At 35.0% G+C, this 134,205-nt stretch overlaps 2 protein-coding genes and 1 long non-coding RNA gene across 4 annotated transcripts; 2 read left to right on the top strand and 1 right to left on the bottom strand.

The window, feature by feature from the left end:
• Window positions 1–14,358: 14,358 nt before the first annotated feature.
• LOC111916319 (GRF1-interacting factor 1) lies at window positions 14,359–16,949 on the bottom strand. Of its 2 annotated transcripts, none has more exons than XM_023911963.3 (4): window positions 16,721–16,949; window positions 15,348–15,424; window positions 15,120–15,204; window positions 14,359–14,972 (listed from the first exon to the last, which is right to left on the bottom strand). In XM_023911963.3, the coding sequence occupies exons 1-4, from the start codon at window positions 16,802–16,804 to the stop codon at window positions 14,571–14,573; spliced, it is 648 nt and encodes a 215-aa protein (XP_023767731.1). In that variant the 5' UTR covers window positions 16,805–16,949; the 3' UTR covers window positions 14,359–14,570. The 2 variants fall into 2 exon arrangements, with proteins under 2 accessions (XP_023767731.1, XP_023767730.1); XM_023911962.3 differs by having other exon boundaries at window positions 14,359–14,945.
• Window positions 16,950–17,231: 282 nt separating this feature from the next.
• On the top strand, window positions 17,232–19,187 carry LOC122196530 (uncharacterized). The gene is made up of 2 exons (XR_006188454.1): window positions 17,232–17,357; window positions 17,952–19,187. It is a non-coding gene; the product is annotated as an uncharacterized LOC122196530 (long non-coding RNA).
• Window positions 19,188–54,258: 35,071 nt separating this feature from the next.
• Window positions 54,259–59,839, top strand: LOC111916446 (uncharacterized). The gene is made up of 14 exons (XM_023912124.1): window positions 54,259–54,306; window positions 54,708–54,785; window positions 55,180–55,359; window positions 55,442–55,485; window positions 55,548–55,668; window positions 55,744–55,803; window positions 55,899–56,018; window positions 56,124–56,137; window positions 56,357–56,364; window positions 56,473–56,558; window positions 56,912–56,987; window positions 57,169–57,225; window positions 57,379–57,386; window positions 59,699–59,839. Exons 1-14 carry the CDS (start codon window positions 54,259–54,261, stop codon window positions 59,837–59,839), a joined length of 1,041 nt encoding a protein of 346 aa, XP_023767892.1.
• The last annotated feature ends 74,366 nt before the right edge of the window (window positions 59,840–134,205 follow it).

Genomic DNA, 134,205 nt, shown 5'->3' with positions numbered 1-134,205 from the left:
ATTAAGCCTTCGCCTTGTCCCGATCATTTGAGGTACCTGAAACATAACATAAACTGTAAGACAAAGCTTAGTGATTTTCCTGCAAAGTACCACACACAACCGAACAGATAACAACATGCAAATATTATCCTTCAGCCTGATTGGACCGCCGTGTAGGGCCTACAACCTATCTGGACCCCTATTCGGGCCATCAACCTGACTGGTCTGCCTCTCGGGCCTTCATCCTATCTGGACCGCCCTCGGGTATCTTCACCCTTAACACAAAGCAGGACCGCCACAACCCAACACAAACCATAACAAGTTAACATATACAATAACAATCAATAACCAACAAGTATAGATAATCCGACAGATCTACCAATCTAACACATACTCAATGAACACAGGAAATCATACAGATCTACGAGGCTATCACATAACTAGCACAACATCAATCCATTATACCAAGATATATAATCCAGTGGGCCAACATTAGTGTCTTCGACCTACAAGTACAGTGAGGAAAACTCACCTCACAGTCTGAAAAGATAGGTGAACAAATCACAACTCCAACTGATGACTCTACAGGTCACCTATACATTAAATAATAACCTAGTCTTAAACTACTGCTCAAAATACCCAAAATACCCCTAAGTCAAACTTGGTCAAAATCCTCGTCTTAAACTACTGCTCAAAATACCCAAAATACCCCTAAGTCAAACTTGATCAAAGTCAAGTCAAAGAGTCAAACTGACTGAGTATGCCCTGTCTACTTAGTCACTACGCTGGGCGTAGTCGTGACTCACCCAAACCATTGGGTTCTAACCCAATACGAGCAACATACCTCGTGGTACGCCCAACGTACTCCGACTGGGTCCAAATCTTCTTATTAAGTGCTTATTCCTTAAAGACCTTTCATCCAAATTCAGATCTAGAACCAAAACATCATTTTAAGTCATAAAGTTTCCACCTTTATGACTTTCCATGGCTAGAAAAGGTCCAAAAGCTAAAACCCTAACTTAATAGTCCATTAAGACATCATAACTCTTGAATGGAGGGGATAGAAGGACCAAAATCACATTTTATGGTTCCTACTAGTTCCATAATGGATAAAGTTTCAACTTTATCCATTAGGATGGTCCAAACAACCAAGATCTAGTCTTTAACTCTTAAAGGGACCAAAAGTGCATCTTTCTCAACTTAATTCGTTAAGTCCAAGTATACAACCTTCAAATCTGAATCAATATGATATTTAGATGGATAAGGATTCCAACTTTATCCATAACAAGGTCACAAGCTTTCAAGATCTAAACTTTATGAACTAAAGTGACCAAAAAGTGACAAATATGAAAATTAACAAGATCTAAGAAACTAATGAGCAAGTTTGAAGCTTTTTACTCACAAAGGCCCAGAAATGATGTAATCTTTTCTGGATCTATGCTTAAATCCTTATTCCATACACTTTGTGTTGGATTAGTGTCTAAGTTCATAACTATAACTGGTATGTACTTGACCCGACTTGGCATGGTCCATTTGGGTTGCACTTCACCGGAACAATTTATATGGATAGTATTTTGAGAATAGTATGTTTATGATTTATATTAATATATTATAAGTTCTAATATATTAATATGGAATCATAGTATTTAATTAATATTGATCAAGAATTAATTTAGTGATCAAAATGAACTAATTAAATATGGACTCTTATATATATAACATGGACCAAGTTCATTTAGGTTGGGCTAAGCTTTCATGGATAGTCCATGGAGTTTTTAACCCATGAATCCTATGGAAATGAAAGGACATCGGTATTAGGGTTTACATGGATGAAACCCTAATCCTCCATACTATATAAATAGGTCCTTGGCACATGAAATGGCACTAGTGTATGAGGATACAAGAGTGGGCCGATTTCTAGTGTGCATTCTATTCTCTCAAGTTTTCCAAGGTGTTTTTGGTGATTTGTGATTCCACTTGAGGCTTCCACACTATTGGGGCTAAGCTCTTAAAGTTCTAGACTTCAAGCCACATCAAAAGGTATGTCATCTAACTAGGTTTTTGTAGTATAGTTGCTTCATATTATGCTAGTTAGGATGAAACCTTGGAATATTGAATATTTGCATGTATAATAGAGAAAACATAGATCCAAGGTTTATAGGGTTGCATGTACACCATAGGAGTGCTAGAATGCTCAAAACCCATCAGTGGTACAGAGCCTAGGCTTGTTTTCATTTATACTTGATGCAAATTGCTGAAAAATGCTGAAAAAATCGATTTTCTGCTGTTCTAGACAGTGGACTCGCCGAGTCCATGCTTAAATTCATCCAACTCGTCGAGTTGGTTCATGCACTCGACAATTTGGACCCCCAGACAGCATATCTTCGAGTTTTAAGGCTGGAACTAGTCTAGAATCATTACCTTAAACTGTTTTGGACTTATAAAACCTGTTTTTTGATGTGGTAATGATTATGGTAAACCAATTTCAAGATTATTATCAAAATTTCACGTTTTATATGTGTTTATGTAATTCTTGAAATTATTGATATGATTGTTCTTACACTTATGAGTTTTGGTAGATCATAAGAATTATTTGCAAATTGTTGTTAGTTAATTCTTGATCTAAATGTGTTTTAATGGAGTCCATAATTTTTCCTCAAGTTATGGATTAACAAAAGTCATTTCTTTTAAAGATCCATTAAAAACCATAAGTTACCTAATCGAAGAGTCTTTTCTCATAAATAGTTTTATGGAGTCCATAACTTGTCCTCAAGTTATGGATGTTCAAAAGTCTCTTCATTTAAAGTTTTTAAAACCTTAATTAAACTCATAAGTTATGAAAATCCAAAAGTTTTTTGAATAGTTCAAAACTTGCCCTCAAGTTTTGGAATTTGTAAAGTCTCACACACACTTTAATTCCAAATCCTAGAATTTTAAAAGTTATAATCCAACCCTTATACTCCGTAGAATTATAAGTTAATAATATATATATATATATATATATATATATATATATATATATATATATATATATATATATATATGTATGTATAAGATCAAGTCAGTCTTACCGTTAGTTGGCCTCATTCACGAAGCTGGTCTATAAGGGGGGTATAAGGTTACTGCCTATAAAATGATAGTTTAATGGGTGTCCACTCTCACCCACCTGCCACAGGATGACTCTTTTAGACTAGTCAATACCGTGTGCCACTTAGTGCTTCTCCGACTAAGTCAGGCTAACTTTGACGATCTAGATGTACTAACGAACTTAGGAAGCAAGAGTTACGACAAGGGACACTTCAATAAAGCTTCTATGATATAACTCAACTTCTTTACAAGGCAACTTCTTGATGGTTTGGACAAATGAGTCATCCCCCTATTTATATGAACCTTACACCTCCTCAAATGGAAGTTTCTAGGTCCCGATCATTCATGACTAATTTAGACTCTTCCTGTTATATACATAGATTTTACAAGACTCTAGAATATGGTAGACTTGTATACGATGCTCTAGAAATCTCTAAGTCGTCCCAACATTATCCAAATCATTCTTGTATGATCTAGCGTGTTCTAGATCCTTCCAAAGGCTTCTGGGTCGTTCTAGCTTCGTCTAGCATCCTCTTGATTATTCCGGATCGTTGTCCTTTGTTCCACGGACATCTACAATATTCTAGCATCTTCCAGGGTCTCGTAGAGCATTCCTGATCTCTACGGAGACTTCTCGAGTATACTTGATTGTTCCGGAGTTCTCTAGACGATTGTAGAATTTTCCAAAAACTTGGTCCGTGACACACCGCTTCCTTGACTGGTGGAGGGTCGTTAGCCGAACGGGTAGGACAAGGACAATAATTCTCATTATAAGTATAATAATAAATATAAAGTAACTAAACCTTTTATAAATTCCCAATCTTAGTTACTTTAGGAAAATGTGAATTTGGTGCTAACCCATGAAATTACACTTTGTACTTTGCTTAAGTCATTAGTGAAGCGTGTGTGGTTAACCGACACACTAACCTGGATTTAACAAGGTAGGTAAAGGATAACTTAATGTTTATCATAGGATCAGTGGAGCGCGTATGGCTAACCGGCACATCAATTAAGTGATAAATATTAATGGTACCAAGTATATTTTCATGGTTATTCACAACTTGTTTTGTGATCCTCGACATCCCAGTCACAAAACTTGAGAGGGCACAATCGAGATTGAACATGCCATTGAAAAGGTCAATGAATCTCAAAAGATCTAGGAGTTTCTAATCCAATTAAAACCTAATATTTATTTCGTTTTTCATGGTTAAAATTGGTGAATCATCATTCGCCTACCTTCAAATATTTTATAGCTTGGATTACGGCATCCCTCTTCCAAGTTATAAAATATTGTGTTGGGTCCTAGCCTTAATATTTCATATTGGGTGTTATATTAAGGAATTAAATCAACTAACTTGAATTTCTCCCATTGTAGATGTCTGGTTCAGACATCTATGATCTTTCCAAATCTCATGGAAATCATACTTCTCTTCCTCCACCTCATCCAATTATTCTCCCTAATCCACAAGTTCAAGGTCACTCAGGCCCTATTGGCAAGCAAGGTCTATGTGTGCTCACATCTTGGAGATGAAGTCACATACTTATAAGCCGGGAGAGTTGGGTGTCAAAGTCTTGATAAAGTTGGATGTTGTCTAATCACTTCCTAAGTCACATAGTTAGTTCCTTAAGGACTACTATGTAACAGACTATGACATGAACTTTAATGATCTTATCTATTTGCTTGGTGCTGCTGAATCAATAATGATTCGGAGCACTGGTAAAGCAAATTTGATTAGAAGATCAACTTCCCAAACTACCATGGACAGTGGCAATGGTAACATTGGATATCCATAAAAGCTTTCTCTTCCCAATGGAAAGGATCGACCATAGTCAAATCGGTTAACCAAATGGTAAAGAGAAAGGCTAAGTCTGAGATAGTCCCATGTACCATTCCCAATGGGTCCATATGTTTTTATTGCCAAAGGAAGGGACATTAGTTGCAAAGCTGCCCTAACTACCTGAAAGATCTGAGAGAAGGTCAAGTCAAAAATTTTGACTCTGCTTCAGGTAAGTTCACTATCTAACTCTCTTAAGTTCCTATTTGAAGATTCTTAATACATTTTGATGTATGGCAGGATCAAACAAAGGGAAGGAAACTTAAAAGAAGAGTATGCTGAATCTGATCGCGAAGATGGATTTCAATCGCATGGTTCAAAGATCGGATTCTTGAGCTACTACTTAGGAGTTATGATAGATTGCTAGGAAATATGTAATAGCATAATTTCCATTTAAAGTTGCATTGTAAGGAAAAGTTTTTCCGCATTTTATAAATAAATAAAATTATGTTTTATTTTTATATCTCCTTGCAATGGCATTTATGGAAAATGATGTTTGTATGTTTCTAGTAATAATTGAAATATGAATTTGATTCTTTCATATGTGGTAGTGTCTAAATTTACCAAATGTGGAAAGATTCTCATCACCCAAGATTTCAATTGGACCGAAACTTGGAATCATGCAAGTTGTATAGTATGATGAATGAGAATTTTCATCCTTGGAAAATTAAGACTAATTCCTTGTTCACATGTATATGTGAGTTAAGTGAAGGACTAAGGGATCGAGTACACATTCGTGTGCACTGGTCAAGTCCACCACAAAAGATCGATAAGACTATTCGTCATGATTTACTAAAGTTTAGTAAATATGGTTATACTTAACAATTTAAGTATAATTCTGAGACATTGGAAAAGTTTCGATGTATGGCAGAACAAATGGGAAGAATCAAATTAGGCAGAAAGATAAAAGTTTCTCAAATCTGAAAAGATAGGAGAGTACTTTAGTATCATGTTTTGTGATCATCTTAATGATTAAGAAACCATATCACAATTGGTCCTCTAAGGATATCTTAGTGCATTCCAATGGCTAAGAAGATGAATCGTGAATTGTTGAAATGGTTAAATCAAGAAGATGAGTCATACTTCGTTCCAAAACAAGTCTTGGAGTCATACTCCAAGATTGTAATTTGAGTGACACATCTTAAAGAAGGTTAATTAACACTTGTCAAATGTAAGAGTAAAATGTGTCATACTCCTGTACATTTGAAATTGGTAAGTTGTGATGTTTTGGATAAAACAGAGACCAACTTACGCCAATTGTGTGGATTGTTTGTCTTGATAAGAATCCGCACTTTCTCTTGAATATTTTTTTTGTCAAATAATGGGTCTTGGCAAGAGAATCTTATATGTCAAGAGGACAGTGGGAGTCTAAAAGATCCTGAAAGAATTTCAAGATCTAATCACGAATAAAACATGTAGTTTCTCACTAGGTCACGACTTGAGGTTTATAACCTATCGTGTTGACATATTCCTATTTTTGTGCCCATTCCAATTAAAGTTGGCTTTGCATATGAGTTCTGAGAGTTTTCAATTGGTTGCATAACAACTTGGAGGCAATGGCAGACCCTTGTGCTGCCAAGTGACAAGAAGTTAAGACTGCACAAGTTCAATCCATATGAGTTTGGATTTGTCATTAACCGTGTCTTATGATTATGGTTTTGACAAATCCACATGGATAGGAACACATACACCATAAAATCTAAGTGTCATAAGGTTTCTCTCTGATTCATGAAAATGATGGTGAGGAAACGCTTTCACTAGGTGATTTTAAGTAGATAGCAATTGTGATATTTCATTTCTCAAAGTCGTTAGTGGAGCGTGTGTGGTTAACCGGCACACTAACATGGAATTGTGAGGAATGGCAAATGACTAAACAATTGAGACTATGATTACAACATCCCTTTTCATAGTTCGGAAATTGTTTAGACACACATGTGTGCTATCTAAGGACAGGTGTATGATTTTGATAAAGTTTTTATCAAAGCATATCGTATCAGAAGTTAGAACTTTGGTAAGAAAGTCAATAAATTATTGATTTCTAGAAGTCAAGTTGATTTCTGAGTACATGTCAAAGCTAGTGGGAGCATAAGTGTTATGCTGATAATTCTCATGTTAGTGGGAGCATGATAATTATGGTAAGTGTTGCAAGTTAACAATGTTAATTATAGAAAACAAAAAGTTTGAATTGGGAAAAGTTGTTTTGCTATAATTAAGAGAGAGGAAATCGTACTTCATTTCAATTCTAAAAGCTTAGATTGAGATTTTAATCATCTTTAGTCAAGGATATATATATATATATATATATATATATATATATATATATATATATATATATATATATATATATATATATATATATGAATTTTATGTTGGAATGGCTCAACTTAAGGAAATTGTATATATATTGCGTTCTCAAAATTCGATTATGATTACAGCATCCCTATTCATAGTCAAATTATGAAAACATGGCTAATAAAAAATATTGTAGCAAAAGCCTGATTTAGAATCATGTCTTTATGTGAGACATCATGAATCGTGTCTCATATGATTCATATATAGAATCGATTGCATGTTCTATAATATTCATCATTTCTAAATTTTCCAAATGTCTGGGAGCATTAAGTGGGGAAAAGGTCAAGAACTGGATATGAATAAAATGATTAAACAATTTTCGAGGACAATCTAAGGTTTACCAATGATTGGTTTCTCAGGGACAGTTGGAAGTATAGTGTTAATTTTGGAAGGACCATATTGACATATTCTGAAAGGAGGCAACTCTTGTTCAGAAGTTATAGTCAAAATGAGAATATGGAAATATTCTCATAGGTGGAAGTTATTCATTAAATCTGTATAAGATTTGGAAACTTAATACAAGAAGGATGTTCAAAGAAATGTACTTTGAATTTGAGGCTTCGTTTCCATGGAATGATATCCATTGGAATACTCTGTAATGTCTGTTGAAAAGTCTTTGTGATTTTGTGCATAACCATTACAGAGGATCAGTACATATAAGTTTAAAATCTAACATATTTCGGTAAATGGCAGAAATTTGGAATTCTTGAATTTGCAGTAAGGATTTGAGATTGTGAAATGAGAATCATTGGAATTATGTTCAGTCGATCTATTTCACAAAGTAAAGATCATAGACAAACTTAGTGTGCATACTTCGTGTATGGCATAACTAATGTTTGGACAAATATAGTGTGCATACTTGGTGTATGTCATGACTATTGTTTGGATAAACATAGTGTGCATGCTTAGAGCATGGCATGACTAGTGTTTTGATTCAAGTATAAAGTTGATTAGTTGAAATAGTATACAATGAATAATGTGTAATCAACATGGTGATAAATAAAATGTGTTCTATTTATATTCATAAGCTCTGAGATCATATTGGATTCGATTATTCATGTGTTTCACTTTGCATGTTTTGACTTTTAGGATAACTTGGTCATTCTTCCCGAATGACTAAGTTATTCAAACCATCCAAAGTCGGTCATATGTTGGAAGTAGATATGAATCAAGACTATCATGAAGTTGGCTTGTAGATGTCTAAGATGTTGGCCATAACAAGAGTTGCTACAACACTCATGAGTGCTCATAAGTTCTGAGTATTGGATTAAATTCACGCTCATTTGACTCACTTCATGGATTTTATCACGAGTGATCATGAGATGCTAATATCTTATATTCTTCAAACCTAGAGATATGGGTTGTTGACTATGAGTTGGCCATACATTGATTGCACGAAAATGCATTGGTAACTCGATGTTATAAAACGTGCCTTTGTGTATGATTCAACAAGTAGTAGGACAAGCATATGAGTCGAAGTTTATCCATTCCTTTTACCCTTGAAGGGATAAAAGCGATATCTGTGGGCCCCTCGATGATTTAGTGATGACACCCCTAAAGTGCTTGGCTAAGCCTGGACTGATTTGATTTGTTCAATTAGTCGGTCGTCATAAATCGAAAATCGGGAAACAACAAATGGACAGAGAGAGTGATTATAATCCATGTCTCAGTCCATATGTTATCTAGAATGGAGGAATATATGATCCCTTATCTAATGGACAAGTTATTGACTAGGTCAGAGTTCGACAGCGACTTTTAGAGCTACGATTGCTAGTGGGGTTTTGGAGTCATACGCAATAAGAGATTTAGACTTATCCAAGTAGGAGACTGTTAGATTGGTGTCTAAGTCCATAACTATAATTGCTATGTACTTGACTCGACTTGGCATGCTCCATTTGGGTTGCACTTCGCCGGAAAATTTTACATGGATTTTGAGAATAATATGTTTATGATTTATCTTAATATATTATAAGGTCTAATATATTAATATGAAATCATATTATTTAATTAGTATTGATCAAGAATTAATTTAGAATTAATTTAGTGATCAAAAGGAACTAATTAAATATGGACTCTTATATATATAACATGGGCTAAGTTCATTTAGGTTGGGCTAAGCTTTCATGGATAGTCCATGGAGTTTTTAACCCATGGATCCTATGGAAATGAAAGGTCATGGGTATTAGGGTTTAAATGGATGAAACCCTAATCCTCCATACTATATAAAGAGGTCCTTGGCACATGAAATGGCACTAGTGTGTGAGGATACAAGAGTGGGACGATTTCTAGTGTGCATTCTATTCTCTCAAGTTTTCCAAGGTGTTTTTGGTGATTTTCGATTCCACTTGAGGCTTCCACACTATTGGGGCTAAGCTCTTAAAGTTCAAGACTTCAAGCCACATCAAAAGGTATGTCATCTAACTAGGCTTTTGTAGTATAGTTGCTTCATATTATGTTAGTTAGGATGAAACCTTGGAATATTGAATATTTGCATGTATAATAGAGAAAACATAGATCTAAGGTAGGGTTGCATGTACACCATAGGAGTGTTAGAATGCTCAAAACCCATTACTTTGCCCCCACCACATCTTCTTGACACTAGATTTGAACCCTAAGGACTTCCCCTTAGTCTCTAAACCTCTAACCAGACGTCATGGCTAAAAACAAACCCCACACACCAAAGTGATTCTCTTTGGCTAGGAGAAACCCATTCACCCTTAACAACTATCTAACTTGATCGTCAGAGCCTGTTCTCGGGGCTCAAGCCCTGGGGCAGCTCTAACGGTCTGTTGTGGTTCTTGCTAGGTATCAAGTGAGGAATACACAGCCGACATCACACCCGGATCTCCGATCCGGATCCAAGACTCCAAGACCCGAAGACCTGGTGAGATGTCACAACAACACTCATATAACAACCTTGATCTATATGTCATTATCAATAACAACCTTGCTGCATGACTACAACAACAACTGTATCAAATAACAATCTCGGAGACTGTATGACGAGGTTACGATTCTTAACTACATTGGCCTGACATCTTATCGATATCGTTGTCGCATAGCAGCCCCACTCTTCATAACGTTATCAACAACCTTGCTTTACATGATCGTAGTAACAGTTACATTGCATCAGAAAGACAGAATCATACACCTGACAAGGAACGATCATTAAGCCAACTCATATTGTATAAACCCATGCTTGACTCATTGTACAACACCACAACTCTCGTGGGCGAGGTTCGATCGTTCTTTTTATTTTTTTGATGCATTGGTGCTTTTTCTAGTCAGATCCGATTGTCAGCAATCCAATCGCATCAGACTAGGGGGACTTGACGACACACAGTTTATATGACTGAGTCCAGTCCAATGTCATTAGTCGCGTAATAATTACATTGGATTGTCGGGGGGGGGGGGGGATTTGATTATATTAGGTCCATTAGCATGACACAAACAGATCTTGCGTGCCAGCCCTACCTGGTGCTCTCCTGCCAGGCTTGCCTAATGCTCCCTTGCCAGCCTTGCTTGATGTTCCTTTTCCAACCTTGCTTGATACCCTCCTACCAGACATGCCTGACACTCTCATGCCAGCCCTGCTTGGCACTTCATTGCCAGCCTTTCCTAGTGCACGCCCGCCAACCTTACTTGGTGCGCGCCCGCCAGCCTCGCCTGAAACCCCTGAGCGGCCTTGCCCAACTCCTTGCTAGATGAGCCTAAATTGGGCTGGCCCAAAACCTGACATAATTCCCCCTTACCTAATTGTCCCCTATAAAGTGAGTAGTACATCATTGATGGAGGGGGGGACTTCTTCCGGGTGGTTCAGCTGCCACCCTAGACCTTTCCCCAATGGCTCAGCCACCACTCTCGGCCTACAACCACCATGTCTATACATTATCCCCAACACTTAAGATGGTTCTTTCCAGCTAAGGAGAACCATCTCATCTATACCAACCGATCTAACTTGATCGTCAGAGCCTGCTCCCGGGGCACAGTCTATGTGTCATGTAGATATATTAGGCAACTCATTTCAAAATTTAAATTTACATTTTTTAATTATATGTTAAATTTGAAGTTATAATAACTTTAAAATTTTAATATATCTCTTAATTAATAATTTATTTAGAATGACTTAATTAAAATAACTGGTTATAACTATAATTTTTTACTATAAAAGTTTAATTAATTTTATAACCGTGGTTACCACGGGTTATAAACTAATATATATATATATATATATATATATATATATATATATATATATACACACACATACACACACACACACTAGGTGTAAGACCCGTGTATTACACGGGTTGATTTAAAAAAAAAATTAAACATTAAATAAAAATATTAACAGAAAATATTTTTTAATGTACAACTTTAAAATAAAAAGGAAGAAACGTATTTATTGCAATTTAATATCATATATATGATATTTAATAATTTACATGACTTTAATTTTAAAAACGTAAACAAATGAAAAATTGACAAGTGCATAATATTTATTTCAAAAATACCACAAAATGACAAGTCTCAAAATTCATGAGAGATTGATATTGACTAAAAAAACCCTTCATTTACTAAGGAGAATATATATATATATATATATATATATATATATATATATATATATATATATATATATATATAGAGAGAGAGAGAGAGAGAGAGAGAGAGAGAGAGGACATGTTTTGAAATTAAAAGCTATTTTAAGATAGTTTATAAAAAAAAATAGCCGCTAAGGTAATTCATAAGCAAAAATAAGTTACATTTATGGATTTAACTGATAATAAATTAAAATAAGCTAAATAAAATTTGACAAGTAGGAACTAAAACGCAGCCCATTAAAAATGACAGTTATGATAAAAATAGACAAAATTGCAAGAATGTCCTGTGTTTTCTGTAACTTATTTTTGCTTATGAATTACCTTACGTGGATAAAAATTCTGTAACTTATTTTTGCTTATGAATTACCTTACGTGGATAAAAAGATAAATAAAAAAGTAAAAAGATATTAACTTTTTCTAGAATTTAACAAAACATAAAATAAATAATAATTTTCTGTAGATAATGTTCATTATAGTTACGTATGTTAATTGAAAACCTAAGATGGGACATTTTTAGTTACCAAATCTGTCGAAATGGAAACATGTTAACTATTTGGAATAATTTAGAAAATATATATTCCAGCTGGTTTGAAAATTTTGGAACGGAAATGTTCATTTTCAACCACAAATTTTTGTTAATATTTTCATTTATGTTTTTTATTTATCTATTTATAGAAAGAAAGGGATACATTGAGATCCATTTAGACAAATTGATAGTTTTAGTTCTAAGAGTATTCATAGCGGTGAGTTCAATGAGATGGTTAATGAGGTGGTAATTCTAATTGTAATTTAATAATGAAATTTTAACATAATAAGATGTCACATTGATATTCAATGAATTTGTAGTTCAATAGCCATTGAATTATTCAATGGAAAAAATCAAAGTTCTCTAATCTTAATTACATACTATAAAACCTTTTTAAATTTAATGCATTATAGGAAAAAATATAAACATCCTACATTTAATTTTGGATTATTTCTATAAAAACATTCTACATGTGATGATTCAATATAAACATCCTACATCAATATAAAAATATTTCGGAAATAAATGCAATTTAACCAATAAAATATTTCAAAATTAAATAATGAGATGGCTAAAAAGACATACCATTTTATCATATAGACACTCTAATTTGATTTTGAAATATTTCTATCGGTTGAAATTGTATTTCTTTCCAAAAATACTAATTATAAATAATTAATTATAAGTAAACTTTTTATAAAGAATCAATAAGATGTCTGAAAGATATCTTATTAACAACACCCTTAAATATTTAAAGGTTTACCCGATTATAACTAATATATGCTTTACCCGATTTGCCACCTTCCTCACGGTTTCTTGCATAGACTTTTTGTTCTTGATTGGCCCAAGCAAAATCCCCAAAGTTCTTGGTCTTTTAGTCTAATTGAAAATAGAGATTATTGAACTACATAAACGTAAATGTCAACGTATCTTTTAAAACCATCAATTATCTAGTTGCATCCACGAAGCTACATCTGTCGAGTCAACAATCAATCAAATTTCATCTTGTCTTTTTAACGAACCCTTCTTCGAAGCTAGCTCCTAAATAACCACTTGTATCTTGAGCATTAACACTTGTAAAATCTCCCTTCATCTGTCGTTTTTAACTCGAGAATAAGATAACTTAATACACAGCAGCACAGCACAGCACAACGATTTTCAAAATCCTACAACTGAAAACGATATGACTATGTTAGTTTATACCTTGTGCAATAAGAGTTGTACATTTTCGCATCTAACACAAGTATTTAAATGCCCAAGGATCCATAGGCCTTTTAATTACCCACCACAGACCAGAGTCCGGACAACAACAGTATACACCGCCATATTCAAGAAAATGAACAAAAACAGTAGTGGCAGAGCTTCTGACAAAACCCCGACAACACCAGAGACTGATATGAAGAGCATAAAGGTGAAGTACATTTCGAGCCCAGTCATGGTGGAAGCAAAAGATGCTTCTCAGTTTAAAGAAATCGTGCAACATTTCACCGGCCAAACTCCCATCCAAACTAGCTATGGCGTATATTCTAATCCTACCACAGCCGCCACCACCACCACCGGAGAAGCTACTCGTGCACACTTTTCTTATGAACCTTCAAACAAGAAGCCACAAGCCTTGATCGATAGTTTCTCATGGGAAGATATTGCAGAGTGGAATTCATATAGATAGTTGCTCAGTGGGAGATATTGTTAAGAGTCGTAGTTATATCATCATTTTGGCCTTAGCATGTATCTAAACCCACAATTAGTATAAAATTTCAGTTTTTTGTTTATATGTTTGAATTTTTTGTTTATCTTCAAAATTTGGCCACTCAACCATCTATCATCTTTTACGATGGGTTTGAGATCAATCTGACCCGACCCGACCCGACCCGATATTTAACAGGGTCTATTTGGTCCATGTTGACTAACGATTTGATAATATCAATTTGTTTGTATTAAAAACAAAGAAACCACGAGAAAAACAACCTACAAATTTACAAAATAGACTATCATATGATCCATCGTCCCAAAACATAAAGAACACGAAGATCAACAGTTACACAGTTTCAGAGTCAACCCAACATCGAGAATTCAAATATATAGAACATTCTACGTACTTCCATAAAAGACTACAAGCTACTACAAAAACTCTTAAAAGATTGAAACTAAAGCAGTTTTGCCTAACACAAAGTGTATGATCATTGATCAGTTACCTTTGTCGGGAGATTTCAGGTACAGTGTCTCACCACCATCCCCACCACCGGAACCACCACCTCGCCCCTCATTGGTGGGCCCAGAAATCCCAATGTCTTGCTTACGAGAAAAGTCCGGGAACCCTCCTCCTCCTCCTCCTCCGAGATGAGTTCCACCGCCAGCAGCATTGTTATTGTCGGACTGTAGCATGTGAAGTCCGCTACTTCCACCGCCGGAGTTCATTCCAAGCTGGCTATGCAACGCCTGCTGCTGCTGTAGCGACGAGTACTGCTGTTGACTGTAGAGCATCGAAGAACGTGCAGCCATGAGTGCTTGAGGTGACATCTGTTGCGCTTGTTGGTGTTGCTGCATGTAGTGACTTCCTGGCTGCTGCATCATTCCGCCTTGAGGATACTGAATCGTAATATCGAAAAAGAAAATATATATATATATATATATATATATATATATATATATATATATATATATATATATATATATATATGTAATTGGGATCATCGGAAAGTATGAAATTTTGATGTGAATAGTGAAAATTTTTACCTGAGAATGAAGAGCAGGTGCCTGGGGTTGAGAGTCAGCAATGGCAGCAAGGTACATCAGGTTTCTCTGAAGCTTGGCCTGATGTCTGCAATAATCAAAAAGTGATATTAATTTCATTATTATTAATTTATTAGCAAAAGACAAATGTACTATACTTCATTTATTGATATATCAGAATACACTTGGTCAATTTCAGCAAAAATTCATATCCAAAATAGAAATACTCACTCTGCACATTCGGCCATTTTCCCTGAGTTTTGACTCTCAACAATCTTCAGGATCAGAGACTTGTTTTCATCAAGGTACTGCACATGAGTAATTATATACATGAAACAAAATGCATATAAACGAAACCAAGAACAAAGAATTAATATAAAAATTTGTACCACTACATATCAGTCACATATTATCCAAATTATATATTGATTATATGGAGAACGTACACACAAAAAAGAAAAGAGGGACGTGGGTTATTGTATTACAACATATATATATAATAATCTTGTTGTTGCGTAATGAAATCTGGTAATAAGATGCCTAGACCACAAAAGACAACATGTGAATCAAGATAGCAAATCAAATACAAAAGCACAAAGATTGATGCAAATAAAGAATGTTTAATGACGAATCTTTATTAACCCATTACCAAGAAGGGGAGCTAATTTTATCTAATATTTAATTCAACCTGCACATTCGAATCATATTCGCAAATAAATTAAAAAACTTTATGCTTTTTTTATAACGGAAAGAGAATATATTTCATGCAATCTCCAAAAAAAGTCCACTTGACGGAATTGAAATGCACCTTTTTTGGAATTTCGGACAGTTTTAATCATTAAAAAACGACTCTTTGTCCAATATTTTTTACTCGTATTTTATTTTTTGTGAATATGAAACCTTAGCCTCTCTTTTCTCAACTCATCTTTATACCACACTCAAACCCTAAACAAAAAGACTTCCATGTCCAAAACTATATCGACTTTCTTGAACTTGTGAAGTGAATATTTTTCAAAAACCCATTTAGGTTATAAAGGTATTTGGCCCTAGCTAGGTCACATGACCTTTGGGTTGGGGTTCAATTCTTGTTTTCTGTGCCGGTTATAAAGAAAACCCAAAGGTACACAAAGCTCAAAACTTTATTCTCTTGTTTAAGTTTCCCAGTAAGCAAGAGAAAAAAAAAAAAAAAAGCAACAATGGAAGACCCAATAAAAGATAATGAAAACAAAAACCAATAAAATATTCAATCGAAAGTTTGCATTTTTACAGTCGGAAAAAGGAAGAAGAAACATGTGTTATCGTTACGAGTAATGAACAAACAGATCATGCAAAGAACTTGAGTATGGTGAAAAGATATTCAACCCAAAAGTAGTAGAGCAATAAATTAAAGATATATGTGATGATAAGGTCTATATATACAGGGAACCTTGTTTCAGATGAAGAAACAAGCAGGAAAAAGGCAGGCAAAAGCCAAAAAAAGCAACATAAAAAGATCAATAAAGTTGAACAAATCCACCCAACAACAAGACACACACAGAGGACTTGATTCTGGTGTGTGAAAGAGAAAGTTAAAGGTGAAAACATATCTCAGGGAGGAAGGAAACCTGTTGAATATGATCAGTAGTGACGTTGTTGGAGGGATAATAGGCTGCCATCATGGGCTGCATCTGCATCAGGTGCTGCTGCATTATATATATGTGATATTTGATATTTCTCCCCCCACCCTTTCACACACACACTCACTCACTCTCTCTTTCTCTTTCTCTCTCTATAAAAATATGTGGGTGGGTGTCTTTCTCTCTCTAGACTGGATAGACGACTACAAGCACTGCAAATTGCGAAGAGGAAAATGTGAAAATGGGGCTCCACAAAGAGACCCTCTTTTGCTTTCTTTGTGTATGCGAGTTTTTGTGGCTTAAAAACTTCAAATCAGCTTTTTATTTTCCGGTTGTTTGGTTGCAAAGACTAAAATGGGGTCTTTTGAAGCCCGTCAAAACACAGAGATTAATGGCAGAAATGTCGATGGATAGATTGAAGGGTAAAAGAAAACAAAAAGGCAGCAGGCTTTTCTCAGTGTACTACAATCTTTGGCTATATATACAGCTGGTGGTGGTAGGATGAAAGAGGGTGGCACAAATTCAAATTAGGGTTTAGGGTTTTTTTTTTCTATCTTTTGCTTCTTTCAAGTTCAAATGCCCAAAAATTGCAATATTCAGATGATGGATTGGATATTTATAGGAGGTAAGCACCAAATTTATACTAGTATATAACTTTTTATTACTTGGAATAAGTTATTAATCAGATCTTTTATAATCATAACATTTGTTAGATATACATTTATTATTTTCTTGATAATATCAGTTATAACACACGAGGTTTTATTTTTTCGATAAATCATATTTATCTTATAAAATACACAGTTAATGATCAATATTAAAATTTAAAATGTAAAATGCCCAAATGCCAACTGAACTAGTAAAATAAATTTTGTGTTTTATTAAAGAAGAGTAAATAGAAGAAGAAATGCGCTATGTATCCTTATAGACACTAAATATTTAGAAAACTCTCAAAAAAAAAAAAATTTGTCTAAGCTTATGATATTCTTATCGAAGTAAAAATACAATCTCCAGAGATTTTGCTCCAAGACAACTAAAATATTGTTTCTTTTTTCTCCAAAGATCTTCTAAGTTTATGATATCCTCACCTGCAACTGGACCTTTCAGTAATCTATATATGTTTTCCTTTTTGTTTATTTGTGATTAGTGCATTTGTTGAGAATAACATATGTTTCAAGATTAAGATTAACATCGAGTTTTATTAACTTAAGTTGTTTAGTGCAGGATATTATAAGAGAATAGTACAAAAGGTAAAGAGCATTAAAGATAAAGGTTATGTAGTCACAAGTTTTGAAGGGCTAAAGGGTAGAAGATAGAACTAAAGGGGTGCCCTCATTTCTTTGAAATTTAGTTGTTTGTTTTTTCGAAACCAAAGCGTCTTCACCCTCCGAACCATATTTGTAACCCTTTGTAGCCGAACATGTCGACTAAACATCTGCAGTCTGCAATAAAAAGTTTGTTTGTTTTTTAACGTCTGCAAATTAAAACATAATCTGATTTTTAATTACCAAACAAACTACCAAATCATAATCTGATTTCTGATTACCAAAACTTTTTTCTGATTTCTTAAGTCATTACTAATGCCAAAAATAATAATAATAATAATAATAAATAAATAAATAAAAATTTGATCTTTGATATCTTAAGTCATTAACAACACTGATAATCTAATTTTTAGCATAAACAAACAATTATCTAGCTTTAAATAGACATCAAACATTTCATAGCAAAATTTAATTTTGGAAAAGAAAAAAAAAATTTGAAAACATCCCAAAATAATCAGATTAGCATAAACAAACATGAAAAAAAAATCATCTACCAAACATCCCATCAAACAAATAAGATTTTGAAAAAAAAAAAAAAAAAAAACCCGGTATTCTAGGAAGCAGAAATCAGATGTGTTTCTTCAAAAATCAAAAAAACAATTGATTTCAAATCAGATGGGGAAAAAGAGAATGAAAGTGTTACCTGAAAAGAGAAGGATAAGGAGAAGGAAAATTGGTAGAACAGAAGGAAGACGTTGTGTGGAGATGGGAGGATTTTCATTCGTAGATGGTTGTGGAGGTCGGAGCTTCTGGTGCGTCCGGTGGTCGGTGCATCTAGTGGACAGTGATTTTGGTGATCGATCGGAGGGAGGACGACTGGTGGAGGAACGATCGATAATGAGGAGAGGTATGGAGGTGCTGAGAGGAAAGAGTTACATGTTTTTTTTGCTAGGGTTAAATGAGTTGTGAAGACCTTATAAGACATTGGTCACACAGTTCTGTTGATTCTTCTCTAGTTTTCTCTTTACTGTGATTAGGGTTTGTTCATACAGTTGTATTGATTCTTCTCCTAGTGGTTATTGATTGTTTTTATTGAGTCTTATTTGATATAGTGTGAGTGAATCTTGTAGTGAGGTTTCAAATATACATGTTTTATTACGTATTAATAAAAGTGAGTTTTATGAGCTTAACATGGTATCAGAGCTAGAGTTAGCCCGTGTTTGCATTTTGATCGTGTTTTTGGTGTGATCTAAGTAATACGGTGTTCTTTGGTTCATTTGTTTGTTTTATTTTTAAAACTAGGGTTTCTGAGTTTTTTGTTGTTTGGTAAATTTATGTTCGGTTTTTGGTGTCATATTTTTTTGATCTGTTGTTTTCTTGTTCCTTGTCATGTATATATTACTCGGTGAAGAATGTTTTCCATTCATAATATTTTTTTTTCTACATTAGATCTTGTGATGATATGCATTTCTTGATATGAGATATGTGTTTTTGATCTATGCTCGAGAAGGTTTGCTTGAAGATCGGTGTTTCCATTATTGTGTTGATGGCGTCATCTCTTTTGAGAGTAAATGCCTGCTTAATTGTAAACGTTAAATTCAACGTTTTCTTTATCCCCTAACAACCAACACTAAGTCAAATGGTTAACGTTAAAAGAGATCCAAATGTTTGTTAACTAACCATTAATGGTGTGCTTGGCATTTGGATGTCACTGTGATTGTAATGACCCACATTTTTCTCTTCTAATTATCCAGGGATTATTAGAGTTCTCTAACAAATGCGGAATTCTATAACTCAAAAACACTGTATATCTCAGGATAATATCGGGTTTACAATAAAATCATACTCAAAATTTAAGCAACAAGGCACACTAAAAAATAAAAAATACTTCTAGTCCAATTCCTTATGCTCCTACATCCTCTTGTACAATGGCTACCACCTGAGCCTGCAAAAATGAAAGAATCTACAACATCAGGCCACAAGATTGGTGAGTTATACTTTAATCTATTTTCACGCATTCATACTCTACTACTTTGTTCTTTCTTTTATTACTCTTACTCGATATCAACTCATGCCTTCTCATCTCTTCTTACACTCGTCTCATTCTCTATTCATACTTTATGTCAGCCTCTTCCCGACTCTTCTCATTCCTTTTTCTCACCTCATTTTCTCCTCTTGTTTTACTCTATTTACACTTCTTATTATGACATTTTCCTTTTCACCTCATGCTCTTTTCCCATTCTAAGGCATACTTCATCCTCTCTCTACGTCCCATCTATTCTTACATTCTACACCTCTATTCCCATTTAGACCCAACCAGTCTAATTATCCACGATAGCTTCACTTATCACATATAGATGTTTAGCTCAATACCATAAATCTCCAGTCATACATCATTACTCTATCTATATCTAATATGTGATGGTTATCTAATATAGTACCATCACTATCTAACCACACATACATATTATATCTCAAACATACATACATGTTTTATCTTCAACTACACATACATACTATATCTTCAACCATACATACATGCTCTATCTTCAAATATACGTACATAATCTATATTCAACAATACATACATTCTCTATCTTCAATTATACATACATACTCTATCTTGAACCATACATACATACTACAAACATACACACATGCTGATTTACATTATTATAAACATACAATCATAATCTATCTTTGTCTAACATCTTTTTGGCATTTAACACAATACCATCTATATCCAATCACTCTTTCATACTCTATCTTTCATTTATTATATTACAAGTAGTTAACCAAATACCGCTAACATCTACTCATACACACATCGTCATTTATAAGGTTATAATTCATATAAATATGCACTATCTTCATCTAATAAGTATTGTGTATTTGAAAATAATACCATAAGCATATAAACATACATACATAATAACATAAACATACATAATCTAGTGAGAGAGTGAGAGTAGTAACTCACCTTGATAGTTAGTGAAGACTAACTACCATTGGCTTTATTCTTCAATTGATGCATCTTGCTCCATCTACTTGGCTCAAGACCTATTCATACAACATATCAAGTCCCTTAGAACTTGTATTGGTCTATTAAGAGCTTAATCACTCTCTATATCAAAGTGATCACTTAATTGATCATAATTCTAACATCTCATTTCTTACCTCTAAATCTATTACATCCATTGAATTAAGCATCCCTTATTACCTAATTCATTACATTATATTCTCTAATGCATCAATTCATCTTCCTCACTAGTTAGAGTTTGAAACCCTAACTTCACATATATGGATTTCACTTTGTAAATCACTTCCAAGGCTTGATTAAAGCTTCTATGCACCCTCATTATCATCATAATCAGTTATAGGTTGATTAATTCAACCATTCTAACCAATCTATCAATTTCATAATTAAAGCTCAAAGCTTAATTGTAAGGATAAATATTTACCCTAAGAAGAAGAGGATGATAATCCTAGCAATCCATCATCTATAACTTGTCTTGGCATCATAATATCCATCTATAAATCTCTCCAACCAATTTCAAGAGAAATGGTTCGGAAATAAGCTATTAACTCTATGAAATATGTGTTCTGATTGAGAAACCGTGTCGCAGTGTGTTATTAGGTTGTGGTCTTCCTCTGACTATGTCGTGGTGCATTTCCATTATAGAATCCTACTTTCTCCACCATATCGATGTACCCATATACGACGTCGCAATGCAAAGTATATTGTCCTCTGGTTACGACGAAACTCTTGTCTGAACCATCGTTCTAAAGACCATGCCACTTAAATATACTCATCATGTCGCGATGGTGTTAGGTGTTCTATGCATCAAATACAATTTAAATAAGTAGCGGAAAAATCAATCTATGATATACCTAAGTGTACATGCAACCTAGGATCTAAGTTTCATACTAATTACAGCTACCCTATGAAAAACATAAAGACAAAAGAAGAACCACATACCTCTCTTACATTCAATGACGTTTTAGCCTGCGGTATTATGAATACAACCATGTTTGGATGAAAATCATCCAAACTAAAATCCCTCTCTTGGTTCATAGCCAATGAACTCAAAAGAGAAAAACTAAAAGCAACTAAGAGGGGTCAAACTCTAATAGAGTTCGTCCACAAGAATAGGAGGGAGAAGATGGCGAAAACTTCAAGCCAATGAGCAAGGAAGAATGAAATCCATAAGACCCTATTTACAGTCTTAAATACCTTCCTAGATTTTGTCTTCCAACCCATGTGGGATGGGATGAGATTTTTGAAATCTTCCTTATTCCATAAGGAGATTTCGTCCACCCTATCTCCCCTAGGGTTCTGAAAATATTCCTGATTAATCAAGTATTGATTAATTGATATTCTGTAACATCCTGTTTCCTACAATTTCTAAGCCATGGACTGGAAGTCGATTGTGTAAGGTTTTGGGCCTAATGAGGAAAAGTTTAGTCCTTAGGGAAGGAGGTAATGATATTTAAGAGATTTTACCCTTGAATTGTGTTCTGTGCCAAATGGTAGAAAGGGAAAAGTCATAGATGAGTACTTGCATGGAATATGGATTTTTTTTTCGAGAAGTTTTTAGTCCAAGATATTTAGATAATATTGTAGATATCTTCAACACCTTTCCGTGGATATAAAGAACGTCGAAAACGTAGTTGGAACAAAGAAATTATGAACGTTTGAATTTAGGATGATTTTTGGGTTAGTCGTGTGCACAGGGTGTACGGGGAGTACGCAAAGAGTACTAGGGCATCCCTAGTATGTTGGGCATACCAGAAGTATGCAAGGCGTACGCGATCAATGCCCAAACCTTATTTTCGTGGTTTAAGCCCTATTTAAGCTCCTTAGCTTCCTCAAACCTATTTCATTCTCAGCCTCCACCTTTCCCACACCCTCTCTTGAAATCCCAGCCCTAGATGTAGCCTTGTGAGCAAAAAAAGGTGCTTTTAAGTGCTTTGGAGTGTTCTTGGTGCACCTTGGAGAAGAAGGAACTCATTGAAGAAGTATTGGTTTCATTGGAGCTTGTATATCAAGACTTTGTTCACCTTGATCTTTCTTTTAGAGGTATAAAGTTTGAATCTTGATGATGAAATTATTATATTTAGCCAATTTTGGGTGTTATGAGCTTTTGGTCACTTTAAGTGCATAATGTTTAGATCTTGAAAGTTTGTGAACTTGTTATGGATAAAGGTTGAAACTTTATTCATCTAAACATTATTTTAAATTTAGATCTGAAGGTTAGAGACTTGGACTTAATGGATTAGTTGAAAAAGATGCACTTTTGGGCCCCTTTGAGACTTTAAGACTAGATCTTGTTTGTTGGGGACATTCTAATGGATAAAGTTGGAAACTTTATCCATTATGGAGCTATTATGAACCATAAAATGTGATCTTGGCCCTTATATCCCTTCCATGCAAGAGTTGTGATGTATTATTGGGTTAAGAACTTAGGGTTTTGGACATTAAGCACTTTATAGCCATGCAAAGTCATAAAGTTGGAAACTTTATGACTTAGGACATCATTTTGGGTTTGGATATGAGTTTTGGACGTAAGGGATTAATAGAATAAACTCTTAATGGAGTTTTAGGACGGGGCTGCGAACATTGGGCATACCTGGTGGTATGTTGCACGTACGCAATCAGCGCCCCGTTTTTGGTCAACATCATAGTACGTTGGGCGTACTCCGCTGGGAAGGGATTTTGACTTTTGGACACTGACCGTTGACTTTGACTTTGACTTTGACCAGGGTTGATCAGTTAAGACCATGATTATTTTGGGAAAAATGTTATTAATTCAGAATGGGAAATGTTTTGATTTTTAGGAGTCGAGTAGAGCCGGTTATCGGAGCAGGGATTATTCAGACTAAGAGGTGAGTTTTCCTCACTATACCCATGGGCCGAAGGCACCAATGTCGGCCCACTAGATTATTTATCCTGGTCAAGATAGTTATATGATATGTGTAGTTGTGCAGTAGATCCTGTATGATTATCTATATTTGTTGGCTCTGTGTTTGTGTTTATTTGTTGCATATGCCGACATGTTTGTGTTGGGTTGAGGCGGCTCTGCTTTGTGTTGTGGGCCAGGACACTCAGGGACGACTGGATAGGCAGTAGGCCCTGTGAGTCAGTCCAGTCATGCCAGTAGCCCGTAAAGCGGTCCGGATAGGTTGTAGGCTCCGCGAGGCGGTCCAGTCAGGTCGGCTGCTCGTAGAGCGGTCCAGATAAGTTGTAGGCCCTACAAGGCGGTCCGGTCAAGTTGGTTTCTCATGTTTGTATGTGTGACATCCCCATTTTTACGGCCAGAAAAGACCGATTTCGTTTATGCTTTTTAATTAAAAAATCATAGTAACTTCTTAAAAAAAGTATTATGGAATTTGTTCCCAAAACAAAATATGATATAAATTTATCAAATCATTTCTTAAAGAAATGTATTTTCATTACATTACAAAAACTCGGGATGTCAATCATCGATACAGACCATAAGCATAAACCAAAAAGAAATAAACATCTTAGGCCACAAAACATAATTTGGCCTCAAATCCATAATCTCTCGTCAAGTCATCCAACTATGCTTTTGCCACTACCTATAATACAAGAAACAAAGTGGGTCAGGCTGGGGAGCCTGGTGAGCATATAGGGTTTTCAACCCACAATAAATAAGTTTATTATTTTCAATAATCATTAACCCGATTACCCGTTCTTGTTATCCTCACCTTACGTCCCTAAAGCATCTATCATAAGGGACCTATCCTAAGGAATTTAATCAGGATGGACACTACTGCTAAGGGGATTCCTTAGCCATAAGTGTTTATAAGGCAACCATGGGGGGGGGGGGGGGATGGAGTACACCGGTGAACACTTTGTTCACAAACACCTACAGGTTGCGAGCCTGCTAGCGTTCCACTAGACTTCCTAGAAAAGTCTGTGGTCGTCATCCATACTCCGCTAGATGACTGGAACAACGTCAACATTGAGGCCTCTCATCATTTTATTTCACCACACACAAACTATTTTATATACCCATGTTCTACCCAACATATTTGTAGATATAAAATACATACATGGTCCAGATCTGTAAATCAAAGCTTACATCTTTATCCAGCATAACTTTCAAGGCGTAAAATACATATACAGTCTAGATCTGAGGAAAAAGTTCAGATCTGAAGGAAAGAAGTTCATATCTTTCATCCAACATAGATCTCAAAGTATACAGTCTAGATCTGAATAAAAGTTTAGATCTGAGATGAGAAAGTGTAGATCTAAAGGAAAAAGTTTCAGATATGAAAGAAAGAAGTATGGATCTTTCATCCAGAAAATATCTCAGGCAAACGGATAACATATATACACATAGCACATAATTTATATAAAATACTTCATATCTATGTGTAAGATGAAAGTGACTATGCACTCACCCGATACAGAGTGATTTGGACAACACTTCGCTTCTAAAAATAACCTTCACTGACGAAACCGGGAAGTTTGCTTGAAAACCGAGCTCCACGCGGGCAGAGTTTCAAACCGAAAAACTCTTTTTCTCGGAGACTCCGGGCTCTCTGAGGCTTTCTTCAAGTGCTAGGAAAGTTTCCTAGGCTTTTGGGGGATTTTAGGGAGTTAGAGAGAGTTTAGAGAGAGAAAGTGAAGGTTGAAGGTGTGAGAGAAGTGTTGAACCTGACACCTCTATTTATAGGCTGTGAAATAGCTCTACTCGACGAGTTGCTACTTCTACTCGTCGAGTCCAAGCTAGGTGTCACCATTCTGGTGGCAGAACGTGGGTAACCTACATTGTGCCACGTCACCCCTTTTGCAGCAGCACCCTGCCGACTTCTAAACCCCATAAATTTCGCATAAGAGCTCCGTTTTTGACGTTATTTATATTCACACACAGGTAAAAGTAAGATCTACAACTTTCCTTTTGACTCTGTCGGCGAATTCTCGTCTGATCTTAAATTTAACAGTAGGAGGAGATTATACTGTTAAATGACCGCGTAAAATTCATAACTTCTACATACATACTTTGTTTTCGTCTGTCTTTTTATTGTTGAGTTCCTATTAATGAGATCTTTAAATCTCATTTAGGTCTTGTAGGCCAAAAATCGCTTGATCTAAATTTCAAGTTTCGAGTCGTGCACTGCTATGCCAAATCTTAGAAAATTCATAACTTCCTCGTACGAAATCAGATTTGGGCGTTCTTTTATTGTATGTTCTCGGTTTAACATATACTACAACTTTTTTTAGATTAATAAGGCTAAAAAGTCCTCTATCATAAATTCACTATTTACGTCTTCCCGGTGTCGTGCCAGTTCCGTCGCGAAACTTTGACGGGTCATAACTTCTTCGTTATAACTCGAATTTCGGTGCTCCTTATATGTCCGAAATCCTTGTCACGACCACTAAAACTTTATGTAAAGATATAGGGTTTATCTCACATTTTAATTTTGACGTTTATTTTTGTCCTTTATTTATTATATTATTATAATCAAGTAATAAGCACACAAAAACACATAATTCACATAATATTCGGGTAATTCATCTTTATTACTTTAAAATGGGTTACAATGGTTGATGTAGACTATTACATCATCGCATCAATGCTTAGCCTTGAAACACGGGCGTTACAGTATGCCTGTTTGTTATGTGGTGTGTTGGTACTTTGGGGGAACTCATTAAGATTTGGCTTACAGTTTTAGTTTATTGTTTCTTGTATTTCTAAGGACCGTGAGAAAGAAAAGGTGTGACCATACACATCTTCCTGTTTTATGTCACTGAGTCTTGAGAAAACTCTGATTCTGAAATAATGTTTTTGAAACAGTCTCCTTTTGTAAACGATGTTAGTTAATGGTTGATTTTGAAAATTTTAAATTTCTTTGATTTTTAGAGTGCTACATATTCAACACTTTAATTAATTCCCATATTAATTTCTAATTAACTATTAAACCATAAAAATTAATAAACCAATCCCTCCTTTATTAATCTTACTTAATTTGAGTCTTGAGGTCACCCCAAGAGGACCCTGCTATTATTAGAAATATTACTAATAGTTAATGACCTTGGACACTCTTTCCAATAGTCTCCCATTTTGACAAGTCATCAACTATACAAGGTCCAATACTTCTCCAATAATCAACAAAGAGAATGCCATTCAATGCATTTTACAAAATCTGATATAATCAACTTCAACCCTCAGATAAGTGATAAATTATTCCTTCGTTCTACAAGATACCTTTATGAATTAGAGACGTGAATAATGGTCAATATTAGAATTCAGTATTATGTTTTCTAATAAAGATTTGTGATGATTGCGTCTGACTACTAAATTGAACATATCAATTCTAGTCAGGACCTGGCCAGGTACTTAAGATGTCAACATCAAATCATCGAGGGGCCCATAGATATCTCATCTCCAATTAAGATAGAAGGAACGAATAAACTTTGACCACATAATTTCAATCTACTTCATCACATCATGCATGGACATACCCTTGCTTCTCTCACATTTCCTTTTGCTTCTCTCACTTCATGTTGGTACTTGGGGCAACGTCTCTTCCAATGTCCCTTTTGGCCACAATGAAAACACACCACTTCTTTCGGGTCACTAACAGGAGGAGTATCAAATTTGACCTTTCACTTTGACCCATTGGACTCTCCAATGTGGGCTTTCCCTTTCCACTTGAGTTGGGAATAGACCATCCTCTTCTTCCCCTTGCCTTGATGAATATCAATGTCTGAGGCACTTGCATAACTATTTGAATGAGACTTATTCATTTTAGCTTCAGCAGTTTGCAAGAGATTATGAAGCTCAATCAAGGTGGTTTCAACATTATTCAAATGATTGGTTAAGATGTAATAATAATAACTAATGGGCAAGTAGTTGAGCACCATGTCAATGAAAAGTTCCTTTTCAAAGTTCACATTAAGCTTCTCCAATCTCTCTGTGTGTCTCTATATTTTCAACACATTAGCACACAAAGATTCCCCTTCTTTCAACTTGCACGCCATCAATGCCTTGACGAATTCATAACGCTTTTGAATTGATTTCTGGTGGAACATTTAAGAAAGAGACAAGTTTATTCTGTAGGGCTAATAGTCCACATAGGACTTTTGTATATCATGTGTCATGGTAGCAATCATACTTAAGCGACCTTAGTGGCATCATTAACGTGTTGGTTGTATTAAGTTAATTCCTTAGGAGTAGCGGTTTCTTTATCAATTTTTGGGGTTGGAGTGTCGAGAACCTACTCTTTGTTCTTATATCTTAACGTCATCTTCAAATTGTGCATCCAGTCCATGTAGTTTGGACCATTAAGCTTGTCTTTTTCAGAGGATCGACAAAAGAGTAAACTTGTGAGTGTGTGGAGGAGGAGGAGGAGGAAGATCACCATTTTCATACATCTAAAATCGGAGATGAGATTTTAGTTATTCGATTTATCCTTAATATTTTAAATCAAATTAATATTCAAGGATATGATCCATAAATACAATTCAAAATTAAGAAGATGGATGTTGTAATCTAATTGCGAAATTATTTTTGGTTGGAAAAGCACTTTACCAATTTCAATCTAATATGAAATTCATATATATTACGAGATCCATCGAAATTTTCAATGACATGTTTAATCTCATATTATGCTCTTTGATTTATGACTCGGATCACAAACAAGATGTGAATAACCATGCAAACCCATCTGACAACCTCGTTCTCATTTATGATCTCACATTGATGTGCCAGCTAACCACACACACTCCATCAACAACCATAAACTCAAGTTGTGCCATCATTTCGTCTTTGTAGTCCAAAATTAGTGTGTCGGTTAACCACACACACTCCACTAACGAATCACAAAGAAATGATGTGTGTTTTCATGGATTATCCTACAATCTCTCATTTTCCTAAAGTAACTATAGTTGAATTTTATAGAAGTATCTAGTACTTATACATTATACTTTTAATGTGATTATGTCTTATTGAACCCTCTTGGCTAACGACCCTTCACCATACAAAGAAGCGACGAGTGAAAAAGAAACCCATTCAACGATCATTTCCTTATACCTCTCTTATAGTATGGCTTTGTGTATGATGTCTACTCTTGATTCGACTGACTTTATGTTGTACACATAGTATTATTATTCTTATATATATGTATAATGTGTATTTTAAAACCTTTTAAAAATATAATGTTTATATTTAATTAGTTTGATTATCAATTAATTAATTAATCTTTTAAACCATCTTTGATTTAATGTTTATCTTTTAATTAAACAATTAATTAAATTAACTAAATCATTTAAGAATTAAATAATTATCTTTAATTAAACTTTTAATTAGTTAATCTATTGAATCATAATCCCTTCCTTATATTCAGAAATCAGGGTTTAGGTTATCTAGTTTTAGTTGTTCAAATTTTAAACCATTTAAATAACAAATAAGGAAACTAGGAAACGCTAGCATTTTCAGAAAAGGCAAGAGGCAAGGCAATTTTCAGAAAAAAAACTAGAGGGCTAGGCTTTTCCTATTTTACTAGTTTCTTTTAGGGTTTCACTAATTTTTATATTATAGACAAATCCCTAAGGTCTGATGCCACTAATGGATTTTCTAGGTTACAAAATAAACTTAATCAAACATGATTTACACAATGAAATTTTACATAAGAAAATTATGGGCACATGCAACCTAGAAATCTATAATTTTTCTCATAATAGGAACATACTATGAAAAGATAAATAACCCTATCTAAAATTGAAAATCACAAAGTTTAGGTCACATACATTTTCTTTTGTCGAAAATTGCAACCAACTTTGAAGAACTCTTCTTTGGAATGCTAGCCCCAATAATGTGGAAGCCTCTAATGTGTCACACTCAAACCTTAGGATTGAAAATTGTAGAGAGAGGAGAGAATGGAATTTTGAAAATTCCTTGTGAGTTATGAAGGGTTTTCAAGCCATATTAAATCACTTACCATATCAACAAATTGAAGCTTCCAGAAACCCTAGAAGAGGTCCCCAAAACCGTCCCCCTTAGGGAGGTTCTAGAATGCCTCCCCTTTTTAACTATTGAACAATTGCATTTTAAGCCTTATAACTTTAATTAATTCGATTTAATCCATAACCATTACTTAAATTAATTGTGATTAATTTATAATCATTTTTTACCATTTCTAATTAATATATTAATCACATAATATATTAATAAATCATTTATCTCTCTCATAAAATCAATCCATACTATTTCTTGGCTATGAGGGCAACCCAAAAAGGTCTTTACTATTATTCACTCAATTATACCAATTTACTAAAGACCTTAAACACCTTAATTCAACAGAAAGAGCCTTGCATATTTGGAATGTAATCTCTTATAATTAATTATGTCCCATTCATAAAAGATTAGGAATATCACTATGCTCCCACTAGTTCTTGGTAAACACAAATTTTATCTTCATTTTGATATAAAAGTACACCTTTATATTCATATATTAAAATCATGATTCCAACCTTAAGATTTTTGCTTTATATCCACAAGTGGATCTTAATCTTTACCCATTTTGTTAGGATAACTAGGATTAAGAAAACCTCCAGGCTAAGCAATATCGATATCTTCTACTAGACGTCTATTAAGAAAAGCGAGTTTTTTTTTAAATCTATTTGGTATATCTCATATTCGGAATATGTAATTGTAGTAAATAATATCTTTTTTGATCTAGTCATGGCTACTTGTGAAAAGGTTTGATCATAGTCAATGTCATGAGTATGATAAGGATAATAGTTAATGGCACAGGTATGAGAAAATTCTTCTAGACTTGATATAAAGAGGAAGATTAATCAATCATATACTTTATTATTATAAATGGATTACATCTTAGTGTTCATGACTCCTAGTTAATAATCGGGTTCGAGGTCTGATATAGCATTTTGGTAGTTGATGGATTCACTAGAAACTCTCAAGAAGAACTCATCAATAAAAGATTTCACATTTCTCAAGTCATAGATGATTTATACCATTAAGGCGAACAATTTTGTGTTTATGAATAACTATTATTCAAGTTCAACAATTCCTTACTGAAACTAGTTCCAAGTACTTACAACATATGATATGGTTCTTGAGCTACTTCAAGTTATAAGTACCTCTCACTTGCTTTGTCATTAGAAGCTAGCTTTCTACTAAATCGTCTTTCATAAGAATAAGAGAACTTATTCTTGGTGGGTTTGTATATAATAATCTAAACAATGTTTTCGAGTATTTCGCAAATATATGATTAGTAGTTATTGGGTTTAGAAACTTAGTCTAACATAGGATTATAATCCATTAAAACATTAAGTAAGATAATGATGAAGCCTTTCCATACTAAATCTTATAAAGTGTTTTATCTGCTTATTAGTTGGTGTTTGTATTAAAAGTACAATTAATAGTGATTAAAGCATAATCCTAAAAGGATAAAGGAATATAATTGTTACTGATTAGAAAATAAAGTATATCAAGTAAAGTTTGATTCATCCTTTATTTGTAACGCCCTATTTCAGATTATTCTGTGATTTAGGATCGTGGACCATTTTTGAATTATATGTAGGATTTGGGGATTTTAAGGAAGTAAGGTTTGGGATTTATTGAAAGATGTTATTGTTAGTAAGAGGATCAAGTCCTATGAATTGTGTATTTGGAACTGAGGATGAACTGGAGAAAGTTATGTGTTATGCCTATTGAAAGGGTTAAGGTTTTAAGTTGTACATGTAGTGAGCTAAAAGTATTGATATAGAAGTGTAGAGCTCTTCAAGACCTTTCCGTGGATATAAAGAACGTCGAATTCATAGTAGAAACGAAGAAGTTATGGCTGTTCGAAGTTGGAAAGGATTTGGGGAAAAACTGAGCTCAGGACGTGAGTAGTTGGAGCTCACAACATGAGAAGCGATTAAACATAAATGTTGATTTAAATTGTACTAACAACGTGAGCATTAGGAGCTCACGACATGAGAACTGTGCAGCCCAAGCCCACGAATTTTAGGGTTTTCAACATATATAAGGGTTAGTTTCGTGTTTTTAGGGCATCTTATGAGCCCATATCATATCTAGATCATCTTGATAAAAACCCTAGCCTCTCTTTCACCATTTTCAGCCTCCCCTCTCATCGTCCATCCATTTATGAAGATTTTTGTGATTTGAAGAAGAAGAAGATGTTCTTGGTGCTTAGATCAAGCAAGCAAGTTCCCTCACCACCTTAAAGATCATACCTTGGACCATGTTAAGTCCTCAAGTTCCAACCTTTATGTGTTATTCTTCTAGATGTAGACTTTTATGCCTTTTTCTTCATGTTAGAAGTGGTTTGAGTGGTTTGCTTCCATAAAGTTGGCAACTTTATGGATCCATGAGGTACCTTTGAGTCTTGGTGTGATAGATCTATGGTTTGGTTAAGTTTTGGTCCCATGAATGAGATTTGGATCTCATTTTCACCTTATCAAGTTCAAGACATGCATTGGACATGCATGTACATAAAGCAAAGATTTTTAGGTTGCTTTTGATGTATGAAAGCCCTCAGGAAAGTTGGAACGGATGACTTAAGACATTAGGATTTAGAATCGGAAGTGTCACACGACGTGACACATGGAGTGTCATAGCGTGAGAGTGGTTTTTACGTGATTGTTTCAATCGACCGAGCTCACGACGTGACCAAGGAAGCTTCACATCGTGAGGTCTGCTGCGTGGGTCATGATAATATATGGTAATGGTAGGGGTGAAATAGACTCGGTATCCGGTTGAAATAGACCGAAGGGGGTTGCAATCACCCAAATATGATTGACAATATCCGGTTGAAATAGACAAAAGGGATTTCAAGCACCTGGATATGCTTGACAGTATCTAGTTGAAATAGACCGAAGGGGATTGCAAGCAACCAGATATGCTTGATTGTATCTGGTTGAAATAGACTGAAGGGGATTTCAAGCACCCAGATATGCTTGGTAGTATGTTTGTATGGTATGTGGTATGTTGGGGAGCTTACTAAGCTTTGTACTTATGGTTTTGAATTTATGTTTTCAGGTACTTCTGTTTCGAAAAGGAAGAGCTCAGGATGACTGCATTGCACACACCACATTATTCTGCATGTTATATGACCCTGAGTTACTTGGATGTTTATTCATATACTTTGATTCGATCTGGTTTTCATGATATTGTTTTGGATAATGGGTTTATTAACTTAAAGACTGAAATTTTTAGACTTAATTTTTGGGACATTACAAGTTGGTTTCAGAGCCTTGGTTTGAGGGATTCGGACATACTCTCGGGTGTGTCTGAACTCAAACTGAGGATTTGGTAGATTTAAAAAAATGTTTTACAAAAAGAGTTTTCTAATTAAATAGATGAGGTGTGGTGCATGCAATCGACCGAACTCAAATAAGTTTTCCCAAAATACCCATACATGTTTATGTTATGCTTTGAATTGCGAATCTGTGAATCGCATGTTAGATTAGGGCTAAGGATCTGCTTAGGATTACATGATAGACTACTAGGAGAGATTTCTTTATAAGCCTACTATATGAGCTTGTATACTTGCATGCTAGTATTGATCATTCAGTGATAGGGTATCATGTTTAGGTTATATTTGTTTCGATTACTCGATGCTCGGATGTTGCTTGCTTTGTGCTTTTAGGAGTTTTTGTTAACCTTAGCTAACTAGTGAGCGAGTATATTAAGTTACATATTGTTGAGACTAGATAATTTTAAAATATTATATTTTAACTCTATTGTGCAATGCTTGTTTGAGTCCAACCATTGTAGTGTGAGACTTTTCATTCGAAGAATTATCTGGTGTAGGCGATATGTAACTGTATTCGTGACTGAGTTATAGGATGTTAGGGGGAGTTCCTTATGAAGATGAAGGCAGGGAGTAGTGTAGTGGTTTCCCCAGGTACATCGGTCCTTTTCAGGGTTTTAGCCTGGGTGGGTCGGGTTATGTGACATCCCCATTTTCACGGACAGAAAAGACCGATTTTGTTTATGCTTTATAAAAATCAGAGTACCTCTTTTAATAAAAATCTTGCTGAATTTGTTCCCAGTAAAACATGATAAATACGTTATCAAAGTGTTTCCGAAGAAAAGTAATTTTTATTCATTTTAAAACATTCGGGATGTCATCGTCAATACATAAACATAAGCATAAACAGAACTTACATTCATTATTACTAGTGATCGTTAATCTCTCAGTGTAATGTGACTTCATATCAAAACCTGTGATATAAATAAATTGAGTGGGTCAGGTTGGGAAACCTGGTGAGTACATAGGGTTTTCAACCCACAATAATATAATTATTATATTTAAACAATCAAGCAATCAACCCAATTACCCATCCCCGTTATCTTCTTTATTCTTAAGGATCTACCCTAAGAATCAGTTATTTCTCGTTTATTCATTCATAAGGATTATCCTAAGGAATAGGTTCGTATTCTATCGTTGTCAATGACACATCTGTCAAATGCAACTACTAGTTTTGTCACTTAGGCGCAGCTGCCAAAATTGTGACATTCTCTACAAGGCGCATCTGTCAGTATTGTCCTTTAGGCGCAACTGCCGTGGTTATGTCGTTTATCGGCAGTATTGTTTCCGAGAATCCACTCGCAATACATGTCAATGGGTTTTTAGAGTACACCGGTGAACACATCGTTCACAACACCTATAGGTTGCGAACCTACTAGTGTTCCACTGGACTGTCTAGAATAGTCTGTGGTTGTCATCCATACTCTACTAGATGACGGGGCCATCATTTAGGAACAAGGCTTCTGACATCATCCACCTCTCACCCTTACCTCATGGTCTATATCACCTCTTAACTCATCATCCAACTCATATTTCATCTACCCATGTTTTACCCAACATATTATGTAGATATAAATAAGTATATAGTTTAAATCATATAAAACTTGTATAAAATCGTTCATCCAACATAGATAGCAATTATACAGATAATATGCACACATATCATGTAGTTTATATAAAATACTTCATATCTATGTGTAAGATGAAAGAGACTATGCACTCACTTGAAAAGTCGGTGATTCCGAACTCAGACAACGCTTCGCTTCTTAAAAATAATTTCCTTCAACGAAACCTAGTATCATTACCACTAGAGTTTAGTCTATTATTCGCCGAGACTAATTAATAGTCTAGCTATTATTACTATTATATAAGTGTTAAACAATACTTATATAACCCATAATAATAGCCCAAGTACTTATTATAAGTTCCTAATAACGTTACTATAATTAAATAAAAGCTATATTAAAAATAGCGTTGACGTGGCTCACTTACAACAGGTTTTATAGAAAACCGGGCTTTGCTTGGAGCAGCGTTCCTGAGCAAAAAAGCTCTTCTTCTCAGAGCCGTCGAGCACTCTGGGGCTTCCGCTTCGTGCTAGGGAGGTTCCCTAGGCTTTTCGGGGGATTTCGGGGCTAGAGAGAGGTTTTAGAGAGAGTAAAGAGAAGAAAGAATGGTAAAGGTGTGAAGAAAATGAGGGTGGGAGAGGTTCTATTTATAGGGAGAAAAATGGCTGAACTTGGTGCCACATGTCACCATCTAGTGGAAAGACTTGGGGAGAAAGCAATGGCCAAGATTGTGCCACGTCACCCATTTTCGCACAACACATTTCCGACTTCTAAAATCCGTAACTTTCACATACGAGCTCCATTTTTGAAGTTCTTTATATCCACGCGTAGGTAAAAATAAGATCTACAACTTTCGTTTTGACTATGTCAGCTAATTCTCGACTGATCTTAAATTCAACTGTACGAGAAGATTATAATGTTAAATGTCCGCGTAAAATTCATAACTTCTACATACAGACTCTGTTTTCGTCTGTCTTTTTACCGTTGATTTCCTATTAATGAGATCTTCAATTCTCATTTAGGTCATGTATGCCAAAAACCGCTCGATCTAAAATTCGAGTTTCGGGCTGTGCACTACTAAGCCAAATCTTAGAAAATTTATAACTTCTTCATATGAAGTCAGATTTAGGCGTTTTTTTTGTATGCTCTTGGTTTAACGTATACTAAAACTTTTTATTATATTTCTAAGGCTAAAAATTCCTCCATCTTAAATTCACTATTTACGTCTCCCGGTGTTGTGTCGGGTTTGCCGTAAAACTTCGACGAACCATAACTTCTTTGTTATAACTTGGATTTCAGCGTTCTTTATATGTACGGAACCCTTGAGACGTATTCTACAACTTGGTTAAGATTATTTATTCTAAATAATATTTTGTCGAAAAGTCGTTTTCGACCCCTATTATCTCTAAATTGACTAGCCCGGATCTACGGGCGTTACAGGTTACTTATCTCCTAGATCTTATCGAGTCGTTTAGTAAGATCCATAGTGTGTTTCATGTCTCTTATTTGCGGAAATGTTTGGTGGGTGGATTGTCATGATATGTGATGCCTTGTAGCCTAAGAGGAATTAGATGTTATGCTATATTTGAAATATTTCTTGGTAGGAAGTGAGATTGAGATGTCCTCTGTTTGGTTGTGACTTGGAGTGTTACTATACAAATGTTGCTTGTTTTGTGCTTTGTGGGACTCATGATGACATCAGTCAACTATTAAGTGAATATGTTAAGTCACCATTAAGTCGTGGGACTCAAGAAGGAAGTAAGTGTGAAGAATGGCTTGAGGATTGCAGACAGAGATTAAGTGATTGGCAGGTGGATTGGGATGTCAGTATCACCGTCAGGGGTTATGTACTTCCAACTTTCCGCGATCAGAGGAAAGAGAGAGTGGTCCTGTGATTTTCTAGGATGGGATGTAGTCCCGACATGAGTCTAGAAGATTATGGTTTTCTTGTCGACGAGTATGCAACATAAGAATGCACAAAAGGGTTTTGTTGTGCGGTTTCTTTGAGATGATATCGGGGGTCTACTTTCTTGAAATTAGTTAGGTCAAGTGCTAGTTGATTGTTTCAGGAACTAAGGGAAGTGAATCAGCAAGAGCAAATTTTGTTGTCTCTGATGTATCCTAACTAAGAGAATGATGCTTCTTATAATTATGAGCAACACTCGCGATAAATTTTCTGTTGGGTAATTAGGCAAGGCGTGTGGTAGTTTATTTGTTTCTAGATAGAGAATTGGTGTCATGAGTGGACAAAATTATTGTTTGTGCATCTGCATGGGATTTTGATATTACAGGTGGTTATGATTTGGAGGTTTCGAGGTTTCCATCTGAGATCTGGGATAACTTTGTGTTTGTTTGGTCATTATCTGGAAGACTGGTTTGAGATGTGGTATGTCTGCAACATCATTTGGTGGTAGTTCGAACCCTAAGTGGGGGAGAACCGGCTATTTTCGTTCAAGGATCATTGCTATGGTTGAGTTTATGATTTTAGCATAATGGGTCATAGGGACTTGCGGTCCGAGCACGTGGAACTTCATTTCAAAATTTGGTTAGGATAGAGGTGCAGAGCAAGTTATCATTAGATGTATATGTTCGGTAATGCGAGAGTCGTCTTCGCGAAAAGAAGATGTTGGATAAGGAGCATGTTGTAGCCAGTGGTTCCTTTCAGAATGTTGTTGAATAGATTAAGAGGTGTTTGGGATGCTCAGGTTGAGCATCGAGTGCTAAGGGATTCTTCGACTCGTTGTATAGATTGCTATCCCTGTTTTGGGGTGGGCCGTATTGATCAGTAAATAAGCTTCAGAGTTTGGTATGTTTAGTCTCACAGGGGTATTATGCAAGAAGCGGATTGGGTTAGTTGTCAATGCAGTCTCGATCGTTGGCCTTTTCGATCATCATCAAAAGTGTAGGTTCTTCGAAAGTTTCAAGTTGTGTCAGTCAAAGTTCAATGGATGCGTCGACCTACTGTGAAGTTCCGTGTGCTTTATATTTTCTTTGGTTTCTGGATATGGTTACCCTCAATTATGGTGTGAAAATTTGTTGCATAGAAGGCTTAGGTTTTGGCAGTATTTATAGATCCTCTTGGGAGTTTTCTCGAGCTAGTTACGAATTGGTGGAATCAGTTTGGTTTCAATGTAGGTGTGGGATCTTGTATTGATTGTTCACAAGGATGTTTCTGTTAACAGTTGTGGTTTTTCATTTCGTTAAATCTATTAGTACCTCACCCTTTGGGTAAGGTTGTGTGGACGAGAGGATGCAGTAGATCCAGGGTTGGGAATGTGTCTCCCCTTGGGGGCGTACATTGTAGCAATGCCTCGATTATGGACACGAGGGGTACAAGTGGACTAAGTAAGGTAACATTAGACTCTTGGGTCTCAGATTGTCATCCTTTTTGGCATGGTTGGGTGTTAGGACGGTTTAGGGAGCCGAGAAACTTAGTGGCCAGCTGGGTTGGATCATGCGAACAATGATTTTTGTTTTGTTGGATGTATTAGTTGTTCAATGAAAGTAGTTGGTTGAGTGCTGCAATTGTGGGTTGTTATTAGGTTTGGCTACCGGTGTTGGGTTTTGGATCTGGAACTTTAGGTTATGAAGTTCGTTGTTATGTCTCGAATGATTTGTCAAGTGGTCGTGCACTTGAGCTAATGAGGATTTGGGATGCAGTGTGGGATTCTTGGTTTGACCATTATTATGCTCGTGGGAGAAGTGGGTTAGTGACCACTTATGAGGAAGTTAAGTGGCTATTTCAGGCCTTTGGACAAATTCCTGGATTTGGTATTGGTGGAAACGCATAATTGGGATGTTTTGAGTGTTCTTTCTACATGTTTTGGTGATGTTCCTAGTCAAGAACTAGGGACACGTACGATGAATGGATGGGTATCAGTCTTAAGGTATGGTTTTTGAAGCTTACACTGATGGGTTCTTGGTTTCGGGGAATGTTTTAGTGGAGTTGGTTATGGTGGTAGTTTTGAGAGTTCACGGTTAAAGTGGTTTCCACCAGAAGTTGGTCTTACAGTTTGGAAAGGAAAAGTAGTTTTTGTGATTGAGTATTTTCATGTTATGCGGTTGTTTGTTGGCATCGGTGGTTTCTGATAGGCCTCTCAACTCCTCGGTAAAGATATTTTGATTTTGAAGTGGTTAGAAAGAGATTGAGTAATATGTCAACATTGATTCCAGATATTCTAACCAAGGCGGATTTCGAGGGTGAGATCTAATTTAGGTGGGGGAGAGTTGTAACGCCCTGTTTCAGATTGTTCTGTGATTCAGGCTCGTGGACCGCAATTTAGTTATATGTAGGCTTTGGGGATTTTAAGGAAGTAAGGTTTGGGCTTTATTGAAAGATGTTTTTGTTGGCAAGAGGATCGAGGCCAATGAATTGTCTATTTGGAACTGAGGACGGACTGGGGAAAGTTATGTGTCAGGCCGCTTGCAAGGGTAAAGGTTTTAATTTAGACATGTGGTGACCCAAAAGTATTGATATAGAAGTGCAAATCTCTTCAAGACCTTTCTGTGGATATAAAGAACGCCGAAATCAGAGTTGAAACAAAGAGGTTTTCACTGTTCGAAGTTGGAAAGGATTTGGGGAAAAATTGAGCTCATGACGTGAGCAATTGGAGCTTAGGACGTGAGAAGCGATTAAACGGAAATGTTGATTTAAACTGTACTCATGACATGAGCATTAGGATCTCACGACATGAGAACTGTGCAACCTAAGCCTACGAGTTTTAGGGTTTTCAACATATATAAGGGTTAGTTCTGTGTTTTTAGGGCATTTTATGAACCCCTATCATATCTAGATCATATTGAGAGAAACCATACCCTTCCTTTCACCAATTTAAGCATCCCCTCTCCTCTTCCATCGATTTATGAAGATTTTGTAGCTTTGAAGAAGAAGAAGATGTTCTTTGTGCTTAGATCCAGCAAGCAAGCTCCCTCACCACCTTAGTGAAAATTAATGGGTTTTAGGCATAAGAACAATCCTATGTGCTCATACAAACCCTAATTCTTGGATCTAGGTTTCTCTATTGTACATGCTTTGAATCCAAGACTAATAGACTTAGATCTAACGTATTATGAACTGAATTAGGGTTTAAGGAATTACCTTTGATTGTTATATAGCAATAACAATCAATTCCTTGCTTGAATTGGCTTCAAAAGCTTAGTGCCTCAAGTGCTGCACCTCTAATGGACTCACAAACACCTTATGCAACTTGGATGAAGAGGAGAAGAAGAGAGGCTGCCCAAAAACGACTAGAAACCCTAGAGAATCAGTTGTCCACGTTTTTGGGGCCTAAGGGGTCCTTTATATACTTGTGTGGGCTGCTAGGGTTTCAGTCAAAACCCTAATGGACAGCTTAAACTCTAAGCAGCCCATGGAACCTTCTTGATAAGGCTATGGACGAAAATATGATGGGCTTCCATCATAATTTCGTTCACCCCTTGTTCCTTTAGCATTCCTTATCCCAATAACTCAATTATCCAATAATTGCAGCCCAGTCCCCTAAGTTTAATTAATCTCTTTTAGCTACAAAATTAATCATCAATTAATTCTTGACTAATATTAATTAAACAATATGATTTCTCCTTTAATATATTATTCTCATAGTATATTAATAAATCATATTTAAACCTTTCTCTCCTTAAATCATCCTACATATTGCTATGGTGAAGGCAACCCAAAAGGACCATGCTCATAATCGGGTCAAGTACATACCAAAATAGTTATGGACTTAGACACCAATCCAACAGTCTCCCACTTGGATAAGTCTAATAACTATTTTCCGTATGACTTCAGAACCTGATCAACAATCGTAGCTTTCAAAAGCCGCTGTCAGCTCTGATCTTATCAGATAGCGTGTCCTCTAGATAAGGGATTATATATTCCTCCGTTCTCAAGATATCGTATAGACATAAGACATGAATTTAATCATTCTCTCTATACTATTTCCCGACTTCTGATTTATGACGACTGATAACAGACTACAATTGAACACATCAACTTAGTCCCGGCTTGGCCAAGCGCTTAGGTGTCATCACTAAATCATCGAGAGGCCCACATATATCGCTTTTATCCCACTTTGGGTAAAAGGAATGGATAAACTTCGACTCAAATGCTCGCTTGCATTTACTGATCGAATCACACACAACAATAAGTTTTATAACACCAAGTTACTGGTGCGTTTACTTATTATCAATGTGCAACCGACCAACAAATAACAACTCACATGTCTCGGTTTGAAGAATATACAATATTATCGTCTCATTAATCACTCGTGATAAAACCATGAAGTGATCCAAGTGAGCGTGGGTTTAATCCAATACTCTAATCTTATCAAATCACTCATGAACTCTGCAGCAAACTTGTGCCGTGTCTAAACACTTTAGACAGTCTACAGATAGATTCATGACAGTCTTTATTCACACTTACTCCCAACGTATGACCGACTGTGGATGTTTGAATAACCTAGTTATTCTGGAAGTCAAAACATGCAAATTGAAACATAACAATAATACTTAATCCTATATGGCCTCAAACTTGTGAGAGTAAATAAAACACTTCTATTTAACCACCATATTGATTACTTATTATTATCGTTTAACGTTTCGGATAGTCAACTCATTACTTGAATTACAACAACAATTGTCCCATGCTCTAAGCATGCACACTTTGTTTCCTATGGTCCATGCTTTGTGAAATAGATCAACTGAAAATTTTTCCAATGATGCTCATTTCACAATTCCTCAATCCCCATTGTTAGTGTAAGAACACAAGGTTCTTGCCACTACTAGAATATGCTAGATTCTGACATTTTACGCAACGATCCTTTCGTAAAGTCATAGCACAAAAGTCACCATAACTTGGCTAATGAAATTACAAAGTACTCTATCTCAAATTGTTACTAGACAATTCTATAGACGTGGAGTCTCACATTCAAAGTACATTCCTTTGAACATCCTTCTTGCAATAAAGTTTCTAATCTAGACATAGATTCTCAATATCCAACTCCCAATATGGAAACATTTCCACATTTGCCATATGACAACTCATTCTTAATAGAATCTTATCTATTCATAATAATGTCGATATGGTCCATCCAATACCATACTTTCAACTACTCACAAGCGACCAATCCTCAGCGAACTTTGGATCGTCCTTTGATAGTTGTTTAATTATTTTAGTCAAAACCAATTCTAGTCCTTTTTCCCTCTTAATGCGCTAGACATTTGGAAAATTTTAGAATGGTAAAATATTATAGCATTTGCAATCGATCCTATACCCGAAGCGTATGGGACACGATGCATAATGTCTTACATAAAGATATGATATTTTACCAATCTTTTGCCATAATATTTTATGTGTCATGTTCTGACAATTCGAACTATGAAGAGGGATGCCGTAATCATAATCGAAATTCAAGAATACACAATGTATCATTTGACTGAAGATATTAAAATTTCTCAATCTAAGCTTTAGATTTTGAAACGAAGTATAATATTCTGTCCCTTAATTATAGCAAAACAACTTTTCAACCCATGCAACTTTGCAAATTGAATCTTTGTTTTTCTATAATTAATATTGCTAACTTGCAATACTTGCCATAATAATCATACAAGCATAACACTTATGCTCCCACTATCATGATGATTATTATCATATAAGCATAACACTTATGCTCCCACTAGTTTTGACATGTATTCAGAAAACAAATGAACTTTCAGAAAACAATGCCTATTGAATTTCTAAAATTCATATTTCTAATACCAAACGCTTCGATAAGCCTTTATCTAAGCCTCTTAAACTTATACCCCTTTTCCTTAGATAGCTCATATGTGTGTTTGAACAATTTAGAACTTATGTTACTAAGTTCCAAATGTTCAAACTAATTGCCAAATCTCACAATTCGAACTATGGAAAGGGATGCCGTAACCATAATCGAATTTGAGAATACAATTTTCACAATTGCTATCTTCTTAAGATCTCTCTTAGTGAAAGTATTTCCTCACATTCATTTTTATGAAGGAGGGAATCTTATGACACTTAGATTTTATGGTGTATGAGTTCCTATCCATGTGAATTTGCCAAAACCAAAGTTTGTGACAAATCCAAGCTCATATGGACTGAACTTTCTTAATCTTGATTTCTTGCCTTATGGTAACACGAGTGCCCACCATGTCTTCCAAGTAGTTTAGTAACTTGTCCTTACATATCAATGTACTTTCCATCGACTAAGGCTCTAGTATGCATTCAAATGAGAACTCATACACAATTAACTCAATTGGAATGGCGTAGAAACAAAATAATGTCAGCACGATAGGTTGTAAACCTCAAGTCATGTGCTAGTGATGATCTATAAGGTTTATTCTTGATTTGTTCTTGAAACCTTTCAAGACCATTAAGACTCCCACTTACTCCTTGATATATAAGATTCTCTTGTCAAGAAACATTTCTTGACAAAGCAAATATTCAAGAGTTAGTGTAATTCTTATCAAGACAAAACACTTCACATAATTGGTCCTAGTTGGTCTTTGTCTTATCCAAGACAACACAACTTACCAATTTCAAATGTGAAAGAATAAGAAAACTTTTCCAAGTTCCACATTTGATGAGTGTTATAAACCTACTTAAAACTTTTCACTCAATGTCACAATCTTGACTCTAAGACTTGATATTGGAACAAAGTATGATTGACTTATTGATTTAACCATTTCTACAATACTCGATTCATCTTCTTAGACATGTAATTGCACTAAGACTCACTTAGAGGATCTATTGAGACATGGTTCTTAATCATAAAGACTTATCATAAAACACAATAAAAGGTACTCTCCCTTCTTCTTAGAAAGGAGAAACTTTTATCTTTCTGCCTACCTGATTCTTCTTTATTCATTATACCATTCATTGAAACTCTTTCAATCAACTCAAAATTACACTTAATCTTATAAGTATAATCATATTTACTAAAGTTTAGTAAATCATGATGAATATCTTTGTCACTCTTGTGGTGGACTTGATCAACTCACAACCTTGTGTACTTGATCTCCTTGTCCTTCAATTTACACTTTGCCAAAGAATTAGTCTAAGTTTCCCAAATGTGAAAGTTTTTCATTCATCATACAATACACATTGCATGATTCCAAGTTTCTATCCAATTGAAACTTGGGTGATGAGAAACTCTCCCTATTTGGTAAACTTTTGACATTTCCACAAATAACATAATTAAGAATCAAATCCATTGTTGCTAATAATAGAAACATTCAAACATCAATTCTTTCATACATGCCATTGCAAGGATAAATAAACAAGATAAAGTCAAAATTCATTTTATTGCGGAAAAAATTTATCCTTACAATGCAATTCAATTGAAAAACTATGTTATTACATATTTCTTAACAATCTATTCTAACTCCAAGTAGTAGCTCAAGAATCTATTCTTCAAGTAATGCGATCGAAATCCATTTCTTCACGATTAGATTCAGCTCACTTCTTCCCTTAAGCTTCCTCTCCTTTCTTCGATCCTACAAAACATCAAAATGAAATCTTATCACATCATGTATTAAGAATCTAGAATAGGAACTAAAAAGAGTTAGATAATGGATTTTACCTGAAGTAGAGCCAAACATCTTGACTCTCCCATCTCTTAGATCTCTCAGGTAGTTAGGGCAACTTCGTCTCCAATGCCCCTTCTCTTGGCAATAAAAGCAAATGGACTCCTTTGGAACAACACATCGAACAATCACAGACTTAGTTCTTTTTGGACTTCCAATGTTGCCAGTGTCCATTGAAGTTTGGGAGTTTGATTCACCAGACAAATCTGCTTGACCAGCACGCCTAATCATTGCTGATTCAGTAGCTATAAGCAAATAGGTGAGATTAATGAGGGTCACGTCGTGGTCCATCATATAGTACTCTCTAACGAACTCACTATATGATTCAGGAAGTGACTGAAGAACCCAGTCAACAACCAACTCACTTGAAATCTTGACACCCAACATCTTTAACCTATCAATGCGTGACTTCATCTCTAAGACGTGTGCACACACAGGTTTCCCATCTTCGTGTTTACTTGCCAAAAGGGCTTGAGTGAGCTTGAACTTTTCAAGCCTTTGAGCTTGTGGGTCAGGGAGAATAATTGGAGGAGGTGGAGGAAGTGAAGCGTGACTCTCATTTCCTTGATCGTATCTTGGAATGTCATCTTCATTTGGAAAGCTTGTTCCAAAGGATTTGGGAAGACCATTGTAAGATTCAGACATCTACAAAACGGGAGAAAATTCAAGTTATGTTGATTAGAATTCTTGATGTAACACCCAAATGAAACATCAAGCTAGGATCCAACACAATACTCTACAACCTAGAAGAGGGATGCCGTAATCTAGTTGCAGAATATTTGAAGGTAGGTAAATGACGATTTACCAATTTCCACCATGAAAAACGAAAAGGAAGATTAAGTCTTAAATGAATTGAAACTCCTAGATCTTTTGAGATTCATTGAACTTTTCAATGGCATGTTTAATCTCGATTATGCCCTACTATTTGTGTCTGGGATGCCGAGGATCACAAACAAGGTGTGAATAACCATACGAATCACGTGGTGCACCCAATGCTACAATCACCTAATCAATGTGACGGTTAGCCACACATGCTCCATTGATCTATGACAAACATCGAGTCACCCTTCGCTACCAATGTCATCCCCAAATTAGTGTGCCGGTTAACCACACACGCTCCACTAACGTTTGACAGGGGTACGAAGTGTAATTCTATGGATTAGCATACAATTTCACATTTTTCCTAAAGTAACTATGATTTGGGAATTTGAAAAAGCATTTAGTTACTTTGTACTTCATTATACTTATAATGGAAGGTTTATCTCCTTTCCTACCCGTTCGGCTAACGACCCTCCACTAGTCAAGAGTGCGGTGGGTAAGAGTGGATACCCATTCAATCGCCATTTTATAGGCCATTTCCTTAAACACCCCTTATAGACCAGCTTCGTGAATGAGGCCTACTAACGGTAAGACTGACTGTTTACTCATACATATATAATACTAGACTTTTAATGTTATATATAGTATATGGTGTATTTTACACTTTTAAAATACTAGGTGGTTTAACTTAGTAAATTATACTTTTAATTTAATTAAATGTATACCAAAAACTTTATGGATTTATTAAATCACTTTTAATTATACACTTTAATTAATTAATAAAACCATAAGGGTGTGATATGAACTTTTCAAATTACTAGGGTTTTAGAATTTAACATTTCAAAATTTAAACTTTTAATCAACTTTTAAATTCCAAAACTTGAGGGCAAGTTTTGAAACATTTCAAAACATTAGGGATCAAACAACAAATAATTCAAATTAAACATTTAATTACATAATTATCTATATTTGACCTAATCTTAATTTTAGTCGTTAGATAATTACCAAATAACTTTAAATAATCCATATTTATCACATAAACAACCAATATTTAAAAGATTTGAAATTATCTATTGTTTTGGCAAGGATAAACATATAATTAAGATAAAATTCAGATTTTAACTTCATAAAACAATTTAAGCATCAAGTCCAAGTCAAAACAGCAGCTAAATCCCGAAATACCCTCTGCCTGACGTACAGACTCGCCGAGTCAAACCTGGACTCGTCGAGTAGGGCCAACTCGCCGAGTCCAGATACTGACTCGCCGAGTTGAGTCGGGCAAAGGCAAAAAACTCGTTTTTTTCAGCAAATAAAACAGTTAAGCATCACATACAACTGAAACCAATCAAGGCTCTGATACCACTGATGGGTTTTAGGCATAAGAACAATCCTATGTGCTCATACAAACCCTAATGCTTGGATCTAGGTTTCTCTATTGTACATGCTTTGAATCCAAGACTAATAGACTTAGATCTAACATATTATGAACTGAATTAGGGTTTAGGGAATTACCTTTGATTGTTATATAGCAATAACAATCAATTCCTTGCTTGAATTGGCTTCAAAAGCTTAGTGCCTCAAGTGCTGCACCTCTAATGGAGTCACAAACACCTTATGCAACTTGGATGAAGAGGAGAAGAAGAGAGGCTGCCCAAAAACGACTAGAAACCCTAGAGAATCAGTTGTCCACGGTTTTGGGGCCTAAGGGGTCCTTTATATACTTGTGTGGGCTGCTAGGGTTTCAGTCAAAACCCTAATGGACAGCTTAAACTCTAAGCAGCCCATGGAACCTTCTGGATAAGGCTATGGACGAAAATATGATGGGCTTCCATCACAATTTCGTTCACCCCTTGTTCCTTTAGCATTCCTTAGCCCAATAACTCAATTATCCAATAATTGCAGTCCAGTCCCCTAAGTTTAATTAATCTCTTTTAGCCACAAAATTAATCATCAATTAATTCTTGACTAATATTAATTAAACAATATGATTTCTCCTTTAATATATTATTCTCATAATATATTAATAAATCATATTTAAACCTTTCTCTCCTTAAATCATCCTACATATTGCAATGGTGAAGGCAACCCAAAAGGACCATGCTCATAATCGGGTCAAGTACATACCAAAATAGTTATGGACTTAGACACTAATCCAACAAAAATATCATTAGAAATCTTTTATATATAAATAAGATCCACATATGTCAAATAAACTACATTATTTTCCTTTAAATATCCCTCTCTTGAAGTTGGAATATATGTATTCCATTTATATAGTAAAGATAACAATGTCTTAGATAACTTTGATTCAAAACAAGTTTAAGTCAAAAGTGTTTGCATATAGAACTTGCTATTTAGAAAACATTGATATTTACTTTATAATTCTATTACGAGATCTAGTTTCATAAGTAGAAGTTAGTCATTTTTTAATATGAATATTATCGTTATGAAAAACGATTTAAGTAAATAATCAAATTTTAATAATTTAACTAAGATATATATTTAGACACACTAAATTAAAACTTACATTGTTTCAAAACAAACATTGTTTTATACTACAAGTACATTATGTTTTAAGCATAAATGATAAACTAAACTCCGAGGGTGAAGTTCCAACTTGTATATGCTCAACTGGTTACTCTTCTTGAATATTTGCATGCAATTTACAAATATTAGATTAACATTTAAGTACCAAGTACTTGAGTGTTATATGAAAAGTATAAGTTCCATCGAGTAGATACCTAGAATACAAGTCTCTCCAAACTATCTTTTCAGATAAAGGAGCAGTTCCTCTTCCGTTATCTTGTTTCTTCACAAAAGTAACAAGATCCATCTTTGTGGGTCTTATTGGATTTTTGGGCCTAGAGGTATTAGTTACATAAACTATGACCCTCTTAGATCACACATGGTGACTCTTTTCAGTCTTGCATTATTCCATTGTTTGAACCGGCTTATAACAAAATATCACTGTATTGTATAAATACTTACATAACATGTTATATCATCAACTATACATCTATATTATCCAAGACATCCTAGAAGGCAAGAATAATTGTTCCTAGTATGATGTTATAAGCATATTTGGCTTCATAGTGATATCTTTACCAAATATCATGTTCAGGTCTACTGCTCAAGAAATGTTGCTTTGGAATAGGACTTTCAAGTATGTACATTTCAGATCTCTCACAAGATTGTCTTTCAAGACATGAACTCATTCACCGAAGTTGTATATATTGAATGTTATTGTTTTTCAGATAATTAAAGAAATGAAGATTCATGGTAATGAGAATGGTTTATTATTTTTATACAAAATTTTAACAAAATACATTTAGTCTTTTTGATATTTAATCTTTAATAATTAATATTCTTTTAGTTTCTAAAAACATTAATTATCAAAATCTAGGATCCAAGTTGCAAAAAACATGATATCATTTTGCAAAAACAAATGTATCATCTCATAAATGAAAGTCATTATGGAAAGTCCATTTTGCCAAATGGGGTCATTTTGTGATATTTTCACAAAAGCTTGTCATTTTGTAATACAGGGACATCCATATTGGTAATTTTATTGATTATGTCTTCCATAATAAATTTCATAAGTCCAACTTTATTTTATTTACATAGGACGGAATTGAATTCCTTCCCCCGTCAATCATGGAATGAAAAACAATTTATGGAATTGAATTCCGTCCACTTAATAACCAAACACAAGATATAATGGAATCATCGGTTCCAATTTCGCCTGATTCCCTCAGAACGCACAAACCCAAATACACCCTAATTTTTTCTTTCTTGTTTTCTAGGGAAATTGCCAACTAAATGACTTTGATATATCAAAGGAAGCAGGTGGTGTTGGAATAGTTGTAGAAAATCATTTTGATGTTATATGGACACAAAATCATCTTGAAATCCATCTTTTTTGGGTTGGAAAGGGGACTTGTTGTATACCTGAAAAGAGAAATTATTGCTCATTAATATTTGCCCTCATAATTTCCCTCGTACTAGTTATGGAATACATATATACTATTATATTTTAACTAATTTGATTCTAATGATATATATTTTTCTTCTTATATGATTTCAATGTCAAGGGTGATTCAAAGAAAACCATAATAATCATGGATATAATATCTGACGTGGCATTTGTTTGCCTTTATATCTTAATTTTTGGTTTACACTTGAAAAGAACATTGAACCCATAATATCAAAGCACTGAATGTTGTGAAAAATAATTTACAATGTTTACATAGGTAAAAAGAGCGATGTATTTGCTATTTCCTGCGGTTTTCACTTTAAATAATATAATAATTTGTAGGTTAAAATGATTCTATCGTAACTACAAATTTTATTATTTCCATAATTGACCTTTTATGCCTTTGACTCATTTATGCACATTGACTCAAAAGGGTTTTGATGATGAAGCTATAAATGTTGAAGTTGAGAAGATGGCTTAAGCTTTTGTAATGGGATCTTCTACAAATTCTTGCTTTTTTCTCTTGTTGTGTTGGTTCAGGTATTTACATGTTGTATTATATTATTTTAATATTCTTTTTTGTATGACTTGTTTTTTTCCTGTGAATATATATAGGGTCATCAAGGAATGTCCAATATAACACCATCTAATTGAGGATTCTAAAATTGTTTTTTTATAAATGAAGGATTTGAAATTGTTTCGGAAGCTAGGATTCAAGATTACATAAATGGATTTGTCCAAGTAATAATAATAAGTTCTCAGTCACCTTTTCACTTTACGGATAAGTTCTAAGCATCTTTTATCAGTGTGATAACTTCTCATATAGTCATATAGTGTATTATAGTATCCTAATTTCTAAAAGTACCCAATTAAAGCAACGAACATGCTTTGTAAATTGGATGACACTTCTTAAAATGGATTTATTTTTTAGCCAAAATGCTGATAAAAATAAAGAGAGTAAAATGCTTTAGAAAATCGGTTGTTTGTGTATAATGGCATTACTTGGATCTAGCAAACAGGTTATACTTCTTTGTCCATTGCTAAAAAAACACAGGGCGAAGCCCGGGTTCACCTCCTAGTTCATTTTAAACTTGCAACTATTTCATATTAAATATTGTACTTTCAAATTTGACTTTCCAATCACAATTTTCCAAAATGAAAACAATTTTTTTAAAATTTTTTGTAATAAAATAACTGTTGGTAGAACATCTTCTTCTACGACATGTTTTAGATTTTGATAAACAGCACAAATCATCATGACCACTGACGACAATGAGGATTTAATATGATTACATTTAATTTTAGTAATTAGAATGATAGTATCATATCATAGTAGTTTTTGTAGTGCGATAGACTAGATGTGAAACATGACGAACTATTGGTGGGGAATTATTCCAAACAAATCATGACCAAGTTTTTTGTACCCTCTCAAATTATTATTTTGATAATGTCCTTTTTTTGTACATGACCCATTGGGGACACTAGTCTCCGGTTGTCGACTTTTAAACTTAAGGAAAGGAAAGTGAAGAAGGAATGAATGCATAAGGGTAGGAAAAATAAACTCTGACTAATCTGTTATTTCCTTTGCATTTTCTTTCAATTATCTAATACTTTGGGGATGAATTTTAAGTGAGAAAAGATAAAATTTCCTTCTTAATCCATACCTTCTCTTCTCTTTCCCTTTCCCTTAAAAAAAGGGTAATCCTACAATAACATCGATAAACAATTGGAAAATATTTTTTCAGGTTATGAACCGACACTTTTATACATATTTAAAGGGTGTTTGGGATATGCTTATTTAAAACAAAAATTATGTTCATTAAAAAAATGTTTATCGGTTTTTCTGTTTTTAAAACATAGTTCGATTTTTTTTCTTGATTAGGTTATTCAATTTCAATATGTAATAAACTGATAAACTGTTTTTTAAGTATTTGATAGGTTTTCCTAATAAATATAGAATAATATATAAATATCGGATATATATATATATATATATATATATATATATATAGAGAGAGAGAGAGAGAGAGAGAGAGAGAGGGGGGGGGGGAGTCGTTTAATCGAGAACAATTGAGAACAAGAACCACCTTTAAATTTACAAGGTGACATTTTTATAATTAGTTTAAACATTTGATGCAAACATGCATCATTTAAAAAACGACGTGGGTGGAATCGTAAATATCGAAGCTTTCCCTGCACCTGCTAAATCATGTGCAAACATGATGTCTCCTAGATACTCAAAATTCAAAATGCTCTTTCTCTTAACGCAAAAACCTCATTTCTCTTTCAAATTTCAACGAATTTTCAATGAAAAACGAAAATATTTTCATCGATTTTTGTTGAATCAAACACGAAAACACTTCAAATATCATCAAAAACAGTGAAATCGTCATCACAACCTTCATATAAAGGTATCAAAACTCATACTGATGTGTTTTTCAACAATGTCAATCGATTTTCATGATTATTGACTTTTTCTACTAGAATTTTGGTCATTAAACTTTAAATCTGTATTATTCTAAAGTTTTTTTGAAAGGAGATCGCCATAAAAACCTTCATCTAAAGGTATCAAAACTCATATTGATGTGTTTTTCATCAATATAACTCGATTTTCACGATTATCGAGTTTTTCTACTGTAATTTTGTTCAATAAACACTAAATTTGTACTACTTGAAACTTTTTTTGAACAGAAACCCTAGTTTATTATGCCGATCAAGTTATTGAAGGTTTTATGTTTTGATAACACTCGATTTTAAAATTATATCGAGTTTTTCTACTATTTATTATCTCAATATACATGAAATCTTCATTTATTGAAAAGTTTTTGTGTACTGAAAAACTAGTTCTAGTTGTAGAACAGGTTATTGAAAGTTTTTTGTTTAATAAAACTCGATTTTATGGCTATCAATGATTATCTTCTCGATTTAGTATTTTGTTATTCATGAATTAAGTAAATAAAGTATGTTTGAACTTGCAAAAGTTACTAAAACGTTTGAAAAAAAATATTCCAGAAAGAAGACAGATACAACAAACGTGCATGAAGGTGATAAAACATATGTTGTAAATGACTGTGTTCAATCATATATGATTCGGTGATGAATTCTTACATATAATGATCGCGTGCAATCATAAATGATTTGTTGATGTTATAATATCCAAAAGGATTGAATCACATGTGATTACATTTATACATATAACAAAGATTGAATCACATGTGATCACAATCTATATAAACTGTATATTATTTATTTTTCACAACTTGAAATAATCACATATGATTTTCTTATAATACATGTATTTGTACATGTTGGAAACCAATAAAGAGACTAGTACTCAAAAAATTTAGAAAAGCAACAACCAAAAGACAAAATCAAAATGGTAACACTTAAATCATTTAATAATCAGTTGTGATTCATATATTTGATGTGTATAATCAAATATGATTTTCTAATTATATATGTATTTTTTTTAAATAAAACAAGGAAAAACGTACACAGAAAAAACCTACCGAAAGAAACACAACAAGAAAATCGCTAACAAAGATAATTGAAAAATGTATATTTCAGTCATAAATGATTATAAAACAAAAAACAAATACTTTGTTATTAATCACATATGATTCATATCTTTTATGTACCAAAACAAAACAGATTCAGTAGCATGTGATTATTATTTGTTATGAACATTATATGTACACAAAAGATATTTAATCACATGTGATTAAAATTGACTTTGTGATTTGCTGATTATTTATGTATTTTTATATCTCAATAAATCCAAAACAAAAGGTCAAAAAAGGAAAAAAGGATAGCGTAACAGAAGAAATATAGAGAAAAATAGAAGAAAAGAATGAGAAAGGTATAATCAAATCAAATACGATTATAGACATAAACATAAAAAAACTCTTTTTAATCAAATGTGATTACAATCTTTTATACATACAAAATATCTACAATCACTTGTGCTTAACATCTATCAAATAACAATGTAAGTTTTATTATAATAACATTGTTTTATACTTTGTGATTTATATCTATATTTATATGTCTAAGAAAAATCTAAAAGAAAAAGAAAAAGAAAAAGAAAAAGAAAAAGAATAATTGAAGAAGAAACAACAGAAAAGAGGTCTAAAAAAAACAGGAAAAAGGTATAACTAAATCACATGTGATTATAACTAATTTTAAAAACTCATTACTTTAATCACATGTCTTGAACAATGTATACTTATTTATTATTGATTTGTTTACATATGTGATTCTCATTACAACAATTGTATCATTTGTAGAAAAAACCGAGTCAAAAAAGAGAAAATCTACAACTTTAAAAAGAGAAAAATAGATTGATGATGAAGTGAAGATTCCGACTCCGAAAAAATGATAAAAAGAGAAGAAAGAAGAAGATAGTGAAAAAGCATTTTGACACAATCAGAAACACGTACATTTTTTATGATTACCATCTTTAGTATATATTCTGTTTTAAATCACATATGATTAACATATGTTATGATAAAAAAATACCTTTATATATAAAAGATAAAAATCACATGAGATTATATTTACTGTATTTTTTAGTTAAATCACATTTGATTTAAAATATCAGACATATATAATAACATATGATAATGATAATTATATATATATATATATATATATATATATATATATATATATATATATATTAATATATATATATATATGTATATATACACACACACACACACAGGAATCACATGTGATTTAAATATCATAAACACATAATCACAAATGATTTCGATAATATTTTATATATGCAAAACACACAAATCATATGTGATTATATTTCCTTTGTTTTCTGGTAAATATCACACATATATAGTAAGTTCTTTAATTCTTATAATCACATATGAATTTAAATCATCATTTATTTTATTTGATTATAGGTGTTCCTCTAGATCATTATTGTCTGTAATGCAAAATTTTAATAATATTCATAAAGAATGTGTAAAAAGGATGGGATTTAGGGGGATTTTAAAAATGATGTTGACAGAGGTGCCGGGGGTATTAAGTTGTTTTGTTCTTTAGAAGTTTGATTCTACCACAAAAAAATGATCTTGGAAAAGTAAAAATTGTTGTGACTTGAGAATCAGTTCATCAAATGCTTGGATTTCCATTAGGAAGCATTGAGTTTTGAAAACTTCCATTCAAAACAAAAAACGATAAAACCTATGAAGAATGGACAATCCAATTTAAAAACAAGACCATGATTCGTCTACAAGAGATAAAGATGAAGATAGTTTCCTCAAACAAAGCAGATATGAACTTCAAGATGAATTTTATAGCATTGTTGATAAACTCTTTGATAGAATCAAGCTCTTCAAGAAAAGAAAACACGCACCCGTTGAACTACATAACGAAGAAGACAAAAATAAAAAAAATTGATTGGTGCTCCTTTTTGATAGAATGATAGGAAAACCAAAAAATCCTTTGATCCATACAGTGCAACAAGCAATTTTAATGAATCATCTGCTTATTCGGTGGTACGTTTAATAAATTATCTTTTATTTCAATATTTTTATAATAATCACATGTGATTGAAGAGATATAATCACGTGTGATTGAAAAATAAATTTTTTTAAACACATATCATTTTCATTATATATAACATATTTTATAGCATGAATAACTATAATCACATGTGATTAAAAATGTAAATTTATTTATTCACATATAATTTTCAGTATTTATATAGATATTAGAATCTAAAATAAATAGTTATAATCACATGTGGTTTTTAGTGTTTAATACAAATGTTAAAAATAATTATACCTAAAATCACATGTGATTGATCAAATAAAGTTATTTTAAAATTTGGATTTCTATAATCACATGTGATTTAATCACATATTATAGAATTGACATTTTTTTTTGCAGTTACTATATGTAGACAGTGTTAAAGTTGAGCTTATAAAAGATGAAAGAAAACGTCTAGTGATCTTCCATTGGAGTACAAAGAAGATGAAGACGAGAGAAAATTATGAGAAAGAAGAGCTGGGAGATTTTGGAACAAGAGAATTGAATGAGGAGTTCAATGAGGAACAGTTGAATAAGGAGGTAAACTTAATTAGTGTCATTGTTTAATAATCTTAATATTTAATCATATATTAATATATACTTTCATTCATTTGTGATTTAGGATTATAAAATAATGATTATGATGGAGTTTAAGAAGCTACAAATGTTAACTGATAAAGGATTGATCAATTCCTTGAAAATGTAACATTAAATCATTTGAAAAATAGTTTGGAAGATATTATTGATGATGATGATGAAGATGGTGAAGAAGAAAATGGAAGTGATGATGATGAAAGTATTAAAGGAAGTGAAAATGACGAAGAAACGAGGATGAGGGAGGTGAAGGTGGTGAGAATGTTATAGGAGAGGAAAGTGAGGAAGAAAACAAAGATAAAGGAAGTGACGGAGGTGATAACGTTATAGGAGGAGTGGAAAATGAAGAAGAAAAGAATAATGAAGGAGGGAAAAATAATGAAGGAGGAGGTAAGTAATAGAATATTTTTCTGAATTGTATATGATTATTATAAATATCTTTATAGAAACAAATATGATTAACTACATATTTTATAATGTTATAGGAGAAGAAAATTAGGAAGAAGATAAGGACAAGGGAACTGAAGGCGGTGATAACATTACATGAGAGCAGGAAAATGAAGCAGAAAAGAATAATGAAGGAGGGCCAGATAATGAAGAATGAGGTAAGTAATAAGTAATAACATATATATTTTTTGAATCATATATGATTATTATAATTATATTTATAGAATCACATATAATTAACTACATATTTTATTTATATAAAGGTTTTGATGGAAATGTACATGAAGAAGTTGGTAAAAAAGTATTGATGATAATGGAAAAGAGATGTTCAAAAAATAAGTAAACCAGTATATATTAGTAAATAGTATTTGAATATTAACTACATATATTATAATCAGATGTGATTATGTTCACATTTGATTATATATGATTACATATGTTATAATGACATATAATTATTTTTATAATCGCATATGATTGCATATGTTATAATCAGATGTGATTGTACATGATTGCACATGTTATAATCATATATAAACATTTCTATAATCACATATGGTTGCATACGTTATATTCAGATGCAATTAACAACTTTCTATTAATTATATTCAGGTGTGGAGGGTAAGAATCTGGATGGCAACAAAGTTGAAACAGTGAAGGAAAAAATGGAGAATAACCATAAAATGTTGAAGGTGCAAGTAAGCAACAATGTTATTTATACAATATATATGATTACATATGTTATAATCACATCTGACTACATATTCTCTATAAATGTTGATATGTTTTTTGAATAATCACATATGATCATTCAAAAAAATATTGATATTTATATATAATAACATATTAACATGTGATTATTTGACATATGATTATATATCATTACATATGTTATAATGACATATGATTATTATCAGATATGACTCTACATCATTACATATGTTATAATCACATATGATTATATTTTCTATAATCACATGGATTATAATCACATATGATTATATATATTGTAATTGCATGTGATTAACATTTTTTTTAAAATTATATTTAGGTGTGGAGGGTAAGAATCTGGATGGGAAGAATGTTGAAACAGGAGAAGGAAAAAAAATGGAGAACAACCTTAAAATGTTGAAAGAGGAGGTAAGCAATAATATACATTTTTATACACTTATACAATAGATATGATTACATACGTTATAATCACATGTGACTACATACGTTATAATCACATGTGATTATATTCACATATCAATATAATATATTTGTACAAGTTACAAATAAGTAATTAACTTTTCTAATTGCATTCAGGTCTAGAGGGGAAGAATCTGGAAGATAAGAAAGTTGTGGAAGGGAAGAATCTGGAAGGTAAGAATACTGATAAAGAAAAAGGAAAAACTATATTTGTATAGTGTTTTAGAGGAGGTAAATATGAGTATATATTTATGAACTAAATATGATTACTAAAAATATATTTATACGGTCATATATGATTATTAACATTATATTTTTTGTATAAAGAATTGATGGTAAAAATTGTTAGTGAAGAAGAGGGTATTGGATATTATTATCTAATGAAAATATTGTATTAATTATCAGATAATATTATTTAGTTGTGAATGGGAAGAATATGTTATAATCAGGTGTTATAAATCACTGAATAACAATATTCAGTTCTGAAGGGGGATAATATGTTATAAATTAATGAATACATTCGTAATTAATGTTTTAAATATTTCAAATTATCTTGTTGTATGTAATTTGTACAATTTAAAAGTCCTTTGAATGTAATTTGATAATCACATATGATATGTTTTTGTATAATCACATACAATTATTTAAATTATCAAATGATTATGTTATGATTATAAAAACAAAGAACCCTTAATCTATTTTAATAATATGTTATTATATTTCTTAAAAATACACGAAAGAGCTTCAATCACATATGATTATATATAATTACAAATGTTATAATCACATATGATTGTATTTTTTATAAATCACGTGTTATTATAATCACATGTGATTATGTTCACATATGATTCTATATGATTACATAGGTTATAATCAGATGTGATTATATTTGTTATAAATAACATGTGATTATAATCACATATAATTATAACAGCCTATGTTATAATCACATATCATTATAATCCCTCACATGTGATTATACTCACATATAATTATAACAACATATGTTATAATCACATGTCACTATAATCACTCACATGTGATTATAATCACATATAATTGTAATAAACTATGTTATAATCATATGTGATTATAATCATCTATATTTGTAACAACGTATGTTATAATGACATATAATTGTAACAACCTATGGATACTGTTTTTTTCATTTGCGTGATTTTTAGAGAAAATATAAACACAACTATTGTTGAAAAAACAATACAAAATGTTGTGACAAGTATTCTTGCCAACACACAACAAATCCAAGATTCCTAAATGCTAAACGATGATAAGGTCAATTCTATTTACAAGAAGACAATGATAGAATACACAGAAAAAAAAAGTTTTATGCCATCATATGATCTAAACATAACGCAGCTCACACCACCAGAGGTAATATTTCTTGTTTTTTGATTTGTACACTATCATATGTTTATAAATGTAAACACATATGATTTCAATATTTCTTAAACATTAAATCAAATGTGATTACAATTAATTATTTGTTTTTTAATTTAATTTAATTTCATGTTATGTATATAATTACATATCATTATAATATTTCTGACAATAATAATCACATATAAATAACAGAAAATTACCCAACCAGAAAACCTCAATCATAAGGAAGCTCTAGTGGAAGAAATTCAACCTAAAAAAGCAACCTAAATTAAAATCGTTTTAAAAAAAGAAGTTGTCCCGAAAGTTCCAAAGAATGAAAATATCATGGAGGAGCCTTGCAAAAAGAGAAAAACAAACGCTACAGAAAAAGGAGGTCTCCATATAAAGAACGAGCCATTTCATTGAAGACAAAGTTAACATCTGATGAATAAATTCTCGGTGAATGGCTCTTCAACTTACAAGGAAGTGAATAGTAAGTTATTCATATGTGATTAACACTTATAAAAAATCACATTAATTAATCACATGCTCAAAATTTATTAATCAAATGTTATTATCCAACATAATCATATATGATTAAAGTTATGTTAGGTATACTTTTTCAATAGTGATCAATCACATGTGATTACAATTATGAATATAGTAATCACATCAAAACATACTTGTTAAACACGGATTAATCAAATATGACTACTTAACATAATCATATATAATTAAAATTTATGTTAAGTATAATTTTTCAACATTAATCAATCACATGTGATTAAAGTTATGAATATAATAATCACATCAAACATACTTGTTCAACATTGATTAAAAACATGCGATTACCAAACATAATCACATATGATTAAAAAGTTTTGTTAAGTATACTTTTTCAACATGGATCAATAACATGTGATTAAACTTACGAATATAACAATATAAAGTATAAACTAACAAAGTGATTTTTTATATTTACAATGATCAAGTGTTGTTTACAGAAAACAAACGAGAAGTTTTCCAACATATGTTTGAAAGATTGTATCCAGGAGAATATCTGTTTTATGATGTTATAGACTCATAGGTTGAATTGCTAAATTACAATGAGAAGGATAGAGACTTGAAAATTTCTCCATATAGGGTATTCATCTATGTCCAACTCACAATATGCTAAACATATGTGATTCTAACACTAAATTAACAAAAGTTGTTTAAATACATATATTATTATACACTAGATAACACATGATTCACCATTTAGACAAAGTACATTGAGGATAAGCCAATTCCAAAACCAAAAAAAGAGGAGAAGAAGAAAAAGATAGATAAAGAAATGAAGGAAAAAATGGAACGGGAAGCAAAGGAAAAAGACGATAACCGATACAATCTATTCAGGAAATAACTTATAGATTGGTTAAATGGAGACGAAGAAAAAACACAAAAGAAAAATGTTGATCTTGTATGTTTTTTTTTAAAAAAAAAATCTTAATATTATTATTATAGTGTATATATTTTCTAAATATGACAATACATATTTAAATGCAGATATTTTTTCCCTTTTTGCGGGCAAGAACACATGTTTGTATATGTTTTTAACATAAAAAATGCAAACATTATGATACTGGACAACAACATCTCAGCGGCAATATAACACCGTAATTTTTCAAAACTAAAATTTCATTTGAAATCGCTAATTTCATAAAACACTTTTTGTAAAAATCTTTTTTGTGAGATTACAAAAAAAGAATTCCATATTCAATCAAATAATAATCCAGGATCCTCGAAAACATAACTCTTCCTCTGGTGTGTACAATCGAGCCGGTGCCATCCTGTGATCCTAAGAAAACCTGAAACACATAGCACAAAACACTGTAATCACGAAACTTAGTGAGTTATCCAAAATACCACATATACCACATACTATCCACTCAAGGCTATAACTCTGTGGGCCCTCTGGCCCTAACTATGTGGACCATCTGGTCCTGACTCTGTGGACCTTCCGGTCCTAACTCTGTAAACTCTGGAATACCCACATCATAAATGACATAGAAATAATGCAGTGCAACACATCACATAAATAGCATACAAGATACTCTATCACATAACTTTGGTTACCATCAAGGTAAAGTATAGTAAGAAGACTCACCTCGGATGTCTCTGGTAATCTCGCACGCGTATATACTGATCTAGCCTCTGCCTAAACACATAAACAATTATCTTAATCAATAACTGCTCTCCAGGCTAGACTAATCCCTTCCATGTCCTCTAAGAAGGCTAAAAGACCATTTTACCCTTCAAATGGTCCACATGACCAATTGTTGACCAAACCCTAAAAGTCAAAAAAAGTCAACTCAAGTCAATGGTCAACCCTGACCAGACTCGTCGAGTACATAAGGGTGACTCAGCCAGTCCATGCGTGTCTTCTGACTCTTCCAAGGCCTCACTTGACTCATCGAGTGAACCTTCCACTCGACGGGTTTCCACTGGATTCGTATCGCGGGGCAACCCGACTCAACTCGTCGAGTCTCCCCATGGACTCGGTGAGTTTCTCCTATAACAACACTCATTTGACCTTCTAGGGTCAGATCTGTTCCTCTAATCCATAGATCTGGCTTCCCTACGACAATAACCATGTAAAGGTCGAGGTTTGACATACATGCAAAGCTCACAAGGCTTTCCTTGGAGAAATGGATCCAAGAATGGCATCAAAGTCTCATTCTCTCAATAAACCAACATAAAGCATACAAAATAAGGCCCCATGGATCTCTATGGGTCCAGATCTGGGATCTCTCACACAAAGGGACCCTATACTCATCACTACAAGCCATAGGAAGGTGTAGAAAACCCTAAAATCACCAATCTCACCCAAAACGGAAAAGGGAAATCGATTTGATACCTTTACAATAAAGATACGAGCTCAGGAACTCTGAATCAACAACTCCCTCGACCTCCCTTTGCTGGAAATGACTTCTCCCTTGCAAAATCACACCAAGAATGCTTAAAATGGCTTTATCTCTCTCACTCTTCGCTCCAACTCTCTAGGGTATCTCTCTCTGAACTGGTAACCGCACAAGAGGGGTATAAGGTCCTTTAAATAGGTCTCAAACCCGGACAATTAGGGTTTTCCTTAACAAAACTGACTCGGCGAGTCCAGATACCCGACTCGTCGAGTCCCTTTATTAAACAGGTCACCAAGTCGCGATCCTACTCGACGAGTTGAGGCATCAACTCGCCGAGTCTCTTCATATCCCATAATAAAATACTCAAATTTCCATGCCTGGATATCCGGATGTTACAGGCAACAATCAAAGATAAGTACATGCCTGTACTCAAAAACCTAGTAAGTAATCACATGTGATTATGTAAAAGAATCACATGTGATTATGTAGAAGAATCACATGTGATTGAATAAAATATGTATAATAAAATGTGATTACGTAAAAAAATCAATTGTGATTATATAAAACAATCACATGTGATTTATTAAAAAATATGAATAAATATTTGTAAATCACATGTGATTATACGTTTGAATTCAAGCATAAAACATTATTTCATGCTTGTAATCACATGTGATTATGTAAATTGTTTTTAATCACATCGGATTATATAAATATAAGTAACGTTTTTTATATCTTTAATTGTATGTGACTGATTATATATATATATATATATATATATATATATATATATATATATATATATATATATATATATATATTAATTTTCAGAAAAAAATACTTCTTGAGATATCTGCATGAGATCAATCATCCAAGATCTCATGACCTTCAAGACCCAAATATCAAACCACAAATACCACATATGATATGTAAAACTAAAAATAACAAAAGAGATTGTGGAGTATTTGTGATGAGACATATGGAAACATATATGGGTCAGACATAATAAAAAATTGGATTCCCAAAAGAAGGAACTCAAGATGCATTGCTCGATTGGGTGAGAACCATATATGCTTACGCATTGATAAATTATGAAATTAATTTCTTGAAGGATGATATCATGGAGCTTGCTCATGAGTACAACAAACAAGATAAAGAGAAAAGAGAAAGCAATAAAAGAAAAGCTTGTGTAGAAATCCATAAAAGGTTGAAGGACTGCCAATGAGGATGGTTGAAGGTAGAGTGATGAAGGGGAAGATGAAGATGGAAGTTCTGAAGGTGAAGGGGAAGATGGAAGTGAAGACGTCTGAAGGTGAAGATGGAAATGGTGAAACTTGAAGGATTGTCTGTCTATGGATTACTTAATTGTTGGTTTATTTAGATAATGTTTACTTTTTAATTAGATGAATGCTTACTAGTTTATTAAGACAATTTTTAGGTTTTGATTAGACAAATGTTTGAACATATATATGTTATCATGGATACGTGAAGCTTAATATGGATAAGTAGTTTATTACTTTACAAAACAATCTCTATTTTTTTTGTTTTACTATAAATTAATGTTTAAACAATGTTTAATTTTAAATCATATATGATTTTAATATTTCTAACATTTATAAAATGCCTTTTTATTTGTACAATACGATGTGATATCTACAATCACATCTGATTATTAAAATAATCACATATGACTTAGACAATCACATGTCATTAGCACAATATAGATTAAATCGCGTATGGTTATAAACATTTTTTATAATACATTTATATTGAATAACTTAAAAATAATTTATATATCAATCGAATATGTGATTAAACATGTAAACATTAATATAAACATATGTGATTAGAAAAATTATATGAAGACATAAACTCTTGTATAATGATTTATTTTCACAATGTCATGTGATTATGAATGTAATTACATATTATTTAGAAAATCATGTGTGATTATATTCATAATCATTTATGAAAGAATTAACATATGATTTCAAAAAACACATGTGATTAAAAGATTCTTGATCAGAAATATTATATTAGAAAGAATCACATATGATTAATTTGCATCTATTATGAACTGATGGGATTTGAGCATAACAAACAATCATATGTGTGCATACAACCTTAATTGTTTTGATCTATGTTTTCTCTAATTGAACATACAACTTTTGAACATCAAATGGACATCCCTAATTGCACTAGTATAATTTTGAAATGAATAACCAGGGTTAGTAAACATACCTTTGATTGTTATGTTGTAATAACAATGAAAAAATAAGAGTTCTTGAAGCTTGAGAGCAAGTGTCACAAGTGTCACACCTCTTATGAATCACACCTAGACTAAACAAGAGGATAGGAGAGGAGAGAAGGGAGGATGCTTGAGATTTCCGGCTATCCTTCTAGGGTTTAGAGTGGCCGAAAATGTGAAGCCCTATGGGTCTATTTATAGTGCAGATAGGATACATTGGATAACCTAATTTGAATAAAATATTATTAATTCAAATTGGTAATTATCCACCTCCTTAATTATCCACATGGGATAATGTAGAAACCCTAATTATCCTTAAACACTTGCACTTTAGTCCCTGCACTTTAATTAATTCTTTTAATCCTGAAATTAATTCCAATTAATTTATGATTAAATATTAATTAAATAATACGATTTATAATTAATATATTATTTTCATAATACATTATAAATCATTTATTCCAATTTATTATTCAAATAATAAATTCAACCTCTCTCCAAAAGTCATCATGTCTAGTTGCTAGTATAAGGGCAACCCAAGAGGACTGTGCTACCATCAATTCAAGCACATACCAATTATTGTTATGGGATTCGACAACTAATCCAATAGTTTCTCACTTGGATAAATCTAATAACAGTAGTTTTTAGTATAGCTTCAGAAATTGATTACCAAATTGTAGCTCTCAAAGCCGTTGTTGAACTCTGACCTTGTCAGTTATGTGTTTGAAGATAAGTGATCATATAATCCTCCGTTCTGCAATATATCATGTGGACAAACGACATGGAAAAAAATCAATCTCATTGTCCAATATTTTGTTTCTCGATTTCCAATTTGTAATGACAAAGAACTACTAATCGAACACATCAATTTAGTCCTGGTCTAGCCCGACACTATAAGTTAACACCAAATCATCGAGGGGCCCAAGATATCACTTTTCCCGTTAGGGAAAATGGAACAGATAAACTTTGACTAATATGCTTGTACTATTTACTCATCAAATCACGCATAATAATATATTTTATAACATTAAGTTACTGATGCATTTACGTATCATCAATGCATAACCAACTTGTAAACAACATGTCATATATCTCCGTTTCAAGATTATAAGATATTATCGTCTCATAATTACTCGTGATAAATTCCATGAAGTAATTCTCCGAGCGTGGGTTAATCTAATACTTAAAATCCCCATTTCAAAAGTACTCATGAATACTGCAGCAAAGTCATTGCTATGTCTAAAACTCTTCGGACAATCTACAAGCAAATTCATGACAATTTTGCTTCATTATTTACTTCTAAAAGTATGATTGACTGTGGATGTTTGAATAATCCAATTATTTGGGAAGTAAAACATGAAAAGTGAAACACAATAATAAACAATTAACAAAAGATACCAAACAATACTCATAAATAAATCTCCATTATTTATTCATCAAATGTTAATTACATTTACTTTGTTACAAGTTTCTAAATATCTATCTAACTACTAAAACTAATGTCATCTTTCAGACCAATTCTCCTTGCATGCTGAATGTGCTTAACCCTACTTAGACCCTTTGTGAGAGGATCTACATGATTCTCCTCTAATGATACCTTCGTCATGATGAGGTATCCTTCTTCTACTCTATGTCTGATAAAATGGTATTTTTTGTCGATATGTCTCGATCTGCCATGATCGCTTGGCTCCTTTGTTAAGGCAACTAATCCTTCATTATCGAAGAAAATACCCATTGGCTCCTTTATGGCTAGCACAACTCCAGGGTCTCTGATGAAGTTCTTCAACCATATAGCCTCCTTCGATGCTTCACTTTCTGCAATGTACTCTGATTTACAAGAAAAATCAGTCACTGTCTCCTGTTTGGAACTTTCCCAAGTTACTACTCCTCCATTAAGGGTAAATACCCAGCCTGATTGAGAATGAAAGTTGTCTCTGTCTGTCTGAAAGCTGGCGTCATAGTACCCAGTTACTCTCAAGTCATCATTGCCGCCAAGTACAAGGACCTAGTCCTTCATTCTTCGCGGATACTTAATAATATTCTTGACCACTATCTAATGAGCTCTACCTAGATTTCCCTGATATTGACTAACCATACTCAAAGCAAAAGCCACATCAGGGCGAGTACATGTCATAGCATACCTGATATCGACTAACCATCTCTACTTCAAATCTTGGACTCTGAGTCTTACTCAGTTTGGTATTACTCTGGATAGGCAACTTTCCTTTCTTGGAATTCTCCATGCTACAATGGTTTAACACTTTATCCAGATATGTACTTTGACTGAGTCCGATTAGTCTTTTGCTCCTATTCGTCAAACACTTTCCAAGCCAAGACTTAACTCCTTGTAAAGTTGGAATGTCGTTTCTTATGAGAAGTATGTCATCAACAAACAATACCAGGAAGGTCACTATACTCCTACTAGCTTTGACATATACACATGATTCATTCACTTCTTGAAAAACCTAACTCTTTAACTTTCTTGTCAAAGAAAAGATTCCATCTGCGAGAAGCTTGTTTCAATCCATAGATTGATTTCTCAAGCTTACACGCTCTATTGAAGTACTTAACATCCACAAAACCCTCAGGCTGATTCATGTTAACATCCTTAGCCAACTTCCCATTAAGGAAAGTGGTTTTGACATCCATCTGCCAAATTTCATAGTCATAAAATGCAGCTATGTCTAGCATTACCCTAATAGATTTAATCTTAGCTACTTGTGAGAAGGTCTCCTTATAGTCAACCCCTAGGGTTTGAGTAAAGCCCTTCGCAACCAGACGAGCCTTGAAAGTGTGCACCTTTCCATCCAAGTCAGTCTTCTTTTTGAATATCCATTTACAACCTGGTAAATTGTCAACCAAATTCCAAACTTGGTTGTCACACATGGACTTGATCTCGCTGTCCATTGCCTTTTTCCACTTGGCAGACTTAGGGCCCGCCATGGCTTCCTTGTAGTTAGAAGGTTTATCCAAATTTACTAGTGTACTATCACTAATAAACGTATCACCATATGTAGTAATATGGAAACCACAAACTCAGGTGACATTCTAACTCTATTTGAACACCTAAGAGGTAATGACTCATCAACTGGTTCAACTGGAATTTCTTCCTCATGTTGATCCATAACATTTCCAGAGGTTCCTTCATCGTTTGAATCCTGAATTTCTTCAAGATCAATTGTACTCCCACTGTCCTCTTTGGATATGATCTCTCTCTCGTGAAAGAATCCCCTTCGTGCTACATAGACCACATTGTCACTAGTTCTGTAGAACAAATATCCAAAGGACTTTTGTGGGTACCCGATGAAAATACATCTCTCACTTTAAGGTTCAAGCTTGTCGTGAGTCTCTCATCTAACGAAAGCTTCACAACCCCAAAACTTGATATATGCTAATGAGGGAACCTTCCTTGTCAATATCTCATGAGGTGTTTTGGCAACCTTCTTTGTTGGTACAAGATTAAGAATGTGGCAAAAATCTCTAAGGCAAACCCCCTGAATAAGATTGGAAGTGAAGCTCGACTCATCATGGAACGAACCATGTCTAATAAGGTTCGATTATGCCTCTCAGCCACACCCTTAAGTTGTGGTGTCCTAGGAGGTGTTAAATATAAAACTAACCCACATTCCTTGAAGTAGTCATGAAATTCGATACTAAGATACTCACCACCTCTATCAGATCTGAGCATCTTTATATTCCTGCCCACTTGATTCTCGACTTCTTGTTTGAACTCTTTGAACTTTTCAAAGGTTTCTGACTTATGCTTGATTAAGTAGATATAGCCATATCTGCTATAATCATCAGTAAAAGTCATATGGAATTGATTTGCATCCCTTATGGGGGATCTAAAGGGGCCACACACATATGTGTGTATGAGATACAACAATCCTTCACCTCTTTCACAAGAACAAGCGAAAGGTGATTTTGTCATCTTTCCAAGCAAACAAGATTCACACGTATCATCTGACCTTAAGTCAAATGATTCCAACACTCCACGCTTTTGGAGTTGGGCGATGCGTTTCTTGTTGACATGTCCAAGACCATAATTCCACAAGCATGCTTTGTCTAAACCATTATACGAATCAATTTGTAAAACACTATTACCTAAATTGTCTACAACCATCACAGTTTTATACACACCATCACAAGTTAAAGATTCAAAATAAAATAAACCATTTTTAAAAGCAGAAATATATCCATTCTCATTATTAAAAGAATATCTAAAACCTTGTTTATATAAAGCATGAAATTAAATGATGTTTTGTTTCATCTCTGACGAGTAGCAACAATTATCCAAATATAAACATAACCCACTACTAAGCACTAAGTTATAAACTCCAATCTTGGTAACACGTGACGATCTCCTATTGCCCATGATCAAGTTCATTCTCCCACGCTCCACATCCTTGCTTTTTCTTAGCCCCTGCAAATCAGAATAAATGTGAAAACCATCCTATATCAAGGAACCAAGAATGAGAATATGATGAGTTTTTAGATATGATAGTGTAAATACCTGTCGAGGTTGGCTTCACCTTTCCATCCTTTATATCTTACAAGTACTTGGTGAAACTTCGTTTCCAATTCCCTTTCGGATCGTAATAAAAGCAAGAAGCTTCTTTAGGATCAGAGGCAGGACGAGCATCAGAACTGGCCTTTCCTTTGGGTCCATTGTTTGAGGAACTAGTTTGGGACTTTCCTTTCAATTCAGTTTTGGCGGACCTTTCCTCTTCTTTCATTTTTCTTGCCCAATAGCCTAGACAAGAGCAGCAACAGGGGTGAAGGCGACACCTTTTCCCTTCATTCCTGCTTCAGCAGTTCGCAGGAGGTTCTGGAGTTGAGCCATTATGGTCTTTTGGTTGTTCAGATGATAAGTTAGGATAAACTGATCATAACAACTGGGCAACGAGTGCAAGACTATATAAATAGCCAATTCCTCATCAAAGTTCACATTTAGCTTTAGCACGTGCTCAACGTATCTTTGCTAGGAGTTGGAAGTTCAAACCAGGGGATGGACCAAGGGCCTACCAAGGCCTATACCTATAAGGATTTCATGAATGCCAAGCCTCGAACCTTCAACGGGACAGGAGGCGTGATAATACCTAAATAGGTGGATAGAAAAAGTCAAATCAGAATTCGAGATTTGTGGATACCCAGAAAAGTGCAAGGTGAAGTTTGCAGCTTGCACATATGTCGATCAAGCGCTTTCCTGGTGGAATGGTTACGTGGAGGCCATGACACTCCCAGTGACGAATGTTATGCCATGGGAGGAACTCAAAGAAATGCTAATGGCAGAGTACTATCCAAGAGGGGAGATCTAGAAGATGGAGCAGGAACTGCGGAATCTCACTGTTCAGAACTCCGACATCGATACTTACATCTCGAGGTTTAGTGAGTTGTCACTCTTGTGTCCAGGCATGATCACGTTTGAAAGAAAGAAGATTGAAAGATTCATTTGGGGATTGACCTCTCCAATTCAATGAAATGTAATAGTAGCAAACCCGAAGATGTATGATAGTGCTAAAAGATTAGCCAAGAAGCTCTAGACCATGGCAACAAAAAGGGTGACAAGGCTGGGGAAACTGAAGGCAAGAAGGAGGGAAAAGATAACAAGAAAAACAAAGACAACAAACGAAAGGGGAGACAAATCCAAAAGTCATCAAAAAGGCAACAAACAGTAGCAGTCCACGCTGCTACTGCTCAGGTTGCCTCAACACCACATGCTCCAGCCTCAACTACGCAAACTACTACCACGCAATACTTGGGAACCCTACCCAAGTGTAACAAATGCAACTACCACCATTATGGAGAATGCAGAGGTATGCAATGTACAAATTGCAACCGTAAGGGCCATACCGCTCGATACTACAGATCTCATCCCCAACAGAAGCAACAACCAAACCCCAAACCCAACAACAACAACAACAAACAACAATAACGTTGGGGCTAGTCACACTTGTTATGGATATGGAGGAACCGATCATTTTAGACGCAATTGCCCTAAAGCCAACAACCAAGGGGCTGGAGGATCAGGAAGAGTCTTGACTTTGGTTCAAGGTGAGGCAATTCAAGACCTGACGGTTGTTACTGGTATGTTCCCACTTAACAACACTTTCGCATGCATATTATTCGATAGTGGAGCTGAACGGAGCTTAGTTGGTAACAAATTCAAACACTTACTAAACCAACAACCCTAGAAGCTAAACGAAGCCTTCACGGTGGAGATGGCTAATGTGAAAACCGAAACAACCAAAGATGTTTACATAGGGTGCACATTAACACTAAACAATCATTCATTTCAAATAGATTTGATGCCAGTAAATATTAGGATTTTTAGTGTGATAATCGGCAAGGAATGGTTAAGCCCCCACCGTTCTGATATTATGTTCCACGAGAAGGTCGTTCGCCTTCACTTCCCCAATCACGAAATCCTAAAAATCTATGGTGATAAACCTAGCGCCAATCTTCGTCTTATCTCGTGCATCAAGGCACAGAAGTTCTTGCACAAGAAGAACTATGCTTTCCTCGCTCATGTTGTGGACAAAGCCAAAGAAGAAGTAAACATTAAAGACATCCCAGTGGCATGTGACTTCCCGGATGTATTTCCTGAAGACCATCTGGGTATAACCGTAGAGAGACAGGTTGAATTCCAAATCGACCTTCTACCGGGAGCCACATTAATTTCCAAATCACCCTACATGTTAGCTCCCGCCGAAATGCAGGAGTTATCCAGTCAATTAAGCAAATTGTTGAACAAAGGATTCATCAGACCAAACTTCTCACCCTGGGGAGCTCTGGTCTTGTTTGTCAAGAAGAATGACGGATCCTTCAGAATGTGCATCGATTATAGGGAATTAAATAAGCTCATTGTCAAAAACCGATACCCACTCCCTCGGATTGACGATCTATTTGACCAGCTTCAAGGAGCTAGTTACTTCTCCAAAATAGATCTAAGGTCCAATTATCATCAGCTCCGAGTCCGAGAAGAGGACATTCCAAAAACTGCGTTCTGAACTCGATACAGTGATTAAGAATTTGTTGTGATGCCCTTCGGTCTAAAAAATGCCCCCGCAACATTTGTGGACCTCATGAATCGAGTCTGTCGCCCATTCCTCGATAATTTCATAATCGTCTTCATCGATGACATTCTCATATACTCCCGAAGCAAGGAGGTGCACGGTCAACATCTCCGTCAAATCTTGGAAACCCTAAGAGCTGAAAGGCTATATGTGAAACTCTCCAAATGCGAGTTCTGGATTCGCAGTGTAGACTTCTTAGGCCATGTAGTCAATGAGGAAGGGATTCATGTGGATCCTTCCAAGATCCATTTAAGGCTAGGCGATTCAGAAAACGCCAACGGAAATTCGACAATTCTTGGGTCTTGCAGGCTATTACCGAAGGTTTATTTAGAACTTCTCTAAGATATCCAAGCCCCTCACCACCTTGAGATAAAAGGTGTATCTTTAAACTAGATGGACAAGCAAGAAGTTGCCTTCCAAACCTTGAAGCAAGCCCTCTGTAGTGCACCAGTGCTATCCTTACCGGAGGGAACCGAAGACTTCGTAGTATATTGTGATGCTTCGAACCAAGGGTTAGGATGTGTCCTCATGCAGCGTAGAAAGGTGATAGCTTACGCATCCACAAAATTGAAGACACACAAAGTAAATTACACCACCCATGATCTCGAGCTGGGAGCCGTGGTCTTTGCCCTAAAAATTTGGAGGTACTACCTTTACGGTACAAAGTGTACCATCTTTAGGATCACAAAAGAATCCAACACATTCTAAACCAAAAGGAGCTAACTATGAGGCAGCGAGGTGGGTGGAGCTGCTAAATGATTACGAATGTGAGATCAAGTACCACCCACGCAAGGCTAACATGGTAGCCGATGTCGTAAGCAAGAAAGAATACTCAGGTCGTCGGGTGAAGACATTATCGATAACTATCCACTCCCACCTAACCTCACGGATCAAGGAGCCCAATCAGAGGCATTGAAGCTAGAGAATGCCGCAAATGAAACGTTGCGTGGGATGGGTAAAAACCTCGAAGCCAAAGAGGACAGAGCTTACTACTTCATGAATAGAATATGGGTCCCAAAATTTGGGGGATTCAGAGAGATAGTCATAAACGAGGTTAATAAAGTGCGGTATTCCGTCCATCCAGGTTTGGGTAAAATGTCCCAGACATCAAACAACATTATTGGTGGCCAAATATGAAGGCATAGATCGCCATTTACGTAGGCAAATGTCTCACTTGTGCCAAAGTGAAAGTGGAGTATCAGAAGCCCTCGGGTTTATTACAACATCCAGTGATACCCAAGTGAAAATGGGAAAGTATTACCTTGGACTTCATAACCAAATTACCTAAGAAAGCAGACGGATTGGATGCCATCTGGGTGATTGTAGATAGGTTAAGCAAATCCGCCCATTTCCTGCCAATAAAATAATCGTATAAGATGGAAAGATTAACACGGATCTATATAAAGAGACCGTGAGACTTCATGGGGTTCCAATATCTATTATCTCAGATTGGGATAGTAGATTTACTTCACGATTTTAGCAGTCGCTCCAGAAGGCAATGAGAACACAACTAGACATGAGCACTACTTACTACCCTCAAACCGATGGCCAGAGCGAACCAACCATCTAGACACTTGAGGACATGCTCCAATCATGTGTGATCGATTTTGGCAAATCATGGGACACGCACTTGCCTTTAATTGAGTTCTTGTACAACAAAAGCTATCACACGATCATAAACGTTGCTCCTTTTGCGGCTTTGTATGGTCGCAAATGCAGATTGCCTCTTTGTTGGGATGAGATGGGTGACACCCAGTTGGCGAAAGGGAAATCACCAAGCAACACTCTTACAGGACCAGAGATCATTCGAGAAACAACAAAGAAGATAATCCAAATCAAAGCCCGACTCCAAGCATCATGAGACCGACAAAAGAGTTATGCTGACAAATGACGAAAGTCTCTAAAATTTCAAGTCGGAGATCGGGCGCTATTAAAGGTCTCTCCCTTGAAAGGGATGACCGTTTTGGGAAACGGATAAAAACTAAATCCGTGATACATCAGACCGTTCGAGATTCTTGCCTGAATTGGTCAGGTGGCATATAAGCTGTAGCTACATGCGGAGCTCAGCAACGCACACCCCATGTTCCACGTCTCGAATTTGAAAAAGTGTTTATTAGATGAAACCAGTGTTATAAATACCGGCCTAGGCGGCCGATTAATCGGCGCCTAGACGCGTGGCAGACTCCAACTACCTATGAATATGTGCTAGATGGTAGACTAGGCGGCCATTGTCAATATCGGTCAAAACCGGCCCAAATCGAACCAAGTCAGAACTAATCGGACCTAATCGGTCTAAAGGACCCACCAACTCAAAGGAGCCAGCTTGCCTAAAACATGACTGCATTTGTTTTCGTATGGATGATTCTCTTTTATATAGTATTTTTTCCTTGATAGAATGTCCCAGCTTCGATGTGGGATACTTAAAACTTTTACTCTTCTATGTTGTTTGCATCTCGTTCTTCCCCAATTTGCTTAAAATTTGACTCTCTACCCTACTTGACTCGGACTCCTCCCAAATTCTTGTTAGTCTTCTGTCATCGTCTTCTGTTACGACGTCAAAGGAACGTCGTCTAGAAAGGATTAGTGAGGAGGAGATTAGGTCGAATCGAAACACATACAAAATCAATCAACTACACCAGTCAGTAGCAATTCAAGCAATCGATGGTCTCACTCTTCTTTTCCAGCAAAATGGCGGTGATTTTCCATTTGATCGATTAGCTTCTTTTCGACAAATTCTTGTCTCCGCGAACTCCAAACCTCATAATCCTCTCCCTCAGAGTTCTAGTACCAGGCCTTGATCGGTTGTTGATCCTCTGCTTCCTCCTCATCAGCTCCTTAATCACGTATGGTTGCTGTCTCCGATTACAAATTTTGGTTAGTTATATACAACTGAAACTTATTTTGTTTTTAATTTACAAACATTATGTGTTTCCATGTATCAATTTCTTCGATCTTTTTCATCACCTCTGGTTACTGATCATCCATAGCAATCATCTCCTTTCCATGTATGCAAGATGCGGTCAACTCGGGTATGCCCATAGGATGTTCGATGAAATGCCTCAAACTCAGTCATCACATTTTATAGAATGTGCATCTTTGGTGAAATTCCAAACCAATTTCTATTTTCCATTGTGATTCAAGCATGTTTTCCATTGTGATTCAAGCTTGCTCTTTCTACTCACTATTCATCTCCAACTAAATAACTTGCATCAAGAATCAAAAGGTCACGTTGACTATTGTTTGTAGGCCAGGGTTCACAGTCTTGTTTCCTTTTTTTTCTAGATGTTTAGGTGTTCCATATGTTATTTTCTTTAGGTGTTTCATACAAACCAAAGAATGGTTATAATCCATACAATTCTTTTCAAGGATTATTAGACTTTTCAAATGCAATATTGATATTGCAACAGATCTTTAAGGTATATGAATATTACTTTATACTTTTATATTCCATCTACATTTTAAACCATACCAAGGTGTTTACAATGTTATGTTTCTTTCTTTGAAGATATGCTTGATGAACTTCAGGAGGAATAACAAAATTCCAATTGCAACTTTTCCTATCCTGAAGTTGGCTTGAAGATCAGTAAAGCTTTGAGGGAGACCAAGAAATAAAGCTTATGAAACTGTTCATGTTCCTTCAACATTCACATGCAGTAGTTGGTTATTTAGATGTGATGTATTAAGTATCAAATGGGTTTTTTGTAATCATAAGTTCATGTTATAATGCTCTGTTTAATACATTTTTAATATTTTTTTATTCATATGCCTATATTTACTAATGTTATATTCTTAGAATTAATTTTATATTTATTAAAATTTTAATAGTTTTTTTAATAATTAATGGTCCCCGATTAATCCCCGCCTAGCCGATTAATCCCTTGACTCCAGTCCACCATCGAGCCTACGTCAAGTGTTTTCTGCAACCTTTGATGAAACCCTTGTCATTCCTCTGGAAGAGATTGAAATAAACGAGAATCTCTTGTTCATGGAGGAACCGGTGGAGATAATGGATAGGAAGTGAAGCGCACGAAACAGAGTCGCATTCCGATTGTGAAGGTTCGATGGAACGCTAAGCATGGACCGGAATTGACATGAGAACGTGAAGACCAGATGAAGCATAAGTACCCTCGATTATTCTCTCATTCATAGCTCTATCTTTCAAAAGAATTTCGGGACGAAATTCCCTCTAACGGGGGGATGATGTCACAACTAGCATTTTGGCTAGGAAATGCCATTGAAGGGTCCTCATAGAAGGAAAGAGTGAAAGTCTCATTTTGACACTAGCGAGATACCTACTTTCTAATGGATCTCTCAGTCTACGAAGGAAAAAGTGAGAACGTTAAAATGCCTTTCTAATAGAAAGTTTCTACATGCTATCTGGAGCTATAGGTAGAGGAATTTGATCGATTGGCTTTCAAGCTGAACTATGTAATTAAGAAGTGTAATGCCAAACTGATTAGCTAAGAGAAGCCCTGGAGTAAGGCTTTAGCCTCAGCCTCCTATTGCCCTGACTCTGTCTTCATGTAAAAATCAACTCTTGTATAACTTGTAATCTAAGTTGATTTCATGCACTATACTTATTCAAAAGCAACCATTGGAATCAAAACTACTGAGTGAAGTTGTGACATCCCCAAAATCACGGCCATAAAGACCGGTTTCATTTATGCTTTTAAAATAATTTCCAAGTAAATCCATTGATTTAAAAGAGTTGCAGACTTTGTCCCCAAAACATTACATGATAAGATTTATCAAAGCATTTCTTAAAGAAATGTATTTTCATTATATATCAAAACTCGAGATGTCATGTTCCGATATAGACACAAAAGCATAAACAATAAAACATAGACCTTACACAGTTATATACAACTACTGGTCTATAAACAATAAAACATCTTCACAAGTTCCCCAACTTATGCTCTCGCGCCACTACCTGTAATACAAAGAAACTGAGTGGGTCAGGCTTGGGCGCCTGGTGAACATATAAGGTTTTCAACCCACAATAAATAGTTATATTTAATTTCACCAACCAACAATAACCCGATTACCCATTCCCGTTATCCTCACTTTACGTCCCTATGACAACAACTATTGCAAGGGACCTAATCTAGGATTTTCATTAGGACAGACACTATTGCAAAGGGGTTTCATCAGCAATGAATGTCCTAAGGCAACCATGAGGGCGATAAGAATACAACAAATGAACACCCAAGTTCACTACACCTACAGGTTATGAGCACGCCAGCGTTCCACCGAACTGTCTAGAAAAGTCCATGGTTGTCATCCATATTCTGCTGGACGACTAGATCACAATCATATCGAGGCCTCTCATCAATTTTATTTCATCACACATCAACTATCTACCCATGCTTTACCCAACATTTTTGTATATATATATATATATATATATATATATATATATATATATATACACACACACATTCATATATATATATATATATATATATATATATATATATATATATATATACACACACATTCATACACATCTTAAAACCAGTATAATATATTTATTCAATACTCATTCCAAATAACAGATAATATATAAACACATAGCGCGTATTTTATAGAGAAATAATTCATATCTGTGTGTTAGAAGAAAACAACTACACACTCACTTGATAAGACGATGCTCGGATAACACAACGACTCTTAAAATAATAATCTTCGATGAAACTGGGATGTCTTCCAAAAACCGGGCTTCTCACGAACAGAGTTTCGGCTCGACAACTCTATTTCCCAGGATCTTCGGGGCTTCGATACTTGCTTTGGGTGTCGGGAAGATACCGGGGCTTCGGGGGTATATCTTTCACGTAAATCGAGGTAATATTAGTGAGAGAGAAGAAATTCAGCAACCAAACTCGGCTGCACTTGTGATCTATAGGGTGAATCTAGTCTTGAACGTAGCGCGTCCCTTGGATGAACGCAATGCGTTCCACCGTGCGTCATGGATTACGAACTTCGAACATAGTGTTCACATCGTGAACTCTGACACAGTATCAGGTTTCATGCCCCGAACTTCAGAAATTCATATCTTTCGCATACGAGCTCCGTTTTCGACGTTCTTTATATCCACACGTAGGTGAGATTATGCTCTACAACCCTCGCTTAGACTCCGTGGCTAATTTTGACGTTAACTTTTATTATACTATTTTTAGTAGGCCGGGACAGGAAAACTCCGTTAGAAATTCATTACTTCTTCATCTGACGTCCGTTTTCGTCTGTCTTTTTACCGTTGCATTACTATCGACGAGATCTTCGATTCTCCTTTAGATTGTTTCGGTTAGAAATCATTTGATGTCATATTCGAACTTTGGGTTGCATACCGCTAAGTCAAAACTTCGAAAAATCATAACTTCCTCATACGAAGTCAGATTTAGACGTTCTTTTTATGCACACTATCGGTTTAACGTATTCTACGACTTTCGCTTAAATCACTAAGGCTAAATATCGTTTTATCGTAAATTCACTATTTACGTTGCATAGTCTCGTGTTGGTTCTGTCGCGAAACTTCGACAGGTCATAACTCCTTCGTTATAACTCGGATTGCGGCATTCTTTATATTTTCGGAAATCTTGTCACGACCACTATGTCTTCATGTATCAATATCGGTTTTATCTAACATTTTATTTTTACGCTTATTTTTATTCTTAATTCATTTATGTCACACAATTAAACATAAAACACATAATATTCAAATAATATATTCTTATTATTTCAAAATGAGTTACAAAGGTTAACCTAGAATATTACATCAACATTAATGCCTAGCCTAGAAATACGGGCGTAACAGAAGTTCAAAAACTAATTCAATGCATCTCATGTACCTTATTATGGGCTTGAAACCCTAATATCCCAGTTCAAACTCAGAATGGACTAGGATCCTCTTGTTGGGCCTAATGGGGCAGTAAAACTCTCAATTTGATTATTTTGGGTTAAGGAATCCTATTTGGGCCTTAAATAGACTCATATTCATTAAATAAAAGCATTTTGGGCCATAAGGCTTCTCATTGGCCTTATTGGGCCTAAAATGTCTCACTTTGTCATCATGGGCCGTAAATGATTACTTGAACCTTAATGGGCCGCAAACACCCTTTCCTTATCACTAATGGGCCGTAAACCCTTATATGGGCCCAATGGGCCAAAAACTTTCAATTTGGGCCTCATAGTTTTGAGCATAATCAAGAAAAGGCCCAAACCCTTCCCTTATCTTTTCCTTCCCCCTCATTCTCGACTATACTAAAAAAAAGAAACAACCTATATAAAATTAAGAGGGATTAGAACCTTAACACCTCAATATTACATGGTGGTTATCCATGCATTTTACACTTCAAATACCTAAGCAATCACATATCTCCATGCAACATCAAATCACTTCTCTCCCTCTTCTTCTATTCTCGGCCATAAGAAGCCCTCACCAGCATCTTCACTTCACCCACAAATCAAACACTAATTCTCTCAAAAACTCTCAAGAAACTCCATCACTTCCTTGCTCTATAAATCATGTGGGTGCTTGTTCTTCAAGGAGTTTCTTTCAAAGCTTCATACACTAGGTAAGTCTTGGTTAAACCCCATTGTTTTGTTTCAAGTCTGGAGAAATATCTTTGTTCTTACAACCTTATTTTCATGTATAAGGCTCGAGGACCACCCACATTTTTAAGATATCCACTTAATAAGCTTGCTAAGGTCGAAATCCTTCTCATTCCTCATCAAAAACCGAAATCACCAAAGCAAAGTGAGTTCATACCCCCTATTTTCAGTTTTTACTATGTTTTGGGGGAGAATACAAGTTGTTTGATGTAAATCTATGTGTATATGCATGATTTTGTGTGTTTTTCATGATATAAGTGTGATTATGTGTTAGAAACTTCATAAACTTAAAGATATGTTAAAACATGATGATATTTGTATACCATAACATTTATTGCAACTTATTATGCAAAGAAAAGGTTTTAAACACTTCAAATTTGCTTAAAACTAAGAAAATTGCATAAGAGGGCCAAAAATGACAAAATAATAAAAAAATGAGGTTATTACATGTAACTCATAGTTTTAAGGGACCAAAAAGGATTTATTTTTGATACATATGAATCTTTATGGCATTTGTTATTTTAAAAGGGCTAAAAGTGTAAATTTTCACAAATGGGCCTCATTTTGGGCTTTCACGGCTTTTGGGCCAAAATTGCAAATTTTTGGACTTTTGGTGGGCTTAAGTGTCACTTTAAACAAAGTTGTGCCAAAAATGTAAATTTTTGATAAGAAGGACTGAAAATGTAAATTTAATAAAACTTGGGTCAAAAAGATAAATTTATTTATAAATGGGCTGAGAATGCACTTTTTCATAAAACTATGCCAAAAATGATATTGTTGACAAAATTGAGTTAAAAATGTTATTTTTACTTAAAACTAGCCTTAAATGCAAATATTTGGTCTTAAAGGACCTAAAGTCTCATTTTTACAAAAAATGTGCCTTAATTGTAAACTTCGGTTATAGGACAAAAATGCTTTTTTACAAAAAGTAGGCCTTTTTATGTCATTTTAATAAAGCTTAAAACAACCAACGTAACAACCCACAAATCGATTACGTCATTTATACTTTTATTGAGCCTGGAATATAATTTACATGCTTTGTGGGCCTTGGTTGTCCACTCACATGTTTATTGGGCCTGGATATATACCTTATATGCCTATTGGGTCTGGAATATAATTTACATACTTAGTGGGCCTTGGTTGTCCACTTACATGTTTATTGGGCCTGAAATATACCTTATATACTTATTAGGCTTGGAATATAATTTACATGCTTAGTGGGTCTTGGTTGTCCACTTATATGTTTATTGGGCCTAAAATATACCTTATATGTTTATTGGGCCTGTAATATAATTTACATGCTTAGTGGGCCTTGGTTGTCCACTTACATGTTTATTGGGCCTGATATATACCTTATATGCTTATTGGGTTTGGAATATAATTTACATGCTTAGTAGGCCTTGGTTGTCCACTTACATGTTTATTGGGCTTGGAATCAGACTAAGAGGTGAGTTTTCCTCACTGTTTTGTGGGTCAAAGGCGCCAATGCCGGCCCACTTGGTTATGTATCCTCGTTGTCACACCCCAAAACCGGAACGGCGGAAACGTTCTGGGGTGGATGACGTCATGTCAAGTATCACAACACATGCATTATAGTAATCAAAGTACAACAAAGCATTGCATTAATAGTAATACATGGTTTACATAACAGTACATCAAAGTAATACAAGTAAAATCTAATAAGTACAACATGGTACTAAGCTATCTTTATCAACAGCTCCGGGAATGTACCTGTCTAATGCTGACCTGAGAATACAAGTTATTTGAAAAGCGAGTATCAGCATTTTTACAAATGCTCGTGAGTTCATAAGTATTTAGTAGCATTTTATCCAAATAACTTAATAAAAGTGGTAGTTTTAGTGTATCCATTACATTAGTGTCTTTTCTAGAAAATCCTATATTTGCTTTAATAAAAGCAGTCTTTTACCAAGACTGGACGGAGTTATGTGGTAAAAAGTAGTTTTCCCTTAATCGCTATCATTATCAAAATACAGAATTTGATTATTAAAGAAAGCAAGAGGAATCAGGGAAAATAACATATGCCTCAGCATTGAGGACTGCTGACTAAGGCAAAAGGAATCATAGACTCCAGGAGAGTATCGAACAAACGACACGCCTGGCTCAGTCTAACAAAGAGAGACACAGACCCCAGACGGTACCAAATAAAAGGTACAGCCGGCAAGGTCTAAACAGAGAATACAGACCCCAGACAGTATCAAATAAAAGATACAGCTAGTAAGGTCTAAAGACTGAGAATACAGACCCCAAACAGTATCAAATGAAAGATACAGCTAGCAAGGTCTAAAAACAGTGTGACTCTGAGAGTGGGTTTCCAGCATACAGTGTAAATTGCTGGTGAAATATCATTACCTTAAGGCCATGAATTATAAGGTAACCTGGGATACTCGTAACCATACTAACCGGCACTAGAGTACCTGACGCCCTACAAGCGTCTATAAAATATGACATTTGTCACCCCTTGGCTTGGTAGGCCGTGGACTGTACCTAGCAGTCAGGGTGCGGGGGTGTCAATCCCGTATAGATCTATACACACAATGTCCGCTCTCCTTATAGGAGACTCTGGTTACCAACTAGACGACGGAGAAGGCCGTGTCCCGAAGATGCATCCCAAATAGTGGGTAGTGGGTTTCCAATGTAAGTGCTAAACTAGAGGTAGAGACTCATAACTGAACTAACTAGAGTAAACCTATATGGCTATGCTCGTATACATTATATATAACTAATGAATCAAACGACCTTCGGATGGACATCCGATCCCACCAGACCACATCTCAATGAAGAAAAGGAAATAGGGCGGACAGGCCTTCTAAGTCCTTCAATCATTATTTATATGCATCTATACAAGCACAGACATACATCTAACTACGTTTGAGTGTGTAACAAGTGGAATCATATTGTGAAGTATAACCAAATCGTGATGTTTAACCGAATCATGAAGTATAAGTGTATAGTGTGGAATAACCGAATTGTGAAGTATAAGCGTACAGTGTGGAATAACCGAATCGTGAAGTACAAGTGTACCAAATATAAGTGTATCACGAAGTAGAAGCGACAACAAGTGAAGTAGGAGCATATCAAGTATAAGTGAAGTAGAAGCGATATCAAGTATAAGTGAAGTAGAAGCGTATCACTAAGTAAGAGTGTAAACAAGTATAAGCGTTTAACTAAGAAGAAGTATCCACTAAGTAAAAGTATAACAAGACAGTGGTATATAGTGAGTGGGGTATCAAAACATGGAAGAAAACTTTATACTTAAGAAAATCACAACTTGGTGTTCTTTGGTAAAATAAGTTTGAAAACCTTTAGAAATTCTTTGGAAACTTTTCATAAACCAGTTTTAAATGAAACTTTGATAAAACAGTATAAGTAAGAGTTTTGAACAAGTGAAAACCTTTTAGAAAACCATTTATAGTATCCTACTTGGTAAAACAGTTTACAGTGTGGTAAATCCTTGTGCATGCGGGTTATCAATCACATGTGATTGATATGATAACTGACATGTTTAACTTGTATTCCTCCCTATAAAACATGTAAAAACATTTAAAAGGTTCATTCAGGGGTATGAACTCACCTGGTGTAACTAGATCCGACGAAGGTGCCGGTTGGGTGCCCGGTGTCAAGCAACGACTTAAACACACTTAGTGACCTATTTAACATATGATAACATATGTTCACATACAATTAGTATATTTAATACTAATTAAACAAGTATACGCACCCTAAGGAGCAGAAAACACTTTGGTTAAGTGTTTGGGGTGTCTCGGGTAACATTTAAGGGCTTGAATGACTTAGGAATGGAGTTTACTCTTCAAGAGTAAACCCTATACATAGAGTTCACGGCCCTGGGACACTCCCCATGAGTTTATGGCCGTAAACTCATGGTGAGGGTGTTCTAGGGTGATTAAAGGTCTCATATCAATTGTGGGATTTTGCTAGGCCCAATTATAAAATGTGTGAATGGATTTAAGGCATCATATAAACCCTTTGAGGAGTTTACGACCCTAAGCAAGGGAGCTTACGGCCGTAAGCTCCTATACACTCATTCTTTTGGTGTTTTGAAGTCTTAAATGGTAGAGGATAAATCCTATGTATTTTTCCAAGTCGAATGAAGGAGTTTGGGCACCATTTGGGCATTAAATGGGAGTTTACGGCCCATGAACCACCTCTATGGGAGTTCACGGCCGTGAACTCCTATCCCTTTGGTTTTATTGAAGTTTAAGGCCCTTACAACAATGGTATTGCATTCAAGCTATTTTTCCAAGGCCATAGGGGGTGTTTAGGGCATTTTTAACACATGGAATTGAGTTTACTCCCCATGAAGGGGGGTTTACGGCCCAAGCACAATATTGGGCAGTAAACTCATGTTTACTCCCCAAAATGCTAGTTCAAGGTGTTCTAAGTCCGATTCCATAAGCCTACAAGTCATATCTAAGCCTTAGGGACAATTTGGAGGGGTTTTGGGGCTTAAAACCCCCCATTAAATGGTGTTCACGGCCCAAGAGTGTTCTTGGGCCGTAAACACATGATTTTGTCCCTATTTTATGTTTTAAACTTGAATTTGCAGGCTAGATAAGTTATAAAACGAGTTAGGATAGTTACCTACTCGTTTGGGGCTCGAAACGGACGATTTTTTGCTCGAATTTAAGTTGTAGAGAGAGAGAGTGGGGAGAGTGTAAAAAGTCTCTAATGGACTCCACTCACCCTTATATAGGGGTTGGATTTGGGGCTCAGTGGAAATCTACAGATACTGCTGTTAAACGGGGCTTTTTGGTCGCACCCGATTAAACGGTCAAATTTTGACTTGGTTGCAACCACACATTTTTAAGGGTATTTTGTGGGTGTTTCTAATTTGTTTCAACCCTTAACAAGTCATTATAAAAGTCTTAAATTAATTAACCTCTTCCAAAAGGTTAACGGACAGTTAAATAAGCGAGGCTTATTAACGGAAAAGGTTAAAAATGACGGAATAGATTTCGGGTTGTCACACTCGTATATAGGATGTTGTTATTCTTGGGTGATCTGTTAGATCTGTATCCTGGTATATAAGATGTTATTATGCGGTAGTGATCTGTAGATCTGTTTGTTTGTGTGCTAACTGGTATAGGTTTATCTAATGCATATGTTGACATAGTATGGTTGGGTTGAGATTGTACTACTTTGTGCAGCCAGTCAACAAATTTGGGCCAATCCAACCAAGAGGTTGTGGGTTAGGGTTATGCAACCGACATGTTGTGGACCTAATATGTGATATGTATGGCAATCCAACCGGGAGGTTGTAGGCCAGGGTACTCCAACCGGAAGGTTATGGACCCAGTATGCGATATGTAGGGCAATCCAACTGGTCGGTTGTGGGACAGAGTAATCCAACTGGGAGGTTGTGGGACAAGGTAATCCAACCGGAAGGTTGTGGACCCAACATGCAAGATTGTATATGTTATTTGTTTGTGTGGTGGTACTTTTGGGGGAACTCATTAATCTTCGTGCTTACAGTTTTAGTTTTATGTTTTAGATACTTAAGATGATCGGGACAAGGCGAAGGTGTGCTCGTACACATCCTCTTGGTTTTGATGATACTTATTTATGGACACTCTAATATATGATTCCTATTTTTGAGAAAAATGTTTTGTAAATGAATGGTTTTGATTTGGATGGTATCTGAAAACAATGATTTTACTTGATTTAAAAATAAAAAATTTAGCCTTGATTTTAGGGATGTTACATTATATTTGTTTGTATATTGTTTTTCTTTTGATGTGTATTTATATTTGTGATGTTATAAAAATGCATTTTTTTTCTTTGTGATGTTGTTCTACTTGATTAGAGTTTGTGATGTTTGTTGAGTTTTTATTAAAAAATAGGGGGTTAAAGATCTTTTATTAGAATGTGTATGTTGATTTTGTCTAACTTTGATATTGTTCTACTTGATTAGTGTTTTTGATGTTTGTCGAGTTTCTATTAAAAGAAGGGGGTTAAAGATCTTTTATTAGAACGTGTTTGTTGATTTTGTCTAACTTTGATATTATTCCTTGCGCTTTTCATGTCTAACTTTTAATATGTACATTTGAAGATTGAGGGACTTATGGACATTTAGAAGATATTTTGTTTTGGTATATGAAATATTATAACTTTAACCATTGGTACTTATTTATCTCGTTACACCCTCATATAACACAACACTTAAATTTTTAAAAATGTCTAAGTGTTGACGATTGTGACATGGCGTATAACTTGACACTTAGCTTTTCAATAGCCTATACAATGGATATTACAATGTTTCTCACTAAGCTTTATAGCTTATCTTTGTTGTTTGTAAATGATAGTTTTAGGTATATGTTAAATAACAAGTGCATATAAGAGGTGTGCTAGTTAAGAATCTCCCTATCTAATAAAAGAATAGTTTTTATTCTTCTTTTGACATGTGTCATCTTATTAAGTTTCCTAATTAATGCATATTCTATTCTCATTTTACCATGTGTCATCATATTATATCTTTAATTAATACATGACATTTGAAAACCTATTAATTCTCTATTTCAAAACCATTCTTTTATTAATTAATAGGTTTCCAATGTAAGTGCTAAACTAGAGGAAGAGACTCATAACTGAACTAACTAGAGTAAACCTATATGGCTATGCTCGTATACATAATATATAACTAATGAATCAAACGACCTTCGGATGGACATCCGATCCCACCAGACCACATCTCAATGAAGAAAAGGAAATAGGGCGGACAGGCCTTCTAAGTCCTTCTATCATTATTTATATGCATCTATACAAGCACAGACATACATCTAACTACGTTTGAGTGTGTAACAAGTGGAATCATATTGTGAAGTATAACCAAATCGTGATGTTTAACCGAATCATGAAGTATAAGTGTATAGTGTGGAATAACCGAATTGTGAAGTATAAGCGTACAGTGTGGAATAACCGAATCGTGAAGTACAAGTGTACCAAATATAAGTGTATCACGAAGTAGAAGCGACAACAAGTGAAGTAGGAGCGTATCAAGTATAAGTGAGGTAGAAGCGATATCAAGTATAAGTGAAGTAGAAGCGTATCACTAAGTAAGAGTGTAAACAAGTATAAGTGTTTAACTAAGAAGAAGTATCCACTAAGTAAAAGTATAACAAGACAGTGGTATATAGTGAGTGGGGTATCAAAACATGGAAGAAAACTTTATACTTAAGAAAATCACAACTTGGTGTTCTTTGGTAAAATAAGTTTGAAAACCTTTAGAAATTCTTTGGAAACTTTTCATAAACCAGTTTTAAATGAAACTTTGATAAAACAGTATAAGTAAGAGTTTTGAACAAGTGAAAACCTTTTGGAAAACCATTTATAGTATCCTACTTGGTAAAACAGTTTACAGTGTGGTAAATCCTTGTGCATGCGGGTTATCAATCACATGTGATTGATATGATAACTGACATGTTTAACTTGTATTCCTCCCTATAAAACATGTAAAAACATTTAAAAGGTTCATTCAGGGGTATGAACTCACCTGGTGTAAGTGGATCCGACGAAGGTGCCGGTTGGGTGCCCGGTGTCAAGCAACGACTTAAACACACTTAGTGACCTATTTAACATATGATAACATATGTTCACATACAATTAGTATATTTAATACTAATTAAACAAGTATACGCACCCTAAGGAGCAGAAAACACTTTGGTTAAGTGTTTGGGGTGTCTCGGGTAACATTTAAGGGCTTGAATGACTTAGGAATGGAGTTTACTCTTCAAGAGTAAACCCTATACATAGAGTTCACGGCCCTGGGACACTCCCCATGAGTTTATGGCCGTAAACTCATGGTGAGGGTGTTCTAGGGTGATTAAAGGTCTCATATCAATTGTGGAATTTTGCTAGGCCCAATTATAAAATGTGTGAATGGATTTAAGGCATCATATAGACCCTTTGAGGAGTTTACGACCCTAAGCAAGGGAGCTTACGGCCGTAAGCTCCTATACACTCATTCTTTTGGTGTTTTGAAGTCTTAAATGGTAGAGGATAAATCCTATGTATTTTTCCAAGTCGAATGAAGGAGTTTGGGCACCATTTGGGCATTAAATGGGAGTTTACGGCCCATGAACCACCTCTATGGGAGTTCACGGCCGTGAACTCCTATCCCTTTGGTTTTATTGAAGTTTAAGGCCCTTACAACAATGGTATTGCATTCAAGCTATTTTTCCAAGGCCATAGGGGGTGTTTAGGGCATTTTTAACACATGGAATTGAGTTTACTCCCCATGAAGGGGGGTTTACGGCCCAAGCACAATCTTGGGCAGTAAACTCATGTTTACTCCCCAAAATGCTAGTTCAAGGTGTTCTAAGTCCGATTCCATAAGCCTACAAGTCATATCTAAGCCTTAGGGACAATTTGGAGGGGTTTTGGGGCTTAAAACCTCCCATTAAATGGTGTTCACGGCCCAAGAGTGTTCTTGGGCCGTAAACACATGATTTTGTCCCTATTTTATGTTTTAAACTTGAATTTGCAGGCTAGATAAGTTATAAAACGAGTTAGGATAGTTACCTACTCGTTTGGGGCTCGAAACGGACGATTTTTTGCTCGAATTTAAGTTGTAGAGAGAGAGAGTGGGGAGAGTGTAAAAAGTCTCTAATGGACTCCACTCACCCTTATATAGGGGTTGGATTTGGGGCTCAGTGGAAATCTACAGATACTGCTGTTAAACGGGGCTTTTTGGTCGCACCCGATTAAACGGTCAAATTTTGACTTGGTTGCAACCACACATTTTTAAGGGTATTTTGTGGGTGTTTCTAATTTGTTTCAACCCTTAACAAGTCATTATAAAAGTCTTAAATTAATTAACCTCTTCCAAAAGGTTAACGGACAGTTAAATAAGCGAGGCTTATTAACGGAAAAGGTTAAAAATGACGGAATAGATTTCGGGTTGTCACACTCGTATATAGGATGTTGTTATTCTTGGGTGATCTGTTAGATCTGTATCCTGGTATATAAGATGTTATTATGCGGTAGTGATCTGTAGATCTGTTTGTTTGTGAGCTAACTGGTATAGGTTTATCTAATGCATATGTTGACATAGTATGGTTGGGTTGAGATTGTACTACTTTGTGCAGCCAGTCAACAAATTTGGGCCAATCCAACCAAGAGGTTGTGGGTTAGGGTTATGCAACCGACATGTTGTGGACCTAATATGTGATATGTATGGCAATCCAACCGGGAGGTTGTAGGCCAGGGTACTCCAACCGGAAGGTTATGGACCCAGTATGCGATATGTAGGGCAATCCAACTGGTCGGTTGTGGGACAGAGTAATCCAACTGGGAGGTTGTGGGACAAGGTAATCCAACCGGAAGGTTGTGGACCCAACATGCAAGATTGTATATGTTATTTGTTTGTGTGGTGGTACTTTTGGGGGAACTCATTAATCTTCGTGCTTACAGTTTTAGTTTTATGTTTTAGATACTTAAGATGATCGGGACAAGGCGAAGGTGTGCTCGTACACATCCTCTTGGTTTTGATGATACTTATTTATGGACACTCTAATATATGATTCCTATTTTTGAGAAAAATGTTTTGTAAATGAATGGTTTTGATTTGGATGGTATCTGAAAACAATGATTTTACTTGATTTAAAAATAAAAAATTTAGCCTTGATTTTTGGGATGTTACATTATATTTGTTTGTATATTGTTTTTCTTTTGATGTGTATTTATATTTGTGATGTTATAAAAATGCATTTTTTTTCTTTGTGATGTTGTTCTACTTGATTAGAGTTTGTGATGTTTGTTGAGTTTTTATTAAAAAATAGGGGGTTAAAGATCTTTTATTAGAATGTGTATGTTGATTTTGTCTAACTTTGATATTGTTCTACTTGATTAGTGTTTTTGATGTTTGTCGAGTTTCTATTAAAAGAAGGGGGTTAAAGATCTTTTATTAGAACGTGTTTGTTGATTTTGTCTAACTTTGATATTATTCCTTGCGCTTTTCATGTCTAACTTTTAATATGTACATTTGAAGATTGAGGGACTTATGGACATTTAGAAGATATTTTGTTTTGGTATATGAAATATTATAACTTTAACCATTGGTACTTATTTATCTCGTTACACCCTCATATAACACAACACTTAAATTTTTAAAAATGTCTAAGTGTTGACGATTGTGACATGGCGTATAACTTGACACTTAGCTTTTCAATAGCCTATACAATGGATATTACAATGTTTCTCACTAAGCTTTATAGCTTATCTTTGTTGTTTGTAAATGATAGTTTTAGGTATATGTTAAATAACAAGTGCATATAAGAGGTGTGCTAGTTAAGAATCTCCCTATCTAATAAAAGAATAGTTTTTATTCTTCTTTTGACATGTGTCATCTTATTAAGTTTCCTAATTAATGCATATTCTATTCTCATTTTACCATGTGTCATCATATTATATCTTTAATTAATACATGACATTTGAAAACCTATTAATTCTCTATTTCAAAACCATTCTTTTATTAATTAATAGGTTTCCAATGTAAGTGCTAAACTAGAGGAAGAGACTCATAACTGAACTAACTAGAGTAAACCTATATGGCTATGCTCGTATACATAATATATAACTAATGAATCAAACGACCTTCGGATGGACATCCGATCCCACCAGACCACATCTCAATGAAGAAAAGGAAATAGGGCGGACAGGCCTTCTAAGTCCTTCTATCATTATTTATATGCATCTATACAAGCACAGACATACATCTAACTACGTTTGAGTGTGTAACAAGTGGAATCATATTGTGAAGTATAACCAAATCGTGATGTTTAACCGAATCATGAAGTATAAGTGTATAGTGTGGAATAACCGAATTGTGAAGTATAAGCGTACAGTGTGGAATAACCGAATCGTGAAGTACAAGTGTACCAAATATAAGTGTATCACGAAGTAGAAGCGACAACAAGTGAAGTAGGAGCGTATCAAGTATAAGTGAAGTAGAAGCGATATCAAGTATAAGTGAAGTAGAAGCGTATCACTAAGTAAGAGTGTAAACAAGTATAAGTGTTTAACTAAGAAGAAGTATCCACTAAGTAAAAGTATAACAAGACAGTGGTATATAGTGAGTGGGGTATCAAAACATGGAAGAAAACTTTATACTTAAGAAAATCACAACTTGGTGTTCTTTGGTAAAATAAGTTTGAAAACCTTTAGAAATTCTTTGGAAACTTTTCATAAACCAGTTTTAAATGAAACTTTGATAAAACAGTATAAGTAAGAGTTTTGAACAAGTGAAAACCTTTTGGAAAACCATTTATAGTATCCTACTTGGTAAAACAGTTTACAGTGTGGTAAATCCTTGTGCATGCGGGTTATCAATCACATGTGATTGATATGATAACTGACATGTTTAACTTGTATTCCTCCCTATAAAACATGTAAAAACATTTAAAAGGTTCATTCAGGGGTATGAACTCACCTGGTGTAAGTGGATCCGACGAAGGTGCCGGTTGGGTGCCCGGTGTCAAGCAACGACTTAAACACACTTAGTGACCTATTTAACATATGATAACATATGTTCACACAATTAGTATATTTAATACTAATTAAACAAGTATACGCACCCTAAGGAGCAGAAAACACTTTGGTTAAGTGTTTGGGGTGTCTCGGGTAACATTTAAGGGCTTGAATGACTTAGGAATGGAGTTTACTCTTCAAGAGTAAACCCTATACATAGAGTTCACGGCCCTGGGACACTCCCCATGAGTTTATGGCCGTAAAATCATGGTGAGGGTGTTCTAGGGTGATTAAAGGTCTCATATCAATTGTGGAATTTTGCTAGGCCCAATTATAAAATGTGTGAATGGATTTAAGGCATCATATAGACCCTTTGAGGAGTTTACGACCCTAAGCAAGGGAGCTTACGGCCGTAAGCTCCTATACACTCATTCTTTTGGTGTTTTGAAGTCTTAAATGGTAGAGGATAAATCCTATGTATTTTTCCAAGTCGAATGAAGGAGTTTGGGCACCATTTGGGCATTAAATGGGAGTTTACGGCCCATGAACCACCTCTATGGGAGTTCACGGCCGTGAACTCCTATCCCTTTGGTTTTATTGAAGTTTAAGGCCCTTACAACAATGGTATTGCATTCAAGCTATTTTTCCAAGGCCATAGGGGGTGTTTAGGGCATTTTTAACACATGGAATTGAGTTTACTCCCCATGAAGGGGGGTTTACGGCCCAAGCACAATATTGGGCAGTAAACTCATGTTTACTCCCCAAAATGCTAGTTCAAGGTGTTCTAAGTCCGATTCCATAAGCCTACAAGTCATATCTAAGCCTTAGGGACAATTTGGAGGGGTTTTGGGGCTTAAAACCTCCCATTAAATGGTGTTCACGGCCCAAGAGTGTTCTTGGGCCGTAAACACATGATTTTGTCCCTATTTTATGTTTTAAACTTGAATTTGCAGGCTAGATAAGTTATAAAACGAGTTAGGATAGTTACCTACTCGTTTGGGGCTCGAAACGGACGATTTTTTGCTCGAATTTAAGTTGTAGAGAGAGAGAGTGGGGAGAGTGTAAAAAGTCTCTAATGGACTCCACTCACCCTTATATAGGGGTTGGATTTGGGGCTCAGTGGAAATCTACAGATACTGCTGTTAAACGGGGCTTTTTGGTCGCACCCGATTAAACGGTCAAATTTTGACTTGGTTGCAACCACACATTTTTAAGGGTATTTTGTGGGTGTTTCTAATTTGTTTCAACCCTTAACAAGTCATTATAAAAGTCTTAAATTAATTAACCTCTTCCAAAAGGTTAACGGACAGTTAAATAAGCGAGGCTTATTAACGGAAAAGGTTAAAAATGACGGAATAGATTTCGGGTTGTCACACTCGTATATAGGATGTTGTTATTCTTGGGTGATCTGTTAGATCTGTATCCTGGTATATAAGATGTTATTATGCGGTAGTGATCTGTAGATCTGTTTGTTTGTGTGCTAACTGGTATAGGTTTATCTAATGCATATGTTGACATAGTATGGTTGGGTTGAGATTGTACTACTTTGTGCAGCCAGTCAACAAATTTGGGCCAATCCAACCAAGAGGTTGTGGGTTAGGGTTATGCAACCGACATGTTGTGGACCTAATATGTGATATGTATGGCAATCCAACCGGGAGGTTGTAGGCCAGGGTACTCCAACCGGAAGGTTATGGACCCAGTATGCGATATGTAGGGCAATCCAACTGGTCGGTTGTGGGACAGAGTAATCCAACTGGGAGGTTGTGGGACAAGGTAATCCAACCGGAAGGTTGTGGACCCAACATGCAAGATTGTATATGTTATTTGTTTGTGTGGTGGTACTTTTGGGGGAACTCATTAATCTTCGTGCTTACAGTTTTAGTTTTATGTTTTAGATACTTAAGATGATCGGGACAAGGCGAAGGTGTGCTCGTACACATCCTCTTGGTTTTGATGATACTTATTTATGGACACTCTAATATATGATTCCTATTTTTGAGAAAAATGTTTTGTAAATGAATGGTTTTGATTTGGATGGTATCTGAAAACAATGATTTTACTTGATTTAAAAATAAAAAATTTAGCCTTGATTTTTGGGATGTTACATTATATTTGTTTGTATATTGTTTTTCTTTTGATGTGTATTTATATTTGTGATGTTATAAAAATGCATTTTTTTTCTTTGTGATGTTGTTCTACTTGATTAGAGTTTGTGATGTTTGTTGAGTTTTTATTAAAAAATAGGGGGTTAAAGATCTTTTATTAGAATGTGTATGTTGATTTTGTCTAACTTTGATATTGTTCTACTTGATTAGTGTTTTTGATGTTTGTCGAGTTTCTATTAAAAGAAGGGGGTTAAAGATCTTTTATTAGAACGTGTTTGTTGATTTTGTCTAACTTTGATATTATTCCTTGCGCTTTTCATGTCTAACTTTTAATATGTACATTTGAAGATTGAGGGACTTATGGACATTTAGAAGATATTTTGTTTTGGTATATGAAATATTATAACTTTAACCATTGGTACTTATTTATCTCGTTACACCCTCATATAACACAACACTTAAATTTTTAAAAATGTCTAAGTGTTGACGATTGTGACATGGCGTATAACTTGACACTTAGCTTTTCAATAGCCTATACAATGGATATTACAATGTTTCTCACTAAGCTTTATAGCTTATCTTTGTTGTTTGTAAATGATAGTTTTAGGTATATGTTAAATAACAAGTGCATATAAGAGGTGTGCTAGTTAAGAATCTCCCTATCTAATAAAAGAATAGTTTTTATTCTTCTTTTGACATGTGTCATCTTATTAAGTTTCCTAATTAATGCATATTCTATTCTCATTTTACCATGTGTCATCATATTATATCTTTAATTAATACATGACATTTGAAAACCTATTAATTCTCTATTTCAAAACCATTCTTTTATTAATTAATAGGTTTCCAATGTAAGTGCTAAACTAGAGGAAGAGACTCATAACTGAACTAACTAGAGTAAACCTATATGGCTATGCTCGTATACATAATATATAACTAATGAATCAAACGACCTTCGGATGGACATCCGATCCCACCAGACCACATCTCAATGAAGAAAAGGAAATAGGGCGGACAGGCCTTCTAAGTCCTTCTATCATTATTTATATGCATCTATACAAGCACAGACATACATCTAACTACGTTTGAGTGTGTAACAAGTGGAATCATATTGTGAAGTATAACCAAATCGTGATGTTTAACCGAATCATGAAGTATAAGTGTATAGTGTGGAATAACCGAATTGTGAAGTATAAGCGTACAGTGTGGAATAACCGAATCGTGAAGTACAAGTGTACCAAATATAAGTGTATCACGAAGTAGAAGCGACAACAAGTGAAGTAGGAGCGTATCAAGTATAAGTGAAGTAGAAGCGATATCAAGTATAAGTGAAGTAGAAGCGTATCACTAAGTAAGAGTGTAAACAAGTATAAGTGTTTAACTAAGAAGAAGTATCCACTAAGTAAAAGTATAACAAGACAGTGGTATATAGTGAGTGGGGTATCAAAACATGGAAGAAAACTTTATACTTAAGAAAATCACAACTTGGTGTTCTTTGGTAAAATAAGTTTGAAAACCTTTAGAAATTCTTTGGAAACTTTTCATAAACCAGTTTTAAATGAAACTTTGATAAAACAGTATAAGTAAGAGTTTTGAACAAGTGAAAACCTTTTGGAAAACCATTTATAGTATCCTACTTGGTAAAACAGTTTACAGTGTGGTAAATCCTTGTGCATGCGGGTTATCAATCACATGTGATTGATATGATAACTGACATGTTTAACTTGTATTCCTCCCTATAAAACATGTAAAAACATTTAAAAGGTTCATTCAGGGGTATGAACTCACCTGGTGTAAGTGGATCCGACGAAGGTGCCGGTTGGGTGCCCGGTGTCAAGCAACGACTTAAACACACTTAGTGACCTATTTAACATATGATAACATATGTTCACATACAATTAGTATATTTAATACTAATTAAACAAGTATACGCACCCTAAGGAGCAGAAAACACTTTGGTTAAGTGTTTGGGGTGTCTCGGGTAACATTTAAGGGCTTGAATGACTTAGGAATGGAGTTTACTCTTCAAGAGTAAACCCTATACATAGAGTTCACGGCCCTGGGACACTCCCCATGAGTTTATGGCCGTAAAATCATGGTGAGGGTGTTCTAGGGTGATTAAAGGTCTCATATCAATTGTGGAATTTTGCTAGGCCCAATTATAAAATGTGTGAATGGATTTAAGGCATCATATAGACCCTTTGAGGAGTTTACGACCCTAAGCAAGGGAGCTTACGGCCGTAAGCTCCTATACACTCATTCTTTTGGTGTTTTGAAGTCTTAAATGGTAGAGGATAAATCCTATGTATTTTTCCAAGTCGAATGAAGGAGTTTGGGCACCATTTGGGCATTAAATGGGAGTTTACGGCCCATGAACCACCTCTATGGGAGTTCACGGCCGTGAACTCCTATCCCTTTGGTTTTATTGAAGTTTAAGGCCCTTACAACAATGGTATTGCATTCAAGCTATTTTTCCAAGGCCATAGGGGGTGTTTAGGGCATTTTTAACACATGGAATTGAGTTTACTCCCCATGAAGGGGGGTTTACGGCCCAAGCACAATATTGGGCAGTAAACTCATGTTTACTCCCCAAAATGCTAGTTCAAGGTGTTCTAAGTCCGATTCCATAAGCCTACAAGTCATATCTAAGCCTTAGGGACAATTTGGAGGGGTTTTGGGGCTTAAAACCTCCCATTAAATGGTGTTCACGGCCCAAGAGTGTTCTTGGGCCGTAAACACATGATTTTGTCCCTATTTTATGTTTTAAACTTGAATTTGCAGGCTAGATAAGTTATAAAACGAGTTAGGATAGTTACCTACTCGTTTGGGGCTCGAAACGGACGATTTTTTGCTCGAATTTAAGTTGTAGAGAGAGAGAGTGGGGAGAGTGTAAAAAGTCTCTAATGGACTCCACTCACCCTTATATAGGGGTTGGATTTGGGGCTCAGTGGAAATCTACAGATACTGCTGTTAAACGGGGCTTTTTGGTCGCACCCGATTAAACGGTCAAATTTTGACTTGGTTGCAACCACACATTTTTAAGGGTATTTTGTGGGTGTTTCTAATTTGTTTCAACCCTTAACAAGTCATTATAAAAGTCTTAAATTAATTAACCTCTTCCAAAAGGTTAACGGACAGTTAAATAAGCGAGGCTTATTAACGGAAAAGGTTAAAAATGACGGAATAGATTTCGGGTTGTCACACTCGTATATAGGATGTTGTTATTCTTGGGTGATCTGTTAGATCTGTATCCTGGTATATAAGATGTTATTATGCGGTAGTGATCTGTAGATCTGTTTGTTTGTGTGCTAACTGGTATAGGTTTATCTAATGCATATGTTGACATAGTATGGTTGGGTTGAGATTGTACTACTTTGTGCAGCCAGTCAACAAATTTGGGCCAATCCAACCAAGAGGTTGTGGGTTAGGGTTATGCAACCGACATGTTGTGGACCTAATATGTGATATGTATGGCAATCCAACCGGGAGGTTGTAGGCCAGGGTACTCCAACCGGAAGGTTATGGACCCAGTATGCGATATGTAGGGCAATCCAACTGGTCGGTTGTGGGACAGAGTAATCCAACTGGGAGGTTGTGGGACAAGGTAATCCAACCGGAAGGTTGTGGACCCAACATGCAAGATTGTATATGTTATTTGTTTGTGTGGTGGTACTTTTGGGGGAACTCATTAATCTTCGTGCTTACAGTTTTAGTTTTATGTTTTAGATACTTAAGATGATCGGGACAAGGCGAAGGTGTGCTCGTACACATCCTCTTGGTTTTGATGATACTTATTTATGGACACTCTAATATATGATTCCTATTTTTGAGAAAAATGTTTTGTAAATGAATGGTTTTGATTTGGATGGTATCTGAAAACAATGATTTTACTTGATTTAAAAATAAAAAATTTAGCCTTGATTTTTGGGATGTTACATTATATTTGTTTGTATATTGTTTTTCTTTTGATGTGTATTTATATTTGTGATGTTATAAAAATGCATTTTTTTTCTTTGTGATGTTGTTCTACTTGATTAGAGTTTGTGATGTTTGTTGAGTTTTTATTAAAAAATAGGGGGTTAAAGATCTTTTATTAGAATGTGTATGTTGATTTTGTCTAACTTTGATATTGTTCTACTTGATTAGTGTTTTTGATGTTTGTCGAGTTTCTATTAAAAGAAGGGGGTTAAAGATCTTTTATTAGAACGTGTTTGTTGATTTTGTCTAACTTTGATATTATTCCTTGCGCTTTTCATGTCTAACTTTTAATATGTACATTTGAAGATTGAGGGACTTATGGACATTTAGAAGATATTTTGTTTTGGTATATGAAATATTATAACTTTAACCATTGGTACTTATTTATCTCGTTACACCCTCATATAACACAACACTTAAATTTTTAAAAATGTCTAAGTGTTGACGATTGTGACATGGCGTATAACTTGACACTTAGCTTTTCAATAGCCTATACAATGGATATTACAATGTTTCTCACTAAGCTTTATAGCTTATCTTTGTTGTTTGTAAATGATAGTTTTAGGTATATGTTAAATAACAAGTGCATATAAGAGGTGTGCTAGTTAAGAATCTCCCTATCTAATAAAAGAATAGTTTTTATTCTTCTTTTGACATGTGTCATCTTATTAAGTTTCCTAATTAATGCATATTCTATTCTCATTTTACCATGTGTCATCATATTATATCTTTAATTAATACATGTGTCACCATTTAGTTTATAACCCGTGGGAACCACGGTTACAAAATTAATTAAACTTTGTTAGTAAAAATTCAAAACTATTAGTTAATTATTTTAAATAACTTATTAATTAAGATATACTTTTTTAGTTATATATAAAATTAGAACCGTTGATTCACATAAATATATAAAAGTATATCATCTTATAATTTGCGTAAATTTTATTTTATTATAATTTGTATAAATTTTATTTTATTTTTTATTCAAATGTTATTATTTAATGTAATTAAAATGAGAAATTTAAATTTTGAATTTTGAAATTTAAAAGGAGAATCAATAGATTGACAAGTGGCATAATATTTATTACAAAGCTTAAAATGGTGACACATGGCAAAAGAACTACTCTTTTATTAGTGTACTAGTTGGGATACCCGTATATTATACGGGTTGATTAAAACAAAATGTTAAATAGAAACGATTAAATGAGAAGTTTATTTGAATTCGAAATTTGAAATAAATAAAAATTATGAGAAAAAAACATGCAAAAAATAAATAAATTAAAATTATTGTTTAGTTATCAGACCCGTATACTAAATAGGTTAATTATTACAAAATGTTAAAAACAAAGGTTTAAACTGTAAATTTATTTGAAATTGAAATTGAAATTTAAAATTTAAAATTTAAAATTAATACCATTATGGTAGGTTTAATTTATGGAAACTAATTAATAATATATTAGATATAGAAAATGAAATAAATGACAAGTGGAAAATAAATATATCTTTAAACTATGACAAAATTGATGGGTTTTGATCATAAGACATCCTATGTGCTCATACAAACCCTAATGCTTGGATCTAGGTTTCTCTATTGTACATGATTTGAATCCAAGACTATAAACCCTAATTCTAGCATACAAGTAATCATATTAGATATTAGAATAGGTTTATAATGTTACCTTGATTGTTATGTAGCAATAACAATCACAATTCCTCCTTGAATTGACTTTGGAAGGCTTAGAGTCACAAGTGTCACTCCTCTAATGGCTCACAAACACCATAAGCAAGAGGATGAAGAGGAGAGAGGATGGAGGCTGCCCAAAACGTGTTCTAACCCTAGAATAATGCTTCTCCATGTTTATGGGTCATAAGGATCTTATATATAGTAAGGCTATTAGGGTTATCTAAAAAGGAAACCCTAATTTGGTTGCTTAAGCCCTAAGCAACCCATAGACTCCTTTAATCAAGCCCTTGGACGATTTCCTTATGGGCTTCCCATAGACAATCCATGGCCCAAATTGCAATTATCTTATAATTACAATTCCAGTCCCTTAAGTTTAATTAATCTCTTTTAGTCACAAAACTAATTACTAATTAATTATTGACTAATATTAATTAAACAATATGATTTCTCCTTTAATATATTATTCTCATAATATATTAATAAATCATATTTAATCCTTTCTCTTCATAATTCATCCTATCAAGTTGCTTTGGTGAAGGCAACCCAAAAGGACCATGCACCATAGGGTCAGGTACATACCAAAATAGTTATGGACTTAGACACTAATCCAAAAGTCTCCCACTTGGATAAGTCTAACAACTATTATGCGTATGACTTCAGATCCTGATCTGCAATCGTAGCTTTCCAAAGCCGCTGTCAACTCTGATCTTATCAGATACGCGTGTCCTTAGATAAGGGATCATATATTGCTCCATTCTATATATCATATGAGATATGATTTCAAATCATTCTCTTCGTACTATATCTCAATTCCCGATTTATGACGACTGACTATTTGAACAAATCAAATTAGCCCTAGCCTGGCCGAGCATTTACGTTTGTCATCACTAAACCATCGAGGGGCCCAAAGATATCGCTTTTATCCTACCCTGGATAAAAGGAACGGATAAACTTTGATACAATGCTTGCTTGCACTCAACCACCGAATAACACACAACAATATGTTTTATAACACCAAGTTACTAGTGCGTTTACATATTATCAATGTGCAACCGATTTGCAAGATACAACTCACATATCTCAGTTTCAAGAATATAAGATGTTATCGTCTCACCAATCACTCGTGACACAATCCATGGAGTGATCCAAGTGAGCGTGGGTTTAATCCAATGCTCAAATCATATTCGTAAGCACTCATGAACGTTACAGCAAACATTTGCCTATATCTAATACTTTTCTAGACAATCCACACACCAATTCACGACAGTCTTCATTCATATCTACTTCCAACATATGAACGACTGTGGCCCGTTCGAATAATTCGATTATACTTAATAAACTCAATTATTCTGGAAGTCAAAACATGAAAATGTGAAACACAAGAATAATACTAATCACATATGGCCTCAAACCTTTGAGTATAAATAAAACGCCTTTTATTTATCACCATATCGATTACTCGTTATTTGTCATTTCGGGTAATCAACTTCTTACTTGAATTACAACACTTGTCCCATGCTCTTAGCATGCACACAATGTTTTCCTATGGTTCTTACTTTGTGAAATAGATCACATTGAACACATTTCCAATCCTTCTCATTTCACAACTCCAAATCCGTTTTTCATAAGTTAAAGAATATCAAATTCTTGTTACTTATAGAATATGCTAGATTCTAACATTCTATGCAACTATCCTTTTGTAATGTCACTGCACCAAAGTCACAAAGACTATTGCCAATGATATTACAAAGTCCTCTATCAGAGATTGTTACAAGACAATTCCTTAGATATGATGTCTCTCACTCAAAGTACATTCCTTTGAACATCCTTTTACATAAAGGTTTCTAATCTAGACATAGATTTTCAATATTCAATTCCCATATGGACATGCTTCCATATTTTCCATATGACAACTCATTCTTAATAGAGTCTTATCTATTCGTAATGATGTCGATATGGTCCATCCGGTATGGAAACATTTCCATAATTTCCATATGACAACTCCTTCTTAATAGAATCTTTTCTATTCATAATAATGTCGATATCGTCCATCCAATACCATGCTTCCAACTACTCACAAGCGACCAATCCTCGTCGAACTTTGGATTGTCCTTTGATAGTTGTTTAATTATTTTAGTCAAAACCAATTCTAGTCTTTTTCCCTCTAAATGCGCTAGACATTTGGAAAAATTTAGAATGGTCAATCATTAAAGCATTTGCAATCGATCCTATACCCGAAGCGTATGGGACACGACGCATAATGTTTTATTTGCTATGTTCTCGAAATTCGAATTGTGAAGAGGAATGTCGTAATCATAATCGAAATTTTAAGAACACACTATGTACCCTTGACTAAATTTTATTAACATTCCACAACCTAAGCCTTTAGATTTGAAATGAAGCATAATATTCTCTCCCTTAATTATAGCAAAACAACTTTACAACCCTTACTACTTTGCAAGGTATGACTCTTGTTTTTCTATAATTAATATTGCCAAATGAAGCATAATATTCTCTCCCTTAATTATAGCAAAACAACTTTACAACCCTTACTACTTTGCAAGGTATGACTCTTGTTTTTCTATAATTAATATTGCCAACTTGCAATACTTTCCATAATAATCATACAATCATAACTTTTATGCTCCCACTATCATGATGATTATTATAAAACATAACACTTATGCTCCCACTAGCTTCGACATGTATTCATAAACATCTTAACTTTCAGAAAAACAATGCTTATTGAATTTCTTAAGTCCATGTTTCTAATACTTAATGCTTTGATAATCTTTTATCAAGGCTTCTTGAACTTATACACCTTTGCCTTAGATAGTTCATATGTGTGTGTAAACAATTGCCAAACCTCACAATTCAAATTATGGAAAGGGATACCGTAACCATAATCGAATTCAAGAATGCAATTTTACAATCACTATCTTCTTAAAATCTTTCTTAGTGAAAGTATTTCCTCACAATCATTTTCATGAAGGAGGAAATCTTATGACACTTAGATTTAAACGGTGTATGTGTTCCTATCCATGTGAATTTGTCAAAACTAAAGTTTACGACAAATTCAAACTCATATGGACCGAATTTTTCTTAATCTTGATTTCTTGCCTTATGGTAGCACATCTGCCCACCATATCTTCCAAGTAGTTAAGCAGCTCACCCTTTCCTATCAATGTACCTTTCATTGATTAAGGTGCTTTGCCTCTTATGCGTTCAAAATGAGAACTCATAGAACTCACATGCATAATTAACTCGATTGGATTGGCACAGAAACAAAATAATATCAACACGATAGGTTGTTAACCTCAACTCGTGTGCTAGTGATGATTGATAAGGTTTATTTGATTTGTTCTTGAAACCTTTGAAGACCATTAAAACTCCCACTTACTCTTTGACATATAAGATTCTCTTGTCAAAACATTTCTTGACAAACAAATATTCAAGAGTTAGTGTAGTTTTTATCAAAACACTTCATAAATTGGTCTTAGTTGGTCTTTGTCTTATCCAAGACATCACAACTTTCCACATTTGATGAATATTATAAACCTTTAATACTTTTCACTCAATTTCACAATCTTAACTTTAAGACTTGTTATTGGAACGAAGTATGATTGACTTCTTGATTTAACCATTTCTTCAATCCTTGATTCCTCTTCTTAAACATATAATTGTACTAAGACTTCACTTAGAGGATCAATTGAGATATGGTTCTTAATCATTAAGACCTATCATAAAGCATAAAAGCTACTCTACCTTCTTCTTAGAATGGAGAAACTTTTATCTTTTTGCCTACTTGATTCTTCTTATTCATTCTGCTATTGATCTAAACCCTTTAATCAATTCAGAATTACACTTAATCTTGTAAGTATAATCATATTTACTAAGCTTTTAGTAAATCATGACGAATATCTTTGTTACTCTTATGGTGAACTTGATCAGCACACAACTTTGTGTACTAGATCTCCTAGTCCTTCACTTGACACTTTGTCAATGAATTAGTCTAATTTCCAAATATGAAATTTCTCATTCATCGTGCAACCAAGTTGCATGATTCCAAATTTCTGTCCAATTGAAACTTGGGCGATGAGAAACTCTCCCTATTTGGTAAATTCTCGACTTTCCATAAATAACATAATAAGAACCAAATCCATTATTGCTAATAATAGAAACATTCAAACATCAATTTTTCATATACGCCATTGCAAGGATAAATAAATAATATAAAATCAAAATTTATTTTATTGCAGAAAATTTGTCCTTACAATGCAATTCATTGAAAAACTATGCTAATACATCTTTCTTAGCAATCTAATTCTAACTCTAAGTAGTAGCTCAAGAATCTAATCTTCAAGAAATGCGATCGAAATCCATTCCTTCACGGTTAGATTTTGCTCACTTCTTCCCTTAAGCTTCCTTTCTTTTCTTCGATCCTACAATACATCAATTGTAATCTTATCACATTATGTATTAAGAATCTATAATAGAAGCTTAAAAGAGTTAGTCAATGGATTTTACCTAAAGCAGAGCCATACGTTTCGACTCTCCCATCTCTTAGATCTCTTAGGTAAATAGGGCAGCTTCGTCTCCAATGCCCCTTCTCTTGGCAATAAAAACAAATCGACTCTTTTGGAACAGCACATGGAACTACTTTAGACATTGCCTTTCTCTTATGATCAAACTTTTCGATCATAGCATGTCTTTCGTTGCCATTGTCTATATCCATAGAGGTCTTGAAGGCAGATTCACCAATCAACTTTGCTTTTCTATTGCGCCAAACCATTGTTGATTCAGCAGCAATAAGCATATAGGTGAGATCTATAAGGGTCATGTCGCGGTTCATCATATAGTACTCTCTTACAAACTCACTATATGAGTTAGGAAGTGACTGAAGAACCTAATCAACAGCTATTTCCTCATAGACAACGGATCCCAACATTCTTAGTCTATTAATGTGCGACTTCATCCCTAGGACGTGTGCACACACCGACTTTCCTTCTTTATGTTTACTTGCCAAAAGGGTTTGAGTGATATTGAACCTTTCAATTTTACAATCTTGTGGGTTAGGGAGAATAATTGGAGGAGGAGGAGGAGGAAGTGAAGCATGATTTCTTGTTCCTCGATCGAATCGTGGAATATCATCTTCACGTGGAATGCTTGTTCCACGGGATTCGGGAAGACCATAGTTGTCGAACTTTGACATCTACAAAACGATAGAAAAACAAATTCAAGTTAGTTGATAGATTAAGTCCTTAGTAAATCACCCAAATGAGATACTAAGGCTAGGACCCAACACAATATTCTACAACTCAGGAGTGGGATGTTGTAACCCTAATTGAAGAATATTTGAAGGTAAGTGAATGACGATTCACTAATTTCCACCACGAAAAACGAAAAAGAAATTTAAGTTTTAAATCTATGAAAACTCCTAGATCCTTTGAGATTCATTGAACTTTCAATGGCATGTTTAAATCTCGATATGCCCCTCTTGTTGGTGACTGGGATGCCGAGGATCACAAAGCGGGTGTGAATAACCATGCAAACTTACATGGTGCCCTCACATGTTACAGTCACCTATTCGATGTGCCGGTAAACCACACACGCTCCACCGAACTATGACAAACATTGAGTCACCCTTTGCTACCCTTGCTTAGACCCATTTAGTGTGCCGATAAACCACACACGCTCCACTAACGTCTTCGCAAGGGTACAAAGTGTAATTTCATGGAATTGCATCAATTCACTTTTGCCTAAGTAACTAAGATTGGGAATTTTATGAAAACATTTAGTTACTTTAATAATTCATTATACTTATAATGGAAGGTTTCGTCCTATCCTACCCGTTCGGCTAACGACCCTCCACTAGTCAAGAGTGCGGTGGGTAAGAGTGGATACCCATTCAATCGCCATTTTATAGGCAATTTCCTTAAACACCCCTTATAGACCAGCTTCGTGAATGAGGCCTACTAATGGTAAGACTGACTTTTACTCATACATATATATAATGTTAGACTGTTAATGTTATATATAGTATAGGGTGTATTTTATACTTTTAAAATATTAGGTGGTCAAATTTAACAATTATACCTTTAATTCAATTAAATTGTAAACCAAAACTTTTATGGATTTATTAAACCTCTTTTAATTATACACCTTAGTTAATTAATAAAACCATAAGGGTGTGATTTGAACTTTTTCAAAACTTTACTAAAGTTTTAGAATTTAACATTCCTAATTAAACTTTTAATCAACTTTTAAATTCCAAAACTTGAGGGCAAGTTTTGAAACATTTCAACACATTAGGGTTTAGAATTTAAATATACATCAAATTAAACTATTAATCAAAATTTAAATTCCAAAACTTGAGGGCAAGTTTTGAAACCTTTTTCAAAACATTAGGGTTTTAACTATTTAAATTTCAAAACAACAAAACTTTTGGGTTCAAATTTAAACTATAACACCTAAAGGGAAACATATGAAACTTTTCAAAACAACAAGGATCAAATAGCAAATAATCTTAATTAACATTTAATCACATAATTATCCATAATTGATTTATTTAATGATTTCTTGCAAAACAATTTATCAATTTAGTCAAAAATAATTAATCAATTATCACATAAGGAAACAATTATCTTATTAATTGATAAATATCTTCAATTAGATCAAAAATATAGTCAAATATATCATATAATCGGATTAATATTGATCTAACATGATAAGGTAACAATCCATAAGCAAAAACAGCAAGAAAACCCGAGAAACCCTCCATCTGACGAGTTGACTCGTCGAGTCAGGCTTGGACTCGTCGAGTCAGCATGGACTCGGCGAGTTCAGCTATGGACTCGGCGAGTCCAGCCTCCAGAAACTCAAAAAACGAATTTTCCAGTTATACTATGCATCAATACAATTGAAACCAAGCTAGGCTTTGATACCACTGATGGGTTTTGATCATAAGACATCCTATGTGTTCATACAAACCCTAATGCTTGGATCTAGGTTTCTCTATTGTACATGCTTTGAATCCAAGACTATAAACCCTAATTCTAGCATACAAGTAATCATATTAGATATTAGAATAGGTTTATAATGTTACCTTGATTGTTATGTAGCAATAACAATCTCAATTCCTCCTTAAATTGACTTTGGAAGGCTTAGAGTCACAAGTGTCACTCCTCTAATGGCTCACAAACACCATAAGCAAGAGGATGAAGAGGAGAGAGGATGGAGCCTGCCCAAAACGTGTTCTAACCCTAGAATAATGCTTCTCTACGTTTATGGGTCATAAGGGTCTTATATATAGTAAGGCTATTAGAGTTATCTAACAAGGAAACCCAAATTTGGTTGCTTAAGCCCTAAGCAACCCATAGACTCCTTTAATCAAGCCCTTGGACGATTTCCTTATGGGCTTCCCATAAGAATTCGTCCACCTCTTGATTTAAGACAATCCATGGCCCAAATTGCAATTATCTTATAATTACAATTCCAGTCTCTTAAGTTTAATTAATCTCTTTTAGTCACAAAACTAATTACTAATTAACTATTGACTAATATTAATTAAATAATATGATTTCTCCTTTAATATATTATTCTCATAATATATTAATAAATCATATTTAATCCTTTCTCTCCATAATTCATCCTATCAAGTTGCTTTGGTGAAGGCAACCCAAAAGGACCATGCACCATCGGGTCAAGTACATACCAAAATAGTTATGGACTTAGACACTAATCCAACAAAAATGACATGTGGCAAATTGAATGAGAGAAGGACATGTGGCAAAATCATTCTTATTTATTAGGGTAGATATATATATATATATATATATATATATATAGGGTTAGGTTATTTTGTTTTCACTATCTATTGTGTGCATATATGACTGAATCTGGACCAATCATTTTAGTTATTTTAAGAAAGTAATTAATGCATATTACATGTTGAAGATATAACAGATATTAATTACATCTTCAGCATTTAATATGCATTAATTACTTTCTTAAAATAACTAAAATGAATGGTCCAGAATCAATTATACAGGTACACAATAGATAATAAAAACATTTGAACCTAACTTTTTATATATATATATATATATATATATATATATATATATATATATATATATATATATATATATATATATATATATATATATATATATATATACACCACAATATAGTATAGTGTTTATCTAATGATATAAACTTGTTATATAATAGTATATTGTAAAAGTACATCATTCTCACTTTAATATTTTGAAATAAAATTAAATATTTAGATGCACTTTCAGACAAAAATTAGGTTGTTATAAGCTGTGTTAAAGACATCGTTTGTGTGAATTAGATAGTCTTGCATTTAGAATGCATTTGTAGTTATTTTTAGTGTCGGAATCTATTGAAGATTTTTTTTCTTCCTTACTTAGAAAATCTTGAAATGTATTAACATACACGGTCCAGAATTAATATATTAATTAGAATCTTGAAATGTATTAACATAGACGTGAAAAGTGATTTAGAGTTTGTGACAAAGTGAATCACATGGTGGATTAAGTATTTGGTTGGTAGTTTTATAGTTTGCTATTTTGATATATAAAAAACTATAGCAATTTTGTACATTATATTTACTTTTGTTTGCTTTAGCATACTCATGTGAGTGGGGTCATTGTCTACAGAGAGAAATGGGTCCATTTATGAGGTTTAGTTTGCAGTGCTACCTTACAAGTTTGACCACTAGATTGGGGTTGTTACAAGATCAAATCAATCCAAGGACATTTTCCCTCGTCCTCTCTCTTTCTATATTTATTTCTTCGGGTTTCTCTTATTGTGTTACTATATATATCATTTCTTATTTTCATATAAAAACTCAAATACATAGATATATTCATTTACCAATGCAATGGATACTTGCATGGATACGCCAAAACTCAAATACATAGATATAACCTAGTATATATATATATATATATATATATATATATATATATATATATATATATATATATATATATATATATATATATATATATATATATATATATATATATATATATATATATATATATATATTAGGTTATAACCCGTGGGCACCACAGGTTAGAAATTAAAAACTTTTTTTTATTAAAATGAAACTTATTTATTGAGAATTAATAATTAAATATTTAGTAATTAAAATGTTTATATGTTTTGCAATATTATGATAACATAACTATTGGTTGAAATTACGAACTTATAGTTGTTTGAATATGTAATTGGGAATCTTTATTTGTAGATATGCAAAAAATTATAATATTATAAAATGAAAATTAAATATAAGTAAAACAAATACTCAAAATTAGTTAAAATAAACAATATAGTTTAATTTTCTACAAAATTGTAAAGTTAATAAATAGTTTTTATCGAAGGAATTGAATAACAGACAATTGATGTTAAAAAGTAGGTTGCCCTATTAGATAGATTTTGTGTTTTGTTTAAAAGAAAGATCGAAAAAAGTTAACAATATAGTTTATTATTCTGCAAAATTATGAATTTTAGTTTGCAATATACTCCAATTTTGTAGACATGCTTTTCAGAAAATAACTTTTAAAAAAGGAATTTAATATGGTATTTTTTTCTGTTAAAAAAAAAGTTCGAAAAAAAATATAGTTTTTTTTTTTTGCAAATTTGTGAAGATGATGAATAGTGTTTAGCAAAGAAAATCAATAGTTTTTAACAGAGAAGAAAGGAATAGAAGGAGAAAAATAGATTAACATAAACATAAAAAATCAAACTAACAATAAACAATTTATCTTATTTGTAGAAAAAAACAAAACGGGATCAGTTATCTACAATGCAGACTCTTTTAGAGTTTAGAGACTTTAGAATTGAGACAGACGGCAATTGTTGGAAAGTATATTAGGTGTATGGTATTTATAAGTGAAAATATTAAGTTTATTCAAAGATAATCGATTTCATCTCCTATTATGCAACATATATATATGGAAAAAGATAATTAATTGAATTTCAAATTAAGCATGTTCGATATCAAAATCTAATTTGTTTTAATTGATTTTCAATCTTCAACTCAATTTGAATTTCAAATCCAATGCAGGAATTAATGAATGAATGCAGGAATACAAGGAAACTTATCAAAAAAGGCTCCTAAATTTTAGGAATCGTGGCGGATTTCTTGTTTCTTGATATTGCTATTGAAAATTGGCTTGAAAAAATTGTTAAAAAGCTGAAGAGAATGACACGTGACAGAGTTCTTGTGTATAATGAGGACATGTGGTATGTAAGGGAGGTTTTTATTAAGCATGGATATATATATATATATATATATATATATATATATATATATATATATATATATATATATATATATATATATATATATATATATATATATATATATATAATAAGCATTCTTTTATTGGCTTAGTTATATTTATCAAACAAAGATAAAATATTATTTGATCGTTATTAACATCGGCGTTCAATAGTTGAATTTATTGTTTTGGTCTAAGGTCTATTAGTAAAATTATATAAGAATATTATATCTTAATATTAATAATTTTCAACTGTTATATCAAATAAAAAAACTTGAAGTTGTTTTGGACTACCTCCACTCTCTTTCCCTTTAAAGTTTAAATGTGTAGGTGGGGAACACTTTCATTGTTGGAAATAGATAGAGACACATCAACATGAGAATAAGAGACAAATTAAGATCTTTGTGGACTGAACCAATATGATATCATCGTTTGAACTTCTTTTAATAATAAATCAAATCAGATTTGATTTTAAGTATTGTTTTAAACAATATTCATAAATGTGATAATTAAAGTTGTAAATTTAATTTAATGAAATTGACTTGTTAGGTAATAAACTTATTGTAAGTGTTAATATTTGAGTAATTTAAAAAAAAAAAAAAAAAAAAAAAAAAAAACATGTATATGTGAAGATAATATTCACAATCATAACAATTAGTAATATTACTATTAATAGTACTATTGTGGGTTACACGAAAAGACATAAATAAGCAAATGATAACACAAAATAATTATAAGGAAGTGGTTTGTTAGTTAATTAAGTCTTTAATTAATTAAATAAAATCTGGTGATTGTTATGGATCGATAGAAATTTTTATTTATCATTTATATCTTAAACTTGAACTAACATCCCAGACAATCCCAAGATACTGGATTTATTCAGTATCTTAGATTGTCATAGTGTTTCTTATAAAATCTTATGCGGTGACTCAAGGCATAGGGAAAAAGAATTAGACGAAGTCAACTACACGTGGTCAATGCCTCATGAATGTTGAAGACCATCGAGAAATTTGGGTCAAGCAAAGATCAAGAAAAATCCTAAGAATCACAGAGTTTTAGTTATTCTTGTTATGTATAAAACACTAGTTGATCAACACACACAAACACGTCCATTTCTTATTCTTCTCTAATTCTTTCAAGATTTGAACACAAACACGTTCTTTATAAGATCAGCTAGCACTTATAATCTTTATTTACGATTTAATATAAGTTCTAAGGCATGTGAGTTTATCATATCATGAGGTTTTATGTCGGGTATTCAAAAAGATTAAGGGATTTCCTCGTACATCACTGTGTTCTTGCTTTGAATTCGTTCATTTGTAATTGTTTAAATGATTGTAGCACTGTTCGCATACTTAATTGATTGTTTATATGTTTCCATATCAACTTATCAAGATATTCTTTGGTATCTTGATACCTTTTCGAGTATTTTGTTACTTTCTTATGTAAAATCATTTACCAACCATTTTTAACACTATTTTTGTCCCAATATCTCAAATATATTTGCTTACACTTCAAAGTAAATCAATTATGTTAAATAATTTTCTAAGCATTATTATCTATCTCTAGGGATCTTGGGCACGACCAAGCTCTTCGACATATTTCAAGAATCTTAAGCACTCTAGATTTTAACACTTTATTGTTAACATCACACCACCCTTACTAATTTGGTTATGAAATTAGTTTGTTAATTTTTGACTAAAACATGGTGTTATTACAAACCTGGTGATTTGTTAAATATTAATCTGGTCATTACGGGTTAAATACCCTATTTTACCAATATTTGTCGATTAGATTAACAGCTTAAGGGGTAAAGTCGTTAGTGAATTGTATTTTAAAATGTGACTAGTTTGGGTGACAAATAGTTACCGAATATGGTTAGTTATAAGGTAAATGATCACTATGGTGGATACAATGATGAGATTAGACAAATTCTAATGAACTTGATATATTTGTCCAAATAGGGTTGGACAAATGATGAATTGGAAAGCAGAGCGAGGTAGATGCCTAAGTAATAGTTAGTTAATTGTGATAATTGAGAATTATAGTTGCTTGATGCTATATGAGTCATTAAATATGATAATTGAGTATGATTGAGATACACAAAAAATTATTAAAGATCTCAAAGGAATCAATTTCTTCCCATTTTTTTTGAATTTTGAAGTCGTCTACTCTACCACCAAACCAGATTCGAGAGTCAGTGAATCTAATTTTAATTTATAAACGATAGTATGATTACTTCTCCTTCTTTTCACAATTTCAGAAAAGGGAAACTCGATTCTTTTCCTTCTTATTTTCGTTTTCCTTTTCCTGAAATAACACTGGTGAATAGGAAATTATTTGATTTATTTTCTGAATCAAACCTTTTAGAGACTAGAATCGAGAGTTGCAGACATGCTTCACTTCGATTTCTTTCTCATTTACTGGAAATTTCAAGTTGAAGTCATTCGGAGTTGAGTGTTAGAGACAAAACTGCCTTCTGATAATCTGAATATGTGTAAGTTAGAGAAGAATCACAGTTTATTGTTTTAATCTGTTCAAATTAGAAACAATTCTTGAACTTCATTTGCTTAATTTCGGTTTCTGAATGTTAATTTTCGTATATTTGATTTCTCTATACGTCAGAAATCAGGATTTATTGGTGTATTGTGCCCTTTTATAACTGCTTAGAGTTATTTAACAGCCAACAACACAATCAACACCATAACAGGTAGTCTATTAGTCTCAATTAATATTTTTTTGTTAATCACTTATATGTAATTGTAAATCTGTTATGTTGTTATGTAACGTCCGTAGATCAGGGCTAGTCAATTTACAGACAATAAGCGTCAAAAATGACTTTTTGATAGAAGATTATTTAGGATGAATAATCCTAACTAAATTGTAGTATATGTTACAAGGTTTCCGTGCATATAAAGAACGCCAAAATCCGAGTTATAACGAAGAAGTTATGACCTGTTGAAGTTTCGCGACAGAACCGGCACAACGCTGAATGACGTAAAAAGTGAATTCATGTTAGAGTGATATTTAGCCTTAGCAATCTAAACGAGAATCGAAGATCTCGTTGTTAGTAGCGAAACGACGAAAAGTTAGGCAAGAACGGACGTCGGACGAAGAAGTTATGAATTTATAACGAAATTTTCTGTCCCGACCTATTAAAAATAAATAATAAAAATAAAAGTCAAAATTAGCCGACGGAGTCTAAACGAAAGTCGTAGAGCGTAGTCTCACCTACGCGTGGATATAAAGAACGTCGAAAACGGAGTTCGTATGAAGAAGATATGAATTTTCGAAGTTTATTAATGAATTAATAATTAAATTTAATTATTAGATCCTGGCCTTATCCGAAGACGAGTCATCGGACTCATCCGAAGTACGCCCCGCGTAAAGCGAAGCATGACGACCTTCGCACTCGAGTTCTTCGGATGACACATGCAGTGACGGATTCGGACGTGTACGCCCCGCGTACTCCGAGGCTCCAGCCTCCTATAAATAGGATGCGAGGGCAGCCTGCTCTTTTGCCAATTTTCTCTCTTCTCTCTCCCGTTTTGCATTGTTTTGCGTGCCAAAAATACCCCGAAGCCCCGGTATTATTCTCAAGCCCCGAGGCAAGTCCCGAGATCCCGAAGATCCCGAGAAGTGCGGTTCCCGAGTCAAAGCTCTGCCCGCGAGAAGTTCGATTTTTGTGGAGATCTTCCAGATCTGCTGAGGATTACTACTTCTGCAAGTCGTAGTGCTGTCCGATCATCTTCTGATCAAGTGAGTGTATACTACCTTTCATAAACACGATAATAATACAAGTATGGTTTGAGTGTATTAAGTATATTGTTGTTTATATGTGTGGGTGTGTAGTTACTTTCTTCTAACACATAAATGTGAAGTATTTGCTATGAAATACGTGCTATGTGTTTATATGTTATTTGTCTATTTGAGATGGGCATGGAAATTGGAGTTTTATACAGGTGTTAAATGATCTAAACTGTGTAAGTATTTATATCTACAAAATTGTTGGGTAGAACATAGGTAGATGGAATAGTTGGTGACTATGGAGTTAGCGCCTATTGTATAAACCTTGGCGACGATGTGACTTCGTGCCTATTTGATGAACCTTGGCGACTATGGAGTTAGCGCACGTTGAGTAAACTTTGGCGACTATGGAGTTAGCGCTTGTTGAGTAAACCTTGGTGACTATGGAGTTAGCGCTTGTTGAGTAGACCTTGGCGACTATGGAGTTAGCGCTTGTTAAGTGAACTTTGGTGACTATGGAGTTAGCGCCAGATAACTATGGATTTAGTACTTGATAAATAAGCTTTGGCAGCAATGGAATTCGTGCCAAATTCCTTATGAATAAATGAATGAAGGATAGTTGGTTCTTAGGGTAAAACCTTAAGAAGATAATGGGGATGGGTAATTGGGTTGATTGTTTGCTGATTACATATAATAATTATATTATTGTGGGTTGAAAACCCTATATGCTCACCAGGCTCCCAAGCCTGACCCACTAAGTTTTCTTTTCATTACAGGTAATGGCACAAGGGTATAAGTTGGAGGACTTGACGAGAGATTTTGGATTATAGATCAGTAGTTGAATAACTATTGTAAGGTCTAATTTATATTGTTTATGCTTTTGGTCTGTAACGAACATGACATCCCGGGTTTTTATTATTCAATGAAAATACATTCTTTTCGAGAAATGTTTTGATAAATGGTTATCATATTTTATTTTAGGAACAAATTCCGCAACCGTTTTCTTTAAACGATCACTCTGATTTATAAAACAAAGCATAAACAAATCGGTCTTTTCTGGCCGTGAAATTGGGGATGTCACATGTTACAAATTACTCTTTAATATGTTTCACAAGAAATATATGTATGGAAGTGAAAAGGTTTTGTTGGATAATATTGAATTTGATTCTAAAATTCATGACTTTTTTATTTTGTTATTTTTTTTTTATTAATAGTTAGGTTGTTTAGCTCCCAGACAAGTCCCAAAGCCTTTTTCTTTTTCAAAGGTGGATAGTCCCCACACTACAATTGTATTATATTTTTTCTATTTAATACATTTTTGTGGAGGTGTTGTCCTCTATTACAAAAACAAATTTATAAAGACCCGATTTTTTTCATCGGACCTCAAATTGTCTTGGACCGGCCCTGATAGTGGTATGCAACGATATATAAGATGATGATGGAATTGCCATGTTTTTCTTCCATCGAGAAAAAGAAAGGCGAGAGTAGGTTGATGGTGTATGAAACGAAGTGTAAGAATGGGAGAAAGAAAGAAGCGTGTAGTAGGAGTTGATGGGAGATAAATGGTCTCTTTCAAGCTTTATAATCTATACTATGCGAATTTTTGCGTGTTGCACACGGATATAATTATTTAATTAAAATAATAAACTTTTACACATTGTGATTTAGTACTTATACATGCAAAATCAATGTTGGTAGCAAAATAAAACATATAGTTAACCTATTGGTTTTATCAAATGTAATAAGTTTATATCATTGGTTATTTCTACTATTAAATGATAATTTTATAGATTGTTTTATGTTGTATAAATTATATATCAAACGTATATTGATATATATATATATATATATATATATATATATATATATATATATATATATATATATATATATATATATATATCAAATAACAAAGCAGTATGAAAAAATAAACACTATAACTTCTGATGATTTTATCGACCGTTTTAAGTTGTGTAATTATATATAAAAAATATATGTTGATTTGTATATAAAACAAATCAGAAATATTATGGAAAAATATTACAACTTTTAACAACTTAAAAACATTACAATATTTAGTATAATATTTACATCAAACAAAACTTATTAAACACTTATAAATCATTCAAAATGAAGTGGAGAGTGTTACACGTGAAGTATATTTTTATCACTTATATTTTTTATACTGATAAGATATAATAGAGTATTTATTTTTATTACTATAAAAACGATTAAAAAATGGATACAGACATATAAATTTTGCGAGAACATAATGAATGCATTTTTCTAACATAAATAACCATTGGTTTTCAACAATAAATGTATATCATATTTAAAATCAATCGTTCTAATTTGTCATTATCACCATAAATTTGGAATACTAATTGTAAACTACTTTTATCAAAAACAATTATCAAAATTTTCATCGATGTTATTTACAACAAAATAAACGAAAGAAACTAAAATTAACTAATAGCATAAAATACATGTTGAATAATGTTATTGTGGATAGAAAAACAGATTGTCTTTACATAAAAGAGAAAGACGACACAAAGATATATACATCTTAACAACGTTAATTGCTCTAACTGATAAATAGCTTAAATGTTGATTTACCAAAAACTCATGAAGTCTCACTTTATCATCTTGTGATTATAAAAATATCCATAACACATAAACTTAAAAAAAATTGCTCATGTATACCTTTAGACACATACCTAAATTTGAAACTTGGTTAATATATTAAACTTTACATGCATCAAATTTTCATTTTCTTGTATTTACATTTGGAAAAGTTGTAATTGTTCTCTTACATCCATGGAACCACTCACATAACTCTTCAAAGTCTACCAATATAATCTATCATTTTGTGTTGACATCATGCAATATGCAAACTATAATGTTCTTATATAGGCTAAATATATTATTTAATTTAACCCATCAATTAAATAACATGATTTGAAGAGATTTAGAAGTTACAAATCACAACATTTTAATTAATCGTAAATTAAATTATATAAGTTGAATAGTTTTGGGATTTTAAGATATATAGATTTGTATTATACTATAATTAATGTTATCTTACTTAAACCAAATTGATTACTGACTTTTAATATTCTAACTTGGTTCATCAACATAAGATCATATATAAAATCATTTTAATGTTATAAAATTAAAAATTTTATGATATATATATATATATATATATATATATATATATATATATATATATATATATATATATATATTAATTTCAATATTGCGCTAAATACAAAACCTAAATCAAAATATCAAATAAACTTTAAAATAAAATCCAATATTTTAGAAAAAATAATTTTCGACTTAAATAACAATAATAATTATTATAAATAACATAAAATAAAAGACATCTGTTATATTATCTTGAAATAATGGTTGATATTACAAACAATAATCGAGATTTAAATTTAAAATTTACCAAATAAATATATTTTTAAATTAATTCGTAATAACAATAGCTGAAAATAATATTAAATAAAATTAATTCAATTTATTAATGGGCAACAACTGGTCGATATCATTAAAATGATGTTATTTTAATATATGTCTACCCAATCATATATATGAAAAAACTACAACATCTTAAATGAACTTAATAAGGTCATCTGTTATACTCACCACTAACCATTATAGTGGTGGGTGACACATCATCACCACTAACTACCATTAAAAGGTTGTGATACTCACCATTATATCCTTCTAATTTTTTTATTATTAAAATAAAAAAATATTTTTTAGTTAATTAAATTGTAGAGAGAGCTGGAGAAAGGTAGAGAGATATGTAACGCTTGTTTCAGGTATCATTTATTTCTTAAGTTTTTAAGGTTTTAGATTGAAACTTGACGAGTTGGGGAGCTCCAAATCGTCGTGTAAGGACCATAATGGGCGCGGGAATAAGGATCTACTCGACGAGTTGGATGGCCCCAAATCGACGAGTAGACCCTGGAAAGGAAAACCCTAATTTTCAGGGCTTGTGCCCTATTTAAAGGCCTTAAGCCTCATTAGTAGCATCCCTTATCACCTCCATCGTACAGATAAACCCTAGTTCACCCACTTCCTCTTATTGTGTATGTGTGTGTGTGAGAGAGAGAGAGAGAGAGCTTGGAGAGTGACTTTTGTGCTCTTTTGGAAAGGAACTAGAAGCTTGAAGAGGTTATAATGATTAGAAGGCAGTAGATCCGAGATTTCCTCCGGTGTTGCAGCTACACTTAGGTATAAAGTCGAAACGTTGGCCTTTTATTCCTTAGATCTTCTTCTATGAAAGTTTATGGCCATTATTAGCATAGTTTAGGACTATTCTTGGATTTTAGCATGATATGAAGATTTGGCTTCAGATCTAGATATCTCAGGGCCTTTGTGGACTTAAAGTTGCAAACTTTATCAATTATTGGTCCTCCTTCATGCTCTAAGACCCTTGATAAGCTTGTTTAAGTGTTTTTATCCCTTTGATGCCTTGCATGGATGTAAAGTTAGCAACTTTACGTGGTATCTCAACCCTAGTGGACTGGATCTGTAGTTTGGGGCTTTAGATTCGACTAAAATGGGTTGAATATGTTAAGACTGGGAAAAATCGACGATTTTCCCTAGCAACTCGACGAGTTGGATCGGGTTTCCCCGCCTTCGGGATACTAAGTGAAATCGAGGAGTTGATCAGAAAACTTAGCGAGTTGGCTAGGGCTTATCCCGGTTTTCTGAACACTGAAGGAACTCGATGAGTTTCTAGATGCACTCGACGAGTTGGGGTCAACATGGATTGTTGACATTGACTTTGACCATGCTTGACCAATTTGACTTTAAGGGTATTTTGGTATTTTGGGATTTTGACAAATAAGTCATTTGGCGATTGTAGGCTGTTGAGTTGGAGTTGTGGATTGGGATTGATTTATCTGTTCAACATTTCTTTAGAGGTGAGTCTCCTCACCATACCAATGGGTCGAAGGCACCGAGGCCGGCCCATTATATGATAGTATGTGAATTGTTAGTATGACAATTGTATGGAAGACGCCCCCCCCCCCCCCCCCCCTCCGGGGGGGTGGGGGGGTTTCCCGTGGCAATAGATTAAGACCATGAGGGGGTTCCCATGGCATTTGGTATAAGTCCTTGGAGGGTTTCCAAGGTATCCTAGTATGTTTACATGTTTAGCTCGTATGATATTTCTTTGGTTAGTGAAGACCATGTGGGGATTCCCATGTCAGGTAGTCAAGACTGTTGGATTAGGTGTCTAAGCCCATAATTATTATTAATATGTACTTGACCCGAAAGTAGCATGATCCATTTGGGTTGCACAGCATCAGGACAATTTGGATAGACTTTTGTGAGAAGAGGATATTTATGATTTATTAATATATTATAAGCTCTAATATATTAATATGAAATCATATTATTTAATTAGTGTTGATCAAGAATTAGTTTGGAATTAATTTTGTGATCAAAAGCGACTAATTAAATAAATGGGGATTGATTTGGCATCGAGTGACAAAGCCCGTTTTTGTAGAAGTACACACACAAACACATACACACACACACACACACACACATATATATATATATATATATATATATATATATATATATATATATATATATATATATATATATCACTTATATATAGCAGATAAACAGTTCCATACGATAGGTAACTAATTAAGCTAGCCTAGTGACCTAATTGCATATTACAGGGAAACTATATCATAACATACAAATGATACATATTGGAGTATATAATATAGTGAGAAGAACTCACCTGAAAAATTTATCAGAGGGTTAACAGTTAACCGCACAATTCGACTGGCAAGCAACACGCTAATAAGGATTAACCTATAATAACATAACTTAATAGTTCCTTTGGTAATCTGGTAAAGAGGGCTAGACCTTTCACTAATCATAATGAATACTAAGAGTTCTATCAAATAAGGATTAGTCAGGCAGGACAGTTGGGAGGCAGGACCATTTCAGCATAAAACCTTTCTGAAATCCAATAACCAAGCCAACGTGACCATTCTTGACACCTCTCCTGCAAGTAGATCAATCAGTATTATGACTAAAATTACTGATAAATCGTATTTTCACATTCATAAAAACAACTATGAATATAAATATAGGTTATACTACAAGCATAGTAAGTGTATCCTAACTTATAGAGAGTTTCTAGAGAAAACTGGGATATGCGCTGGCAAACTCTGATCTGGGAGTTTCGATTTCTCCAGCTCTCTAATGCCACGGAGCCTCGCTAAATCAGTCGGGAACTAGGGAGTAAAGATTCTAGCGTGCGGGAAAGTCTATAAAGGTTTTGGTGGAGGAATGAGCGAGCAAAAAGGGTTGAAAATGATCATATATATATATATATATATATATATATATATATATATATATATATATATATATATATATATATATAGAGAGAGAGAGAGAGAGAGAGAGAGAGAGAGAGGTTTTAAGAAAACCATGCCGCACCTAGTGACGTGGCCAATTATACTCTTGACACATGTCGCCTCTGTTGTGGTCCACCTCACCTACTTCTAGAAGTTGCGAGCATTGTGTGTCACGCAAAACGTAGATTTTGTAAATTCTGTAACTTCTTCACACAATCTCAACTTTTGACGTTGTTTGTATCCATGCATAGCTACCAACGAGTACTACAAATTTCATTTATACTCTGGTGGCTAGTTCTCAATTTATTTTTAATTTACTATTTTAGAAGGCTTAGACTGCTAAACTCCATTTAAAAAATCATAACTTGTCCATACGAATTCCGTTCTCGATTGTCTTTATATCGACAGACTATCAATGAGATCTTCGACTCTCGTTTAGAATGTTTTACCTAACAATTGACCGATCCTAATTTTAGTTTTTGTGTCGCGCACTGCTATGCTGATACTTCTAAAAACCATAACTTCCTCATATGAAGTCAGATATGGACGTTCTGTATATATATATATATATATATATATATATATATATACACTCTCGATTTTATGTCTAATATGACTTTCACTTAGATTACTTAGGCTAATAAGCAATCTATCTCCGATTTGTATTTGACGATGCGCTTTGCCCTATAGGGTTAAACGTAAAAACTTCAAATAATCATAACTTCTCCATACGATGTCAGATTCGAGTGTTCTATATATGTATGGAAGCTGTATCGATGTTTTTATATGTTTATGATTACTATTTTGGCTCAAAAGTGATGTATTTCTACTTTGTATTTCATAATTTATTATTATTATAATATATGGAATTAGTAAAAATGGGGTGTTACAACAGGCAGAGAGGCCCCCACGTAACCCTAGATATGAACCAAAACACTAACCCAAAATTTGCACCGTTGCCGATGCTTCAAACCTTCCGACGAGATAAATTAGAATCCACACTATCTGATTCCCTAAACATATATGAGTACTGAACATCACTCCTTGCGTAATCTTTAACTCAGACAACAACCAAAACCAGCTATCCTCTTACCATTGAATATGAAGTTCTGGGATGTCCTGTACTCGGAAATATTTCCATCCGACAAAGCGATTCTCCCATGCATGGAATTGGCTAAACTTGGACAACTTCATAACCATTCGAATTTCAAAGACAATCCATTAACTCCCCCACATGGTTTCGAACAACCACACTTGTCATTACCAAGCATAAAGAAATCCAAGTTCTTCAACAAAACTCAAGAGCTCCAACCTATGACTACAAGTCATGAAGGCAAATTCCAATGAGTTCCAACACACATTTACAACCGAACAACAACAACAATCCATACATACATAAGCCTTTATAATAGGACCAAATTTGATTTAGACAATATCATTCAATAGATCATTCTAGATTGCAACTGAAACAACAAAACAAACAAAACAGAAGAGATACTGATGACACCATCGGATACTACATCGAACCGAACTAAATAAAACCACTAACTTAAACCCCTACTCTTGGGACTCCAGCTATCCTATGCCGCCCATCCGGTAGCTACCAAGCCAAAGGTGTCACATCCAAAACCACACCATCGGCTCTCAGAGGACAATCGACCATAACATGGTCGGGCTGATAGCAAAAGAAACTTACCCTTGGCTAATCTCTCTAACTACAGTCTTGGTTGTGCTGACTCTCCTGACCACACCTAAAACATCCAGGATTGGCCTTCTAACCTATCTTCAACTTCTGATCCCCTCGATCTCCTAAGTGATAATCAGTTGAATTGGCCTTCTTACATGCTGCTGAAGATGCGTGAACATGATCCTGCTAACTCTTTTGTTGCTGGGTCTCCGACTCCAGCTCCCTCTCCCTAGCTGCCTCCACTAAAATGGAAAGATTCTTATGCTCGGGTTGCATATCTGTCATCAAAATACTCCATCATGGTGGTCTTAATAAACCCAAACATCTTCGGAATCTGACCCCGAACAATCTCAACCACCTCTTCGCGGATGATCTCCCTTACGCGATCCTCTGTCAACGCTGGCCCATCTTGACTGATAATCTCAGGTGCTGCCGGGGCACCCTGATCGCCGTGCCCTGATCCTGATCCGGATCCAACCACAAAACGCCTCATAACCACCATTATGAAAATACACCAGGAAGATACTAGATAATCCGCACAAATATTAGGGAACCAACTCCCAAATAAACCCTAGGGGTTGTGATTTCCTTGCTACGCGTATAGGTCCTGTGACTTTCGAATACCTAATCCTACCTTAAGCCCATCATCAAACAAGAAAAGGAAATAAGGCCAAACCAAACATTCTCAGGCTATAAGATCTTAATTATGTACGACTGTGATGCATACACTTAGTAACTACATCAATGATGTCAATTTCATATAAGGAAAACCCTAGGCTATCAAGCATCATACAATAAGGCAAATCTATCATGCAATTCCTGAAGATCCCTAGCCTGGTACTAGCATGCTGTTCTAACATATCGCAAAATCAAATAACTGCATGGTATTTTGGGGTCTACTTACTGGCACCGGCTGATCGTACGCTCTGCATCCTCTTTTAATTATTTGAAAACGTTTTGAACACCATTTTAGAAAATCTTTCCTTAGTTTGAGATTGGATTCACACGGGTGTTCCTCCAATCCACTCAAACTAAGGCTCTAATACCAACTTGTAACATCCATAAAAAATCTTGCCAAATTTAAACTTTTTATAACATTTAAAAACCGTCGATTATTACAAATTTGTTTTCAAAATGTTCCTACATCAGAGTATCCCAGAACAAAGTCAGAAAATATGAGGAGTTGTATGATCACACCTTTTCCTTCCCGCGATCATCCGAGGTACCTGAAACAAAAACAGAAATTGTAAGCCCAAAGATTAGTGAGTTCCCACAAAATACCCATACACACGTCAATACACGTATAATCACAAACATCATACTATGGGTCCAGTCAACCATCGGGTTGGAATACCCTAGGCCCTTAACCTTCCAGTTAGAATGCCAACATACTATGGGTCCAATAATCTTCGGGATGGAATACCCCAGGCCAACAACCAACAGGTTGGAATGCCCATATACTACGAGTCCAATCATCCTCGGGATGGAATACTCACATCCCACTACCATCGGGATGGAATGACCAGGTCTATTGGCTTTCGCACAAAGCAGATAAGCCTCAACCACTAATCAAAACATGTGCACATATAACAGATAATCATATAACAGTCTATAGACAGACAAACCGATCTAATGGATCATAACAACATAATGACATCCTATCTACCAGGATATTGATCTATCAGATCATACTAGCATTACATATCAGGATGACAATGCAAAAGGGCTGGCCTTGGTGCCTTAGACCCTTGAGTATAGTGAGGATAACTCACATAGCAAATGTCGAATTGAAATGATAAGCTCAAACTCTCAAATCACAGCCACGGACTCCACCACCTATATTTACCATATGACCATTTCCATAAATTTACAATTTACTAAAAATACCCCCATAAGTCAAACTGGTAAATCCTTGGTTAAGGTCAAAGTCAACGGTCAAGGTCAACTGTCCATGTTGACCCAACTCGTCAAGTGCAGCTCACTGACTCATCGAATCCTTCCAGAACTCGAGAAGTCGTGAAACCCGTAGTTGACTCGTCGAGTTTCCAGACAACTTGTCGGGTCCATGTGTGTCCACAAGTCGAGAAAACCCTAACTGACTCGTCAAGTCGTCCTGCTGACTCGCCGAGTTCATGCAGAAACCCTCAAAGGCTAATCTTCATCGGACTCGCCGAGTTGGTCATGCAACTCGTCGCGTCTCTTCAGTCCTTTCTCCATTCAGATGTTTATAAGCCACCCAAGGCTCCATATTGCAGATCTAAGCTCCTAGGGCATACTTCCTACGTAAAGTTGCAAGCTTTACATACATGCAAGGTGCAAGGGTCAAAATCAAGCTAAAGAAGAGGTTCTAGGTGAGGAAAAGGAATTATCTTACTAAAGCCTGAAGCTTTATGGTTTTAAGGACCAAGATGTGCCTAGATCTGAAGTTGCAACTTCAGATCATGCCCAACACCCGAAATGAATCACCAACATGCTAAAATGGCCCTAATCTCAAGCATGGAGAGATTTAGCAAGAAGGAAGTCAAGGTAACAACTTGTTACCTTCAAAGTGATGCTAAGATGGAGTAGAATTTGGATCTACAACTTTTCCTTGCTCCAAGCTCCTTGGTCTTAAGGCTCTACTCACCAAGATCCACCTTCCAAGCTTAATAACACACAAATATGGAGAATAAATATGATTTAGGGTTTCTAAGCTCAAGGGAGGCTGTAAGGGAGGCTAGTGACCCTTTAAATAAGGTGCAAAACCCTGGAAATTAGGGTTTCATCCTCCAGCTCCAACTCGTCGAGTTGGTCACTTAAAACACGCGGCCAAAACCGTTCCTACTCAACGAGTTAGGGCATCCAACTCGTTGAGTAAACCTTAAAATAAATATAAGACTATAAAGTTTGTACCTGAGAATCGGGGTGTTACAATTCTACCCCACTTGAACTAGACTTCGTCCTCGAAGTCCGCTGAGGTGAACAACTCCGGGTAATGCTCCCGCATCTCCGCCTCCGGCTCCCAAGTCCACTCAGATCCCCTCCGGTGCTCCCATTGTACCTTTGCCGAAGGTACCTCTTTGTTACGTAGGACCTGCACTTTCCTCTCCAGAACGGCCACTGGCCTCTCTATATAATTCAGGCACTCGTCGACCTGTATGTCATCCAAGGACACCACTGCCTCCTCATCTAATACGGACTTTGTCAATTGTGACACATGGAAAGTGTTGTGGATCTGACTAAGCTCCTCTGGTAGCTCTAGTCTATATGCCACCTTGCCAACCCTAGAAATGATCCTAAGCGGCCCAATGCATCGGGGACCCAATTTCCCCCTCTTCCTGAAATGGATCACACCCTTCTAGGGCGAGACCTTTAGGAGTACCATGTCACCGACCTGAAACTCCAACTCAGATCGACGTCTGTCAGCATAACTCTTGTGTCGACTCTGTGCGGTCTGCAACCACTGTCTGATCTGCTGAATCCTCTCGGTAGTCTGCAGGACCACCTTAGTCCGGCCCATCACCCTGTGACCGACCTCCCCCCAACTGACTGGGGTGCGGCATCTCCATCCATACAATAACTCATAAGGTGAGGCGCCAATGATGGAATGAAAGCTTTTGTTGTATGAGAACTCTACAAGCGGTAGGTAGGAGTCCCATCTCCAACCGAAATCAATAACGTAGGCTCTCAGCATATCCTCGAGAGTCTATATGGTCCGATCACTCTGGCCATCTTTCTGCAAATGGTAGGCTGTACTGAAGTGCAGGCAACTGCCCAGTTCCTCGTGGAACTTCTGTCAGAAACGAGAGGTGTACCGAACATCACAGTTTGAGAAATTAGAGACTGGCACCCCATGGCAGGCAACGATCTCGTGGATATATAAGTCGGCTAACTTCTCAGCCGATGAACTCTCCTTTGTCGCTAAAAAGTGGGCGCTCTTGGTCAATCGATCCACGATGACCCAAATAGCGTCGAAGCCCCTCGCCGTCCTCAGAAGCTTGGTGATGAAATCCATCGTGATCTGTTCCCACTTCCACATGGGAATCTCCAGGGGCTGTAGCTAACCATGCAGCCTCTGATGCTCGGCCTTGACCATCCGGCAGGTCAAGCACATCTCAACGTACAATGCAATCTCCCTCTTCATGCCTGGCCACCAATAATTCAAAAGCAACTCCCGGTACATTTTGGTGGCACCCGGGTGAATAGAGAAGTGAGACTTATGAGCCTCCTCCATACAGTCTGTCTAACCCCACCAAACATCAAAACCCAGACCTGACCGTAGCGGGTCAATAGCCCCTGACTATCCTTTAAAACCCGGGTGTTCTCACCCCTAATCTTCTCAAGCTTCTAATTCTCCTAACACATACCCTCAACTTGAGCTTCTCTGATCAAACTCACAAGTGGAGAATCCACTGATATCCTCATACATGTCACTGGAGTCAAAGGCCCAGCTGACTTGCGATTCAGAGCGTCAGCAACCAGGTTCGCTGTACCTGGATGGTAAAGGATCTCATAGTCGTAATCCTTGACTAAATCCATCCACCTGCGTTGTCTCATGTTCAAGTTTGGTTGATCATTGATGTGTCTCAGGCTCTTGTGGTCCATGTATATGGTACAACAAACCCCATAGAGTTGATGTCTCCAAATCTTGATAGCAAATACCACCGATCCCAACTCCAAATCATGAGTAGGGTATCAAGTCTCGTGCGGCTTCAGCTGACGCGATGCGTAGGCTATCACTCATACTCTCTGCATGAGGACCGCTCCCAGTCCCATGATGGATGCATCACAGAATACTACAAAATCCTCAACTTCCTCCGGGAGAGTCAAGACAGGAGCCTCGCATAGTCATTGTCGGAGGGTCTCAAACGCCCTCTGCTGCCCGGGGCCCCACCGGAAATCTACCCCCTTCCTTGTCAGACGACTGAGGGGTACTTCAATCTTGGAGAAATCCTGTATAAATCTCTGGTAGTACCCTACCAATCCCAGAAAGCTCCTAATATCCGAGGGAGACTTCAGAACCTCCCACTGCATAACCGCCTCGATTTTGATTGGATCAACAAAAATCCCCCCTAGTTAACGAGGTGTCCAAGGAACTGAACCTATCGTAACCAAAGCTGACACTTCGAGAACTTGGCATAAATCCATTCCCGACTCAAAACCCCCCAATAACTCTCGAAGGTGCTCCTCATGGTGCTCTCGGGTCTTGGATTATACTAAGATATCGTCTATGAATACGATGACCGAGCGATCGAGCATTGGTCTGCAGACCCAATTCATCAGGTCCATAAATACTATTGGTGCATTAGTGGAATTAAACGACATTACCATGAACTTGTAATGTCCATAACGAGTCCGGAAAGCGGTCTTCTACACGTCCTCCTCCCTAACTCTGACCTGATGGTAACCGGACCTTCGGTCTATCTTGGAGAACCAAGATGCTCCCTGTAACTGATCAAAGAGATCATCTATCCTTGGGAGTGGATAACGGTTCTTCACCGTCAGCTTGTTCAACTCCTGGTAATCAATGCACATCCGATGTGAACCATCCTTCTTCCTGATGAAGAGAATCGGCGCTCCACATAGGGAACTGCTCAGACAGATGAACTGCTTGCCCAGCAGTTCCTGCAGCTGTGATGAAAACTCCTGCATCTCTGGTGGTGCCAAACGGTACGACGCCTTGGTGATGGGAGCCGCACCTGGCACTAGGTCGATCCTAAACTCGACCTGCCTCTCCGGAGGCACTCCGGGTAACTCCTACGGGAATACGTCAGAAAACTCCCTGACCACTGGAACCTCTGATACTGAAATCTGATCTCTGACCCGTGTGTCCACCATATATGCTAGATAACCCGCACACCTGTGCCGAATGTGATGGGTTTTAGCCATAAGAACTTTCCTATGTGCGCATGCAAAACCCTATTGCTTGGATCTAGGCTTTCTAATAAACATGCTTTGAATCCAAGTCTTCTAATGACTAATTAGGTTAAATAACAACATTGAAACAGATCTAGAATCATACCTTTGAGTTCCTTGTTGATCTTGAGGTCTTGGAGCTTCTAGAGTCACAAATGTCACTCCTCTAATGGCTTACAAACACCAATAGCAAGAAGAATGATTTAGGAGAGAGGAGAGGGGAGGAATTCGGCCAGGATTCTCTTACTTTATGAGATGTGTCGAATTCCCTATGCCATGGGGTCTATTTATACTTGTAGACTCCTTAAGGGTTACAACCTAAACCCTAATTGGATAATCTTCTCTTAAGGCTATCCAAATCCATTCCATAGATAAGCCTTTGGACGATTTTGGCTATCCTAACACTCTTAGAATTCGTCCAAAGCATATCCCAATGGATTTACAGTCTAAAGCTTAACTATCAAACAATTGACAGTTTATACCCCTTTATTTAATTAATCTCTTTAAGTCACCAAATTAATTCTAATTAATTCTATGACTTATATTAATCAAATAACAAATATATTATTCATTATATTATTCTCATAATATATTAATAATATTTACTCTCTCTTAATAAATCATCCTATCAAGTTGCTATGGTGAAGGCAACCCAAAAGGACCATGCACAACCGGGTCAAACACTTGTCTAATATAGTTGCAGCCTTAGACACTATTCCAACAGTCTCCCACTTGGATAAGTCTAGTAACTATATTTACATGTACAATTCGGTTTGCAATCGTAGCTCTCAAAGACGCTGTCAACTCTGATCTAATCAATCTTGTCCTTTAGATAAGGGAACGTACAGTCCTCTATTAGATATCAAGCTGACAATCCTATGGAATGGTTAGTCAAGCATTTAGGTTTCTCGATCTCTGATTTATTCGACATAGAACTTAATCGAACACATCAATTCAGTTCTGACCGGGCCCGGCACATAAGTCAAATCAAATCATCGAGCGGCCGAGATATCGCTTTTACCTTCTTAGATAAAAGTTACAGATAAACTTCGACTTATATGCATTTACTTATTCATTAACCAACTATACACAACAATACGTTTTATAACACCAAGTTACTGATGCGTTTTCGTATTATCAATGTACAATCAATTAACAAATAATAAACCATATATCTAGGTTTTAAGACCATATGATATTATCGTCTTGCGATTACCTTTTATATCATATTCCATAAGGTGATTCCAGCAAACGCGGGTTTATTCCAATGCTCAAAACTAGTTCATAAGCACTCATGAACGTTGCAGCAATCCTTTGCTATGTCTAACACCATTTAGACATTCTACACACCAATTCATGACAATCTTCATTCATATCTACTCCCAACATATGAACGATTGTGGACCATTTGAACAATTCGATTATTCCTAATAAACTCAATTATTCTGGAAGTCAAAACATGCAAAGTGAAACAATAGGTAAACAATTAACATAAGATAGTAACATTACTCATAAATAAAACTCCTTTACTTAATCATCAAATGTCAATTACATTTATCTATTACACGTTTCTAATACTATCTAATCTATGCTAATATCATCCTTCAGCCCAATACTCCTAGCATGCTGCAAGTGCTTAACCCTACTCAGTCCCTTTGTAAGCGGATCTGCTGGGTTATCTTCTGATGATATCCTCTTCACTACGAGTTGTCCTTCTTCTACACGATGTCTAATGAAGTGATACTTTCTGTCGATATGTCTTGATCTACCATGATCTCTCGGTTCCTTGGTCAAGGCAACCGCGCCTTCGTTATCACAGAAAATCTCCATTGGCTCCTTTATGGCAGGTACAACTCCAAGATCACCGATGAAGTTCTTTAGCCATATTGCCTCCTTCGACGCTTCGCTCGCTGCAATGTACTCTGATTCGCACGTTGAATCAGCTACGGTTTCCTGCTTGGAACTCTTCCATGTCACTGCTCCTCCATTTAGGGTAAAGACCCAGCCCGACCGCGAACGATAGTTGTCCCTGTCGGTCTGAAAGCTGGCGTCACTATACCCTCGCACCTTCAAGTCATCACTCCCTCCGAGGACTAAGAACCATTCCTTCGTCCTCCGAAGGTACTTAAGGATGTTTTTCACCGCAATCCAGTGTGCTTTGCTAGGATTCCCTTGACATCTGCTAACCATGCTCAAAGCAAAGGCTACATCAGGGTGAGTACAAGTCATAGCGTACATGATTGAGCCAACTGCGGAAGCGTATGGTACTCGGCTCATTTCTGCTATCTCAGCTTCGGTACTCGGACTTTGAGTCTTACTCAATTTGGCATTACTTTGTATCGGTAGTTCTCCATTCTTTGAGTTTTCCATACTAAAACGTTTTAGTACCTTCTCTAAGTAAGTATTCTGACTAAGTCCAATTAGTCTCTTACTTCTTTCTCTTACTATCCTTATTCCCAAAATGTAAGAAGCCTCTCCGAGGTCCTTCATAGCGAAGCACTTCCCGAGCCAGGACTTAACCTCCTGCAAAGTCGGGATGTCACTTCCTATGAGTAATATGTCATCGACATATAGAACGAGGAAGCTTACTATACTCCCACTGGCTTTGACATATACACAAGATTCGTCTTCGCTTCGTACAAATCCAAACTCTTTGACTTTCTCATCGAAGCAAAGATTCCATCTGCGAGACGCTTGCTTAAGTCCATAAATGGACTTCTCAAGCTTACACACTCTATTCGGATGCTTCGGATCCACAAACCCCTCTGGCTGAGCCATGTAAACATCCTCAGCCAACTTTCCGTTAAGGAAAGCGGTCTTGACATCCATTTGCCAAATCTCATAATCATGAAATGCGGCAATTGCTAGCATCACTCTAATAGATTTAATTTTCGCAACTGGTGAGAAGGTCTCATCATAGTCAACTCCGGGAGTTTGAGTAAAGCCCTTCGCGACCAATCGCGCTTTATATGTGTGTACGTTCCCATCCACGTCGGTCTTCTTCTTGAAGATCCATTTGCACCCAACGGTCTTACGTCCGGGCACGTAATCAACCAAATTCCAAACTTGGTTATCATACATGGATTGGATCTCGCTATCCATTGCCTCTTTCCATTTTGTAGACTCCGGGCCTGCCATGGCTTCCTTATAGCTATTAGGTTCATCAAGATTTACTAGTGTACCATCACTAATATACGTGTCCCCTTCAGTAGTAATATGAAAGCCATAAAACTGGGGATGAACTCGAACTCTATCGGAACGTCTAAGAGGTAAGGATTCGTCAATCGGTTCAACCGGAGTTTTCTCCTCGGGTTGAATGCCAGCGGTAGAGGTTCCTTCATCTTTCGACTCTTGAATCTCTTCAAGTTCGATCTGCCTCCCACTGTCTCTTTGGCTTATGAGTTCTCGCTCTCGGAAAACTCCTCTCCTCGCAACGAAGACAACATTGTCCTTCGGTCTATAGAAGAGATATCCAAAGGATGTCTGCGGGTAGCCGATGAAAATACATCGCTCACTTCGAGGTTCAAGCTTGTCGTGAGTATCTCGTCTTACGAAAACCTCGCAACCCCAAACCTTGATATGTGCCAACGAGGGAGCTTTCCCTGTCCACATCTCGTGAGGTATTTTGGCAACCTTCTTAGTAGGGACTCGGTTAAGGATATGGGCGGCAGTCTCTAAGGCATACCCCCAAAAAGAGATTGGTAGTGAAGCACGACTCATCATAGAGCGAACCATATCCAATAAGGTTCGATTACGCCTTTCTGCCACACCATTTAACTGCGGTGTCCTAGGAGGCGTCAATTGTGAAACTATTCTACACTCCTTGAGATAATCGTGGAATTCAAGACTTAGGTACTCTCCTACTCGATCGGATCGAAGCATCTTGATTTTCCTGCCCAATTGATTCTCCACTTCATTCTTGAACTCTTTGAACTTTTCAAAGGTGTCTGACTTTTACTTGATTAAGTAGATATACCCATATCTACTATAGTCATCGGTAAAAGTCACATAGAAGCGGTTCCCATCCTTCGTGGTTGATCTAAATGGTCCACATACATCGGTATGTATTAGGTCCAATAGACCCTCGCCCCTTTCACATGTACTCCTGAAGGGTGACTTAGTCATCTTTCCAAGCAAACAAGACTCGCATGTGTCATCTTCCCTAAGGTCGAATGACTCCAACACTCCATCCTTTTGGAGTTGGGCTATGCGTTTCTTGTTGACATGTCCAAGTCGACAATGCCACAAGGATGCTTTATCCATACTAGTGGAAGAATCAATATTCAAAACATCATTTCCTAAGTTATCAACAATCATAACGGTTTCATATATTCCATTACATGGTATAGCTTCAAAGTAAAAGACACCATTTAGATAAGCCAAAATAGAACCATTCTCATTATTAAAAGAAAATCTAAATCCTTGTCTATATAAACCATGAAATGAAATGATGTTTCTAGCCATTTCTGGCGAATAGCAACAATTGTTCAAATCTAAAACCAAACTATTCCTAAGCACTAAAGAATACACTCCAATCTTGGTCACAGGCGACGATCTTCTGTTCCCCATGATTAGATTGATCCTTCCTTGCTCCACATCCCTACTTCTTCTTAGTCCCTGCACATTAGAACAAATGTGATAACCACAACCGGTATCAAGAACCCAAGAAATAGCATGATTAGAATCGTTAGATTTGATTGTGTATATACCTGCGAAAGATGGCTTGATCTTTCCCTCTTTGATCGCTTGCAGGTAATCCAGGCAGCTTCTCTTCCAATGTCCTATCTTGTGGCAGTGGTGGCACTCTGCCTCCTTTGGGTTAAAGCAGGGCTTAGCGGGATCAACTTTGGTCCCACTAGAAGAGGCAGCATCTCGGGCTTTCACCTTACGATAGTTCTTCGATGAAGCTTTCCTCTTCTTTCCCTTCCCTTGACCAATAGCCAAGACAGGAGCAGCGGACGGATTGGGAGTAGGTGCAATAGACTTGTCCTTGAAGTTGCTCTCAGCAACCCTCAAGAGACCTTGGAGCTTGCTTAGGGTGACCTCTTCTTTATTCATGTGGTAGGTCATCCTAAATTGGTTGTACATCGGAGGCAAAGAGTGAAGCACCATGTCGATCGCCAAGTCCTCACCGAAGTCAATATTTAACTTGCGAAGGCGGTCGACATACCTTTGCATCTTTTGCAGGTGCACGGTAAGAGATTCTCCATGACCCATCTTCGCGGAAATCATGTTGGTGAAAATCTCATAACGCTCTTGTCTCGCGTTTTGATGGTATCTCTCCAATAAGTCTTGTTGCATCTCGTACGGGTACATGTCCTCGTAGGACTTTTGGAATTCGGAGTTCATGGTGGCGATCATGATGCAATGTAACTTCGTTGCATCTCGCTCATGAGTTTCAAAGGCGGTGATTTTGGCGGGAGTAGCAACTTCGGGGTTGATTTTCTCGAGCTTCTCATCGAGGACATACTCCTTATCCTCATAGTGAGCAATGGTGCAAATGTATCTTATCCATTCGCTAAAGTTCGTTCCATCGAAGGTGACCTTTTGGCAAAGGCTCATCAACGTGAAAGAACTAGCAGCAGCGTTGTTTGCGTTCGACATCTACAATTAGAAAAGGACAAAGATAGATTAGAATAAGAATCCCTAATTATCACCGAAAAAAAAAATTAGGGCTAGGATCCAACAATAACATTTACATACTAGAAAAGGGATGCCGTAATCTAACATGCAAATAAATTGAAGGTAAGTGAATGACGATTCACTAATTCTCCATCACAAAACTTAAACTATTAATCCTAAGTGTTTTTGAGAATTCCTAGGTTCGGATGAGATTCATTGAAACTATTCAATGGCATGTTTAAATCTCGATATGCCCCTCTTGTTTGTGACTGGGATGCCGAGGATCACAAAGCGGGTGTGAATTACCATGCAAATTCACATGGTGCCTTCATTGTAACGATCACCTATTCGATGTGCCGGTAAACCACACACGCTCCATCGAACTATGATAAACAATGAATCACCCTTTGCCACCTTCGCTTAGAACCAATTAGTGTGCCGGTAAACCACACACGCTCCACTAACATCTTAGCAAGGTGCAAAGTGTAATTTCATGGGATTGCATCAATTCACTTTTCCTAAAGTAACTAGGATTGGGAAATTTTAAAAATATGTGTAGTTACTTTATATTTATTATTATACTTTTAATGAGAGGATGAGGTTGCCCTATCCTACCCGTTCGGCTAACGACCCTCCACCAATCAAGCAAGCGGTGGGTGTGAGTGTACACCCATTAAGCGCCATTTTATAGGCCGCAACCTTATACCCACCTTATAAATCGGCTTCGTGAATGAGGCCTACTAACGGTAAGACTAGCATTTAGTTATACATATATATTATTCTAGTAATATCATATTAGTATAGGGTTGTATTTTAAAACTTTTAAAATCTAGGGTTTGAAATTTAAGTTGTCTAAATTAAAACTTTTAATCACAAATATAAATTTCAAAACTTGAGGGTAAGTTTTAAATATTTAAAAACATGGAGGATCAAATAACAAATAATTCCAATTAACAATTAATATCCTAATTATCTATATTTGATTTATTCAAGATTTCTTTGAAAGATAATTACCAAAATAATTAAAATAATTAATTAATTATCATATAAGGAAATTAAATATTTTATTAGTTGATAAATACCTTTAACTAGATCAAGATAATAGTCATATATATCAAAAAATCGGATTTAGATTGATCTATTATGATTAAGGTAAGTTTCCATAAGATAATTATGAAAAAATCCCGAATCTGGCCATTCCTGACGCCTGGACTCGCCGAGTGCACAAGGGGACTCGCCGAGTCAGGCCTACTCGCCGAGTCCACCTTGGAACTCGCCGAGTCAGTGACTCAGAAACCTAAAAATCGAATTTTGCAAGTTTGTTTCAGTTAATCAAGCAACAATTTAAAGAAAACCAAGCTAGGCTCTGATACCACTGATGGGTTTTAGCCATAAGAACTTTCCTATGTGCGCATGCAAAACCCTATTGCTTGGATCTAGGCTTTCTAATAAACATGCTTTGAATCTAAGTCTTCTAATGACTAATTAGGTTAAATAACAACATTGAAACAGATCTAGAATCATACCTTTGAGTTCCTTGTTGATCTTGAGGTCTTGGAGCTTCTAGAGTCACAAACGTCACTCCTCTAATGGCTTACAAACACCAATAGCAAGAAGAATGATTTAGGAGAGAGGAGAGGGGAGGAATTCGGCCAGGGTTCTCTTACTTTATGAGATGTGTCGAATTCCCTATGCCATGGGGTCTATTTATACTTGTAGACTCCTTAAGGGTTACAACCTAAACCCTAATTGGATAATCTTCTCTTAAGGCTATCCAAATCCATTCCATAGATAAGCCTTTGGACGGTTTTGGCTATCCTAACACTCTTAGAATTCGTCCAAAGCATATCCCAATGGATTTACAGTCTAAAGCTTAACTATCAAACAATTGACAGTTCATACCCCTTTATTTAATTAATCTCTTTAAGTCACCAAATTAATTCTAATTAATTCTATGACTTATATTAATCAAATAACAAATATATTATTCATTATATTATTCTCATAATATATTAATAATATTTACTCTCTCTTAATAAATCATCCTATCAAGTTGTTATGGTGAAGGCAACCCAAAAGGACCATGCACAACCGGGTCAAACACTTGTCTAATATAGTTGCAGCCTTAGACACTATTCCAACAAAATGTACTGTCGAGCCCTGGCAGCTAAACAAAACCCTGATCCTAGTTTGGTACCCTTGCCATAGACAATCAGTTCTCCCCCAATTGGGGTTCGAACCACCACTCGCTGATCCTCGCAGTCGATCATGTCACCGAAGCGACTAAGCCATTCCATACCCACGATCACACACACATCCCCCATGGGAATTGGAATCAGGTCTATCAGGAAAGACACCCCGAAGATCTCCAACTCACATCCCCAGTAGACTGAAGAAGCAGAAACCTCTTGTTCGTTGGCGATAGAGACTCGGAACGGACACTCTAGCTCTCCTACTGGCACACTGAACTCCCAACTAAACGTCTGAGATACAAATGATCGACTCGCCCTCGAGTCAAATAAAACCAATGCAAGAAAGGAGTTCACTAAAAACGTACCTAATCACAGGTACAAACATATAAGCATAAAACATATATAATAAGTAAGATAAGGGATAAAAACATACCAACAACCACATCTAGTGCTGGCCTGGCCTGGCCTCCTCTATCGCACGTCCCTGAGCCCTCGAGGGATCTGCACTACCCTGCCTCCCGTCAGTAATCCTCAATGTATCCGACGCGGGAGCCTGCGTCGGCTTGGCGGGTAGTAGGGGACACTGGTCCTTCATATGGCCCACCTACTCACAATGGTAATAAATTATGACTCCGGGAGCTGGAGTTTGTTGCCTGCAATCCCTGGCATGATGGCCCTGCTTCCCATATTTGTGGCACCCGCTCCCTGGTCATAAAATCCCCGAATGAGCCTTTCCGAACTTCCCACAATTGTGACCTTGCTGTCCCCCTGACCTGGAATCAACGGTCTTAGATC

This window comes from Lactuca sativa, chromosome 2, assembly GCF_002870075.4.
Source record: "Lactuca sativa cultivar Salinas chromosome 2, Lsat_Salinas_v11, whole genome shotgun sequence".
NCBI lineage: Eukaryota > Viridiplantae > Streptophyta > Magnoliopsida > Asterales > Asteraceae > Lactuca > Lactuca sativa.
Note: the sequence above shows the minus strand (reverse complement) of the source record. Positions and strands in the feature narration are given on the sequence as shown.

Excerpts from the sequence above, each read along its gene's own strand:
- LOC111916319 (XM_023911963.3), bottom strand. The coding sequence starts at position 16,804 with ATGCAGCAGCACCTGATGCAGATGCAGCCCATGATGGCAGCCTATTAT. Across the intron at positions 15,425-16,720 it reads CTACTGATCATATTCAACAG|TACCTTGATGAAAACAAGTC; the intron begins GTTTCCTTCCTC and ends ACTCATGTGCAG. Across the intron at positions 14,973-15,119 it reads CACCTGCTCTTCATTCTCAG|TATCCTCAAGGCGGAATGAT; the intron begins GTAAAAATTTTC and ends ATTACGATTCAG.
- LOC111916446 (XM_023912124.1), top strand. The coding sequence starts at position 54,259 with ATGGGATTTAGGGGGATTTTAAAAATGATGTTGACAGAGGTGCCGGGG. Across the intron at positions 54,307-54,707 it reads TGTTGACAGAGGTGCCGGGG|AATGATAGGAAAACCAAAAA; the intron begins GTATTAAGTTGT and ends CCTTTTTGATAG. Across the intron at positions 55,804-55,898 it reads GAAAAATAATGAAGGAGGAG|GAGAAGAAAATTAGGAAGAA; the intron begins GTAAGTAATAGA and ends ATAATGTTATAG.